This window comes from Strongylocentrotus purpuratus, unplaced genomic scaffold (assembly GCF_000002235.5).
Source record: "Strongylocentrotus purpuratus isolate Spur 01 unplaced genomic scaffold, Spur_5.0 spur5_scaffold_3, whole genome shotgun sequence".
In the NCBI taxonomy this organism is placed as follows: domain Eukaryota; kingdom Metazoa; phylum Echinodermata; class Echinoidea; order Camarodonta; family Strongylocentrotidae; genus Strongylocentrotus; species Strongylocentrotus purpuratus.
The window spans coordinates 16,702,411-16,846,589 of record NW_022145609.1 but is presented as its reverse complement, the minus strand read 5'-3'; the positions used below and the strand labels follow the sequence as shown (position 1 = coordinate 16,846,589).

At 37.1% G+C, this 144,179-nt stretch overlaps 3 protein-coding genes across 4 annotated transcripts; 2 read left to right on the top strand and 1 right to left on the bottom strand.

Moving 5' to 3' along the window:
- Positions 1 to 8,163: 8,163 nt before the first annotated feature.
- On the top strand, positions 8,164 to 14,638 carry LOC105438154. Its single transcript, XM_030996912.1, has 5 exons — positions 8,164 to 8,275; positions 8,695 to 8,961; positions 9,490 to 9,664; positions 10,575 to 10,699; positions 11,663 to 14,638. The coding sequence occupies exons 2-5, from the start codon at positions 8,754 to 8,756 to the stop codon at positions 11,962 to 11,964; spliced, it is 810 nt and encodes a 269-aa protein (XP_030852772.1). The 5' UTR covers positions 8,164 to 8,275; positions 8,695 to 8,753; the 3' UTR covers positions 11,965 to 14,638.
- Positions 14,639 to 19,241: 4,603 nt separating this feature from the next.
- LOC577438 (UDP-glucuronic acid/UDP-N-acetylgalactosamine transporter) lies at positions 19,242 to 38,933 on the top strand. Of its 2 annotated transcripts, none has more exons than XM_030996001.1 (11): positions 19,242 to 19,405; positions 25,486 to 25,519; positions 26,091 to 26,177; positions 26,686 to 26,753; positions 28,856 to 28,927; positions 29,676 to 29,744; positions 30,854 to 30,956; positions 33,040 to 33,200; positions 33,833 to 33,911; positions 35,712 to 35,794; positions 36,951 to 38,933. In XM_030996001.1, exons 1-11 carry the CDS (start codon positions 19,275 to 19,277, stop codon positions 37,063 to 37,065), a joined length of 1,002 nt encoding a protein of 333 aa, XP_030851861.1. In that variant the 5' UTR covers positions 19,242 to 19,274; the 3' UTR covers positions 37,066 to 38,933. The 2 variants fall into 2 exon arrangements, with proteins under 2 accessions (XP_030851861.1, XP_030851860.1); XM_030996000.1 differs by lacking the exon at positions 19,242 to 19,405 and adding an exon at positions 19,463 to 19,623.
- A 13,161-nt stretch (positions 38,934 to 52,094) lies between these two features.
- LOC763491 (protein O-linked-mannose beta-1,2-N-acetylglucosaminyltransferase 1) lies at positions 52,095 to 100,525 on the bottom strand. Its single transcript, XM_030995669.1, has 14 exons — positions 100,418 to 100,525; positions 77,186 to 77,337; positions 69,275 to 69,454; positions 67,004 to 67,130; positions 61,891 to 61,989; positions 61,123 to 61,250; positions 60,225 to 60,327; positions 58,880 to 59,049; positions 57,937 to 57,995; positions 56,789 to 56,990; positions 55,353 to 55,478; positions 54,469 to 54,720; positions 53,733 to 53,842; positions 52,095 to 52,317 (listed from the first exon to the last, which is right to left on the bottom strand). The coding sequence occupies exons 1-14, from the start codon at positions 100,509 to 100,511 to the stop codon at positions 52,251 to 52,253; spliced, it is 1,869 nt and encodes a 622-aa protein (XP_030851529.1). The 5' UTR covers positions 100,512 to 100,525; the 3' UTR covers positions 52,095 to 52,250.
- Between the last annotated feature and the right edge of the window lie 43,654 nt (positions 100,526 to 144,179).

Genomic DNA, 144,179 nt, shown 5'->3' with positions numbered 1-144,179 from the left:
AGTCAAAGCTGTCGACGTGCAAATCTAAAAGTCCCTAATGTCCTTTCATCTACCCCAATCTAACGCTTTTGGGGGGGGGGGCAATTTAATTAAAGGGACTTTGTAACATTGTTCAGATGAGAGAAAGTGGTGCTAAGGTAGTGACGTCAATGCTAGATCTACAATTAAAGATAATCTGAACATTTGAGTGAAAATGGACCATTATTAATGATAAAAATTGGGAAAAACTGATCTGATCGATTTCTTAATTCTCCCAACTATTCTATTTAAATGTTGGGAGATTGTAAATTGTCACAAAGCCATAAATTGGTTTTACATAATTACCATTCCAAACATTTAAGTGTTAACAGATTTTTAATAACCTGTTTTATGTCTTTTTTTCATGGAAAAACGGTTAGGAAAATTCAAAAATGGTTGGGAGAAATTACTGTTAATCACTGTTAGAGGGTGTTGCACAGTGACGTCTTCAAAGGCAACCATAGAAATCTTCGTGGTTTGAGAATTTGTTCAGGATTTGTTTGCATGTTAGAGGGTTAGGACAGTTAAGGAATATAATAAGTTACATTTTATACAAAAATTAAGCAATTTTTTTTATCAACCTTCAACAATGTTACCGAGTCACTTTAATATGACATATGGAACTCCTTTATAATATTTGTTCGAACATCTATATCAACGGATTTTCTATTCAAATCATTCCGATTGTACGTTACAAATACAACTTTGATTGAATCATCTGATGAATATGAAAGAGTAATTGTGTAATGTATTTATAAATGTTCAATAACTACCCTTAATTTGTAGCCACATTGAGACAACTTTAGATGTTACGTTAGATGTACTGAAGCAAAAAGTTACTATAATTTGATGCTAGAAATAAGGAAAAATAAAGTTGGTTTCCATTTTTGGCAAAAGATTTTAGGCCTACCAGAAAAATTTGTTTGGAAATATATATTTATTTCAAATTTAATAAGATAAGAGATAATAATGTCAACCAATATCATTTAAAATGAATTCATAGGATATTGCCCTCTAAAGATAATCTCTTGACATGACAAATCGTACAGTCTAACGAATTTGAAATCTGTCGTGAAAAAGAAACTATTGATCATTTTATATTTCGTAGCAAGAAGTTAAGAGTTATTGATGACGAAATAGATTCGTTTCATCCATGGGTAATTTAAAACGCATTTACCATCGTTATATTTAGTATGAATGTATGATTGAAAATTTTCTCAAAGGTAAAGACCAGTATTGGAAACGCCCCAATTTCAAAAAATGAAATAGAAGTTCTTATTACCAATCATGTGAAAGAGTATGTTTTGACTAATACATGATGATAATAATTTTGCCGGGAAACCGCCTACTAATTGATGTATTTGGTAAATTAGTTTATCTATTGGTGTGTGAGAGACAAACGCACGTGTGCGTAGTCCCTTATACATCTTTCTGTGTACAGTGCTTGTAACTTTACGAAGACTGGGCCAAATTTCTTATCATTTTGATGATTCCAGAACCGTGCAGTACACACCAATACTTATATGCTAGATGATCAACCTTTGCTGATCGATTCCACAACCTGTCTTTTACAATGCAATCGCATGACCATATCTGGTCTTTATCTTTAAGGGAAAATATAGATTTTTTAGTACAGGTCAGGTTTTTTAGTTCAGGTCAAATGGGAGGGGAGCTCGCAAGATACGTCACAGAATTGCTAATTTGTGATTGATTGCACTTTCCAAAATTCACAACGTTCTTATTTTTGATCAATTTAATTGTGCTCAAACTATCATTAACCTGTTTCTCTATTTTTTCTGCTTTTATTTAAACCAACTTGATATCAGGGTGGACTTGACCTTAATGGTCCAATTATATGGCCCTGGCCGTGACTCAATGAGAGAATACTTGTTATGTAAACTAAAATCGTGCTGATCATATAAATTGTGGTTACGAACAAATCTTACGTGGCTGAAATTTCATCCGGCTTAATACTACCATGACTACGTTCGAGCAAAGTGCTTTGCTTTATAATCACCTTCGACCGTTGACCAAGGTGACACTTTGTATTTTAATGGGGTCGGAAACCTTTGGTTTATTGTTAAAACTATATTTGCCTTAATTTGTACACCGATATGTCGATAAGGGATAACAAATTATTTATTTATTTATTCGTGACGGTTGCTTAAAAGTTGTGACTTTAATAGTTCCCTTCTCGATTGTAAAAAGCTGTATCAAATGGGTTATTTCACTTTACTCGCAATATCTAAATTGTCATTTGAATATATCCATTACCCCAGATGTAATGACAAAAATACAAATCGGCTATTTCCCTTCCTCTTGAATCAGCTACTTGCCATCAACCTCCGTTCCACGGATATCCATTCTCACGATTTTTAGATTTGCCTGCTCACATAAAACTCTGGATCCAACTCTCATAGCAAAGAAAAAGAATCACCCTCCTGCTTACCGCAGTGTGTTCGAGATTATTCAGCTCCGGAACTTTTCAAACATCTTATTCTGAGTGGACGATGAGGATTTAAGGTCGACGTAACACGTCTTCATTATCAGTATCATGTTTATCTCGGTAATGCACTTTTTTGTCTTCTTTCATTTTTTTTCTCTAGGAATGTTGTCGTTTATAAAAAAATAATTTTGTTGTATTTGCTTTCGGTCTTAAGGTTGCCACATCGGTATTAATGATGCGGCGATTACGTGCAATGCGTCCCCCTACGACATCTAAAAATGAAAATTCTATCGATGCTATGTCCATTGTCTAATGGTGGAATCACTAACGTTGTTGGAATGTTCAAATCAGAATATTTCTCATATTTGAACGAAATAACCCCCCCCCCCCCCAAGAATATTTCATAAGAGACAAATTGCAGGAAATCGTCCATTGCTCATTTTGTAGGCCCTGCAGTTAATACCACCGGCTATTTAAGACGTGTGGGTCGATTGGGTGCACATTTCTGGGGACCAATTATATTTCAATGACAATAAACGAAAGTCCCTCTCCATTTTCATCCCAAGATCCCTGTTTGTAAAAGATTTTCTCAACATTTTGGACTTCGTGACAACCTGAGGAGACCGAGGTGAAAACTTGAAATATCACATGCATAAGAAAGCAATGATTTAGAGGGTTTTGAAGTGAAGAATATAATAGAGATAAATATCTAACCTCCGCCGCCCCGCCGCCCCCCCCCCCCCTTCACCTATATACCAACTTTGCTATCTAAAGAAAAGAAAGAAAACAATTTGGGTTTCGACGATTTCAAATTTTCAAATCATTTGTTTGATTCTTTTAGCATCTGATCAGTCTGCTGATGGCCATGACACTGCTAGAAGATGGTGAGTATGATATTCTTTTTTAGAAAAGTGAGACTAAATATTTCCGTTTGTGACCTCGGGCTCTTTTTTGTGTGTTTTGTAACCCCGATACCTCAGTCACACAAACACCAAACCGTACACAACATGTAGGTTACCCCTAATGGCCCATACATACCATTCCAAACATTTAAGTGTTGGAAGATATTTAAAGTCTATTTTAAGCCTTATCTTCATGGAAAAACGGTTGGGATAATTCAAAAATTGGTTGGAAGAAGTTAATGTTAGAGGGGGTTACACATTGATGCCTTCAAAGAAAATCATAAAATATCTTTGTGGTTTGAGAATTTTGTTCAGCATGTTTGAGGGTTAGTACAGTAGAAGGAATATAATAAGTAACATTTCATACACAAATTACGCAGTTTTTTCATCAACCTTCAAAAATGTTACCGGTTCACTTTAACAATGGAAGTTGTAGATGATAAAGCTGATTGATATCGAAGTGCACTTTAATTGTAATCAGTCTTGGCGCTGTTACCATTGCATCATGGCACCTCATAGTATAGAATGGTCAAAATGGCGCACCTCGTAATTTTAATTAAATTTATCATCTAAGGCCTAACTTTCCTTCACGATTTTCCTATATGTTGTATTTTCTTTCCTACTCTCGATATCATTACCAAGATGCAAAGATAAGCATTCGTATCCTGAATTTCTACAAGTATCTTGTTTGTATTTGTTGATGTCATTCCCTATCACAAGCTTCGCTTTCATGCTTTTCACCTCCTTATATTTCTTGAAATATTCACTGTAACTGTATATTGTGAAGATGAGTGTCATTCCGATTCAATTAAATAATTGAGTTGAAACAGATCACAGAACACAATTATAAAGATCCCTCTTTGTTTCTAGGTATAAGTTGTGAAGTATTGAAGTGCCCTGAAGAATTGTGTCCCTCTTCATTGCTACCCGACGGTACGGTCATTAGAGGAACTGTCAAAGGTATGGTCTTCAACCAATCATCATCATCATTATTGACAACACCAGGTCATGAGATAATCATATGCGAGGCACCTGACTACGGTAAATATAATTTGTTAAGAACAATCACAAATGTAATTGTTTTAGCTAATCAATTTGGTTTCCTATTCGTTACTTTCGATTTTGTTATTGTAACAGTCACATTGTCACGTAACTCCCATCCATAAGCGCCACATAAGGCCATCATTTTGATACGGGGAGGGACGTGACTAATCCTTGAAATTTACGGCACGTACGTAGCTGTTACGAGGTGTTCGTGGTCGTAACTTGGCCGTTACGGTACCGTATCACAATGATGGCCTTATGTGGAGCTTATGGATGGGATTTACGTGACAATGTGTCTGGTACAATAACAAAATCGAAAGTAATGAATAGGAGACCAAATTGATTAACTAAAACAATTATATATCGTAAACGCAGTTGCATATACCAAGGTCCATATCTTTTCAACAAACTCCCTTTAAATATTCAATCAAGTAGTTCATTGCCTCTATTCAAAATATGTTACCGATCTTTATCCCACACTCTTTAGAAGTCCAAACATGTAAAATTTGATAAATTTGAGCTGCCTTATTGTTCTTGTTCATTGGGAGGGGGGGGGGGGGCTGGTTTAATCTCTCATAAGTCTTTTTTTCTCTCTCTTTCTTTTTTTTTCCTTAATATTTAGTTGTTGTTGTTTTTTCTTCCCAAATCTAGTATTCATTTGTTTTTGTGCTAGATTTTTTTATTTTAAAAATATTTTAAAAATGAATAAATGGGCTGTAGGCCCTGGTTATTGTTGTTGTTATCTAAAATAATTTTGTAATGTATTCGTTTAGAGTAGGCTATCCATTTTTTTTAATAGTTACACATGTATTATACTATTACGTAGTTCTGTGTTGAATTTGTGTTGTTTTGTATTAAATGTGATGTTATTTTATGTAAAACTTAATAAATAAAAAAAAATACTAGACCGTAGCGAAGTGTACGTGGCTCTTGACGGTCATTGGGTAACGAGCTACAACAGTCGCTGCAGGACGTGGCAAAATCCACATGCTGCTTAACAGGCTTTGGTGTGAGATACTTCGAACGGCACGGAGTTGCTGCACATAGGCTGTGGCATGATGTTTTCACATTGGTTGGCACTTGTGACTCCCTGGTTCAGGCGCGGATCCAGGATTTCTTAGGGGGGGGGGGCCCAAATTTGAAATTATGCGAGCCAAATATTGGTACGTAATAGTGACCAACAGTGACGTAATGCGGGGGGGGGGGTCGGTGCAGGGAGGGGCGATTCCCCCCCCCTCCCTCCTCCGCGAAACGCGGAAGCTTTGACGTTTTATTAAATTATTAGAGAAAGAAGACGATTCGTTGTACCATTCTCGAAAATAATTCTCGTCTGAATTTAATTTTTCCCCTCCCGCGCAGAGCGCGGAAAAAATTTACGATTTATTAAACTATTAGAGAAAGAAGGCGATTCGTTGTCGAGTTCTCGACTCTTAATCCTCGTCTGAATTCAGTTTTCCCCCTTCCTCGTGAAGCGTGGAAGCTTTTACGATTCATTAAATCATTAGAGAAAGAAGACGATTCGTTGTACCGTTCTCGACTCTTAATCCTTGTCTAAATTCATTCTCCCCCCTCCCCCTCTTGCGCGAAGCGTGGAAGCTTTGACGTTTCATTAAGCCATTAAAGATTCGTATTACCGTTCTCGCCTCTTAATCCTCGTCTAAATTTAGGTTCCCCCCCCCCCCTTCCCGCGCGAAGCGCGGAAGCTTTTAAATTTCCTTAAATCATTAGAGAAAGAAGACGATTCGTTGTACCGTTCTCGAAAATAATTCTCATCGGAATTTAGTTCCCCCTCCATCCCGCGCGAAGCGCGGAAGCTTTTACGTTTCATTAAGCCATTAAAGATTCGTATTACCGTTCTCGCCTCTTAATCCTCGTCTGAATTCAGGTTCCCCCCTCCCGCGCGAAGCGCGGAAGCTTTGGCGTTTCATAAGATTATGAGAGAAAGAAGATGATTCGTTGTACCGTTCTCGATTTTTAATCCTTGTCTGAATTCAGTCCCCCCCCCCCCTCCCCTCCTGCGCGACGCTGTGACGTTTCATTAAATTATTAGAGAAAGAAGCCGATGCGTTGTACCGTTCTCTATACTGTTAATCCTTGTCTGAATTTCAAAGATGTTCTTTGTCTGCTCCTTTTTCTTCCTACGTCCTCTTCCGATTTGGGGGGACCGCCCCCCCCTCCCCCCCCCCCCCCTGGCTACGCGTCTGCGGTCAGATAAACACATTTTAATACCTTGTCTAACCCCGCAAGCGGTCAGATAAGCATTCAGGGGCCCGTCTTAGGGCCCCTGGTGGGGTCGAGGCGGCGGAGCCGGCACTGGAAGCTCAGGGGTTTTAGGCGTTTAATTAAGGTCAGATGAGCATTTTTTTTGTATACCTTATTATTTTGTGACACTGGCAGGTCACTATTTGGCGTGGGGTCCAGGGGGCGGAGCCGCCAAAAATCAGGGGTTTGAGGCATTAAATTACCGTCAGATGATCATCTAAGGGCCCGCCGTAGGGCCCTAGGTGGAATCCAGGGGGCAGAGCCCCCGGAGGCTTAGGGGTTTTAGGCATTAATCACGGTCAGATGGGCATATTTTGATGCCTCATTATTTTTTAACACTGGCAGTTAACTATTCTTTCATTCTTGCTCTCATTCTATATTATTTCTCTTTAATATACTTTTTCAAAAAAGTGGGGGTGGGGGGGGGGGGAGCTCGGTGCTCCCGATCCCCGCCGTACCTCGGGCACTGACATGTAGGAATCTCAAGAATCATATTTCTTGCCTGGCTGTAAATTTAGGAATTTGTCATTTTCCAACAAACACATACAAACGTATAATTTACTAAAAAGTGAGGAAAAATATCGGAAATTATGTCATATCAGCATTATTTGTAATCCACCGTTTTGGAATTAGAAATAAACCACGTTTGAATTTGATTTCCCCAACCCCCCCCCCCCCCCCATCGGTACGCCAGTATCTCCTCTTTTCCTTTTTTCTTTCCCTTTCCTTCCTTCTCTCTTATTTTTTTGATTGGGGGGGGGGGGGGGGGGGGTCAACAGCCTGGGAGGCAAGGCCCTTTCGCCCCCCCCCCCGATCTCCTTTTCCCCCCTTTTCTTTTCTTCTTCCTCTTCTTTCTTTCCCTTTCTCTCCTCTTTCCCTTTCCCTTCTTTTCCTTTCTTCTCTCTTTTTTTTTTTTTTTTTTTTTTGCGGGGGGGGGGGGCCAAGGCCCGCTCGGCCCCCCCCCCCTGGATCCGCGCCTGCCCTGGTTATATGTTGGCGTCGAAGATAACTTCAGGATTCCGAACTTTCTTCACTGAAGTGGTCGACGATGTCCTAATATGAACGTGGGAAACTACGAACTTGTAAATGACACAATTTTATCACAACATCACAAACTTGATAATAAACTTGAAACCAAATTTGATCTAGAAAAACAACATATTAGTTTTTCACACTCATCCATATTTGGGAACGATTTTCACAGCCGTGATTGATGAAATGTATGAATGCGTGCGTGTACCTTACTTAGTTTCCAATAAATAATTGGTCTTCCGTTTGCCATATTAGAACAAAGAAAACACATCAAAAACAACAACAACAATAATAATAATAATAATATTAATAATAAACTGTAATTTAGTAGCGCGTATCGTTGATGCAGTCTCCATACGCTTTTACAAATGTATTTGTCACTCTTTCTCTCCCTCCCTTCTCATCTCTCTCTCTCTCTCTCTCTCTCCTTCTATCACTAATGTCTTACTCGTAGGCTACAATCCTTGCTCAGCTAGCCCTTGTCTCAATGGAGGAACCTGCACGCCCTCGCTTGGCCATACTCCAGCGTACAGGTGCCAATGTGATCTTTGGTTCGAAGGCACAGAATGCGGTAGGTATCCTAATGGGGTTGTTGTTATCAATGGTGAACTTATGGCTTTAAGTAGAGCTTGCAGTCATTATTTTAAAAAAATTGATCGCAATAAAATCATGACTTCTATATTGTGCTTATAATAACATAATGATAATGCTGTCCTTCCTGAGTATCCTGCGATTATTATTATCCCAGAAATTGTCGGGTAACCATTTACATTTTGGTGGAGAGAGGATTTATGTCTTGCTAAAGGAGGTTAGTGCCGGGCTGGGATTAGAACCCTTTACCCTTGGATGGAAAGTCAAGTGACTGAAACACTATACCACGACATGTTCGTCTTAAAACTAGTGAGTTTTTATATAGAGTAGCAATATTCATAGAATTTGAATGCTATTCTAGAAGATAATGCCGTTCTTCATTCCATGACATTCTCTCAGATGTTGCTTTGCAACTACTAATCATCAATCCGCAAAGGACTGGGATTTGGGTCGCTAATATGAGCGACTTTCTGTTCTCGAGTTTCGTAGACTTCGGCAACTCCGCCCAGATCGTAACTATGATCTTCGATGACACAACTGATACACTTTACTGGACGGATTTGGTTAAAGGAACCATGTCAAAGGCGTACGAACCTATGGAGTTGGACGTTAGGATGCATAAGATGGGATGGGCGAACTGGACGGTACTATCTGCTGATATTGTAGGTATGATACTCCAAATATGTTGTAATATGTACAAACATAATGACGGTAGGTAAATTAACATCTGTCACCAAATCAATATATTTCCTTCAGTATTGACATCATTTTGATATTATAACTCTTTATTAGGGGAACCAAACTGTAGGTTAGAGGAAAAACACGTCCCCTCTCTGTTAAATGTTGTCTATGACTGTATTTGTCTTTGTAGTGCAATAGGACGTGTGTAATATGCGTGTCGGAGGGGGGGGGGCAGATAGGAAAAGAGTCCCAAGCGGCACATGCAGGGGCACAAAAAAGGAAAACAAAAATGATTATCGTTTCCTGTCTAATAAATTCGGGGCAGATAATCTAAACAAGTCTTTTTTCAAACAAAATAGAATTCGGAATTAGAATTAAAAATCAAATTTTATGGAGAATGGTTGTTCAAAGTTTAAAAAATCCATCTGCTCATCCATGATTATCATGATTATTTGTTGTGATCTTGAGATTTTAATTCGTTATCCTTCGCCTTCTCTGTCTCGTTAATAACAGTGTCAGGACTGTACGAGTGTTTAACTTTGGACATCAAGAAACAGCAACTTCACTGGATGACATACCCAGATGGACATAGCCAACGAGCAGTACGACAAGAAGGAGCCGTTTCCAATCCTGTAGAATTATCGCGAGTCCCGATGAGCGAAAGCTATGTCATTGATCAGCGACGAAGGTGACCGATGAAATCGCCAACAATCTCACTTGCATTATTCTCTTCCCTCTTCTTATTTCTTTTGCGAAAGTTAATGTGGTTGGTTTAGCAAGTGGCGCTTGTAAAATGGCGACTGGCTGGAATGCTCCCCAGGGAGTCGAAAATGTGCAAACATTAAGCCTGAATCCGATGACCGCGGTAATAATCTGTTCCGCGCCTAGAAACAAAGTATTAGGCGCATTATAAAATGTGAGCTATTATTATTATTATTATTATTATTTTGATGTATCGTCTCTCTTCTTTAGTAGTATCTAGTATCGTTTCCAAATTGTTAATAATAACTGTAAGCCATTCTAACCTTTAACGTACAAACTTTAGATACGTAGCCGTTCTATGTCCTGCATGTAGCCCTCTTCATTTACACCCATCAGCCACATTTTAAGTAGTAGCTACACGTAATGATTATAATAACCGTTGCCATACTTTATGGTAACGGTAATATCGTTAAACATTGTTTAATCATGCTAATGGGATATTTGACAGGACCATCTTTCTTCATTTTTATCTTAATTAACATAGATGATTTCATTAATTCGTCGCTGTTTTCACGAAGTGACGGTAGTGAAAAAAAAATTGCATTCACTTTACGTTACGATTTTCCTCACTACCGTCACTTCGTGAAAACAAGGACGAATTGTCAGTGTTTGCACATTTTCAAGATCTATACCACCCTTCTTGGTGAATAGACACCCTGCTCTCCTTCTGTCAAATGCAGATGTAGAAGCCTTAAATTGCTTGTAGTACACAGACATCGCAAACACTTCATTATTGCAGGAGAAGATAGATTATCATAAAGAGAATAATTGCGACGCTGTTCACATCTCCCCCAAAGTGCTCTACATAATAGTTTTGAATGATTGACCCTCTGCAGATATCTCTACACTCTTCATCGAGCCTATGGGATTCATCGAATCAATCTTGATGACGGGCATACAACAAAGCTAACAGGCCCACTAGAAGGAAGACTGTTTAAGGGAATGACCATAGATGAAGAAGGTGGTTAATATTTCCGTTTCGGTTTAATAAAAATTTGGAGTGGACTATTAGGCTATTATTATTATTATTACATTGTTTATTGCGGTGCTTACATTGTGTTCGAGGTGGATAGGTTTGGAAGGGCTCTCTTCCAGAGCTTTTCCAACTCCCATAATTACTATATTAGGGTAATTAGATACTCAAAGTAATATCGTACACATCTTACGTGGAACTACAAAGTCTCCTCGTTTAGTTTAGTACAGCACTCGAAAGTTATCAATGAATCATGTATGCCCATATAAAAACAGGCCAAGACAAGTTGAACTGTAAGAATGATCAAAAATAATATGAGGGGCAGCAGACCCTCACCAAAGCCCAAGGGAAGTTTTAAAAAATCACCATCTGGCCCACCAAAGCCTTATTCTTGGGGATTACGTAAAGACTTTGAGAAAATCAACTCAAATGCAATATAATAATACCCAATTGTGATAACGAAATGCGGCATTGTAAAGGTCACTCAATGCCATGAGGCGCTGAATATGGATATTGAAATTGATTTGGGTGTAATTTTTGAAAATCTTTGCTAACGTGTTTCTAGTATATTTTGATGGGGTAATATCATTTTTACATAATCTCTTTATAGGCACTGGTTGATATTCGGACGGGTCGCATCAGTTTCATTTGCAGATGCCTGCATTATATACATGTCTGGACTTAAAAGTTAAACATGGCCATGGCATCATTAAAACGACCATTTTTTTTTTTAATTCGATGCAGAATCTGTTCCCAATGAAAAGACGTTTCACCCATCGCTTTTTTCACTAATAATATTAAGACAGATTGAAGGAATGTCTTTCCAAGGAAATTCTAGCTAGTAGTCGATCATTCCCCGAATCAGGGGGATTTTCGTTCAGGGCAAATGACATTATATCTTTTAAAGTATACTCATTTACTGTTATTTGGCTTAATTCTGTTTTCTTAAAGGAGAACGATTGTTTTGGACGCAAGCCTTTCTAACCCAAATTGCATGGTTTGATCTGAAGAAAATACAAGGCCCGTTCACGCTCATCAACTTCGAAAGCACGGATATGAGGCTGGGGCTGGGGAGTCTTCTCTTCGTGCCCTCTGGATGGCTAGTATGGCTAAACATGTCGGAAGATCAAGTCTGTATCGCACGGGCTGAAGTTGATTCCGAAACAAGGTTTTGTGTCTCTACCAGTGTCGATGGTTTACCCCGTCGCTTACGGGGGCACCAAAACAAAGCATTAGCTCTGCGACGGATATAAGATGGAGGTTTAGTTATCTCATATTTTAAACATTCGCAACTCCTTTATTATTGGCATGATTTATTTCAAACTTTCGCCATTTTTTTTGGTTATCTTTCTGCTTCTATACTAGTGATGTTATTACAAGGGTTGGATTGCCCTTTAAGAAATGTTTCACCCTATCAAAACTCCCAACTTCTGACTTGATAATATACTGGTCGTAATGTCTCGACTTTATGCACAGGGCCTTGTTTTTAATAAACAAAACAAAAGTGGTTCAAAAAGTTGATAAATTCAAATAACTTTTGAATGTTTTGTTTTTGTACAAACACACACATACCGTCCACGAAAATCGCGACACGACTGTCGATAGCCGACAGTCACTCTTTTCCCGATTGAAAATATTATCAGATTTTTGTAGTTTTTAGGGGGCGTCTGGCAACCCGCCCCGACATAAAGTTTTTATTTTCTTTTTCGGTGAGTGGGGTGAGAGTGTGTGTTCTGTAATATGAAGTCATACATGTTTGGATGGGGTCATTTGTTTTATGTTACAACTGATTTCATTACAATCTATGTAATGAAAATGTTTTGAATTCACATTCTTATAAGTTATGTCCAAATTCATTTGATAGTACATTGCCACTCGACGGTAAAAAATCATTTAGTATCTCCCATGTAAATGTATGTTCGTTCGATGTAATTGCATTTTCAGAAGTATGGAGAGTTTTAGAAAAATCAACCTTGGAAATGGAAGGTTATGTATTGGAGGTAAAGTGCCGGGATGGTAGAGAAAGAGGAGGAGGGTAGGAGCTTATATTCGTTCTAATTTGAAATACGTCGTGAAAGATTATACAGTGAAGCATACAGAATCAATCTGGTTTGAAATAAACAACGGAGAATTTCAGAAGGTGATGGTAGGTGTTTTATATAGGAAACCAAATACAGATGTTAAAGAGTTTCAAGAAAGTCTTCTCACGGTTTTAGAAGACATTAAAGTTGACGGACGCAATAGCATTATAATAGGAGATTTAAATATACATTCATTGAGAAGGGTTTTCAACTGCGATGAAATGCGTAGGAATGGAGCAGAAAATAGAATATCCAATACGAGTAACCAGTGAGTCTGTAACATTATTAGACCATATATACACTAACATGAACTAGTATGATAATCACTCGGGTGTTATAGGATGTGATAATTCTGATCACTACCCTGTGTTCATGATTTTAGCAAATCCTTGTAGTCTGAAGCAGCAGCATTATTCACAGACTGTAACTTACAGATGTTATAAAAACTATGATGTACAAAACTTTAAAGATGATCTTGCTGGGCAACACTGGCAGCACATCAATAACTGTAAAGATGTTAACATGGCATATTCCATTTTTCATAATATGTTTAATAATGTGTGTAATAAACATGCACCGATCAAAGAGAAAAGAAGCTGCAAAGGATGCGCTTAAAAAAAACCTTGGATAACCAAATCAATAATGAAGTCTGTTCGAAAAAAATACAAATTGTTTTTAAAAGTAAGGAAATCTAATTTTGATGTAAGTGATTTACAAAAATTTCGGAACTACAGAAATGTATTAACGACTGTTTTTCGCAATGCCAAGATAAATTATTACAGTGGTTTGCTAGCTGAGAACAGCAATAACACTAGTAAAACGTGGAACATCATAAATGAATTACTATCTGGGAGAAATAAAGGTAACAAAGGTACTAAGGTAGAAAAACTTATAAGGCGTATTAATGGAAATAATTTCTTTGTAAACATTGGTCCAAATCTAGCATCAGCAATACCAAAGGATACCCACATTTTTTGAAGATTATTTGAATAATATTGTAATAGCAATCCATTTTTTGGAAACCGGTCACAATGAAGGAAGTTCATGACCACATGTTGGCTCTAGACGAGAATAAAGCTTGTGGTTACGACAATATTCCAGTACGCCTGATTAAGGATGGTGCATTTTGGCTGAACCATCAACACATATCTTCAATCTTTCATTGGAAACAGAAAATTGCTAAAGTGAGTCCACTGTTTAAGAAAGGTAATAAACATGAAACAGGGAATTATAGACCCATTTCTGTCTTACCAATTTTGGGTAAAGTATTAGAAAAAATAGTTAATGCTCGATTGACCAGTTTTCTAGAAACGCATGACATTTTATATCACCATCAGTACGGATTTAGAAAAAAGTATAGTACTAAATTATCATTAATTAATCTTATGAATACGGTATTGAAAAGTATAGACGAAGGATGTGTTACGCTTGGTGTGTTTCTTGACTTTCAAAAGGCTTTTGACACAATAAACCATAACATATTATTTTAAAAGCTATCGCATTATGGCATCCGAGGACATGCACTGAAATGGCTCGAAAGCTATCTTAGTGACAAAATGCAGTTTGTGAAATACAAAGAGTCATCATCAGAAAGTAGATATATCAAATGCGGTGTACCACAAGGTTCTGTCTTAGGACCAACTCTGTTTTTAATCTATATAAATGACTTGCCAACTGTGACAAATTATTTCAATTTCAGACTATTTGCAGATGATTCTAATATTTTTCATACTTTTCCCAAAGGTGGAGATCAAATAGATGAGTGTGAAGTAAATGAAAATTTAAAATCAAAACAGAATTGGTGCACTGCAAATAAGCTTACTATCAATGCGTCAAAAACCATTTCATGTTCTTCAGTAGTCGGAGAGGCTGTGCTTAAGGGGAGATTAAAAATATCTGGGGCAGAATTAAGAGAAGTGGAGGAAGCGACATTTAGTTGGCATTACCATTGACAGACATTTAACATGAAATTCACATATATAATCTGTTAATGACTGTATACGGAGAAAAGTCGGTATCCTCTTTAAATTACGGCACTTTGTCCCTATTAAACATAATGATATTGATACTGTTGTATAAAGCTCTGATACAGCCACATATTACATATGGCATCGAGGTTTGGGGTAGTACTTATAAATCACACTTGAATTGTATATTTTATACTCAAAAGATGGCTGTACGTGCTATAACTTTCAAGCCATGTCGTTCTCATGCTAATGCACTGTTTCATGACATCAAATTGTTGAATGTTTTTAAATTGCATAAATTATCTATTTGTACTTTTGTGCTTGATTTTATAAATGAACGATTACCTCATTCCTTAAAACATTATTGCAGTATGATACAACATGAATATTCCACAAGACAAAAAACGGCTCGACAATTACGTCTTCCTTTATTCAAAACAGACCAAGGAAAGTTTTCTGTTTCGTTTGTTGGAAGTAATTTTTGGAATATGCTTCCTACTGATCAAAGGATTGAGAGATCAAGAACCTCTTTTCGTAAAAAACTTACAAAATTACTCTTAAGTGAAAACCACGAATCATAACCTCGTAACCACTGGCGTACCTATGGGGGGGGGCAGGGGGGGCAGAGTGCCCCCCCCCCCCTGACGGGCTCCAGGGGAAAAAAAGAAAAAGGGGAAAGAAAAGAAAAGAAAGGAAAGGAAAGAAGAAAAAAAAGGAAAAGGGAAGAAAAAAGGAAAGAAAGAGAAAAAAGGAAAAAAAGGAAAGAAAAAAGGAAGAAGAAGAGAAAAGGAAGAAAAAGGGAAAAGAAAAGGAAAGGAATAAAAATGGGGAAATTTATTTTTTTTTAAAAAGACCATGGCCGTACGCACCAAGGGGGGGGGGGCAGATATTTTGAAAACGTACAGTTTTTTTTCCTGAAAATGTAGTGTACGCCTTTAATTACCAATTCCTTCAATTCTACTTTTGAAAATGCAAAAGTACCCTCATGACCAGTTCGGTCGCTCGAACTCCCTTCACTCCTTTTGCTTTTGAGATTCTTCGAAAACTTTTAACGCATCTTTCCCCCTCCCCCACCAGAAAAATATTCCGCATACGGCCCTGAAAAATTAAAACAAATGAAAATAGGAAAATATAAGTGATATAACAAATTCGAAACTCTTCGCTGGCGCGAACTGCTTGCTAGCCTATTTTGTATTAAATGTTTTCACTTGCTCGTCCCCCTGAAAAAAGAAAAGGATTAGTATTGCCTAGAATAAAATTGTGCCTGCCCCGACGGGCCCCAACCTGCAACCATGGCAACAATAACACACAATATATGTACCAAATGTTACTAAAAGAGACTAATTCATTTTTCTCGCTCGCTACACTCGCTCGCGAATAAAATGAATAGACATTGCTTTGGAAACAATTGTGCCCACCCTTGACCTGCAACAATATCATTAAAAGTGGGAGAGTTTTTTCCCCCTCTCGCCAAAAAGGAATTGAATCGCGTTAAACGCGATTGCGTCCATCCTGACCTGCACCAATAAAAACAAGTTTATTTATTAATTTTTATTAAAAGAGAATTTATTTTTTTTGCTTGCTCGCTATGCTCGCTCGCCAAAATGGAATTGACACCGCTAACGTTCCCGCCCCAACCTGCAACAACCAGTTAATAATTATGTACCAAACGTTATTCAAAGAAGTTTTGGTGTGCTCGTGCTCGCCAAAACGGAATTAACATCACCTTAGACATGATTGTGTAAGCCCTGCCCTGCAACAAACAAATCTGAAATTTATGAACCAATTATCATTACAAAAATTTTGCTCGCTCGCTACGCTCGCTCGCCAAAATAGAAATAACACCGCTTTTAATAATCACGTCCCTGACATGGAACAATGAACCCAAGTTTATATATACCATATTTTCCCTATAAAAGAGAAGTGATTTTTTTTTGCTCGCTCGCTACGCTCGCTCGCCAAAATAGAAATAACACCACTTTTAATAATCACGTCCCTGACATGGAACAATGAACCCAAGTGTATATATACCATATTTTCCCTATAAAAGAGAAGTGATTTTTTTTGCTCGCTCGCTACGCTCGCTCGCCAAAATATAAATAACACCGCTTTTAATAATCACGTCCCTGACATGGAACAATGAACCCAAGTTTTATGTACCATATTTTCCCTATAAAAGAGAAGTGATTTTTTTTTTTCGCTCGCTACGCTCGCTAGCTCGTGGAATTATGTGCCCACCACTATCTGCTACAATATCATTAAAAAGAGAAATGTAGGGGGTTGCCTGCCCGCCAAAATGGGATTGACATTGCCTTAAACACGATTGTGCCCGCCCCCTACCTGCAACAATGAAACAAATTTTATATAGCAATTCATTGAGAGAAAGATGTATTTTCGCTCGCTAGCTAAAATGGGTATAAAATCACCCTAAACACAATATTGTTCCCGCGCCCTGCATGGGACAATTGAACCAAGTTTAAGTGGCAAATCTTAAAAAAGAAGTGATTTTTTTCTTGCTCGCTACACTCGTTTGCAAAAAAATTAAATTAACGTCGCTAACAAGTGAATGTTCCCACCCCAACTTGCAACAATACCAGTTTATATACCAAACGTTACTTAAAGATTTTGTTTTGCTCGCTCGCTCGCCAGAAGTGAAAATTAGCATCGCTTTTTTTGTTTGTTTCGGTCGCTTGCCCCCCCTGACGGAGTATCCCAGGTACGCCACTGCTCGTAACTATATAGTTGTATATAGTAACCAGTCTCATTTTAATATTATACACAAATCTTATTTATAAGTTTTGGAAACCCATCATGTATTTTTCAAATAACTTTATTTTAGGCTTTAGATAACGAGAGTCAGACTCGACTAGCACATGTGCTATTTTTTTACTCTATTTTACCATCGATCACAAACTCATTGTAAATAGTCATTTAATGTTTTACTCTTGAAGCAAAGTTTACTTTATATTTGTCATAATGTACATGTATATCACTGTACAACATGTATTTTTTATAATTCATGTCATGCATTTATGTTATATTGACATTGTCATTGTACATTTATCGTTTGTTTCAATGTTTTCAATGGTGGTGAATAAATAAATTCAATTCAATTCAATTCAATTCAATTCGTTAAATTTGCTCACTGAAGATGAAAGAAATGTTTTCCTTAGTTTTCCTTAATAATTTTAAATTCGCTATTAGTTGCTGAGCTTGTAAATCAAAACGCGGACTAACTGCGTTTAGGAAGAAAACTGCAAAAAAAAATCTACTGCTTTGCTGATTCTGCTTCCATGCTTCACATTGTTTATTCAACTTTGTTTACCAATCTCTGAACAGTATGCTTTGTTTACTACTGTACCAACGGAATATCGTGGAGACCGCTTCTCTACCGGATTCCTCTGACCATGGTTATGTGAATTTTCAGCATTAAAAAAAAAAATCACAACTCCATGCTCTAAATAAGAACAAGGGAAACGCTAGATCGGCGGTCTCGCCTGAATTACGCAATTCTATATAGGGTATGACGAAAAATTGAGGTTGGGACATTATTTATAGGCAGGGTGGCCCATTAGCAGGTCCCCCAAAATGAAATCCTCTGAATACAATCAGCATTTTGAAGTGAATATTGACTGTGAATCATCAGAAGAATTATTTACAATAATTTGTACCAAGATTGATAACTTTAATGGAATATGAATAATATATTTCTTAATTGTTAATTCTCATATTAAGTTGTGAAAACATAATCCCAAGTCAACTGACCTAAAGCGACCTTTGACCTTGACTTTGTAGCCTGGAATTTGTGTCATGTGATTTGTGATACTTGATAACCCTTGTGTGTACAAGTTTCATGAAATTTGAACAAAAACTTTTGAAATTATGCTAAAAATTAAAAATCTTGATGTTGATGCCACAAGAAAGTCTAAGTTTGCAGACCTGAAATTACATTTGACCTTGAATTTGTCACCTAAAAGACTAATCACGTGATTGATGTTACTTGATACCCCCTATGTTCGAGTTTCATGGAATAGGAATGTATACTTTCAAATAATAAAAAATCAAAATCTTAACCTTTGGTTAAGTTTAGATGTTGATCCCACAACATAGTCTAAGTTTGTTGACCTGAAATGACCCTTGAACTTGACTTTGTGACCTGAAATTCTACTTACATGATTGGGGATCCTTGATGACCCTTTAGTCCAAGTTTCATTGAATAAGATCATATACTTTCAAAATTATACTAAAAATTCAAAAACTGAACCTTAGGTTAAGTTTTTGATGTTGACGCCGCCACCGGAAAAGCGGCGCCTATGTCACGCTTATTGCTACGTAGGCGAAACAAAAATCTGAAAAGGAATTAAGAATGATTTTATTCGTTTCTTTTCTTGTTTAGTTTACGACTGAATGTGTTTTCCAAGAACATTTATAATTGCTGGTACTTCGGGGCCGGGGAATCTTGCAAATTAAATTGTCTCTTCAAAGCTACCATATATCATATTTTAAAACACAAGAATGGCTGGTGAAGGAGGCAACTCAATGGGGGACTCCCCCTCTCGTTCGAGCCGATTTCTGGCAGCTGTATTTTATGGAATATGTTCGATTATGATTGTGTTTATCAACAAGTCAGTCCTGACAACTTACAAGTGAGTAATTTACGTGAAATTCAAGTCCTAATGATGATGTTTTTGCGGTGGTGGGCTTGGCCGTGGCCGTGCATGGCTGGAGACCTATCGCCACGTAGCCGGTGGATGCGAGCAGTGCAGTTACGAACGTGCCGCTTCGCTCTGGCCCTGACTCTCGGCGATCCGCATGCCGCGCCTGGCCTGGGAGTCGTTGGGCTGAGAGCTAGGCGAACCCGAAGGTCATGAAGGTTGTATAGTTGTTGTTTGTTATTGTTGTTGGGTTTTAAGGCTTTCCAAACTGAAACCATGATTTCCGCCAGGCTATACTGTTCTTCAAGTTATTCATCAAAATATCTGTCACTTTTCTATTTCAACATTTGAAAACTGACACTCTAGTCTAGACTAGAGTCTAGACCTAGACTAGGTCTAGATGATCATCTAGACTATCTATTTGAAACCAATTCAATTTTTTTTTTTAAAGCATTGCAATCCATCCAAAATCAAGTAGACTAGACCTAATTGAATAAGAATAAATTATTTATTGTTTACGCACAATATGCAATTTATAAGGTGTATATAGACTACTTAATCATCTTAGAAGTAAATTCTTCAGTTATTCATTCAGTTTGGATGACTTTCAAAAGTGATTTTATGTTGTAGTGATTCAGCCTGAGCCATTACGGCTCTGGCGGCATATGCGCGTAAGTCCCGCATTAGGCGACACCCGCGGTAGTTTCCGCGGGCGTGCTTATCACTGGGAACGTTAGATTGAACCTGAGACTGCACGCGACAAACACTGTTGATTGCCCGTCTCTTCTGTCTCTTCGGTCTACTACTACTAGCGACGGTGGAGCTCCACTCAACGAGCAACACTTCAAGCGCTTCTTGAGACAGACTTCAAGCAGTATAGTATACAGCCTATGGTAGGATAAATCCTTATTATAGTCGTTTATGTAGTTATAGTTAAGATTTAGGCCCAGTAAGTTATATTCCGCTCCGTCACTACAATGGCGTAATCGGCAGGATTTTTTCGGACCTGTGTAAACTAAGTAAGATTTTGGAAAGAAACTAAGTAAGTTCTTACTTTTTAAGTAGGCAATAGGTCTTTCCTGTAAGAAACTAAGTAAGAAACTAAGTAAGTAAGCAAGTATTTTCCTTTAAGAAACTAAGTAGTCTAAGCAAGAAGTATTTTCCTTGAAGGAACTACGTACGTTAGTAAGTAAGCAAGAAGGAAGGATTGGGTAGGTACCTAAGTGGGATTTTTGACTGTCAGTCTTGTTTTGGATATCTGTGGATTTTGGGTTAAATCGTGGGTGGTATTTAATTTCATCTTCATTTCATCATTACTAATATTGTACGGCCATCTCGCCGAGCATTATACCGTGGAGATAGTTCCGCGGTGTTTTTCGGTGAGGTATATTGCCGGTTTAAGTGTAGTCCTTTAGTGTTACTTAGTAGGGTTTAGTTTTGGCCCGCTCGCTGAAGCTGTTCACCGTGGAGATAATTCCGCGGTGTTTTTCGGTGAGGTTTAGGGTTTCAGTATTTACCTGTCAGGCACTTAGTAAGCTATTAGGAAACTAAGTAGGGTATTAGTAAGTAAGCAAGGAGGAAAGATTGTATGTGTATTTAATTTTATCATTTGGTTATATAATCGTTGCTGATTTGAAGCCGGTTATGACCTCGGAGAGGGTTAAAGTGAATTATGGGACTGAGGAGGCTTTACTGGCCGTTGTGGATAGAACTAAGTCCCACAAGATTTTTAGTTGGAGGGAGCAATGTGGGAGTTTAACTGAGGAGTTATTTTTGCAGTGTCCCCGTCTCCATGAAGCCAAGGAGCTGGTACATTTATTTGATTTTGAGCCTTATCGGGTGGATCAGGCTGAGCAGGCACAGGGGGTGGGGGAGGGGACTGGGCAAACCTTGACTGCACAAACCCAGTCTGTCCAGAGTCCGGGTCCCGTTCCTTATGGGCATACAGTGTACCCCCCATTTTCGGGTGAAGGCCCAGCTGGGCCTATATCCGGGTCTGCGCCCTCCCCAGCTGGGCCCTCCGCCGACTATCGGCTTAGGGACGATAGCAGTGTACCCTCCAGGGAACCCCCACGTAGGGATTATCCCTCGTCTAGGGATTTCCCTCCTACTAATCATGGTCCATCTTCCAGGGAACCCCCACGTAGGGATTATTATTATCCCCCATCTAGAGAATCCCCTTCTAGTAATTGTGGTCCGCTTTCCAGGGAACCCCCACGTAGGGATTATGTTTATCCCCCTTCTGGGGAATCCCAACCTGACATTCAGTATCCTCCCAGGGAATCCTCACCAGGGGGTCAGGGAGAGTATCGGTCGCAGGGGCGCCGGGATTGGCCCCCCCGTCTGCCGAGGTCACTTAATTACGATGGGCGAACAAGTTGGCATTCCTTTCTCAGGAAGTTCACCAGTTATGCTGTATCGTGTCAGTGGAGCCCAAGCGAGTGTTTGGACGCACTGGGCTGGTGTTTGGAGGGGTCGGCCTCAGATTGTTTTTCGAACCTTAGGGATATGGGCACTAATTCTTATTACCATATGTTAACAGCGATGGGGCGTCGGTTTGGGGCTACCCGATTTCCGGAGGAGGCCATAGCCGAATTTCGAACGGCTCGCCAACTCCCGGAGGAGTCTCTTCTTGGGTGGTCCGATCGGCTCCAAGCTTTGTCCTTTGAAGCTTTTGGGTGGGACCAACGGGGTGACAGCACTCAAATGGTATTGCAGTTATGCCAGGGTTGTACGGATAAGGCGGCGGGTTTAACAGCTCTCAATACGCGCCCGAAGTCCGTCGAGGAGGCCCTGGAAGCCATCAGGTGGGCGCAACATACCCAACGTGTTGTTTATGGGGGCGAGGCTCGCCGTACGTATTCGGCTTCTCGGCAGCAGGTGCAGCAGACTTGCATGTACGATCAGGAGGTGGGCAGGTATGATACGGTAATTTATCATCATAGGCAACCCCATCCCCTAAATCGTTCCCCAACAGTTTCCGAAGGTCAAGATGTTCCCCGTCCGGCTCCTGTGGAGGACCGGGGGAAGGTCACAACGCCTTTTGAAGTTCAGGCCAGGAATGACATTGGCTATTTAAAAGAGGAAGTCGCCAGTCTTAAGACGCATGCGTACAATACCGATTGTATGCTAGAAGAAATACTGAAGACTGTTAAGTCTTTGGAGTTTTCTATGCTTTCCAATGCCCGCCCTCTATCTCCCGTGGCTACTGGTGTTCCGGAAAACCTGGAGGGGTCGGAGAGCGAGGCCGATCTCCGATCTGGAAATCGAGAGGCCTACAATCGGTAAATACTGGGGTAGTTAATGTAGTTAGTGACCCACCTGACTCTTCGGTCGGTCCCTTGGACAAGGTAGTTAATGTAGTTAGTGACCCACCTGACTCTTCGGTCGGTCCCTTGGACAAGGTAGTTAATGTTAGTGACCCGCCTGACTCTTCGGTCGGTCCCTTTGTCAAGGTAAATAATGTTAGTGACCCGCCTGACTCTTCGGTCGGTCCCTTTGTCCAGGTAGTTAATGTTATTGTCGGGGGGGAGGAGGTACATATGTACTATGGAACAGATTCCAGGGCAGCCTGTATCCAGAGAGTTTGTGTCGCTAGGACGGCCGTGGTGCCTCCTTCTAGTGGGAAGCGGGTAGGATGTAAGGTTGTTGGGAGTCCAGGGCTCCAGAGTGAGGACCTTTCCCTTTTCCAGCCCACCCAGAGGCTCCCATTTTGGATTCCTCGGATCGTGTTTGATCGGGGGAAATAACATGTTAAGTATATATATTATGGTTCATTATCAAAGCCATTCACAACGGCTCGTCCGCGAGGACATGGTGCCGGTTCCTGTTCCTGGGAAATAACATGTTTGTATTAAATATATATATTTTAGTTCACTTTTGTTTACACTGTTTAATTTCATTGTAAATCGTCCATTCTGAGTTCCTGAACTTTAAGTGTTGATGTTTTTAAACTGAATAGATAACAATTAAATAAAACTGAAAAGTTTCTGCTTCGGTTAGCGGAGTTATCTATGCTGAATTAGCTGCTCCGCTTTAAGAGCTGACTAGGAAGTATTCTTTCCACAGGGAGACAGAGCACTCAGGTGTGTTCGAGGCCTTAAAACGGCCGGCTTTTGATATCTCCCAAGTGACACTACGTGGTACTGGTTCCAATAATAAGTCAGAATATGATCATGTTTTGGGGGAGTAATTCCTCTGGAGTAATTCCTCTGGATCAACAAGAGCCTTTTGGATTTGCTTGATGGTGTTACGGGCCTGGGTGCCCTGAATGATATCAGGAACTTGCCGGCAGTGGCTATTGTGCCCCCGGGTGCCGAGTGGCCCAGAAAATGTAATTTTATTTTGTTGAAGTGTTTTCACCTTCTATATCATTTTCCATCTGATTTCAGTGATCTGCTTTTATCATTCTAATACTTCTTATATGCACCGTTTGGACTGCCTGTAGGGAGCCGTTTGGCTCTCATGTGGGATTGCCCAGTTTCTGGACATTGTACCATCCAAACTGCACTTGGGGAATGGGGAGCCAGTGGGCTCTTCCCCTTTTCTGCACACTTATTGCCATTCATCGTTTATGTTGATCACTCACACTTTCATGCTCGGTCACCTTGGGAATTGTAATGCCCCGGTTAATCCCTTATGCCTGTGCCAGGACGTTTTGCAATTTGTCATTATGTAATATGTATAACCGGCACGGTAAGGGTTAACTGGTATATTTCTGTTTCTTTATGCCTGTAATGCCCCGGTTAATCCCTTACGCCCGTGCCAGGACTGCTATTCTTTGTCATTTACACGTGACATCGGCACGGTAAGGGTTAACTGGTATATTTCTGTTTCTTTCTGTTCTTGATCCCTGGGACATTTCCGGGACTTGAATCCTATTTAGTACTTAAATATACCAAATTGTGGAATACAGTGCATTTTACATTTTACAGTGCATTTTACCTGTACTTTAAATAATATTTCCCGTACCAAAGTTTGGAATACAGTACGTTGTAAGGTATGATAAAGGCGCCCGCCCCCTGGAAAGACCAAGACTTCACTGGTGCTGGCAAGGAGGGTCCTTGACCCATCCACCAGCGGGAACGGCGTGACCCCGCACTGCGGTACGGGAGTAGTTTTAAGTTAGTTTTAGTTTAGTTTTAGTTAGAAGTAGGCTTCAAACTCATTAAGTGGGGAATAATGTAGTGATTCAGCCTGAGCCATTACGGCTCTGGCGGCATATGCGCGTAAGTCCCGCATTAGGCGACACCCGCGGTAGTTTCCGCGGGCGTGCTTATCACTGGGAACGTTAGATTGAACCTGAGACTGCACGCGACAAACACTGTTGATTGCCCGTCTCTTCTGTCTCTTCGGTCTACTACTACTAGCGACGGTGGAGCTCCACTCAACGAGCAACACTTCAAGCGCTTCTTGAGACAGACTTCAAGCAGTATAGTATACAGCCTATGGTAGGATAAATCCTTATTATAGTCGTTTATGTAGTTATAGTTAAGATTTAGGCCCAGTAAGTTATATTCCGCTCCGTCACTACAATGTTTTATGTCAATTGGCAATACAGAAACCAAGAACAATTAATAAGTAATATCAAGATGAATCTTTCTTAGTTGAACCTTTCACGCATTTATATTCATGCCTTGATCTTTCCCTTCCACTTTCCTTATGTTTCTCCTATTTTATTATATCAGTTTGTTGATTGTGAATATATATATTTATTGTAATTAAACTCTATATGCAATGTTGTTAAAATGATATAAAGTAATAAAGTGCCTCGTATGAGGAAAAGAGAAAAAAAATAAGAATAAATTGTAAATGAAAATAGAGTGAAATTTTCAAACAGATCAAAGAGTTTGATTGTGTTTGTACAATGGTAGCTCAATTTTCTGCGACTTGCTCAGTGATAATTGCTATGTGGTCACTACATTAATTAAGTTCCAAATTCGAACCTTAAATCTTTAACTCTAGCCATATTAATAAGTCTTTGATGAAATAAAGCCCAGAGCATGAAATCATACAGAACTGTATGAGAAATAATGAAATACTTATTACTTACTGTGTTGTTTTCATTACAGATTTCCTTCGTTCCAGATGGTTGGCTTGGGCCAGGTAAGCTACATGTAGTTCTACAGTAATTAGCTTTCCTTTCAAAGTGAAAAAAATCTATTAAGTGAAAAAATGATGCATCAAAGTTTGGATATATTTCCAAACTTTCGGGATCATTTGATTCCCCTATTTATTCACTATTGGGGTTAGAAGAACTAGGTCTACAAATACATAATATTAACAATCACAGAAAATTTCCAGCATATACAGTCAAACCTGCAACAGTGGTCACCTGTCTACAAAGACCACTTGTCTACAAAGGCCACTTTTTGTGTTTTCCCTCGGCGGTCGCTATAGACGGGTTTGACTGAAGTATATTATGTATATTGTAGCAAGTCAACATGACAAATTTGAATTTAGTACATGTACATAATTATGTATAAGAAGAAGTTCATTTTATGAATACAGCGAAAATCAGTATTTGCATTTATGTTTTATCTTTGGATATTTTAATATTTGTAGACACAAGGAAATTAGGGAAATCCTCTATGGTACAGATTTATAAAAAAAAGGACAAAATGTTTACATTTTAACATTTATAACTAGATGTATTTCTTTTCATTTACTCCAACAGATGCTGTCAACAATTGTCATACTATTCATAGGTAAAAGTTTGGGCATCATCAGCTATCCTGATTGGAACTGGCATATTCCAAAAAAGGTGAGAAAAATCTTAAATCGTAGAAAATCTAACTCATGAAAGTAGAATGAATACTGTGAAGAAGAAAAAAAATGCAGAGGAATCATCCAGTATATAGCTGTTGATGGCGTCACGACAAGTACTGCATTATAAAACACCTTGTCCAAGAGAACTAGACCAGACTCTGAAGTGCATTGTGACATTACCAATAGGAAAGTCTAAATTTCCTAAATGATGTTGATTGTCAAAAAAAAGTCTTGTTAAAGAAAACAAACATGAAAACAATCCTTTATTTAATTATTTCTTGTTATTTTCTGCTTCTGTCAAGGCTAACTGAACTCATATAATTCATATAAGATTCCTTCCCCATTCATTACAGTGCGTAAAAGACAGAGTAGTGATTGTAGTTTCAGGCAAGCATCTCGCAAGCTTTGTGGTTAGTGAAACCAACATTTTGTGATCTGGTTGAATATATTTGTATTTTGTAATTTGTAATAAATTATCAATGGATATTGATTGTTTATTTCAGATATTTCCGTTGCCTCTTATCTACATCTTGAATCTTGTGTTTGGATTAGGAAGCACACAACGTCTCAAGTGAGTACCGTTAAACACAGCATGTATCAGTCTAGATATAATTTTTCTACTCAATACATAATGCGTTTGTAATCCAAATCCTTTTTTGTTGTAATGGCTTTATTAACATTTGATATCATATATGAGAATAATTGATTGATTTTGTGAACCCCCCCCCCCCCCAAAAAAAAAAAAAAAAATAAAAAATTATAATAAAACCTTTAAAAAAATAGATGTTGTATTGCTCTTTTAATAAGTTTTTTTTTACCGTTTTTTTAGAAAAAAAATGTATGAAAACTGAGAAATATCCGCCCAAAGAGGGAGTAAAAAAAAGAAAAAGATTTCCGACCGGCCGACCCATGTTTTGGCACCTTAAGGGCAATACAACTTATTCTTTTTTAGGCCTAATAATAGTAGTAATAATATTGAACTAGCAGGACCCGTGGAAAATCCACGGGATTCTAGGGGGAGGGGAGGGGGGGGGGGGGGGGGGGGGGGGGGGGTAAATAGAAAGAGGCCTAGGTTTATGTGCTATCGAAAATAAAATTTGATTATATTTATATAGGGTCTAGACGATTTTTATAAAATATACGCTGTTTGACCATGAATGGCGCACAGTAATACCCGTTTTAATGCATTGATTTGATGAAGGAACTGTATCATAGTAAAAGTATTCTATCCAGCTAATCATATGTCTATGTTCTAAAAAGACCATCTGAATTTTCTTGTGAAAACTTTACTTTGAAAAATGATTATCGAAATTCAGCATACAACTATACATGGGCAGAATAATCACAATCTAAGCCCAGGTTTCATACCTCTATAGTCACGAAACTATATTGAAATAGGGGCAATAAGAGCAATTTCAAAGTGTTATCGAGTCTACTCTATAATAGCTCAGCTCAGCTCACACACAGTCACAGTTCCGACAGTGCTCGGCAGCAGTGGCGCACTGCACTGTCCGTGTGTGGACTCATGGCAGCTAGCTTGCAACTGGACTGTCAGTTACGATGAATTTCTTGTGAAAACTTTACTTTGAAGAATGATTTTCAAAATTCAGTAAACATGAACAGGATGATACCAAAGTAACCCTGCTTGCATACCTCTATTCACGTAAACTATATACAAATCACGGCAATCATCATAGAATCAGAGTCGAACCGACGGCCGACTGAGCTGTGAGTGTGACGGTCGGTGAGCGTAGAATCATCGCATACATTATACACGCAGCAGGTCCGCCTGGCCTACAAATCATATCATATAGAAAGACACATAACACGGGTAAAGCCCAACCCGTGAGAGCGTGCATTTCCTACATCCCATCACCCGGGTGAGTCATCTGTTAATATGTATTTCTTTTACATGCTACAAAGCATATCCTATAGCAAGAGGTCTAACTCGGGGTACGCCGCACCCATTACAATTAGATTTGCTACACCCGTTGCTGCGAGTGGATTCTCGTCTATTGTGTGTCTCTTCGTCTCTCTTTGATAATTAGACAGAGGGCGGGAGCACGCCTTGTCAACTCGCACTCGCGGGTTCGTTGCCTCTTTGCAATCCACGACGCCCGCTGTGCTCTCGGCCGCCCGTCCTCCCCGGGACCCCGAAACCGCGTTTAACGACATGGACGTCGATCGCGGGGTCGAGGTGGCATGCGGGTTACGGGAGACAGGTCTCGTGGAATTGTGCCGCCATCCCCGCGCCAGGGCAGAGGCGGTCGCGGTCGGGGAAAGACGTTTTTGAGGAACTGTTTTGGACCCCCCGCGGCGATTAGTGGTATTAGTATATAAGATAATAATGATAATAATGATAGATCAACAACAATACAATTTAAATGGGTCATGAGAAAAAGTGATACATTAACTATTAGGTTTTGTCCTAGACCTGTTTAATGTTTTTCCAAGTACTAGCCATGGTGGCCAATTTTTAAAAAATTAAAAAACAGTTGGTAATCTTTAAGTATAAATTGCCTCCCATAGCAAACTTATCCATTTTTTATATTTTGTGAAGTACAACTTATCATACTGTAACTTATGAGTCTAAATGTTATTTGCATGAACTGTAACATGATCCAGAGTTTGATTATTTTGAATGAACTCTATTTTTTCTTCTTCTTTTCACAGTCTTCCCATGTTTACAGTACTGAGGAGATTTTCCATCCTCTTCACCATGATTGCAGAATTCTTAATTTTAGGGTAAGTTGCCATCAACCTCCTTTAATTCCTACAGCGAAAAATTACCAGTATTCCTTTTAACCACGAACTGTTGAGTGTTTCATTACCAGCAATTAAGGCCTTAAAATTTAGCTTTATATATTGGGTTGATACTTGATGGAGTAATCCCTTTGGCAGCTCACTCACGAAGCTGTACTGGGATGGTAGGTGAGGCGAGTAACTACAAGGAGTGCCATGAAGTGCAGAAATAGTGTGTGGACAAAGCACTTGACAATTTACAGTAAAATATGCTGAGTCCAGTGCAAGTAAAAACCACGCCATTAAACTTGGACTTGAAATTTAAATGAAGGCATGAAAAAAGTTAGAAACTTGTTTGAGGTTATTGACTCATAAAGTTAATATCAATATTGGCAAATCACAGGTATTATCGATGTCTGATACATTAGTAGGAATCTCAATAGATACGTCATGCTGCTGCAATATCATTAGAACACTATTTGCCATTTTGGAAAAACAATGTTATTTTTTTTTTGTTCTTCTTTTCTTTCTTTTGATGCTTCGCCATATTTTCTAAAACTATTTTCTTAAATCATTTTCTTAAAATAAGAGTCCTACATGTACATGTGGTATACTGTATGTACATGTAATTTTAAAAAGATTTGTTAGTAATAAAAATGTCCATTGTGTTGACAATCCATTTATGTTATTACCTGGAATGAATTTTAATAGCCTGCTTCTTTCTTCCTATCCTTGCTGTCTTTAATCTCAGAGTAAGAGCTTCAACCAAGGTCCAGGTGGTCGTTATTTCTATGATTATTGGTGCTATCATTGCAGCAAGGTACGAAAATTTCTCTCTCTCTCTCTCTCTCTCTCTTTCCCTCTCCATTTTCTCTTTATTTTCTCTCTCTCCCTTTCTCTTTCTTTTTCTCTTTCTTTTTCTCTTTCTTTTTCTCTTTCTTTTTCTCTCTCTGTCTATCTATCTATCTATCTAACTATCTCCCTATCTCTATTTATCTATCTATCTATCATTTAAAGGAACCGTCAAGTTTTGTTACAGAGGGTGCTACACAACATTTTTTTTGTGGGATAATGAAGAACCGAGTTTCAAATTTGAAAGAATATACAATTTAAATGACAAAATGATCTTTGTTTGATCAAAATCGGTTCACAGACGGCTGAAATATCCATAAATATAACCATTTCTAATATTTGTGGTGCCCCACAAATATTCAGTAATTTGAACCAGCCATGGAAAAAAGAGATAGGGCCTTATACATTTTATTCCAGCCAATGCCAATATAGGCTTTTTGTAGGCTTTTTGTAGGCTTTTTGTGTTGGTTATAATATGCACAACCAGCCGGCCCTTGTATTGTTATTACTAATTAATTAATTTTTTAACGGTCACCATATTTTTTTTTAAAGTGGTGCTGAATTAGTATGATCATTTTCAATCTAAATTCACACATTTTGGGGTCTAAAATTACCTTCATAGCAATTTTAGGTTCTAAAAGTGCACTAGAAATGTCATAAATAAGAATAAGAGCGATAACCATGCACTTTGAAGACATTTGTGGTCTTAAACAAGAACTCAACTATCCCTTTAAAATGGAATCTTCTTGAGTCCCTATGTGCAATGGGTCACTCTTTTATGAAAGAAAAAACAAATTTTAAAGGATGCCGATGAATATTAAATTAAACATGGATGTTTGATTCTTGAATGTAAATTTAATTCCATAATATCCTAATTAGTAGAATATGGCAAACTGGGAATAGACATATTCAAGAGCATCTAATAGTTGAAACTCCATCCTAGATATCTTAATTATCAGAATTAAATTAAATCAAATTGATTAAATATCAAAATCATTTTAGCTCTTTACTTTATATTAATGAATATTTTTGATTTTCTGTTAATTCCTCTATCTGTCTCCTTTCTTTCCCTGTTAGCGATGACTTGGCCTTTGATGCATTAGGGTATTTCTTCATTCTAACCAACGATGTCTTCACAGCAGCGAACGGGGTGGTCATGAAGAAGAAACTCAATTCTAAGGTGAGGTATTGCTGAGTTTGTAAAATCATTGGGAAAAAAAGAAATATATAAGATTTATAGAATACAGTTGCCTTTGCTGAATATATCTTTTAAAGATTTTATTACATGGTTTTGGGCATTCATTTTTTATTTGAGGCAGAATCTGGTTTTGAAATTGTGGGGTGGTGTTTGCTCTGGTCAAGAATGAAGGAACCGTTTCCTGTGCATGGGTTATAGGTGTATTCACATTATGCACTGGTAGTTTGTTTGTTTTTCTGTTTCCTTACTAGATATTTTGTTGGTTTTATTTTTATGTTGAATAGGCTGTGGATTTGATTGTTTTTTATTTTGTTGTTGCCAGGACTGTGTTGCTTCAGCGTACGTTAGCCCCTTTGTATACCGTATCTGCTGCTCCTGCTTTGCCTTTTTGGCTTGTGCGCAGCCGCTGTAGGCTGCAGAGTGGTTTTCCCCGCAATTTACGCACTTTCGGTCTTCTTTTTTTTTTACACTCATCGAACGAGTGGTTTTCTCCACTTCGGACGCATCTTTTTTTGGAATTACATTGTGAAGCATTGTGTCTGAATCTTTGGCATTGATAACATCTAATTACAGGTGGGACATATTGTTTTACATGCTTGATTTCAGGGGGATGGTGACTTTACTGAAGGTTAAAATAACGCAGCGCATGGGAATTTGAGAGATATGGCGCTTTCCTTCTATTATTTCGTCTGTTCGGACTCTTTTCACCATCCTCTTCACCCCAATCACATTCCGAGTTTTAAATTCATTTAGAATTTCCTCTTCCTTCATTTCCAGTGGGATATCATAAAAGAATCCCTTTGCTCCGTTCACTCCTTCACTGACTTTTACATCAACACTTCCTATTTTGTTAATCTCTGAAATAGCCTTTACCTTCTTAGTGTTCTTACACTTGATTAAAAGTCCTGTATTCGTGGTTTTGATAAATTCTACAGGGTTCACGTAGACTTCCCGAATTGCCTTGGCTATTTGTATGGGATTGACATTGTTCAATGATTTTGTCTTATCTATTGGGGTTATGAAAATGTTTAAACCCTGTTGGTTGGAGTTTGGTGAAGTGATGTAGAAAGTGTTGTTCAAGGAGTATGATTCTAAGGCTTATGATTCTGGTTTTAAGTTCTCTATATTAGTAGAGCTTCTCCCACGTCTTCTTTTTGCAGGATTGTCTTCTCTTTTTCGGCTTTGCACAGTTTGAAATACCATTTCATCCTCGCTCATCATGGATCTTATCAGCTCGGAGGCAGGAGCCGCCATGATTGGCTTTGGAAAAAAAGGCGCGAAATTTGATTAGCGTATCGTGCAGCTTATTATAATGAAGTGCTGAAAAGTGTTTGAAAAGCCCACAGTGTGTGCTTACCTTACCTTAGTCTTCTTCTTCTGTTTTGGCTTATTGGCGATTAGTTAGTTGTGACTATTGTCGCCAAAATACTTTACGTCACATGATTATCTCTCATTTTGTTTAAATTAATTTTTTTATATTTCGTTTTATAGTTATCTGTCTTTTAAGATAATATTGAAGCAGTTTTGTGCAACTCACCAAATTGACCAAGCCCCCCCCCCCCCACTCAATTCCACATAGTGCTTACCCTGCCCTTGTCTATACGATGCCATCTAACCACTCAGCGTATTTAATACATTCACTGACTTTTCAGTGGGCATACATGTAGGTAACTTAGGAATAGGCTAGGGGGCATTTGTGTACCTAAGTTTTCCAAGGGGTTCTTATTCAATCTCAAAATTTGAAAATAAGACAAAATTTAAGCAAAAGATTTGTGGGCTTGGTAAGTGTAACCTTACAGTGCAGATTATTTGTTATATCTATATAGACATCAACACATACACATATACACATGCATATAAGTATATACATACATGTACATACCTACACACATGCATCTGCCTTTAAATTTAAAAATCTATACGTAGCCTATCATGCAGGCTTGTCCAAAAAAAAAGGATTTTTAGAGCATTTTGTTAAAATACGTAATTCTGTTAAGTACAGCCTCCGATGTATGGTATCCTTCAGTTCAAATTTTCTTTTCTCACACACAATTTCACTATTCAGGAGCTGGGGAAGTACGGTATCCTGTACTACAATGCCATCTTCATGTTCCTCCCTACCCTGGCCGTGTCCTACTTCACAGGCGATCTTGACAGGGCCATGGCGTTCCAGAGCTGGGGAGATACCACGTTCCAAGTTCTCTTCTTCCTCTCGTGTGTGATGGGGTAAGTATATTATACAGTTTCACATTGTTTTAGCGACCACCTGTATAGAAAGACCACCTGTCTGTATATAAAGGCCACATTTTTTGTTTCCCTTGAATTTGTGTTCTCATTGAAATCTGTAATAAAGGAACCTGTACATAAAGACCACCTACCTATAAAGACCACCTTTCATGTTTCCCTTGAGCGGTCTTTATATACAGGTTTCATTGTATCATAAAAAATAATAGATATGAATGAAATTATGTGTTTGCTGTTGTTGTAAAGATGCCATTGTTCATTACTTGCATATTGTTATAGACCAATTAATGGACAGAATATAATGATAATGTAATGATATTCTGTTCTGGTATAGTGCTCATGTCTGACAGACCTGACACTCCTGGCGCTCCATAATTATTACCCTGGCTTTAGCATGGCGGCCATTATGGCATTGGTTAAACTGGATTTCAATGTGTCATGACAATTACATACTTTTACCAAGCAAAGGTAGCACCGTATTCAGAATACTGCTCCATGATGTCATCACAAATCATTATGCATTTCATTGTTGTGACACATTCAGTATGTTTATATGAATACATTGGTACTAATTATTTCCCAATTGTCTCTTTTATTTTGTTCTCTTTCTCTAGGTTTGTGTTGATGTATTCAATAGTAATGTGCACCAGTCTCAACTCAGCATTAACGACAACCATTGTAGGCTGTCTAAAGGTAATAATTCAAATGACCACTCTTTTTATAAGTTCCATTTTACTTTTGAAGTCAGCCCTGGAACGTCCGTACAGCACCAACACTAGATACTCTAGGAAGTACTTTAAAAAAAAAAACTAGTTTTCCCCGTCTTTATACCATGTTAAAGTTGATACTCTAAAACAATCCCAAATACTGAGATAATTACATAAATAGAAAGCTTTTAACCCCCATAATAACACCAAATGGTGTCCACCCGACAAAACAAGTTTAGAATAATGAATTTATTCGAGTAAACTCTACCAAAATATCTAAGTCTGAAACCCGGAAGTGCACGTAGAGTTGGGCCTCTATCCGTGACGTCACAAACGGGACTCATGGGCTCAGTGAGAGTGAATAGCAGTGATATCCCTACGTAAATGCTATCCTGTCAGAGCTTAGATTTGTTGTTGTTAAGGAGTATATTTGATGGATTTTCTGTTTTCATTTGAATGAAGAATAACGAAGCAACATTTTCCAGTCGCTGATTTCTTTTTATATCCTCATATTCACCTATTTGGTAGAGATTTAAGATGAGTTTACTGCTTAGGAATTAAAGTTAAATCGTGCACGTATGAATAGGCGGATGCATTATATTGTCATCAGATAAGGTACAGGAGCAGTTTTGTAAAACGAATAGGTCTAGAACTATACTTATCATAGATGTGTGTGACTTCCTCAAAAAAGGATACAGTACCAGTTAAACATTTTATGTTGTAAAATATCAAACTTGAACGAGATCATGCAAGCGCGCTTCCTCTATAATATTTTGGCGAGTGATGCGGCTCTTGCATGAACGTTCGTGAAGCGAGCAGAATCGGGAGGTAAGACCAAGCCGCTGCGCTAGGCGCTGCTTGCTTGTGATGGAACGTATGTGCGCTAGTTATATGTTTATCGGCAATTGCAAGAGAATGAAAGCGACGTTGCCAGCTAAGAAAAACAACTAACAAAGACTTGGTAGATGAAGGATATTCAGGGCCATGGAAGGCGAAAGACATGGGAAAAAGGAAGAAGAAACCATCGGGAGTTCGCTGTAGTGTATGGTAATGAACTGTGCATGGGTAGACAGCTACTGTTCACTCCGTGCCTGGGCCAATTTCAACACCAAAACAAAAATTACATGGTGAAAATATCGACTAATACTGTAGCACATCGTTGGCATGTATATGTCATAATGTTTAAAAGGGGAATTGATATTAATACTATGAAGTACTAGGGGAAGGTAAAGAATTGTACATAGAATTATGATTTATTAGACTTTTCAGCCTTTGAAACAAAAATATGCAGAAAATCGTATCACTCTGCACATGTTTGCTATGGAACATCCGGGTACGTGAATATACTCTTTCCAGGACGTGAGGTCATAAATAGTAGACCAGCGCCGTGACTGATTTTCTATGCAAAGAGAGGCGGATATTTTCGACATTTCAATCAAGGATTTTGAGTAGACAGAATTTTTGTGTGATATACTAAGTAATTGAAAAACTTAAAAATAACATATACTTGCCGTAGGTAACAAATTAAGGGACATTTATTTGCTTAGAGTATCAACTTTAAGCACTGTGAAACCAATCGTATAAGAGCGCTATATACATGTAAATGATCATATTATCATTGTTATTATTATTATTTAATATGTGATTGGAGTCCAGAATTGTCTAATATGATTATTACCGTTGCAAAGTTTTGTAGTTCTGCCAGTAAAAACAACATGGCCCAGATGATTCTGAATAATGCTAATATTTTTTTGTTGTCTACCCCTCTCTCTCTCTCTCTTGACAGAATTTGTGTGTGACATATGCAGGGATGTTCATAGGAGGGGACTATATTTTCAGTTGGACAAACTTCATTGGGCTCAACATCAGGTAAGAATATAGTCGGACCAAGACGTGAAATTGAACTGCTCGAACTTCCATTTTCTACTCTTACAGCTAAAAGGCAAGGCGGTTCAGTGTCTCCTTTTAGTGACGTTTTATTTCCATCTTTTGGGAAGAGCAAAAATTGCTGGAAATTTTGAGTCCATTTCTGTTGCAGTACATAGTGCTGTTCATGGATAAGAACAATTTCAATGGCGAGTCATCATTGACGTCTCTAAATTGGTAACGCAGAATTAAATTTGTAATCAATATTTTTGTGTACATATTTATTAGCAATTTCTTGGTGTTGTTTTGTCCTTTTTATTCACACTATTTCATTTTCATTTTTTTTTTATAAACAAAAAAAAATTCACCAAAGTCATGGAAATTGATCATGTGTGGGCCCTCTGTGGCTATGGCATCCTCCCAGTTCAAAGATAAACTTGAGTTCTGGTAAAAAAAAAAAAATGAATTCTCACAGAATCTAACGAAACTTACACTGAATGTTCAAAATTACAAATAAATGTGCCATGTGCCAAACAATTTTGGAAGAAAATGTATACTGGCTGAGTAATGAGCATAGAAAGATAAGGAAATTAAGGTAGTACTAGCCCTGACACCATTTGTGTTGTCCCATATACTTCTTTCTGTGTACAGTGATTGTTACTTTACCAAGACTGGGCCAAAATTATGATGATTTTGATGACTCCAAAACCTTGCATTACACACCAATACTTACATGCTATATGATCAACTTTTCTGATCTATTCCACACGCTTTCTTTCACAATGCAATCGCATTACCAGAACTCACCTTTATCTTTAAACTGACAATGGGCATGGCATTCATTTGGCGCACCCATACCAATGGTGCTGTATCTCATCTTTTAAAAAAAGGCAAAAATGGGTTATGGAAAATTATGGAATTTGGTTCTTATATTTCTGTTGGAACCTTTATATATATATATATATATATATATATCAAAGGATAATATTGCAAAGCCATTATGTCGCACAAAGCAATCATTTCCCGAATTGATGTCTATTTTTGTGAAACGAGCGACCATCCAGAGAGGCAAAGAAAACAACTGAAGTGTTAAACATTTTTTTTTTTTTTTGGTGTTGCAATTTATCCAAATACATTTTTCTCTACCTCTATTTTGCAGTGTGTTTGGAAGCATAGTATATTCTTACTTCACGTTCATTGAGAAACAACCACCATCTAAACCAGAACAGACAGCTCAGAAAGGCAGTGTGGAGAATGGGACGATTAGAGTATGACCCATGCTGGACCACGCCACATCTAGACCTGGGGCCCGTTTCACAAAGCCTTTTTTCAATGACAAATGACAAAATCAGTGACAAATCTACTGATAACCAATCAGAAGCAAGGATTTCACTAGCCTATAACAAAAACTGTCATTTGTCACTGATGACAAGTTTTGTGAAATGCCCCCAGGTCTATAAGTGAATGCATGGACCTACAACGATAATTCAAAAGGTATGGTTCAGGCAGGACCAGCCATCCTGGACCTGGTTTATCAGATATAGAACTACCACTTAATAGATGTAGAAGGAGTCTAGTAAAGCATGAACCAGGCTGGACCATCCCCGGCTAGACCTGTTCTATCAGTGGTTTGTTGGACCTACAACATTCTTGACCCTGTCGGAGATGACGATCGGTTGTAGAACTTCCATTGCATGGACCTATACTCAATTGTAGATGTGGCCAGTAACATGGGACAAAATAGCTTGGACCAGCCCATTAATAAGGCTGGATATATATGTTGTGCGGGAAATGTGCACTCCTAAGGTGCATGTTGTTTTGTTAGCCGGTAGTGGCCATGGTATTATAGGTGATGAATTGCATTTTACAATCGTATTTTAGGTTTTTCCTGGCGATGCTTTATTGCTGCAATCTGAAGTTGAAACTCATGTTCAGTTTTGGTAAGTCCTCCAAAACTCCTCGTCAAATTTTATACTACCTTGTAAGTCCCGTCAGCTTTCCCTCCAAACTATGAGTAGTACATGTTTCTTCTGAATCTCTGTTATATGTATATGATTTTTTTAAATAATTTAGAAACCATCCTGGGATGAACAAATTCTAATGACAGTAACCTGCACTACTCACATGTAAACCTATGGCAACTGTGAGTATACGCTACAGTTGACACACACCTTGTCTCTTAGAGCGCTGAGATTAATCCATCAGGGTGGAAGGGTCCTAGCATAGGGGAGTGTATAGCCTTTATCTAGCATTCCCTGCAGATATTTACACTAGTCTACATGTACAATTCACCGGAAATCATGGATAGCATACTAAATGATTTCACACATGTATCTTTTGATTCAAGGATAACCCCATGAGACTATATATTTAACATTTTTCTTTCCAATTTTCTTTTGCTACCTTAATTGTACATGAGCTGTTAAATATAGACTGATTCTTTTTACTACAAAAGACATTTTACATTTTGAAATTCAACTTCAAAGAGGCTCAAGTTTGGTGATGGGAATACATAAAAGTTATGGGTGACAGTGAAGTTTGCAAATGTTTACTGGTATGTTACCTGAGAATCTTATCACAGTTGCAGGTTTCAGGCTTATGCCTTTTTGATGCGAGATCGTGTAGGGTAAATATTTAAGATAAGGCTGTAATCCCGTGTGACGTTTTAAATAATGATTGTCTTTAATATATTTATATGACAGAATATAAATACATGTACAGTTTATCATGTGTGTGCAAGTGTACATAAAATTTGTATATATATCATATGAATAATGAAAATGCATGAAATGACAATTGAGCCCTACCAACTCTATTTTAATGATTTCAAGATCAGATTTTGTATTTTTCTACATTGCCAAAGCTGATATGAAAAGACATGTATATGAGTCGAAAATTCTGAATATACTATGCTCTAATGAAGGATTTTTGTTTAATTTTAGGGGTGAATACAGTGTTTGTTTACAATAGATTCATAGACTGGTGGTATGCATGCATTATTTCTTTAGATATTCTGTATATGCAATGTAGGGTACATACAGGGTATATTTGCATTTTTTATATTTTTTAACCTTGCACCTTGAGTGATGTCTTTGGATAACATTCATGCTACCTTCCACAACCAATGTGCACAGTTTTACATGAACAGTAGATAATATTGTGCATGTTTGACTCAAAGGGCAACCTGAATGTGATGCAGGAGGATGCTACACTCTGTACAGCACAAAAAGCAAGCGTTAAGGTATAGTGATAACAATACTGTATTTTATGATGTAATAAAAGAAACTAGATCATTGAACATCGAGTGATCAGATTTATGCTGACCACACTATCCCATTTTTTATATCCAAGTTGCGGTAATAACAGGGTACATTTGATATGCATGTACTTTCATATTTCATTTATACAATTCAGGTTGTAGAATTAAAGGTAAAGACCAGTATTGGAAACGCCCCAATTTCAAAAAATGAAATGGAAGCTCTTATTACCAATCATGTGAAAGAATATGTTTTGAATATTACATGATGATAAAAATTTTGACGGGAAACCGCCTACTAATTGATATATTTGGTAAATTAGTGTATCTCTTGCCTGTTGAGAGATATGAAATGCACGTGTCGCGCACGTGTGTGTAGTCCCATATACATCTTTCTGTGTACAGTGCTTCTAACTTCATGAAGACTTGGCCAAATTTCTTATCATTTTGATGATTCCAGAACCTTGCAGTACATCTATGCTAGGTGATCAACCTTTTCTGATCGATTTCACAACGTTTCTTTCACAATGCAATCGCATGTCCATAACTGGTCTTTAGCTTTAAAGAAAGTGCAGTTGGTGGACATTGATATGCTATGGAAATCAGTTCCCAACTCATATTTAAAAGATGCATCATGGCTGATAGTGATGATGGTGATGGTAATGGTGATGGTGGTAGGGACAGACAACGATTGTGGTGATAATGATGTAGATAGTGGTGATAGTGAGGTTAGTAGTTGTAGGGCCTCATCTTTGAATGAGCACAAATTAAGCAAGTGTAGTCGGTGATAACATTCACTGTTTTCTTTGAAATCGTTTTATAGGCTGAAAGAGTTGTGCTAATAGTGGTGTACATTTTAAGTATTCATACCTTTCAAGTGTACTTGTTTTTTTACCTGTATGTATTATAATTTATGAGAATGATATATGTTATAAGAGTAATGGTTCATGCCTGTATGTAGAGGTACATTAATATATTCACTCAATTTTAAGTTATATATACTTTGGTATTAAGGACCAAAAAGCATTACTTTCATGAATATTAATTATTATTTGCGTTATTTTTTAAAGGTTGTAAGCGTACATGTATTGTATGTATTTCATTCAAATTATTGAAATGTGTGCTGAATCATAGTGAAACTGCCAACAACAACTGCTGTTTATTTATGTTTACTTGTACATGTACCGGTATTACCTTATGGCCCCCACTGTGATATTCAAATTTTGCAGAGTGTTAAAACTCTTGAAAACAGAAACCATATGTACATGTATTAACAAACACATGTATACAGATAATACTGTAGGCAATACAATTTTGAGGTTAAAACTACACATTTTAGTGCCAAATTTCTGATGGGCTAATATTTATTATAATCATCCTTTTTGATTATTCTTTTTTTTTTTCATTTCAAAGACTTTATTTTCTGCAATCAAACAAATCAGTTATACAACAAATATGGATAATTATATAAAACATAAGGTATACAAACAATATACAAAATATAGAAACAAATGTATAATACATGAGTAAGAGTAAACTTATACGTTGGGCCATTGCGTGTATAAAGAAAGCAGAAGGTCGCCGTTATAAGCAAAAGCTTGAGTAGACGGTCAACCGAGCTAAGATAAAAATGAGTTGTGAAATTTTGGCAAATTAACAAGAAGAGGGGGCCATGATACTCAAATGATATATATTACAATTAAATGTGAATATAAACAGTTGTATCCAATATAAATAATGATAGAATTAGCATATGAATCTCATATTAATATGGCTACTAATTATATGTTAATGACAGAGATAAGAGAGACACTAAACAAAAACAAGGGTGCGAGTGGTGCGTGTGTGTGCAAGTGCAAGTGTCCTCATGCGCCAAAATGTTGAATCATCAGTATTACTATGTAACGTCAATTACTATGAAACTTTTGTGATTTTATCCTTTTCATTGGGGATCATGTACACTCAATTTATTTTGTGAGAGAAAATGTGTGATTAAAAAAGCTGTACATTTTATGTTTCAACTCTTACATCTACGCTTTTTTTTTTTTTTTTACCTACACTGTACCATCTCTTTGCAAATATATTGGTTATTGAAAGACAGAATGTATGACTTGGTCGAAAGACAGGACCAAGTCATATGGATCCAGAAGATTCTCATCTGCAGCTTCGCATCTCTGGAACTCTCTCCCCACTACTTTCCAAACCATCACAGACTTAGCTTTCTTTCAATCTCAACTAAAAACCTACCTGTTTAAAAACGCTTTCTAATGTCATTTAAACTGTATTATTGTATTCATCAGAATTTAATTACATTACTGTACTCTTATATAATTTGCCTTCATTTCTGTGTTATGGATGTATATAATGTTTGATTATTATTAATTTTTTCCTTATTTTGATATATATCTTTAGTTCATGAATTAGTTGTTATGTGTAATTTTGTTGTATTAATATTGTTAAGCGCATTGCTATTTTCTTCGAAGATGAAATGCGCTATATAAGTCTAGGTTATTATTATTATTATTATTGTATTTATTTCTAGGATTTTTTCGATATTTATTTATTTTCTTCATTCTTTTTCTTCACATCACATTGTCTTTTTCTTTTCTTTTTTGAGCCTGAAGGGCATTTATTCTATGTAAAAGAAATGTAATTTTTACAGACAACTTTTATCAATCATCTGGCTAATATCAACCCTAGAATTAGTAAGAAAAAGCCCTTATGAGCCCTTGTCATTTTTATCCAAAAATTGTAGTTTACTAATTTTCATGAAATTTCAGCCAACATCTTTTTTCAATGAACTTGTGTCATATGCACCTTGATTTAATGAAAATTCACGTTGATAAGCCCGATTCGAAAATTTTGAAAATCGACTGAAAATTATGAAATACTATGAGCTAACCCCTTGCCATTTTTATCAAAAAATTGCATATTGCTAATTTTCATGAAATTTCAGCCGACATCTTTTTTCAATGAACTTGTGTCATATGCACCTTGATTTAATGAAAATTCACGTTGATAAGCCCGATTCGAAAATTTTGAAAATCGACTGAAAATTATGAAAAAACTATGAGCGTTAGCTCATAGTTTTTAATAATTATGAAAATTATGAAAATTATGAAATACTATGAGCTAACCCCTTGCCATTTTTATCAAAAAATTGCATATTGCTAATTTTCATGAAATTTCAGCCGACATCTTTTTTCAATGAACTTGTGTCATATGCACCTTGATTTAATGAAAATTCACGTTGATAAGCCTGATTCGAAAATTTTGAAAATCGACTGAAAATTATGAAATACTATGAGCTAACCCCTTGCCATTTTTATCAAAAAATTGCATATTGCTAATTTTCATGAAATTTCAGCCAACATCTTTTTTCAATGAACTTGTGTCATATGCACCTTGATTTAATGAAAATTCACGTTGATAAGCCCGATTCGAAAATTTTGAAAATCGACTGAAAATTATGAAAAAACTATGAGCCATTTTTATCAAAAAATTGCATATTGCTAATTTTCATGAAATTTCAGCCGACATCTTTTTTCAATGAACTTGTGTCATATGCACCTTGATTTAATGAAAATTCACGTTGATAAGCCCGATTCGAAAATTTTGAAAATCGACTGAAAATTATGAAATACTATGAGCTAACCCCTTGCCATTTTTATCCAAAAATTGCATATTGCTAATTTTCATGAAATTTCAGCCAACATCTAATTTCAATGAACTTGTGTCATATGCACCTTGATTTAATGAAAATTCACGTTGATAAGCCCGATTCGAAAATTTTGAAAATCGACTGAAAATTATGAAAAAACTATGAGCCATTTTTATCAAAAAATTGCATATTGCTAATTTTCATGAAATTTCAGCCGACATCTTTTTTCAATGAACTTGTGTCATATGCACCTTGATTTAATGAAAATTCACGTTGATAAGCCCGATTCGAAAATTTTGAAAATCGACTGAAAATTATGAAATACTATGAGCTAACCCCTTGCCATTTTTATCAAAAAATTGCATATTGCTAATTTTCATGAAATTTCAGCCAACATCTAATTTCAATGAACTTGTGTCATATGCACCTTGATTTAATAAAAATTCACGTTGATTAGCCCGATTCGAAAAATTTTGATAATCGACTGAAAATTATGAAAAAACTATGAGCTAACCCCTTGCCATTTTTATCAAAAAATTGCATATTGCTAATTTTCATGAAATTTCAGCCGACATCTTTTTTCAATGAACTTGTGTCATATGCACCTTGATTTAATGAAAATTCACGTTGATAAGCCCGATTCGAAAATTTTGAAAATCGACTGAAAATTATGAAATACTATGAGCTAACCCCTTGCCATTTTTATCAAAAAATTGCATATTGCTAATTTTCATGAAATTTCAGCCAACATCTAATTTCAATGAACTTGTGTCATATGCATCTTGATTTAATGAAAATTCACGTTGATAAGCCGGATTCGAAAATTTTGAAAATCGACTGAAAATTATGAAAAAACTATGAGCTAACCCCTTGCCATTTTTATCAAAAAATTGCATATTGCTAATTTTCATGAAATTTCAGCCGACATCTTTTTTCAATGAACTTGTGTCATATGCACCTTGATTTAATGAAAATTCACGTTGATAAGCCCGATTCGAAAATTTTGAAAATCGACTGAAAATTATGAAATACTATGAGCTAACCCCTTGCCATTTTTATCAAAAAATTGCATATTGCTAATTTTCATGAAATTTCAGCCAACATCTAATTTCAATGAACTTGTGTCATATGCATCTTGATTTAATGAAAATTCACGTTGATAAGCCCGATTCGAAAATTTTGAAAATCGACTGAAAATTATGAAAAAACTATGAGCTAACCCCTTGCCATTTTTATCAAAAAATTGCATATTGCTAATTTTCATGAAATTTCAGCCGACATCTTTTTTCAATGAACTTGTGTCATATGCACCTTGATTTAATGAAAATTCACGTTGATAAGCCCGATTCGAAAATTTTGAAAATCGACTGAAAATTATGAAATACTATGAGCTAACCCCTTGCCATTTTTATCAAAAAATTGCATATTGCTAATTTTCATGAAATTTCAGCCGACATCTTTTTTCAATGAACTTGTGTCATATGCACCTTGATTTAATGAAAATTCACGTTGATAAGCCAGATTCGAAAATTTTGAAAATCGACTGAAAATTATGAAATACTATGAGCTAACCCCTTGCCATTTTTATCAAAAAATTGCATATTGCTAATTTTCATGAAATTTCAGCCAACATCTAATTTCAATGAACTTGTGTCATATGCATCTTGATTTAATGAAAATTCACGTTGATAAGCCCGATTCGAAAATTTTGAAAATCGACTGAAAATTATGAAAAAACTATGAGCTAACCCCTTGCCATTTTTATCAAAAAATTGCATATTGCTAATTTTCATGAAATTTCAGCCGACATCTTTTTTCAATGAACTTGTGTCATATGCACCTTGATTTAATGAAAATTCACGTTGATAAGCCTGATTCGAAAATTTTGAAAATCGACTGAAAATTATGAAATACTATGAGCTAACCCCTTGCCATTTTTATCAAAAAATTGCATATTGCTAATTTTCATGAAATTTCAGCCGACATCTTTTTTCAATGAACTTGTGTCATATGCACCTTGATTTAATGAAAATTCACGTTGATAAGCCCGATTCGAAAATTTTGAAAATCGACTGAAAATTATGAAAAAACTATGAGCGTTAGCTCATAGTTTTTAATAATTATGAAAATTATGAAAATTATGAAATACTATGAGCTAACCCCTTGCCATTTTTATCAAAAAATTGCATATTGCTAATTTTCATGAAATTTCAGCCGACATCTTTTTTCAATGAACTTGTGTCATATGCACCTTGATTTAATGAAAATTCACGTTGATAAGCCTGATTCGAAAATTTTGAAAATCGACTGAAAATTATGAAATACTATGAGCTAACCCCTTGCCATTTTTATCAAAAAATTGCATATTGCTAATTTTCATGAAATTTCAGCCAACATCTTTTTTCAATGAACTTGTGTCATATGCACCTTGATTTAATGAAAATTCACGTTGATAAGCCCGATTCGAAAATTTTGAAAATCGACTGAAAATTATGAAAAAACTATGAGCCATTTTTATCAAAAAATTGCATATTGCTAATTTTCATGAAATTTCAGCCGACATCTTTTTTCAATGAACTTGTGTCATATGCACCTTGATTTAATGAAAATTCACGTTGATAAGCCCGATTCGAAAATTTTGAAAATCGACTGAAAATTATGAAATACTATGAGCTAACCCCTTGCCATTTTTATCAAAAAATTGCATATTGCTAATTTTCATGAAATTTCAGCCGACATCTTTTTTCAATGAACTTGTGTCATATGCACCTTGATTTAATGAAAATTCACGTTGATTAGCCCGATTCGAAAAATTTTGATAATCGACTGAAAATTATGAAAAAACTATGAGCTAACCCCTTGCCATTTTTATCAAAAAATTGCATATTGCTAATTTTCATGAAATTTCAGCCGACATCTGTTTTCAATGAACTTGTGTCATATGCACCTTGATTTAATGAAAATTCACGTTGATAAGCCTGATTCGAAAATTTTGAAAATCGACTGAAAATTATGAAATACTATGAGCTAACCCCTTGCCATTTTTATCAAAAAATTGCATATTGCAAATTTTCATGAAATTTCAGCCAACATCTTTTTTCAATGAACTTGTGTCATATGCACCTTGATTTAATGAAAATTCACGTTGATAAGCCCGATTCGAAAATTTTGAAAATCGACTGAAAATTATGAAAAAACTATGAGCTAACCCCTTGCCATTTTTATCCAAAAATTGCATATTGCTAATTTTCATGAAATTTCAGCCGACATCTTTTTTCAATGAACTTGTGTCATATGCACCTTGATTTAATGAAAATTCACGTTGATAAGCCCGATTCGAAAATTTTGAAAATCGACTGAAAATTATGAAAAAACTATGAGCTAACCCCTTGCCATTTTTATCAAAAAATTGCATATTGCTAATTTTCATGAAATTTCAGCCGACATCTTTTTTCAATGAACTTGTGTCATATGCACCTTGATTTAATGAAAATTCACGTTGATAAGCCTGATTCGAAAATTTTGAAAATCGACTGAAAATTATGAAATACTATGAGCTAACCCCTTGCCATTTTTATCAAAAAATTGCATATTGCTAATTTTCATGAAATTTCAGCCAACATCTTTTTTCAATGAACTTGTGTCATATGCACCTTGATTTAATGAAAATTCACGTTGATAAGCCAGATTCGAAAATTTTGAAAATCGACTGAAAATTATGAAATACTATGAGCTAACCCCTTGCCATTTTTATCAAAAAATTGCATATTGCTAATTTTCATGAAATTTCAGCCAACATCTAATTTCAATGAACTTGTGTCATATGCATCTTGATTTAATGAAAATTCACGTTGATAAGCCCGATTCGAAAATTTTGAAAATCGACTAAAAATTATGAAAAAACTATGAGCTAACCCCTTGCCATTTTTATCAAAAAATTGCATATTGCTAATTTTCATGAAATTTCAGCCGACATCTTTTTTCAATGAACTTGTGTCATATGCACCTTGATTTAATGAAAATTCACGTTGATAAGCCCGATTCGAAAATTTTGAAAATCGACTGAAAATTATGAAAAAACTATGAGCTAACCCCTTGCCATTTTTATCAAAAAATTGCATATTGCTAATTTTCATGAAATTTCAGCCGACATCTTTTTTCAATGAACTTGTGTCATATGCACCTTGATTTAATGAAAATTCACGTTGATAAGCCTGATTCGAAAATTTTGAAAATCGACTGAAAATTATGAAATACTATGAGCTAACCCCTTGCCATTTTTATCAAAAAATTGCATATTGCTAATTTTCATGAAATTTCAGCCAACATCTTTTTTCAATGAACTTGTGTCATATGCACCTTGATTTAATGAAAATTCACGTTGATAAGCCTGATTCGAAAATTTTGAAAATCGACTGAAAATTATGAAATACTATGAGCTAACCCCTTGCCATTTTTATCAAAAAATTGCATATTGCTAATTTGCATGAAATTTCAGCCAACATCTTTTTTCAATGAACTTGTGTCATATGCACCTTGATTTAATGAAAATTCACGTTGATAAGCCCGATTCGAAAATTTTGAAAATCGACTGAAAATTATGAAAAAACTATGAGCTAACCCCTTGCCATTTTTATCAAAAAATTGCATATTGCTAATTTTCATGAAATTTCAGCCGACATCTTTTTTCAATGAACTTGGATCATATGAACCCTGATTTAGTGAAAATTCATGTTGATCAGCCCGATTTAGTATTTTCAATTTTTAGCTGAAAATGATGAAAAATGGTGAACTATAACCCCTTGCCCTTAAATAGGGCCATTTTTCCAATTCACAGGAAATTTTCCCAGAGACCTATTGTTTCAAGGAAGTGATGTCATATCAACCCTGGAATGATAAAAATGTTATAACTAGGCGTGATTTTAAAATTTTCATTAGATAGGATCTATAATGCCCGTCTGGCAACGAAAGACGACATAAGTATACGTACCGGGTACTCAAATGCACAAAGAAAAAAAACTCAAACATCTTGTTTTAGTGGGATTTTTTTTCTTTCTTATTCTTCTCCAAGCATAATACAAAAATGAGCAAGAAAAATAATATATACATGTGAAATATGTTTATCTTTCATCATACACAAATTATACTACATCACTTTCTTACAAAGCATATAATATTTCCAAGAAAAGAAATCAACATCTAATATACAAACTCAGAACCTCAAAAAAGAAGCATACCTGTAAACCTTAAATCATTAGGAACTAACCATCGAGAACATAATCAAAAAATTTACATACCTACATGAACTATCATAAACATATTCCATGAACTTAATAACATAACTTGCGGTAGACATAAATAATATTAAAACATTAAAGAAGGCCCATAATCATGTTCTACATTATAAAGTCTCGTTATGAATTACTGCACATGAAAACTATACTCGAGCTGTATAATACCACGCTTGAAGGAAGTTGAGTATCAGTAAAAAGTCATAATTAATTTCTTTCTTCTTTTTTTTGAAGGGGGTACGGGGCTGCTTACAGTGTATCTCATTGGTTGGAGATCAAATCTGTTGGTCTTTTTTTTCCAACTAGGTTTGAGAGCTACATCTGTATACGATTATAATAAACGGCCAGACTTATCTAATCAGTTGGCCAAATTTGTTTTTACCTGTAAAAGCATGAATTCCACACATTGGAAATTAATGGTTGTGTTAAAAAGGAGCCACAATATATTTCCCAGTGACTTAGAAATCCTTAAAAATAAAAGTATGTATATAAAAAAAAGATTTAGACTTTTACCAACCCCATATGGCCTTCCATTCAAGCTTTGTGTTTGAATTTGAGTCAAAATAATTGTGACTGAGAGCAAATTACCTTGCTTAATTAAACTAAATATCTTGGGCAACAAAAATTTGATGTGAAAGGGCAGTAAACATTGATTGAAATAACAAAACAAAATGGAATTCTAACTTCTAAAAAAATGATAAAAAAGAAATACAAACTTCTCAGATAAAATGCACCATGTGTATGCCCTATAAACCTTTACGGTATCCCGCCACAACAAATATTTGAGTGGCAGGTTTGTGCATTGTGAATTAAATGGGTATGTGATATTTCACAAATGGCTACTAAGTACCAAAACGTTAAAGGTAAGTCCACTCTGCTATGAAACTGATTTAAGACAATAATTACACAAAAATGAGAAAAAGTAAAGTGAAAGAGCACATTTTTCTCATGATTTTTGTGCCACCTTTTGATGATCACTACACAAATAGGCAACTCGGACTCCTTTTCTACAGAGAAAAAGGTTTCCTTTTTTTCCCCTGTGATTTTTATAATTTGGCCGTGATTGATATAATTAAAATCATGTTCTTCTACTTCCCCTTTTAAAATAATAATAAGAAATATTAATTTCTACCCCTTCTACTCCCATCCAGAACAAAGGGAAAAGATGCTGACAAAAGGAAATCATAGAACTGACATGTTTTAGGGATCATCAAAAAATTCATAACAGCTATTTTCAATCAAGGTTGGACTCCCCTTTAAATAAGAAAGACAAGACTGACAAAAATGAAGTATACATAGTAGCATTATCCTAAAATATCCTGCGATACCTAACAAACAAATAAATATAAAGAAAATATTCCTAACATAAAAAGGGCACTTAAAATCGAAAGGATATGCCAAACAAAATTTACATTTATGTCTCTTATGACAGAGGTAGCAAGGTTTTTTTTCTGTTTTTTCTTCTTCAAAACTACAAGGTAAAACATAAATTCCACAAATTTTTACTTGAAATGAACATAAATAAAAGCAAAACTAACACATTATATGGGCAATATACACAACAGGGCGGTACATAAGTTATAAATCAATACAAATTACATGTTTCTCAAATGAATACATTACGCAAGAGAAGGAAAGGAAAAACAATTACAAACTTTTAAACATTTTAACAGATCTGCCTTTTAAACATAATTGTTCATGATTAAACAGGAGAGAACGTGAAGAAATGAATCACATGAACTGTGCATAGAAATTGCAATAGGATCTCTATTACAGCTACGTATATTAATTAGTACTGGTATTAATTTACTTTCCCATTTAATACTTATTATTTTTAATTTTTAATATTTAAATCCGTAACTAGAGTCCTCTATACCGAAGCAAAGCCTGCAAGCTAAGGTTTACTGGACACAAGATGGCGACATTTACTACGTTAGTTTCCGCGACACATTTGCATAGGGTTAGCACCTTGTGAGCACCGGGCTCTATAAAATATCCAAACAAATGCGATTCCACTCCTTCAAATTTGTCACGATAAGTGATCGTCATTCTGAAATCAGATTTATTCTCGCATTTTACCATCATATCACATCATTAAGTACGACAAAGCACATGTTGAAAGGGATAAACACTTGTACATATAGAACAACAGAAGCAAGAAACAGTTCTCTCGTCACTTCTTTCTCTCACACACACGAAATTTCAACTTAACGGTGAAGGTTATCTGTAAGACGAAAGCAAAGCCGACTAAAATTCAACAAATATTACCCTGGATGTTAAAAGCTACAAAGAAATAATATGTTACAATCAAGTTCAATGGAAAATCTCGAAATCAGCAGGTTTTTTTAGCAAAGGAGTTTAGAGAATTTAACTGGCACGAAAAGATGCATCCGCAACGATAAATGCATCATCGTTGCAAATCGCACCTTACCGTACCGCAGTTTTCCACTTCATATCTGAACAAAGCTCAACTCATAAAGATTATCATCCACTACATGATGGATAGTATTAAAAGTAAATTCTAGAAAAATTCTCTAAAATTACAATTTCTTCAAACCAGAACTCTAGATCACCCACAATTATCAAACATACACATATAAATAGGCTAGCTTTTAATAGTTTTAAAGGGTTTCCATCTTTGAAAACAGAAGATATTTGTACTGCCAAGGTTTTTGGTACTCTACAGTATATAAGATTGAAGTACTGGTCATTAGTCATAATTACAAATAATCACACAACAAATTCCATACCCATCACAATAATCTTCACACAGTACAAGTCTCAAATTTAAGTCGCAGGGTAGCATCACATGAAACCTAGAGAATACCTAGTTCATAAATTTTCATCATTTTTGGTCAAAATTGAAATTGGAATCGTTATGTTTTTTTGTTTTTATCAAGCCAGGATTAATGTGACCCCAGGATTGTCAATAAAAAGGTATCTCAGGAAATCTCATGAAAATTAGGTAAACAATCTTTTTGGAGAAAACTGAAAGGGGATACCGGTAATCATTTTTCATCATTTTTTACCAAAAATCTGAAATTTTCAATCGGGCCAATTTTTTTGGTTTCATCAATCAAAGGATAATAAAAGCTTAATTACCGGTATGCCATTTTTTTCTCAGAATTTTATTCGTTAAGTACATGTAATGTAGATTGGATTTAGATAAAGGTGAGCTTGAACAATTTGGTTTATCAAAGTGGTCGTAACATTAATCATCATTGTTACAACCATGAACCTACATAGCTAGCTTTTGAGGATTTGCACATTGGTAAAAATCATGTTGTGGTTGAACCCTAAATTACGCTTAAATTTCTTCCCATCTCATTAATACTTGCACGTTTTCGACACAAACGATGACATAATTTACAACGATAAAAAATGTTTGTGACATATATTTGTGTATCATACATCTGTGTATAATCCAAGGCAACTTGTGAACATTAAGCAGTATTCTTTTCAAATACAAATAGTGAAATATATGTACCATCATTCAAAAACATATTGTCTTTCTTTCTCTCTCTCTCTCTCTCTTTCTTTCATTCTATCTCTCAATCCAGGCCTTCTCTCTATCAATTTCGAATGTGTGTGCATGGCTCTCTTCCATGCTCGCTCTTTGCTTCTCTACAGCATGCGCTCATATTAATATATGAGAGAACACAGGTTGTTCTTTTAACTTTCCAATGTTATTTTATGACTTGTTTCTGTCTGAGCTTGCCACTAGTGAGGTTCACAATACACCTAACCATCTTACCCATATTTTTTCCTTTTCATCTTCCTCACAATCTCTTTCTCTCTCTCTCTCTCTATCATGCTACGATTTTAATTTCAAGTTATAAATATGGACCACATTCCCAATGTTGTCTGATGTACGTTGTCTATCTTTTGCCCCCTCCCCCTCCCTCTCTCTCTCTCTCCCTCTCTCTCTCTCTCTCTCTCTCAAAACCCTGTTATCTCTTTCTTCTCTATTAATTGTTGTCTCACTTGCTTTTTCTCTCATTTTCACATCTCTCGCTCCCTTTCCCTCTCCCCCTCTTTCTCTCCCCCCTTCTCTCTCTTTCTCTCTCTCTCTCTCTCTCTCCCCTTTCTCTCTCTCTCTCTCTCTCTCTCTCTCTCTTTCTCTCCCCCTCCCTCCCTCTTTCTCTGTTTTCACCTCTTCCCTTTTGTACATAGATGGTACTATCGCCTTGGCAGTGGATGGAATGACAGTAGAGTGGAGAATTAAAAGTTCTACGTTCTCTCCGTCAAAGGTCACCGTCCTTTTCCTTCCTTCTTTTGTTCAATAAAGATTGGTTCTACATCTGTTGGCTTGTATTTTCTACAGCAAGAGATATATATGGGAAAGGAAAAGAAAGATTCATTATGAGCTACATTACAGTCCAAAATTTGTATTTATTAAAAAATAAAAAAATAAACATAAAAAACACCAATAAAAGCATTCCGTATGTACAACAAGCTGAACTCATAAAGATTATAATTCACTACATGATGGATACTATAAAAAGTAACATTCTAGAAAAAATTACCTAAAAGTACGATTTCTTCAAACCAGAACTCTAGATCACCCACAATAATCAAACATACACGTATATAGGCTAGCTTAGTTTTAAAGGGTTTCCCTCTTTGAAAACAGAAGATTTTTGTACAGCCAAGTTTTTTTTGGTACTCTATATAAGATTGAAGTACTGGTCATTAGTCATAATACAAATAATCACACAACAAATTTCATACCCACAAATAAAAAAAAATTAAAAAACTAGATGGAATTTTGACTGCGCGCAGTCGAAAATGATGCCTCCGCCATAGAGCAATTTAAACAAGTTTGGAGTTTAAATCTCCAGTGGTTCTTGAGATATCATGATAACAATCTCAATGTATGGAATTTCATAAGTTGACCTCTGTGGCCCTTGACCTTTGACATACGTGCTCCAAAATCTAATCAGATCGTCTTCCTATGGTGATACATACTATCCTTAAGTTTGAAGTTTAAATCTCAAATGGTTCTTGAGATATCGCGCTAACAAACTCAATACAAGGAATTTCATAAGTTGACCTCTGTGACCTGTGACCTTTGACCTACGTACTCCAAAATCTAATCAGATCGTCTTCCTATGGTGATAAATACTATTCCTGAGTCTTAAGTTTAAATCTTAAATGGTTCTTGAGATATTGTGATAACGGTCAAACGGGACGGACGTACGGACGGACGTACGGTACGACGTACGGACGGACAACCCGAAAACATGATGCCTCCGGCACCACCTTCGGTGGCGGAGGCATAAAAACACCAATAAAAACTTTCCGTATGTACAACAAGTGTATATTAATTGTATCTACATGTAGCTATTTATTCTAAAAAAAATAATCAAGTTTACCATATTAGATGAGCTACATTACAGACACAAGATATGTATGAAAAAGGAGGGGGAAAAAAATCAAGGAAAAAAATACTGTATATACAAGTGTACATTAATTGTAACTAGCTATTCATTCCCAAAAGAATATTACATTCAACCTGATTAGACTAACATACATATCGCAAATACATTGTGGTATTTCTTTGTTAATAAAGATTGAAATGTTTAAATGATCAAATCTTGTTCCCCACCCTCTTCGACCCATGACCTTTAACTCTCTACAGCCCTGTAGCAATGGCTTTGCATAATGATTTTTGATTGAGATGGTAAAAAAAAGGCTGAAGTTACAAGGATAAGGTAGTAGAGCTTAACTTACGAATAAGGCGAGGCAGGCACTCCAACAATGAATATATGATTCTTCTTCATAAACAGTCTCCACAGAGCTTTGTGGAAACCACGGGCATCTAGGTCCCATATATGGAAGCACTGAAAAGATACAGCAATATTGATATGATATTCATATGACAATGACTTCAAGGTGCGTGATGAGAACAAAAAGGAGAGCTTAATTCTAATCACTTAATATCCTCTAAGTTATTGTATTTCTTCATATAAACACACCCCTAATAATAACTTTGTCTTCTATTGTACAGCAATGTGCCTGCTCAAATGAAAAATTACAATTGATTTCAAAGTTATTATTTGACCAAGTAAAATACAATGACATTCAAGTTGCCAAGAAGGGCACAGGAGCAAAGTATTACATCATACATGTACAATAGTAAAAGGCAAACATGTAAATACTTAAGTTCAATTAAAAAAAAAAAAAATGTTTTATACATATTGTTTTAAATGAAGAGCAGAAAAAGCTGTGTAATTCAGGCTTAAATTGTTACATTGGCATAACAAATACAGTCAAACCTGCTTTAACGACCACCTGTATAGAAAAACCTCAAAAACCACATTTGTTGTTTCCCTTGAAAACGGTTTCTCATTAAAACATGTACTAAAGGAACCTCTACATAAAAACCATCTGCCTTTAAAGACCACTTTTCTTGTATCCCTTGGTGGTCTTTATGGTCAGGTTTCACTGTACCATCTTAAAAACCCACCTTAGCTGTTGACAGCCACGTGTCAAAGTCTCTATCATTATACATGCGTATGTACATGACGTAGGTCTCCCCGCCATTGGGCGTCTCAGGGATGAAGGCCTCGTCGCACGGTGATAACCTATGATCCAGGACCTTAGCCTGGCTGATCTGACGATGCATCTCCTTCTCGTAGTTGTCCTGGGTCATCTTGCCGACGTCCTTCAGCTTGGCGTGAGGTAAAGCGTTGAAGGCCCTCTTCTTGAAATAAAGATCCTGGGGGAGAGAAGTTGTAATTATAATTATAACTTTGTTTACCCAGGGAGGCCTCATCAGCAACAGTACTGCTCTTTCTGAGGGCCCTGTAATTACTGCTGGGTACCTATTTACAGCTATGTAGAGAGTGGCAAATGCGGATTAATGACTTCAAGAAGTTAGTGCCGGGCTGACAATTGAACCCTCAACCCTTGGATTGAGAACCAAGTGAATGAACCACTATAAAACGACACCTCCTTGGAAGTTAGATAAATGTATTTCACACTGTCATTGCCAAAGATCTGATAAAGCTTATAAGTAACCTTTGGGACAATGAAAAGCTTATCTTTTGCATTGAAATTCAAAATGAGTTTGTGAAGTTTTTTTGGGCTCCCAACACTTAAAGCCCCACTGTTCTACTTGTGGCTACTTGCTCCCTCTATATAGAAAACTTCCCCAATTGGTGCCTGTTGGTCCCCCATGATCCTCTTTTTCTTATGTTAGTTGAGAGCCGAGTTAATGAGATAGCCACCTGTCAGTGACCTGGCTGGGTGGTCTAATCCCTTCTGGCCCAGTAGCATTGACGGTTTTTAAGAGAGGCTTTAACATTGGAACCTTTACTCGGTAATCAACATCTGAAATCTTCAACACACCTGGAAATAGCTGTTCATATTGACTCCCTTGGCACCAAAGTGATACGTCCTGGAAACGTCCGGTATGATGCACTCTCGTCCTTGCATGTTCTCCGGTAATCGCAACCACATATCCCAATCCCATAGCTGAAACGGAGAAGAAATGGAAAGAGAAAAAGGTGATAATCAGACTCGTGATGATCATACCTTGGACTGCATCTAAGTTGTGGCTACATGTGTGACCCAGGAGGCACAGACTAAGCAACAGTGATGCTTGGATCTGCAAAGTATGTTGAAAGCTTAGTCTGCAAGTCTTGTTTAGGCCTGTGCAGCCATTCCAAGATACATGATTGATACGTGTATGAAGACGTTATTCTCATTATCGAGGGACAGGGACCAGTGGCTGCATGAATAACCCTAATAACTGTTGCACTCAAGTACTATTTCCACCTTTGCTAATGTGCATTTATGATATTTTGTATTTATGTTGTATCTTTTTTTAAATCAATGTAGGTCCATTATCAGGACCATAATGTAAAACATCTTTTGCTGATCACGTTTTATATAACTCATGAGCCTGCGGAGGTGAACCGCCCAAACGCCAATAATTCAATGCAATGACTGAACAGATCATTTGCATTTTTCTGGTTATGGTTCAGTCTCATAGTCACTTGGCTCAACAATGACCACACAAGTCACTGATGCAGTCTTTCATCTGCAAAAGTAATGTCTTGTGAGCAGAATGGGCCTAAAGGAGGATGAATGGGATCCTTCTCATCTAAGAATCTTGTGACTTTTGCAAATGGCCCAGATTTGCAAATATCTCGCTCTACAAAATTAATGAATCCCAAAATTTAAATTCATCAAAATGGGAATATTTTGTACCTCAAAAACTGGAGCCATTATTAACAATATGTGAAAGTTTAGAGGACAAGTACAGAAGATGATGAGGTTGATGCTCCTATAATACTAAGGCATAAAATCCTATAAGCCTAGATAATCACAGTGTTGTTGACAAGATAATCTGGATACATATAATGCCTATAATCCTAATGGAACATGCAATCCTTTAATCCTATTGTAATAATGAGTACACTCCAAAGCATATAATCCTAACAACATAATACATTATATGTAATTCTAATGTAATCACCGGTATGGAAAGACGACCTCTTTACTGAAACCGTCTTTTTTCCATGAACAGCATTAGCTCATTAAAGTATATTACATAATTATAGAATGTAACCTTTTCAGGAGTAGGCCATCTTGGTTCCAGCTCATTTGTATAGAGACTTCTCCATAAGATCCAGCAGAGTCCAGGCATGGTTCTATCCTATAGAGCAGACGGAGTCACTTTTGGTGTGAGTACAGCCCCCCCCCCCCCCCTGCTTATAGAACCATTTTTCACATTTTTGGACAAAATATTCAAATACAATGTAGAACGTCAGACATCTTACCTTTTCTGGTGTCGGCCATTTTGCTTCCAGCTCATTTTTATAGAGACTTCTCCTCAGCATCCAGCCGAGCCCAGGCATGGTTTCTATCCTATACAGCAGGGAGGGGTCATTACTGGTGTGCTCGTACCCCTGGTCGTTCCAAGCAGACACGCATAGCACTGTGCTGTCCTCCTCGAGGATCGGAAGTGTTTGGCTGAAGTAACTGTGAAGGGGAAAAGAGAGGAAAAGGCAATTGAGCAATTTGATAAAGAATAGATACACGTAAGAACAAGAGTTATTGACTCAGGGGAGTGTTTCACAAAGACTAAGATCGACTTCAAGTTGGACTTAAATATGGCAGGACATTCATGCCAATGGTTGCTCCCACCATTGGTCTCTCAATTATGATCTTTAGATAATATTTTTTCCTTCAACAATGAACAATCAAAAAAGCTGAATCCTGTAGATGTGTGACCATGATTTGTACGTCCCTTGAGAGACTACTGCCAGGAAATGGTGAGAGCAAACAGTGGCATGAACGGCCATATTCAAGTCCAACTTAAAGTCGATCTTAGTCTTTGTGGAACACTCCCCTGATCTTGGATTGATCTTAAATAAAGAGGGAACATGTATATGATGAAGACATTATGAAATTCATCATGCATGAAGTTTCTTTCACTCACTTTTCCTTTTTTTTTTTTTCTTTGGTCCTGACAATCTACTGCTCTCTTTCTCAGGCTTTCTGTCTAGTGTCTCTGACTCTCATACTGCTCACATACTGGTTTCCTCCATCCTACTTTCTTTCTACCCCACCTTGTTCTTTCTCTATCTCTCTCTCTTTCTCTTACCCCGACCTAATCTCTCCCCAATCTCGTTCTTTGAATATATCTCTCTCTTTCTCTCTCTCTCACCCCAACTGAATCTCTCCCCATCTCCCCCACCTCGTTCTTTATCTCTCTGTCTCTCTCTCTGTATCTCTTTCTCTTACCCCCACTAAATCTCTCCCCATCTCATTCTTTATATATATATATTTTTTATATATATATATATATATATATATATATATATATATATCTGTCTCTCTCTCTGTATCTCTTTCTCTTACCCCAACTAAATCTCTCCCCCATCTCCCCTCCCTGATGATCCATCGCCACATGGAGTCAGCTTACCTAAAGAAATCTTCTGAGACATCTAAATCTTCTTCCAGCATTATGGCGTACTGCGCTCTCTGTAAAGACGACAAGAAAAACAAACGGATAAAAAATGCATGCATGTATCTTATTCTCTCCCCTAAATCTATCAGGGAATAAATTGTGTCTCCCGGATTTCCCCTCATTATTTTTTCAGACAATCACGATAAATGCTAGAGGGATTCAGTGGCAGAATTCTAGACTCTCATGAATTCATTAAAAACATTGTCATGTTTAATTCCGCTCTTCCTCCTATCTCTGATTTCATGGCTACTGCTGCCTCACTGAAATTTATTTCCAACATATCATGTACAGCTATTAAGTAAATTATTTAAACCCCTTTTAAATTTGATGTTATACGTGTTTTTTCGCAACTCAAGATTGAAAGGTGGAATAAATAAATCAGGGCCTTCGTTGAATACTATTAAATGTAAGCTTTAATAAGTAACATTATCAAGAAACATAAATCGGGACAAGTCATTTTTCATATACTTGAAAATGACAAAACAAGGGTATGAATAATCCATTTGTTAAAGATATAGACTGGTAGAATATCCATTCAATATCGTTTAAATATTGCCTTTAGAGGTTTAGATGGCAATACTTCAACCAAAATTTGCAAAAAAACAGAAATATATGCCCACATGTTCAATGTTGAAGTGCATTCGCGATATCTTTCCAGGCCGGATCGATATGATATGATATGATAATTTACCAAATATATAATTAGTAGGCGGTTTCCCCGGCAAAATTTGTATTCTCACGTATTAGTCAAAACATATTCTTTCACATGGTTGGTACTAAGAGCTTCCATTTCATTTTTTGAGAGGGGGGCGTTTCCAAAACTGGTCTTCACCTTTAACTGTATACCTCATTACTCTCCAGAGCAAAGAAATTAACCATTTTCACTACCGATACTTACAGGAAACATATTGAAGGTAGCGGTCAAGCTGGCCTTGTAGTGCTGAGATATCCTTGCATTCTTGACCCCTAAGGGGGTGTGCTGTATCCCCTTCAGACCAAAGAGCTTGACCACTTCCAGAGGTTCCTCAAAGTAGCCGTCGATAAACACCACGATCATCTCAGGATTGACTGAAGTAGGGAAAAATATTTGAATTGATTTGATTTGATTTGATTTGATTTATTGATTTTTATATCATATTTTATATATATTTTACGTATATTATATCATATTTTATCATATTTTACGTTTCAAAGTACAATACATGATACAAAATACATGGGAGATGTGAGTTTGTCTAGCGGACTTTTAACTTGGTCAGCTCAGACGACCCAGGTTTGAAACCGAGTCACGTCTTTCAGATGGTGACGTTAAACATCTTGAAGATTAAATGCACCATAGCTGAAGGATTAGCAATGGTGCACAAGGGATAACATAAAATTGATCCACTTAAAAGAAAGAAATTTAAAAAAGGTTTAAACTACCTGTACATGTTGTATCTCTTGTCAAAATCAGGCAAAAATAAATCATAATAAAAATGATTATTTCATATGTAAGACCCTGGAAAATAGGGCCCCCTCAAAATTTTGTATACTCATCGCATATTTTACACAACAGTATCTTAAAGGTAAAGACCAGTTATGGTCATGCGATTGCATTGTGAAAGAAACGTTGTGGAATCGATCAGAAAAGGTTGATCATCTAGCATCTAGCATCTGCAAGGTTCTGGAATCATCAAAATGATAAGAAATTTGGCCCATTCTTTGTAAAGTTACAAGCACTATACACAGAAAGATGTATATGGGACTACCCTATATCTCTCACAGACCATGAGAGAAACAAATTTACTAAATATATGAATTAGTAGGTGGTTTCCCGGCAAATTTTTTATCATCATGTATAAGTCAAAACATATTCTTTCACATGATTGGTAATGAGAGCTTCCATTTCATTTTTTGAAATTGGGGCGTTTCCAATACTGGTCTTTACCTTTAAAAAGTTTGTACACTCTACACGGCTTGCTGCAATGGTGCAATAACCCCAACTCCTGTTTCCAAGAAGAGGTGACCCGTATTGTGCCCTCTCCCAAAAATGAAACTAAAACAAAGGCGTTGGTCAGTGGTTCCTGCCTAATAATCGTATCAGTTCTATACATGATGCTTCACAGTGAACACATATCCTGACTAGCCTCTTCCATTTCATTTCAGAATTTAAACCATTTACCCCCGGACCGGGGTAACACATATATTACATTACATTACAAAGTTGAGGTATTGATAAACTAAATTTGAGCATTTCAACTCACCTCCCTGTGCCGATAGAAGAGTACTAAGCATACGATAGAGATAGTTGGGTCGATTACTGGCTACTACGATGACAGGCACATTGAAGACACGGTTATTGATGAGCTGTGAGGGGGTAAATCATCAGTGATAAAAAATCAAGCATAAAGAAGAAAAGAAAAACTTGTAAAAATGTATTATAATAATAACTATTAAGAGTGATACAAAATATGATTTCCTAGTATACATGTATGTACCATCTCAAAGATTTGGAATTTGTTAGTAAAAGAATAGATATTGTTTGCGGATTATAAGCTTTAAAGGGATCGTTTAACAATGTTAAATCTGAGATACACGGTCCTACATGTTACCAGTGTCTGTGATATGGTGTAATATTAAAGCCCTAAAAAAATCGCGCTTCAAAATGATCAAGAAGTGCCTCAAAAAAGTAAAAATCTTTGAGTGACCGGTTTTACCATACTTGTTTCCCCCAATAGACTGTAGTAAAATGTGCAATTCCAATCTTTAATATCTTGATAATCAGACAGGCGATCGGCTTGTAAAAGTCATGGAGTTCCTGACTGACCTAAAGGTTTATAATTATCATTGCAGCATGAGCTAAATCAAGGATTATTTCTAAAGGATCTAAGACAGAGTTACCGGATCCCTTCAAGACCTCACAATATCTGTTTTAGAGAGACTGAAAAATCTCAAGATTTGGGAATCCTTTGTTCTCAAAGTTCTTCAACATCCTCCTAATTCTACATGTATTTCCCATACCATACAAGGGAAAATGAAACTCTTGTTGAGATGTAATAGATTGAAGTAATCATACTTTTAAAAAAAGACAAGGTATCAAGGTATATACACTAGTTAATCATTATTCAGTAATTTATCATACATTAAAGTTAAGTCGTGTACCTGTTCGGGGTTCATCTCGATGGGGGCAGGGTCCTCACAGCTACACAGACTGCCATACCCCTCCACCCTAGCACAGAACTCTCTTCTCCTTATATTGGCCTCCGTCTCAGGCCACTGGCACTCGCTTTCTGCAAATGAAAACGAGAGAAAAAGAGGTCAAATATACATGTTTACAGCAAGAAGAACTAAATAATCCTGGCTTTTTTTAGGCTTGTCTCTGTTTGTTTGCATTTAAAGTGGTTTCTTTCAGTACTTCTTGAGCTTTTTTAAAATGACACTGGAACTAAAATGTTTCATGCATTAGAAATTCCTTGGAAGATAGTCTTTAAGCTTTAGATTTTTTTTTACTGACACATAAAATGGAATGAAAATCATAAATCTTGATTGGTTTTCAACATCAACTGTTGAAACATAAACTGTTTTTAATTGTTATTTTGCTGCTTATTATGGATACTTAAGTCCCCCCCCCCCCCCACCTCTCTCTCTCTCTCTCTCTCTCTCTCTCTCTCTCTCTCTTCAGTTTTCAATTTCCTCTCCTTCCAATTCTTCTCTTTACATTCTATTCTTTTTTCTCATCTCTGAAATCCAACTTTGTCATTTCAGTTTTGTTCCCAATGCCTGCCAACTTCTACATTTCTGTTGCTTGTTGTTGTTGTTGTTATCTTCCATCTTTTAGATTCTTCCCTTCTCCGTTCCATTCACTTTCTAAAGTCTCCATTCCCCTTTTCTCTTTTTCCCCCCTTAACTTCATTTTTTTTCTCAACTCACCTTCCTTTGATGAGAGAGGCACAGTAGCCTTCAGTAAGACTGGTGACCCCCAGCTAGAGAGGTCTGGAGCTTTATGAAGCTGCTCTGCAAATGCTTGACCTGTGGGAAACGAGAGGAAAATGGGATACCAGTCTTCAATGAAGATGCACAGTGGCAATACTAGGAGACATGTACATTTTATGTTTACTGCTCTTTAAAAAAGAGGGAGAAAGAAAAAGAGAGAGAGAGAGAGAGAGAGAGAGCGAAGAGAAAAGGGGGAGGGGGGGGGGGGGAGAGGGAAACACCAGAAATGTGAAGAAACCTGAAATGTGGTGACAGAGGATTAAAGAATCTGAGACCACCAAATGAGCTATAAACATTCATTACTTGAAACACATTTCATTTAAAAGGTCCATTCAACTAAAAACAGAATTGAATTAAAGATCAGTGGAGCCGAGAACCTAATTATCATACTAATCAAGGTTGCCCTAGAAATTTAGAATAGAGGCTAATAACCTATTACTATCAGACCCCTGAATTTGCAAGCCGGTGAGAAATGACTCAATGTACATCTAATGACCAGTGTGGACAGACTATGGTCAAATAAAGGTCATTTGTGCACAACTAGAAAAGCCCATCAAGAAGAATACCGGATAAAAAAAGTTATGTAATCATTATTGAATTCATTTATGCACCGGTGAGACATGTACATTCTATTATATACATAGGTGAAGTATTCCTTTTCAAGAGAGCAAACAACAGGTTTTCATGAAGCTCACTTTGGCAATGATTATTCTAAAATGCAAAGAGTGGGACTTCTCCATCTTTAAAAGATCTGTGAGTATATTTGTGGGTCATTTGCATATATGCCGTCTTGTAACTAGTCCATTTCTAGCAAAAACACTTTCTCCATCTACAAAAACCCCCAAAGAAACCTCTTATACTTAAACAAACAAATCATTATGAAAAATACTAATGGGATAAGGCAATAAAAGATAATGTGTGTGGAAGGAAATTAGCAGACATCATGCCGAGCCAAAGAGCAAACTGGTCACCAATGCAATTATAGCATTCATGACATGTGTCAATTTATATTGAAGAATCAATTAAGATTTGATTAGAAAGAGCAATTAGGGGTCTTACGAGGGGCGTAGATTTAATTGATCAACGACTAGAGGGGGTATGGCAAGTCGGTAGGCTTGTTTTGGAATTGAAATGATAAAACGAAAATACAATTATGAATTAGATGACTACACAAAATGTTATTCTGATTTTTTTTCTTCAATTTTAATTGATAAATATGAACTTTTAAACGTTAAAAATAGGATCTTTCAAAAGATGGATTAGATCATCTCTAAATATTAAATATAGCCTTACAAGTTGGAAAAGACTTCCATGTTTCCACTATTTGAAAATGTAAATTTTTCTACTAAACATATCAACAAATTTCTGAGACAGACAGACAGGCAGGCAAACAGAGACATATACAGAGACAAGTAGAGAGAAAGAAAGAGAGGGAGAGGGAGAGGGAGAGAGGGAGAGGGAGAGAGAGAGAGAGAGAGAGAGAGAGAGACAAAGACAGAGAGAGACAGAAAAAAAGAGACAGAGGGAAATAGGAGAGGGTGGGGGAGGCATACATACAGAGAACTAAAAAGGCAGAGAGATAAGGAGACAGATAGACTGAGACTGAGAGAAAAGAAAGAAAGACAGACAGTGAGAAAAAGAAGGAGGAAAACAAAATTAGATGGTGCTCACAGACAACTACAAAAGTAGAAAGAAACATGAACAAAATATCTGCGATTCATTCTGAATACAAACTAGTAACTTTCCAATCATAAACATTTCAGAAAAACAATTAGATGCCCAATGGCCTAATTGAGCAGCAAGTAAGACTCTGATTCTGCATCGAAATGCAAGCATTACGACAAAATTAATTGAAATGGCCTCAAACTCTGATATCAATTAATGACATTATTAAATACCAGGCAAAATGAAGTCCAAACGCTGACAATTTGAAATGTAAATATTTTGCAGGCTTGTGCTGGGGTAGGCAGTCAGGATGTCTGAGATAGCGTATCAGGAATTCTGTCGTTGTTTTTGGAGTGATTGATCAGAATGGAACCGAGTCATCAATTTAAAATGATAACGGCATCAATGTGAAGTTTACTTGGTGCTTGTTTTACAATGAAGTAGATAGAGACAGTTGAGGAGTTGGATGGAAGCCATGATTTAAAGATACTAAGTCCATTTTGCAGCCAACATCAAATTCTGTAGAACATTGCAGGAATTATGAATATGTAATGTATGTCCTATCTGCGAAAATTAAACTTTAGCAGTGTCCTAATATTCAAATTATGCAAGGAAACCCGTTTACTTGCTAGACTTCACTGTCAGACACTATTGAGTAACTGACTGGCCTTTTTCCTTCTTTGGGAACATACATAAAGTGAGCTGTAAATGGTACATGAGCATTTGTCTACATCATTAACCCACTTCTTGTAATGGCCCAAATAAACTGATTGGATCTTTGTGCAGCACTTAAGTCTATTTGAGAACTAATAGTGGTTCTAAATTAGTATTATCTTTCAAATGCCGTTGGAATTTTAACCTTTGCGTTTTGGGGGCCTGCAAATGGGACATAGTACCTTTAAGAAACAGACACAAGCTTTGTCGAGAAATTCATCTAAAGAATTCAACGGAGAACAATTGCCCTTAGGGTCACCAGGAGTCTAACCAACAATGCCATCACTCCATTTGATTTCATCATTCGTATGTTTAGTCTACATCATGAATTATAGCGAGACATTGAACTACGATACATGAGCTTGAATCAAAATTTGCAGACAAAGGATGATTCACAAATTCACCAAAGCTCCTCAAACAAGGATTGTATAAAATTCTAAAATATGAATTTCATGCAAGCACGTGATTCCTGGAACCTGAAGATCTCAGATGTTACAATAAAATGTCTCAACAAATTTGTTTTTCGTTTTTTTTCTCCACTTTGGATTAAAGCAACATTATAATATTATGCGTTGCCTTTAAGTTATTGACTGAGGAATGGCTTGAAAAATTATCTTCAAAATAATTGATAATCAATGAATCATAGACATTACCCTTTCCTATTTTTCTTGTTACCTAATTTTCTCATTTTACTACATCTAAATGAAAAATCCATATTTAATCTAAATGTATTTGGAACAACTGTTGATATATATTGTCTTACAAACTACATAATTCTTTCTTGTTTAAATCCATGTTTTAACCAGACATATTTCATTTAATGGGAACTCAACAAATGACTTAAATGTTACTAACGTCATTTCCAAAGATCAATATTGTAGTGTAATTAACAAAACGACAGCTGTTGCCGAGTTTTTGAGTGGTATTGGTCGGTTAGGAAAATTTGCTTTAATAAAATGAAATTTTGAGGAAGTCTAGAGAAAGATGAATCGTTTTGCAACCTATTTCTCTCGATTATTTAAATGTCTAGGCTCACAGTTGCCATTTAATAGGCTATCTGACTTTTTCCCCTGATATCTGACACTTTAACAACACCATTAAACTGTCTCAAACAGTCACTATGACACATAATTCACCATTCCCAGCCAACAGACTTACAGAAATTTGAGAATTATCTTTTAATATTTCGCTTGTGGGCATAAATCTCAAAATTCCTTGTTTTCTCCTTATATTCTGCTCAAAGATGATGCATAAAAAAAATATGTGAAATGTACTTCCCTGACAGAGCGTCGACCCTGCCCCACATTTGTATGAATTATCAATGGTCATAAATAATAAATTTGTCCAGAAAGAAAACTTTTGTATTAATCATTTTGGGATGAAAGGCATCTTTGAGTCAGAGATATTATTGTTTTCCTATTTTGTTCCTTCCTATTACATTAAAAAAAAAGCCATTTAGATACTTTTCTTTCTTTTGTTGTACTTTTGTCTTGGTTTTTGTCTACATTTCAATGATGTATCTTGTTATTATCCTACTACTTTTCACTTTTTCATAACTTTGTTTCTTTCTCTTCTTTCTTCAAATACATATTGCTTTTCAAAATGGTGTTAAAAGTAAAGACCAGTATTGGAAATGCCCCAATTTCAAAAATGAAATGGAAGCTCTCATTACCAATCATGTGAAAGAATATGTTTTGACTAATACATGATGATAAAAAATTTGCCGGGAAACCGCCTACTAATTCATATATTTGGTAAATTGTTTCTCTCATGGTCTGTGAGAGATATAGGGTAGTCCCATATACATCTTTCTGTGTATAGTGCTTGTAACTTTACAAAGAAAGGGCCAAATTTCTTATCATTTTGATGATTCCAGAACCTTGCAGATGCTAGATGCTAGATGATCAACCTTTTCTGATCGATTCCACAACGTTTCTTTCACAATGCAATCGCATGACCATAACTGGTCTTTACCTTTAATACAGTTTTTTTAAAACCAAACATACCTCGTAAAGTTTTACTGGGCTGACTTAAATGATAAATAAATAATAGATACAAATTGCAATCATGAAGCAGGTACAAATAGTACGATCGTCCACGTATGTTTGAATTGAATGTTATGAAGAGACTGTAAATATACACTCCTCAAGTAATAAACATATTTAGCCATTCATATCTTACTCTGTGTTTTCATTCCATGTGATAACCCATATATATCCCTACTAGGATGCTTTCATACTACACAGTTTGTTTCTGAACCATTCATATCTTACCATGTTTGTTTTTGTTTAGTGTAAATAAGGCCTGTGTATCTCTCCATCCTAAACTCAGAAGTATTCACATTACAACGGTTCTTCATTAACCGCTCGCTCTCTCTCTCTCTCTCACACAGCCTCTCTCTCTCTCTCTCTCTGTCTCTCTCTCATAGCCTCTCTCTGTGTTGTAACTTGGGTTCTTTTAGACCACCAATATTTTGTATTAACCATTCCTATCTTTAATATGTCTGTATTTTTGTTTGTGTTTTAATTTCATCCCTCCAATTAATTAAACAGTCACATCTTATCAAGTACGTCTTTCTTCTAATAGGCCCAATTATCCCTCAAACCTAACGCAAATATTGTTTCACACTTCAAAGATTAAAACAATTCTTTAATAACTAGCTATATCTTACCATGCCTATTTTTCTTCTGTGTGATAAAGGCCCATGTATCTCTCCATCCTAAATCAGAGGCTTTTACACTACCCAGATTCTTCAGCATCCGTTTGGCTTGCTCCTTCATCTGAAACGTGCCTTCATCCTGAAGATAACAACAAAGAAAAGAAAAATGAAATAAATAATTAGAATTTATGTATGACAAGATAAGTGAAATTGAATTGCTTTTGAAATATACCAGTTTCTTTCAAATGTTGCACAGAATACATGTAACCATGACTACCATGTCATACTTTTACTTTGGATGAAAGGTAAGTAAACAAATTTCACTATTTTTCACCACGTCAACAATTCATAGTGCTTACATTTTAGATTCCCACTGACAAAATAGTTTTTGAGCGATATTGGTCTATAATGAGATGAAAATTTTAGGAAAGCTGGAGCGAGATCAAGCTTTGGCAACCATTTCTCTCAATATAAATGTCTAGGCTTGCAGGTGCCATTAATAGGTTTTCTGGCAAAAATGTTTTTTGGTTTGTATATTAGATTAAAATGCATTTACAGAGGGGGAAACAAAAGTACATAAACAAATCTAGAAAATATCACTAATATCCACAAAAAGCATTGATTGAGGAAAAAGTGAAAGATGAAAAACATGTTGATCTTGGCACTCTATCCTGTAGAGCAGCTAATCCATTCAAACAATCTTTGTATAAGATTTTAATGCGTTTAAAGATGGGGGGGGGGGAAGGGTACATAAACAAATCTAGAAAACATCACTGATATCTCCCAAAAGCATGGATTAAGGAGAAAAAAATGAAAGATAAAAAAACGTGTCTGATCTTGGCACTCCACCTTGAAGAGCATCTAATCCATTCAAACACACCGTCTTTATAAGCCACTCTCTCCTCGGACAAATGTCACTTAATCTAATATCCACTCCATAGCACATGAACTGAAGACCTCTCATCTTGTGTTCAGACTTAGGCAAATTTATACAAACTTGTATAAAGAAACGTTGTGTATAGCGAACGGAGAGTAGAGCTAGAAAAAAAACACATCATATTTGAAAAAAATACAATTTTGAAGAGGACAATTGACATGATAGCTGGCCAATCAAGAGTGCATATAAATGGTAAACCCCACCCACTTGCACAGTTTTTGTATGATATGATGTTCGGACTAGAGCAGGACCCTGAATCTTTATTGAGCCTTTGTTCAAAATGATTTAAACATACGTTTCGTTATATGACGTTTTGCAATACCATTCGTTATACAATGTACCATGTTTCTTCATATAACATTTACACTAGAAGAATGTAATCAATTAATACAATCATCGTACTTGTAAGTAATTACTTTCATATAGTGTGAACTTTGTATGTAGAAACATAGTAACGAAAAGTATTGCAGAACGTCGTAATTCTCATAGCCTGAACGCAGGGTTACGTTCATACCCTTAATATGCATACTTGATTAGCTTTCACTACATGCAACCTTTTTACCCCCCAAAGAGACAAACATGATTTGGCCGAGCTCTTCATCTCTGAAAGGTCGACTGCACTTACAAGTCAAGAGTCGGACATGATTTTCACCTTCTCTGAAGGTCAATCAACCGAATTCCAGGTCTACGAGGAGAAGTCCGAGGACGTTAAATAAAGGTAATGATAGACTAATTCATAGGAACAGATGTTTTCAAAGAAGAGGGAGCTCTCTACTACATGTATGTGTGAAGGGAGCCACTTTAAAGATTTTAAAGGACTACAAGAATAATTTTGAGGATGTTAAATAAAGGTAATGATAGACTAATTTATAGGAAAAGATGTTTTCAAAGAAGAGGGAGCTCTCTTCTGTATGATAATGTGAAGAGGGCCACTTCAAAGATTTTAAAGTGTGGGTTAATGTTTATTGATTATTGGCCTTTATTCTGGCTCTTTTGGAATGTAGAAAAGACATATGTTAATTGTTGTAATTGCTACTATTGCAACATTTGAGCACTTGCCTAAATATACTAATCAGGTATATATCCTTGGAGCCTTGATGACATATGTACATGTATTACACGTAGTATACCCCCCCCCCCCCCCCCCCCATTTTCACCTGAAATATCTTTTATTTTTGCCCCTTCGTCCTCTTGGCCTATGCAGGTATCAAAGACCTGCGCCATGATGAATGTCTTACTAACTTATTTAACATAAAATATCACTTGAGCACCCTCTACCCTAATGTTTTACCCCTATCCTTCCTATAAAGTCTCCTGCCCTTAATCTGAACTTCAAGATTTCATACCTTAATTGCTAGGATGATGATACGTCCGTCAGAAACCATGTTGAGGAATAGGACCATGGCTTCGTCCTCGTGGCCTATGTACGTATCAAAGACCTTCCGTGCCATGATGCTTCCGGTGGCTTGGTTTAACACGATGCAGTGGATGCCTCTCCCTTTGTCCTTCTCATCGTCTTCTAAAATCTGCAAAAATCAATAAAAATAAAATTGATTAATTATTGTTCATTCATCAACTTTTTATCTAGAGTAGTAAATTTGATTTCAGGATCTTCTATATATTACGTAGCACATAATATTTAAGAATGAGAAATACATAGATCGAAGTTCCTTCTCATCGTTATTCATCATTAACAGAATCAATGTGTGGAAAAATGTTGATACAAACTTCTTGAGAACAAGTGTTACTTGTATACGTGTCACTTAAAACAGTGTTAATGACTCTGTGCTTTCCTCATATCATATGAAAAGTCTGTGGAAGACTACTGATAAATGTCCAGATTTTATAATACATGTCATATGACTACTGATTACAAATTGAATTAATCTACCGGTATAAACTATTAAATTCCCTTTTTAAAATATTTTTTATTGACATTGATGATAAACAATCTTAAAAATACACAAACAAAAGCCAATTGGTCATGCAACACTGGCCACAAAAATAAAATGATTGAATTATGAGCATTTTGATCATCACATATAATTCTCTGCACTCCCTTTAATAACATAAGGAACATCATTACTTTTGAGGCACATTTAAATCCAAAGCGGCTACAGAATATGTGCAACTGTTGCAACATGCACATTAAAAACCGAACAGTACACACAGACAAAGGAGATACTCCTAGCTCCGCCACGATTTGCTCAAGTTTCTGGCTTTCTCTCGATTTAATACCCATTGATCCGGCCGAGAGTCTTGAGTTTCGGGAACATCTGCGAGTTGGTGGTTAGCGTGGAGAGGCATGGGTATGGGTATCAATGGATTAGGGCTGTGGGACGGGCAGGCAGCATGTTCGTCATGAATATTAGAGGGCCATGTTCTTTATTTATTGATCAGGAGGAGAGAGGGCCTCTAATAGTTCCTTCCGTGTAGGCAGGAGGCTGCTAGCTGCCTACGGTTTATGTAGATGTAGATGGAGATGGAGATATTTGCAGGGTGTTGTATGGTCGTTTAGTCTCCAACCGATTTGTCTTAATACTCAGCTTTCTCTCGTGATCTCTCATCCCATTTCTATAAATCCATCTTCTGCTAGCCAATCATTTTGATATCATGATTTCACGATAATCAACCTACTTCTACATCTGATAGGCTTTTCATCCACGTGGTTGAATCCTCTGTTGGACTAATTACCATTTACCAAATATCATTTAAACTCCTTTATGTATACTTTATATCTCATGAGAAGGTGCTTTTTAATGAAATGTTATTTGTATATGACTTGTATTTCAGTAGAAACATATTCAATCTCTACCATTCACATCATATTTTTTACCAAACAAATCAATACATATCTTTCATAAATCCTTTACATACTCATAATCCTACTCCACAAGTATAGCAGAAGCTATAACTTTCCTACATCAACTCCTGCCCCAAACATCGTTCCTTACAGCATTTCGATCATGAAACTGGCAGAATGAGGCCTATGCACGGGGGTGTTACTACTACATTATAACTTCGCTTCCTAACCGTTCCGATCCCGACGCTGATACTTCAACTTAGCTACTTCAACTCCATCCCCAAACATCATTCCTTACTGCGTTTCGATCATGAAACTGGCAGAATGAGGCCTATGTACGGGGGGTGTTAATACCGCATTATAACTTCGCTTCCTAACCGTTCCGATGCCGACGGACGCTGATGACATTCCCAGATGAAGGATCCATCAGGGTCCGGGGCAAGTTAAAGCGATCAACGTTGGACGGCCGTCAGAACCGATGACACCGTTGCCAAAATTATACAACAAGATTAATCACGTCACAAGAAATCACTGCGGCTACAGCTCATTCAATGGCATCTACATACCGGTACTAGAAATAGGGCAGACAATTTCCCTGTGATGTTTTGGATGTCAGCACTGGGCAGACATAGTCTGTAGGCCTAGACTCTAATTGACACCTGAACACTATTCCATAAAGCCTTGCACTGAGCCTAACTCTGTCAGTCTCCAAGTGTGTCTGGAGCAGGTATAGTACAAAGCTCATGGGGTGCATAAGATGGTGCAGAGCATAGTCTAATAGTTCAGACACTCTGTTCTGCTTTACTGTTAACAAGGTTTTGTGCCTGCAAACTAGGGCAGACGAGTATTTGATTCTCGATGGAAGGGGTGGGGGGGGGGGGGATTGGATGAGAGCTATGTTTTGACGTTATCAATCCGAGGGCATGATTGGGGATCTTGAATAAGCACATGAGAACAGCTAGTATCATCGCCCCGTCCTCGCCACGCAACATTTCTCACACAATTTGTGCACATCCGGATCACAGGCAGGGATCAATTACATTGCTGTCAATCAATTGTAGAAGCCTTATAATATTCTTTTCTCTATGGATGCCATTTCCAGACAAAACAAAAACAAAATAAAGTCTGCAAGATGACAAATTTAGGGGCTCTTGGACCTGTGAGGCCTCTACTGTGGTTCTGGAAATCTAGGAAGGGGAGGGCGAGGGATGCCTGAGCCTCTTGTGTATTTTGAGCATTTCAATTATTCAATCAATAATTCAAACATCAGTCTCTTCTGTAATTGAATTTGATCATGAATCCTAAACAATATGTAAATTCAAAATGAACTGGAATCACAATAGATGTCAAATTGAAAATTAATCAATTGAAGAAATATGCTAAATAGTCTGCCATTCGATGTGAAATGAATGTCGTGTCCAGACTCCATATGGAACAATATTCCTTTTCAAACTTTGATATTTTGAACAAATTATTGATAATGCACCGATGTTTGCCAGAGGAAGAAAGCCAAAGGAGAAATACCAACAGCCTGTTGGGCTGGCATCCTTCCTGGTTTAGACTGAAGAATTGTAACCATGGAAACCGCATGAATTCATGTACAGGGGTTCTGAAGGTGAGCAGCATCATCGATCAGGTTTCTTTTGCATTTTGTTCACTACTCCATGTCTCTCTTGACGTTTGCTTTCCTCCGTCAATCTACAGCCTCTTTCACCATTTTCTCTTCATTTCCTGTTATTCATGTATGTCTTTGTTTAATTTCTTCATCTTCTTCGTTTTTTGGTCAGACGAATGTTTGAATGTGAGCTTTTTCTCTGCAAAATGATTTCCATCTGCTCCTAGATCTTTCAAAGTCCCTTCCGACCCCGAACCCCCCCCCCCCCACCCCCAACCTCTTTCTCTCTCTCTCTCTCCCAGTCTCCCTCCTCAGTCTGTCTCCCCTCTCCCTCTCTATCAGCGTGTCCACACACAAAACAATTTATCGCGAAACTCTATAACGATACGTCGTATAAAGAATCATCGTATAAATTCCAGGATGTCCACACACAAGAAACGTCGTCACTAAAGAATCATCGTATAAAATGCCCCCTGTCCACACACAACATTTTCCGTGATTCTTTATAGAGTTTCGCGATAGTGATAAGAGGTCTGGTCTCATTTCGCTCGAGGTCACGTTAAGCCCCGCCCAGTTAGTTACACTAGTTACACTCCCCCAGGGGGTCCCCCTGTCCACACACAACATTTCCGTGATTAGGCGTGATTCTTTATTGAGTTTCAGTTCGAAACGATGCCCAAACCTGCGTTTCGTTAGACTAGTTTCGTTATACGACGTATCGTTAGTGAGCGTCCACACCTACAATTTTGGTCGTAAAACTATCGCGAAACGGTATCACTATCGCGAAACGGTATAGCTAATCATGATTAGTCACGGAAAATGTTGTGTGTGGACAGGGGGTATGTCATCCGACTACCTCCCTTGCCTCGATCCCTACCCCTACCTCCTCCCTCACTCTTCCTTCCTTTCTCCCCTTCTCTCCTCTCCCCCTCCCTGCCCCTGACCCATCGTCATCATCATCCTCATCCTCAACCTCCTCCCTCCCTCTCGGTCCCTCTCCCTCTCGGTCCCTCCCCCTCTTTCCCTCTCTCCCCGTCTCTGTCCCTCCCTCTCTGTCCCTCCCTCTCTTTTTTCTTTTCCTCTCCGTCCCTCCCTCTCTTATTCTTTTCTTCCCCCCTCCCCCATTCTCTACACCCCCAGAAAAAAAGTCACTCTGATGAAGCCATCACATATTATCAGTCTGATCTGCTAAAGCCCAGACGGATAGTAACATACTTCCTCCCCTTCTCCTGCATGAACCATGCAGAGACATCCAGGGATAGAGATGAATGAAGCAGAGAGGTGTATACGACACATGGCACGCATCACTTAATGTTATAAATGGATGGGGTAAGAAGAAGGACTCCTGAAGATTATAGTAAAGAAGGATCATGTAGACAGAGCAGTGATTGTGAGGGATCATGTGCTGACTGCATTATGTTCACTCTTGGATTCTACATTGAAAAAAAATTTGCATTCAGAAGGAGAAAACAGTCTTGTGATTCCCAAGCCAGAGTTGCTTCAAATATAAAAGTATCACTGAACAGATTTCTGACTGCAATGCAATCTCATTCTGTACAAATTTTTCCTCAATCATTAAAAAAAACACTCCTAAAGTTGTAATCAGGATAACATATTCACAAGAAATCAAACTTCATACATGAAGATGGTTGAATTGTCAAATTAGGCCCATATTCTTTTCCCAACCCTTTTAGAAAGATGCCCTAATCCTCACATAAAATCTTGAAATTTCAATTTATCAAAGATTCATGTGAGCTTTTAAGAACTAATTTCCTCTTTGCTCTGATCATTGTAAGTGAAATAACTCAAATATTGATTGGACTGTAACTACGTGTATTGCAGCTTGGCATTTCTTCCTATTTCCTAAACAAAATTTAGAAAGAGTCTTCCAAAGCCTCAAGATCACAATATATGAAATCTGTGTATTTTGTTGGCATCACCTCATATATCTCCTCTATTTCATTATCTTCTCGAAACTTTTGGAAAAAACTTTAACCCCAAACCCAATCGTGGTATCCCTCTTGACGTCATCAAAGCTAGCCGAATACAAACACGCTCCCACCACCAACCCACGTGCCCCTCCAGCCTAGTTCTGTCGGTTTTCATTTAATGAGACCTCACGACACGCTATTGATTAAACACTTTGAATCAAAACAAAACAACAGTGTCTTCCCTCAACAAATATCAGTAAGGATCTAGGGGGTATATATACCTGCTACAATGTTTGTATTTAGTTTTATATATTTGTGTCGTGATACACTGTTGATTAAACACTTTGAATCGAAACAAAACAACAGTGTCATCCCTCAACGAATATTAGAAAGGATCTGGGGGTATATCCATTGCTGCAGTACAATGTTTGGATTTAGTTTGTAATCTTTGTGTCGCGATACGCTATTAATTAAACACCCTGCATCAAACGAAACAACTGTGTGTATCCTAATCAAAATATAAGATAAGATTTTGGCAATACCTTAGCACAGCATCCAGCCAAAGATTTTGTTTTTCTTCTCATAGAAATACTACCAGATATAAATTATTTAAACTGTCTTTCTATTTCACTCTGTCTTAATATTTACCAGATTTTTTATAAAAGTTCTCCAAAGACATCTTTTCAGAGCCAAATCACAGATAGATCAAATATACATTGATTTTTCACTAGATGGAAAGAAAATTCAAATCTTACTAGTCTGGGTGTATAAGAAAAAAATTTCAAGAAGGTATAGGTATGCAAACAATACATTCTGCAAAATTTGCCATTTAGAATTAGAAATAAAACAGCAAAACCTATGTCAAATATATGAGAAATTCACACACTTTGCTAAGAATAATGACAAACCAATAAATCTATACATGCAGACCAATGACAAATCAGTTCAGGCCTGCACATAGCCTGAGCCTGACACAGGGATCCACATCCCCATTCAATTTATGATATTCTAATAAGTAATATTCATTTTAAAACACAGCTGCCCTTTTGAGCAAGTGTGAAGCGAGCAATAATAAATACAATTCCCTTTCTTAAATCATCATCTTTCCGCTACCACCAAACCCTTCACCCTCTTGTAATGGCCTGAAGTGGAGAGAGCGGCAAGACTCAAAGGGAAGCGTGATATCGGAGGCAGCGTGCACGATGTTTACCTGCCTGCTCGGCGTGATTGGATTCTCATTTATGACGCGTGGTGGGGATGTATCCGGCTTTCCTCCTCAATCCCGTAAAAAAAAATATGATGTGCCGGGTTCAGATGAGATTTGAGGATTTGAAGCTGATATTGAGTTCCAGTTAAAGAGTAGCTTTTGAAAGAAAATTGGCTAGAAGTAATTCTGAATTGTTTTGCCTGCTTTAGAAGGGTTGTTCGGACCAGCGAATATAATAAGATGAATGAAAACCAGCTAGAATTGATGATTAATGAAATGAACAATTCCCATTTGTATGTTGCAGATCACATCTTAGGCATGCCATTGCGACTTTCCTTATCTTACTTCGCCCATTACATGGCATTTATACATTTTCTATCTTAATTGCTTGGCAGCTAACATCCATCTGTAGTTTTAGGTATCATTCAGTATAAATTCTGTTCTACTCTGTTAGAATTCATCTTTCGTCAATACCACATCTCACAATTTCCTATTTTCCTTTAAATCCTGTACGTACTAGTTTGGCCAGGGGGATTTGACCTCCCTGCAAGGTCGCTGACAGGTGGTTATCTCATCAAATCAGCTCTCAGTTAACATAAGAAAAAGGGGATCATGGGGGACCAACAGGCACCGATTAGGCACGGTTTGCTATATTGAGGGCGCAAGTAGCTATAAGTAGTGCAGTGGGGCTTTAACCCTTGATGCGTGCTTGCAACGAGATGGAAAGGGTTAACTGAAGTCCTGGCATGTCTCGGAGAATGTTCTCTAAAGCTCCTCGTGTTTCAAGTTATGGCTGGAGTGTTTGGGAAGGGATGATCTTCAGACTTCTGCAATGTTTGCAGTGCAGTGAAAACAATGCATTGTGAAAAGAAAAAGTGCAACTGAGGTGACGCCAAATATGTTACCACTCTGTATTTAGGTATTTTATTATCTTACTTTAGGAGAACATGTTATGCATTTGCGTCATAATTTCAAACTTTCATTTTAGAAATAGCTTAGTGATGTATATAACCTTATTTTGCTTTATTCTGGTAATTGAGAAGTTCATTTTTGTTCGTTTGCAGCCTCCAAGAGTCAATTGCAGCAGGGTATTTCAAGCAATTGTTTTTTATAAAGGCAACATTTCTGTATATCATTTGCAGGAGAGGGGGGAGGGGGAGGGGCAGGATTCTTGACTGGAATGGCAATCTTTTATCATTCAATAGAAAGATGATTTTAGCAGGGAAAAGAGAATGTTATTAAAATTGTTGCAACCGACTCTCAACATTAGCAAGGTTTCTTAGCAGAGCTGCCAAGACTACATGCCCCCAAATCAGTATTTTGTTTAGGAACTGCAAATTTCTCAAGTAGGAGTATAACAATACAGTTCCCTCTTTTCCTTAGAATCAATATTTGATCTAAAACCTTCAGTATTTTTCTAACATTTCAAAAATTCAGTAAGAAGTGCTGCATCAGTATGTAGTAAATCCCATGGCATGCAGCTTCGTGTTGGCATTTATGAAACATTTTCTGTAAGAGTATAAAGTAAATATATATTTTCATCAGTTGTAACTATAAGAAACAAAGATGAAATTGTAAGCTTGGCGCCATAATCAGAACCAGAAGTCATATACTTAATTAACACAGAAGTTATAAGATCCTTATGGCTCCAAACGGACAAATTTCTTCTAATTTAGGGGATTAAATGGCCGTTCCACTTACCGGAGTTCCTCCCACTGAGATGGCTACCTTGTTGCCACTGGATAGGACTTCAATCTCTAGTTCTTGAGGTATGGTGTCTAAGATATCTCTTCCTCCATCTTTGGTCTCCCGAGCATCACCCTTTTCAAGCGCCTCACCGTCTCCACCTGCAGCTAAAAGAGTAAAGGTCAAAGGTCATAGGTCAATTATTTATTTTCATAATTGATTTGACTGATAAGTTTGGTACTTCATGTCATAATTCTAGTAATTTATGCATATGAAAGGGAACTCAAAGCCTGCAAACAATGTGTGCAACAACTCCACCATACTGTCTGATTAATATCATGTATGGTTATTTGAATGGTTATTTGAGCAATGGCAAATTGAATTTTAACAGGTATGAACATTCTATCAGAAGGGGGGGGGGTATTATCTCTCTAGTGAGGTCATTACCTGGTCTCGCCAAAGAATGACACCTTTTTTTAACAGCTGATTTATAACAAAAAAAACATGTAGCATTCACAAAATAAATGAATTTCTGTCGGATGTAGAATTCTACTCATCTCTCCTCTTAATTTTAAGTATGTAGTGAATTTTAGCACACAAATGTAACATGATAGCCGCTGATCACCAACACTGCACGTATCATACCCACATGGTGATAATACATAAAACTTGCATGGCAGACAATTTAGCTCACAAAGGTTAAAAGAACGGCACACTCTGCCTCCCCTTTCCTCTGGAGAAAGAGAATTCTTTGAAAATTGAGCATATTGCTGTTAAATCAGGCACAGAATATGAGAAAAGAGATTCCCCAGTCATCCACGATGCTTTGAGGATGCTCCTGGGCAAAATCAGCATTCCAATCTCGCTATTTTGATGCTCTCTTTAATAAATTGCTCATATCTACCGTCTTTACGCCTCTGGGCCCGAGCGCGATATTGGCAACAAAGCAAGTCTTCTCATTTTGCCCTCAGTACAAAGGGACTAAATGAATGAAGAGATCGGGGGTAGGTGACTAAGATAGGGAGGTCATGTGACATATCATCCGCATGAGCACCTGAATGTGATGTTACCAAGCAATACAGTCAACTATGCATGTACATGTATGGCACAAGGAACACTTTCCTGTACTAAGATAAAGGAAGATGGAAGCTTGTATTTCCACCTTCATCTTCACTTCAACACTACAGCAAATTGACGCTATTAATGCTCTGCGAGTTGCCTTTGACAAGAACAATTTTTCATATTTTAAAGGTATAGACCACTTCTGGTCATGCAATTGCATTGTGAAAGAAATGTTGTGGAATCAATCAGAAAAGGTTGATCATCTACTTTGGTGTGTACTGCAAGGTTCTAGAATCATCAAAATGATAAGAAATTTGGCCCAGTCTTGGTAAAGTTACAAGCACTGTTCACAGAAAGATGTATATTATGGGACATCGCGATATCTATCCAGGCCATATATCGATATGATAATCTACCAAATATATCAATTACATGTAGTAGGCAGTTTCCCATCAAAATTTGTATCATCACGTATTAGTAAAAACATATTCTTTCACATGATTGGTAACAAGAGCTTCCGTTTCATTTTTTGAGAGGGGGGGGGCGTTTCCAAAACTGGTCTATACCTTTAACTGAAGTGGAATAGGGCTTGATTTGGTATGTTGTTGGTTGGAAGAAAGATATGTATGCTTGCAAGTATCAAGCAACCAGGGGCCTGACAGCTTTGACCCCTCTATGAGGGTATCAAAGGGCACAAAAGCGTATCCACATGATTTTGAACCGGGGACCTCCCAGTTACTAGACCACTGCTCTACCACTGATCCATGGCCCATTTTGACAGAGCCCATTTTGACAGAGCCCATCTCAAAACAATGATACACTGTTAGCACTGTCCTGTCTTTGGACCTTTGACAAAAATCCAAGATCAGAGGTGAAAAGAAAACGCACAAAGATCAGACAGGTAAAGCTTTGTGAAAGACAGTGAAAGATATGTCAGCCTTCAAGCAAGGCGAGCTTTACTGTCAGTTATCATAGAGACAGTGTATCAATGGCCCTAGGTCTTGGATAAATTTAGTACCATAGATAGTTTCCAGATGTAAAGATGACGGAGAAGTAGATGGATTACTCTGAGTTAGGGCGCTTACTTCTTCGTAACTCTTGCTCCAGACAATCATAGAGATCTTGTGTAGAGCCTCTGAAGTACCAGATCAAGAAGTTTCTTGACCAGATCTTGCGTAGTACAGGCCCACATAGGGGTGATTGTCATGGAGGATTATGGTCAAAGGGGCAAGTCTTAATCCCCTCCCCATCCACCACGATATAACAAAGCATCTCTTTGAAATTTCTTAACCTTTATCACTGTCACTGAAATTCAAAATGTGACAAGCTGTAAATTACACAATGCTAGATGTAGCTGTGAACAAAATATGAATTCATAGCTTATTCAAACTGTCAGCCCAAATGATATACCTGTAGGCTATAGTCTCTGAAATAGTTAATAAAAACTAAATAAAATTGAAAAGGAAGCACCAGATTCGTCAACTACATTTAAATATCTCTCCCAGTTATGATGATTTTGCTTAGTGGACTCTTCGCACAAAGTTGGAACAGAAAGTAAAACATATATATTCCTGCCAAAGCTACTTGTCCAACATCTCACTAGCTTCACAAAATAAATGTTGCTTCAGAACCGTCATAAAACACCCCAAGAAAGTAAATTGGCGCTAATCATCATGCACATGGTAAAGATCAGAGTCAAGATTCTGGGGGGGGGGGGGGCTACGCCACTTGGAAACGATGTACACACCACCTGGTATCACAAAAACATTTACCCATTGATCTTGAGAGGTTTCTAAAGTCCACTTGATCCATCACTACCATTTTTCTTGGTAATCTGTCCAAACACAGACTGCTCCCCGGAACTCTAGATTTACAACTGGAGATGAGTTAGGTCACTTCTGGGTCAGTTTTTAGATGATTTAGGTCACTTCTGGATCTTTTGGGGGCCAGTTTGTTTCCCTAGAGCTACGGAATTCACAAACACGCAGATTTCTGTATTCCGGACATGTAATAGGATAGACACTTGAAAGAGAAGCACACACTTCTTAGAAAAGCCCTCTTGATAATCTATGTTATTCACTGTATTCGAGTGTAATGTATCCCCATGCTGTTGACTTGCCATGACCCTGGAACTTACTTCAGGCTTGATATTTTAAAACTGCAAGTCATGAAGGTCTAATGTTTTCATCAGAGATGTACCCCTGTTTCAAAGGTGACTTGCTCATCACATGATGTTGAAAACATTATATATCTACCAGTTGCACAGGGGAGTTCCAGTCCCCCAATAGTTTTTCATGTACCGTACTACCAAAAAAGTAACAAATATTTTCTCTTGTAATAATTTCACACATGGACTGCACCTGCACTTTAACCAGCCTTACAAAAGCAAAAACAACCAACAGAGAAAATAATTATAAAACATAACAAAACCCAAGAACAACATCTCAAGAAAGAGTACCCATTTTGTGCATCCATGTCAGCACATTAAGGAAATCTCCATATATGTTCCACTAAGAAATAATCTCAAGATTATGAGAATATCAAACAAACACTATAACCCCCTCTCCAATAAATAAAGGGTCTGCACCGAAAACTACTGAAGTAAGACAAGGAGGTATATATTATTATTTTGGCTTCTCCTCAAAGTCCAAGTCTCTGGGATATCACCCTGACTGACCATATTTAGCCATGATTCATTCATCTCCGAGGGCAATTTCAAGTGCTTCGGCCGCCGAAGACGGGTAGTAATTCGGAGGTCATGTTGATATTGACCTCCACCATACCATCGTCTTGACGATGCCCATGCTGGGGGAATAACCCAGACAGACCAAGATGTCAACTGTCCTCTTGACAACTGTTGTTTTGGATGAATTTCCTTCTTCATTTTTTTTTAAAGGGAGGGTCGATATATAGGCCACATCAAATCAGAGCTGTATATGCCTATATATGATTTAGCCTCGTTCACAACGTCTGTTTGGAGCCAAAATGACGTTAACTCATATTAACACAGAGTTACTGCCCTTCTACTTGCTAGCTCTTAACTCTTTATGCGCCACTTAAAAAAAACCCCTGTGCCACATTCTTTTAGGGTCACACATTTCGAGGGAATCTTTATTGACTCTGCTGAATCAAGAGGCTATAACTCTTCACTGGATGATCATGATGAAAAATATTGTGCAGCAAAGTTGTAGACCGGAAAACGTGCTTTTCGATGAACCGTCATTTGTTATATTTTGAATTATCATTTTTATAATAATCATAATTATATAATGTTTAATTTTTCTTATTTACGGCAGTTTTTTATCCCTCTAGAATTTCTTATTTAACAATGATAAGACATCTTCAAATCGAATCTATTAGAAAGGTGGACTTCTTACCTTTCTTTACATACCTTGCTCAAGTATTCTAACAATTCAGAAGGTTAGTATTTAGGTTGTTGAAGAAAAGAAGTTCAATAGGGAGAGACTTGAAAGTACCCCGCTCAGCCACCCTTGACAATGGGCTAATCTGCCCATTGAAATCCCTATTACCCCAGGTTATTGTCAATGTCCGGTTTAGCGGGGCATGAAAAGGGACGTCGTGGGGATGTTTTTCTTTGTTGTGCCATGATAAGTCAATAAGAAATAAGAGAATGTTATTGATTTTGCCCACTGGTATGAGCATGTAAAAATGGTATAGGCATAATATATTATATGTGATATACATGACATAATCAGCATCTTATTGAAATGTCTCATTATGAATGTTCACCGCATCTGTTCTCTCACCTTCTTTACCCCTCAATAAAATTGATTTCAAGTACATTTATCACAGCCATAGATATACAAAGAAAGAATGAATCAATCTTAAAATATAAACTATATTGCATTGTTTTCCATTTACTTTATTGTGAGAGAGCTTATTATCAGAAATGATTGACGAGTGGAGTATGCAATGAATAAAATATGGAGAACGGACGTGAGAGACATTATGAGAGAGAAATAGTGATATGAAATGAAAGGACTTTACTGTGAATAAAGATTATAAGAGAAAGAGATAAAGATGACGGCAAGACAGGATACATATTGATACGAAAATAACAATAATAATGAGATAGAGATGACGGAAAGAAAGAGAGTAAACACTGATAGCATAAGAATGAATAAAGATAATAAGAGAAAGATATAGAGATGACGGCAAGACATAGGGTACATATAGATAGGAAAATGATAATAATAATAAGATAGAGATGACGGAAAGAAAGAGAGTAAACACTGATAGCATAAGAATGAATAAAGATAATAAGAGAAAGATATAGAGATGACGGCAAGACATAGGGTACATATAGATAGGAAAATGATAATAATAAAAAGATAGAGATGACGGAAAGAAAGAGAGTAAACACTGATAGCACAAGAATGAATAAAGATAATAAGAGAAATATATAGAGATGACGGCAAGACATAGGATACATATTGATAGGAAAATAATAATAATAATAAGATAGAGATGACGGCAAGAAAGAGAGTAAACACTGATAGCATAAGAATGAATAAAGATAATAAGAGAAAGATATACAGATGACGGCAAGACATAGGGTACATATAGATAGGAAAATGATAATAATAATAAGATAGAGATGACGGCAAGAAAGAGAGTAAACACTGATAGCATAAGAATGAATAAAGATAATAAGAGAAAGATATAGAGATGACGGCAAGACATAGGGTACATAATTATAGATAGGAAAATGATAATAATAATAAGATAGAGATGACGGAAAGAAAGAGAGTAAACACTGATAGCATAAGAATGAATAAAGATAATAAGAGAAAGATAAAGAGATGACGGCAAGACATAGGGTACATATAGATAGGAAAATGATAATAATAATGAGATAGAGATGACGGCAAGAAAGAGAGTATTACACTCATAGCATAATAATGAATAAAGATAATAAGAACTAGATGGAATTTTGACTGCGCGCAGTCGAAAATGATGCCTCCGCCATAGAGCAATTTAAACAAGTTTGGAGTTTAAATCTCCAGTGGTTCTTGAGATATGATAACAATCTCAATGTATGGAATTTCATAAGTTGACCTCTGTGACCCTTGACCTTTGACCTGTGTGCTCCAAAATCTAATCAGATTGTCTTCCTATGGTGATACACACTATCATTAAGTTTGAAGTTTAAATCTCCAGTGGTTCTTGAGATATTATGATATGGTGATACATACTATCATTAAGTTTGAAGTGAAAATTCTCCAGTGGTTCTTGAGATATCGCGATAACGATCTCAATGTATGGAATTTCATAAGTTGACCTCTGTGACCCTTGACCTTTGACCTACATGCTCCAAAATCTAATCAGATTGTCTTCCTATGGTGATACACACTATCATTAAGTTTGAAGTTTAAATCTCCAGTGGTTCTTGAGATATTATGATAACAATCTCAATGTATGGAATTTCATAAGTTGACCTCTGTGACCCTTGACCTTTGACCTACGTGCTCCAAAATCTAATCAGATCGTCTTCCTATGGTGATACATACTATCATTAAGTTTGAAGTTTTTACATCTCCAGTGGTTCTTGAGATATCATGATAACAATGTCAATGTATGGAATTTCATAAGTTGACCTCTATGACCCTTGACCTTTGACCTACATGCTCCAAAATGTAATCAGATTGTTTTCCTATAGTGATACACACTATCACTAAGTTTGAAGTTTAAATCTCCAGTGGTTCTTGAGATATCATGATAACAATCTCAATGTATGGAATTTCATAAGTTGACCTCTGTGACCCTTGACCTTTGACATACGTGCTCCAAAATCTAATCAGATCGTCTTCCTATGGTGATACATACTATCCTTAAGTTTGAAGTTTAAATCTCAAATGGTTCTTGAGATATCGCGCTAACAAACTCAATACAAGGAATTTCATAAGTTGACCTCTGTGACCTGTGACCTTTGACCTACGTACTCCAAAATCTAATCAGATCGTCTTCCTATGGTGATAAATACTATTCCCGAGTCTTAAGTTTAAATCTTAAATGGTTCTTGAGATATTGTGATAACGGTCAAACGGGACGGACGTACGGACGGACGGACGTACGGACGGACGTACGGACGGACAACCCGAAAACATGATGCCTCCGGCACCACCTTCGGTGGCGGAGGCATAAAAAGATATACAGATGACGGCAAGACATAGGGTACATATAGATAGGAAAATGATAATAATAATAAGATAGAGATGACGGAAAGAAAGAGAGTAAACACTGATAGCATAAGAATGAATAAAGATAATAAAAGAAAGATATAAAGATGACGGCAAGACAGGATACATCTTTCTTTCATTAGTTTTATTCATTCTTATTCTATCACTGTCTACTCTCTTTCTTGCTGTCATCTCTAGCTCTTTCATTAATTTTTATTCATTCTTATTCTATCAGTCTACTCTCTTTCTTGCTGTCATCTCTATCTCTTTCTTTCATTATTTTTATTCATTCTTATTCTATCACTGTCTACTCTCTTTCTTGCTGTCATCTCTATCTCCTTCTTTCATTTTTTTTATTCATTCTTATTCTATCAGTCTACTCTCTTTCTTGCTGTCATCTCTAGCTCTTTCATTAATTTTTATTCATTCTTATTCTATCAGTCTACTCTCAGGGAACACTTTTATCACTAGAGTCTTCGTCACTGCTCGATTCGTCGGAATCAGAGTCCATGCTCCATGCTTCCATAGTAACAAGATCTCGAGCCTCCTCTACACTAAACACACGTTGACGTTTTCCAGCAGGTGCCATCGTAACATCAGTAAAAAAAATCCAAAGAAAACCGCTAAATACACGGTAATTTCGAATGTAACACTATGAAGAAAAACAGTTTACCGGAAAGTGTGCGATGTATACAATGTAAACAATAGTAAACGCAACGCGTGGCTACACACTGCGAGCGGTATTATGAATGTCTAATTGACTCGTATACATCTGTGCAAAAATGCGAAGTTGGCACGCCTACGTCCGTGCAAATCGGCGAACAAAGCAAACAAAGAGTTAACAAACAATATATGCCCTTGTATTAAAACCCTTGACTATTGGCAAAGTAAAAATGACACAACCATAAATGCACTTCACATTTCTGTATTTGTATACTACATGAATAGATATATATACACAAGTACCAGTTCTCAATTTTCACCCACACTTTCCATCCATTAACATGGGGAAAAAATAACAGTCATTTGTGAAAAGGACTGTAAATCACAATAAAGTGTCCCAAATTCAGCTTCTTATTAAGAAAATAACTGCACCTTTAATTATAAAGACATTTTCTCAAGAGAGCTACCAGCATTCAATCCTAACTTGCATGCATGTTTTCCCTTATTGGCCGTTTTTAGAGCAAGAACATAGAAGGACATTCACTAAAAGCACTTTACACAGAGTTAATGCACTTCTAGCTCTCATGTTATTTAAAAAAATGATAAATCATAAAGGATAAAGTTTTCCATTAGCATCGGCAAATATGGATATTCCCTACAGGAGAAATTATTCATTCTCTTTGCATCTTTACTCTGCAGAACTGCCAAAGAACCCTTTTATAAATGAGTAAGATTTCTTTTGATTGATGACAAAGTAATATACGTTTTGAAGTGTGAACTGAAGAAAAAGTCTAACGTCTCAGAAGAAGAGAAAAATATTTGAAGTTATGTGCACATTCAAGATATTGGCTGTTCTGTGTTTGGATGCCTCTTAGAATTATTCATGATCAATACATTCCTTATATTCTCAGGAATGCAAGCATGTTTGCCCTCATTGAGACATTACACAATCTGCAAGTCATTTCAAAGTTTGATGAATTATATATTCAATCAAATAAATATAATCCTGAGCGAATTAATAATATCAAGCAGTTTGTACAGTAATACAATACAGCAGAAGGCTACACTCTAAGAAAAAAGGGTGCAAAAAAGGGTGCAAAATAAGAGTTTGCACCCTTTACATAAAAATGAACCCTATTGAAGGAAAAGGGGTTCAAAAAAGGGTGCAATATAAGATTTTGCACCCTTCCCACAAAAATGAACCCTAACAACCCAAAAAGGTGCAAACTAAAAGTTTGCATATTGCATGCATATTCATGATTACTTTCCACGTGTTCACATAAAAATACATTTATCATATGATTTGTTAAGCAAATTATGACAATGCACATCAATTTTGTGATTTGTATTTTCCTTCGGCAATCATTAACCAATAGATTATTTTGTCTGATCATGTTAAAATTACATTCACGTTTTAGCAATATATATATTGATTATATGATTACTAACCAAGAAACATCATGCATGTTTAATATGTATATGTGTACGAGCAAATGTCACGAGTATTCCTCGATGATGGGTGCAGGATTGCACCTTTGAAAGGGTGCAGGATTGAACCCCTTTAATAAGGTGCTGCTATTGCATCGGTTTGCACCCCTAAAGGAGCAGGATTGAACCATTAAGGGTACTAACATGTCTCCTAAAAGGTGCATTCTAGCACCCTCCTAAAGGGTGCAGGATTTAACCCCTAAAGGTGCTGCTATTGTTGCATCGGTTTGTACCCCTAAAGGTGCAGGATTGAACCATAAAGGGTACTAACATTTCCCCCAAAAGGTTCAATCTGGCACCCTTTTGAAGGGTGCAGGATTGCACCTTTAAAAAGGGTGCAGGATTTAACCCCTAAAGGTGCTGCTATTGTTGCATCGGTTTGAACCCCTAAAGGTGCATAGTTGCACCATTTTTTCTTAGTGTGTAGGAGCATAGCAAATGAAAAGTAAAAAAACAGAAAGGCAATATTTTTCACACAACTGCATTGATTGAGTACTGTTTGTGAAGCATTTCATTTTTTTAATGAGAACTCATGACTTTGAACTTCATGTAAAAAAAATACATTTCATAAAGCAATTGCTAGATGAAAAGATCCTCCCACCATTACTTCCATCTCTCACTCTCTCTCAAACACGATCGCAACTATTTTCATTGATTTCCAGGTTGATTTTTCTAAAGTAGTTGCAAACATATTTTAAAAATTTTCCTTTAGTTTCTCTCTACCTTCCTCCCAATACATATATCTCTTTAATCTTTCCTAAGAAGGCCTGTCTTCACTATCTCGAGATTGCGAAATATCCAGCTATTTGAACTATCCTGATCGCAAACTATCCAGCTAATTTTCGTCTTCATCAGACCGAAGTAGTAATGAGCGGGATATTTGGTCGGGATTGTCATCCCAAGATATATTGGGATAGTTTGCAAAATATCCCACTATTTGGCAAAATATCCAGCTATTTGTCCAGTGCGTCTTCACCAGAACGAAGATTCGCAATACGCGCTAACGCTGAGCAAAATATCTCGAGTTAATTTCTCAAGGTCGAATCTCGAGCTGATGAAGATGTGATATGTTACTTCGGGATTATTTCCCAAATCAGAAATAGCGGACTATTTGGCAATCTCGAGATGATGAAGACGTGCCTTATGCCTCTGTTTGTTAAAACTGCCTCGAACTATAATATTTCCCAAAATAGAAACATTCTATTACCAGCAACACTATCAACCACATCTGTAATTGTAGGGCATCTTCTGTCACCAAAACAAGGTTGTTTTGTCTTGAGTTTCATTGGAAACAGATACAATTTTGAAAAAGTGGAACCCTCTCAAATACGATCAAATAACAATGTTGTTTGATCAAAATCTGGGTTATATTGTCATGACAGATATCATGCAGTTCCAATTTCAAAAGAAAGACCAGAAAAGAGGTTCCAAAAACATGGGTTGTTATTGTCGTACCTAATTGGGGGTCTGCAAGTTGATGTATCGAGCGAGAATTGGGCAACAGTGACAGAAACGGTCTGGACCGAAATAGATTTCCTTGACACACATTGCACCAATGCTCACCAGTTGAATTTAAGCAAAAGCTGTAGTACTATAGTGTCTTGTATTTGACAGTTAGTAAATGATGGATGAGTGAAACTTTCTTTCCTTTTCAGCCTTTAAGATTTTTAACAGAGAGAAAGTGACAAAATTTGATGCATGAGTCCACTTAAGAATAGCCAAATGGCGGCATGTAGGATGGGGCAATTTTTTTTCTTTTCACTTGAAGGAACATTTTCATTTAAATGTTGTCGAGGAAGGAAAAGTTCACATGAATAGATCACCTGGTAATATCATGACAGGCTGCAGAGTGCAGTGTAGTCCCACATTTACAAGACCATGTACATTTTCTTGGTCTCTTTTCTCAGACTCTACTAAAACTTTCAATCGTATGTATCTCCAATTAAGTTATTTACTGTATTTGTATTTATTCATTTTTTTAATCAGGGAAGCTCTTTCAGTGTTTAATCTGTTTTCCTGAGAGGCCCTGTACAAATTATAGTAAAAATACAGAGGAAATTTAACAAAGTTTGAATACATACATACCCTATCAAGGGTTTCTTCTTATTTTTTTTTATCAGGAACCAATATGAGCAAAACAAAAACAAAAACAACAAAAGGAAATAACGCGACTGCCTGGCTGCATCGAAGCAACAACAACATAACAAGCAATAGAAATATAATATTTCATGCACATATACATACACACGTATTTCTCAAGTAAACGTTTAACCTGTCAAAGTTCAGCACATGCTGGGAGTCCCTGCGAGATGTGTCAAGTACCGAGAGGGAAACCCGACCCTCCCATGGTCAACCAAGGCTGAGAAAACGCTCTCGAAAAGAGGCCCAACCTAACACAACAGTCGATCTCAACACAATCTTAAACTTTCTTCTAATTGGACCCACTGGATATGACTGTGAGGAACTGTGAGCCTGATTAAATACAAGCAGTTGTTGGTACCCTCGAGCGAAAAGTTGAGTTTCATAAAATAATTGCCCATGCACGACCTTCGAGAAATTAATTGTACAGTAGCTGTCTGGACCAACATGGATATTTGCACCTTCCCAAGTTGAAGGTGAAGTAAGTGTGAGACATTTCTGCTAAAGTTTGAACATATTGTAGAACGATAGCAATTTTAATAGTTCCCATGTTTCACTTTGCTGCTAATACGTTACAATTCTTATAGTTAATGAATCCTTAATGCAAAATGTAGAAGTGGGTGTGGTGGTGGTAGTAGAAGTAGTAAGAGTAGAAGAAAGAAGAGGAAGTAGGAGAAGGAGAAGGAGAAGGAGAAGGAGAAGGAGAAGGAGGAGGAGAAGGAGAAGGAGGAGGAGAAGGAGAAGGAGAAGGAGGAGGAGAAGAAGAAGGAGAAGGAGAAGGAGGAGAAGGAGGAGAAGGAGAAGGAGAAGTAGAAGAAGAAGAAGAAGAAGAAGAAGAAGAAGGAGAAAAATGAGAGGAGAAGAAGGAGAGAAGAAGTAGAAGGAGTGAAGAAGAAGAAAAAAAAGAAGGATGAGGGGGAGGAGGAGGAAAGGAGTACAAGAAGATGAAGAAGAAAAAGAAGAAGATAAAGGAAACAAAGAAGAAGAAGAAGAAGAAGCAGGAGGAGGATGAGGAGGGAAGTAGGAGGAGGAGGAGGAGGTGGAGGAGGAGGAGGAGGAGGAGGAGGAGGAGGAGGAGGAGGAGGAGGAGGAGGAGGAGGAGGAGAAGAAGAAGAAGAAGGATGAGGAGGGAAGGAGAAGAAGAAGAAGGAGAAGAAGAAGAAGAAGAAGAAGAAGAAGAAGAAGATGATGAACAAGAAGGTTATGAAGGAGGAGAAGGAGGAGGAGAAGAATGTATGCCTTGTTGTTTAAATACATCTACAATTAATTTTCACTCACCTTTTAGGACGATATCATTCCTGTTGCCAGGGCAACAACTACATCATCCTCATTACTGAATTACAATTGCCACTGAACACCCTGAACCTACGTGAATCGATGCTCTGATCTGCCAAGTGCATCGCATTTAAAGATCCTATCGCTCCCTCAAAAGATATCTCATTTATATTGAACATTAAAGTTGGCATTTCAGACAGAGATAGGAAAGCTTTGAAAAGATTATTCTATTTGCAAGATTGAGAAAAGTACTCTAGAGAATACACTATGAATATTCATATCTGCATCTTTTTGAAATCCTTAAAGTATCAGTGCAAGCATATAACAACCCATAAATGTGAAATGCACATTTGTCTATTTTCTTACAAAACAAACTATAGCCACAGAAAAAAATGTAACAGATGAAACTTGCCACATCTCTGAGAAGCTGAGAAATGGCATGTGAGTGATAGGATATTTCTGTGAATTATGTAACAATAAATACCTAACAGAGATCCAAAGCCCCCCTTTCTTTTCTTGTTATGTTAAGAAGGTATTTTAAAATATATTCGGGGTAAAAAGGACAGCCCATATTGTAAGGAAGAAATCTTATAGAGCATTCAGTATCGATCATTTCAATTTGAAAATACTGGAAACTCAAAAGTTGAAAACAATTAATGGTCAATCTTTTAAAGTGCGGGTTAAGCGTGGATAGGCTTGAAAAGCCGAGGTACTGGTATACATTTCTAGAAGAGATCTCCGATCAGCCTCCCAGCGGGGGAGGGAAGAGAGAGATAGCGAATGCTTCTGCTAGGAATCTGACTGAGCGACTGACGACACTGTCAAATGATTCTTCCCACGTTCAGAGTTATCTTAATTAAGTAAGGCAATACCATCGCAATGCAGGCAGCTGCGCTGGAGATTCTCTCATCTATCTCTCTCATTCAAGCACGTTTGTGCCCTCCCCCAAATGAGCTGTTGATTTGTGCACTACAGCAGTTGGTCTACTTGTGACAGGTATCGGCATTTGGTATTTAACAGATGATGCAAAACAAATACTGCAAAATAAAGTGTGATTGTTTTTCAAGCAGTGAAGAGTGAATTCTTTTTGTCTTTTTGTTTTTGTTGCATCTCTACTCACTATGAACATGACTGACAAAGAAAGCGGACAAAATATACAGTTCCTCAAGTAGACAAAGGAACATCCCTTCACTGCTATTATGTAAAAAGGTGAATATGCATGTGACACCTGTTCTACACATTTTTACATAATAGCAGTGAAGGGATGTTCCTTTGTCTACCTGAGGAACTGTATATTTTGTCCGCTTTCTTTGTCAGTAATGTTCATAGTGACTAGAATTTGAAAGAATACTGATGAAGAGTGGAATCTATTCAGTGTTTGAATAGAATTGTTATTCACAATTTAGTCATGCTAAAACGGGTATTCAAACAGAAATTTCGTAAAACCGCAGTAATCTTGAATTATTCCTCAAAATTCTGGAATGAAATGAAGATAAATATTTCATTCAAGCCTGGGAAAGACAAACTTCAAAACTTGAAAGAAATACCCTAAAATATCAGATACCGGTACTACATTTATATTCCAAATTCACATTATGGAAAAATATTGTGAATGTATTATATACTTCTTATGAAAATATCTAAAAATGGACAGGATTCAAAGAAACAGGCCCTAATTTATGATTCTTTTTTAAATAAATAATGATCTTATTAACAAAACAACAGATGATTAAACCATCAAAATGAGAGGGAAAAAAAGAAGAAAATCATTCAAGTCTTAATAAACTCATCCCTTTTAACAAACCCTACAAGCTCTTTTAGATCTAAAATCAAAGCAGAAGAAGAGCACTTTAGAATGTCGATGGATCACCTTTCCCATCCCATCTGACAATTGTAGAGCTGTGGGTGGAATATTTTCTGGTGGGTTAAGGGTTAATCATTCCATACCAACCCCCTTTTTTTGGAGTAAGCGATCCATGTCATGAGCAATCACGGCCCTAACCTCGGACTGGACACATTAGTAACCGAACGTTTGTCAGCGGCGCGGACAGAGGCGAACTTGGCCGAAATTCCAATCATTCTACCAATGGCTATTTATACATTTTTTGCATGCATGCTTGCAGGCGGGAGCTAGCAGCAAGCTATAATGACCCTGATGAGTTTTGATAGCTTCCTTAAGCCCAAATCTATCAGCTATGATTTCTATCTACCTTGGGTGAAAGCAAACCATTAGTAAGTTTGTTTTGTTTATTTAATCAACTTGGTTGAAAGATTTAAGTAAATCAGGAATAAAATAATAACCTATTGCCATAATCATGATTCATACACATCACTCTGTGTTGTTCATTCATTCTATGGTTTCATTCTCTTAATCATGTTCTCCCTTCATCCTTTCTTCATTCCCTCCCTCTCTCTTCCCTTCCTTGTCTCCCATCTCCTAATTCCCCTTTTTTCAATGGTACCCTTAATTCTATGTATATTTCAAGTTTTCAGATTGTAAAGGAATCGTATGTCTATATGCTTCTAATTGAAATGAATTATTAAACTTAAACTTGACTTTTTTGTGACAAGCTTTAATTTTCCTTTTTCTCTCAATTCATTCTTTGTAAAGTAACTCTTCTTCCAACTATCTTGTTTTACAAGGCAAAATATGATTCAGCTTCAAAGTAGAAATATACCATTCTTGTCCCCTCATGACCCATGTTTTCAAAATCAATAATCAACTCCTATTAAAGCATTTCAGCACAATAATACACCGGCCTATACTTAGCAATGCATCCCTATACCTCATCTTGTTCAAGAAATGACCTTCCAATAATCCCATTTACTCCTACAACTCAACAATTTCCCCCAAATCTTATGTCAGCAAGCTTAAGGAAAAAAAATGCCCTAGAATTAAAATCGATCCGCCCAACACCAAGCCAAGGCCAGTTACCACAAATACTGGTTAATCATTTCACAAAATCAAGGGCACACCGGCCTCAAAATGAGATATTCCATCACCCAGCCTAATTTCATCAGTCTGCGCCAGAAGGGAGTTAACTCAAATCGTTTATCTAAGGGCTAATGCCCTTCTGGCGCTCCATCAGCAGACGATTTTCCTACCGATACTTTCTGGAAGACCACTGCTACTTGAGTAACCCCTGGTTCTTCAGCTTAATATCATTGCCATTGATTCGGAGCCATTCATCCAGCACAGCCGACTGACGCTCATCGATTACAATTTTCCCTTTGCTCTTTTTTTTCTTTCTGTCTCCGGACTCGCTCGTTTTCTTTTCATTTCTAATCTCTACATGAAAGGACTGGGTGATTTACTTTGTTTAGAATCCAAACATTCTTCATTTTTCTTCTCATTATGTATGAAATGATTTTCAGCTCAAACCGGTTTACATACAATGAACTTGTTTGTACAGTTAGATTAACCTTCATGTGCATATTAAGAATACCGGAATTTACCAACAAGATGAATACTACGACTAGTAATAGTTCACATCTAAATCTACATGTACTACTGCTGATAAACTACGATCAGTTAGATTTACCTTCATGTACATATATTATCAAAGTCAAAATGTACTAATAAGATGAATACTACCGCTAGTGATGTTTCTCACCTACATCTACTACTGCTGATAAACAACAATAACAATCTACATGGCCACATTTCACAAAAGTTGTCATCAGTGACAAATGGCAGTTTTTGTTATAAGCTAGTGAAATCCTTGCTTCTGATTGGTTATCAGCAGATTTGTCACTGATTTTTGTCATTTGTCATTGAAAAAAAGGTTTGTTAAACAGGCCCCAGATGTACACAGCACAGTGCAAATCAGGGTAAGATATGAAACAAGTCACATATCAATATTAAATCAGAGGGTGTGGTCAAACATGCCCCTCCCCCTTTATGAAATACCCAAGAACTAGTCTCTCCAAACAGTCTCAGAATTATATTCATCTCATTGCCAATAACATTGCGCTGCCATTAATGATGATATTGTTAATATTGATTGGGCAAGTACATTGAATATGGTAACACATTTCCACTTTATGTATGTTTTCTAGTCATCAAAACAATAATCGAATGCTGGGAGCTTAGAGTGTAAACTCATAACGTTTGCTTTTCTTGGAATTAATATATTTACTTGTCTCCCCTCTCCCTCCCCAACCCCCCCCCCCCCCCCACCTCTCCCCCTCACCCCCTTGCCCCACTAGGGCAAGTGTTTATGTATGATCGTGCATGGAACAGAGCAGCACATTACAGAAATCATGTGCAGTCTGAGCTGCAAGACTAACCAGGATGGCAATGGACTCTGCATTTGTTTGTGTACAAACAGCCATGCTTATTTGACAAGGGCTCTATAGCTTGGGATATGAAAATAAATGTCCCTCGAAACACAGACAGCTTATCTTCGTAGAACAAGTCAGGCTTTCTCTTATTAGGAAAGAATGACCTTAAAACGTAACCCAGACAGATACCATGTATATCCCCATGTGTGTGTGTTTCAATCTCCTGGCTTGTTTACTTTGTATATAAACATGTTAGCCATACAGATACTGAAGGCAAAGTGATAGTGTTTCATACAGGACTGTTGTTGTTGTCAAATCTACACTGTTTTTAATTACTCCCAGATTCCCTAAACGTGCATGTGTATGAATTCTTTCTTAGAATAATCTACTGTATCAAAAAATGAAGTTATAAAGCACAGAGTAATCTTTATAGGCTCTTGTTGATAAAAGACTGATTATGATTACCAATATAACTTGTGTAATAAATCTTGTCATACCGGTAGGCATTTATCAGCATATAGGATTGTATACATATTGCTTTAAAACAAGTAATAATAATTCTTTTAGTGTTACTAGTTCTACAATAAAATTTGCTAGCTCTGGAATATTTTTCATTGTTTCATTTAACTTACAGGAAACTAATCAAGAACCTTGGGTTTGGAAGCAAAATTTAATCCTCATTTCTATTCACTACTTACATGAGCCAACACAATTGTAAATGAATGGGACAATGTGTGAATAAGTGTCAAACTTCACACAATCTGACGTTCATAACAAGCTTTTCACTGCTAATTCCTCGTGATTCAACGCTCTGATTACCGACATGAAAACACAAATACAATTCCAATTTGTACCCATCCATCACTCCTAATACGATTAAACATGATTAAAAAAATTGTGTCAAATTTTTCACTATTCTAATTCATATTCTGTGGTTTTACATCTGTGCCAATTCGATGTCCTTGATTACAACTACCCAAAACAATTAATTAAAATGCTGCATTTTGAATCAATTTGACAGTAAGCTCGTAACAATCAATCACAAGGATTAGGCTGCTTCTCAAAACTAGACTAGAGTAATTACAATATTTAACACATACGTATTACATATACATATTCAAAGTAATATTCTGAACTCTTTCATCTGTGCCAATCCGCTGTCCTCATTCCCAAATATCTAAACCTTTAATAATTAAAATGCTTTATTTTGAATAAATTTGACGGTATAATCAATCACAAGGATTAGGCTGGCTTCTCAAAACTGGACTAGAGTAATTACAATATTTCACACATACATGTTACACATACATATTCTGAACTCTTTCATCTGTGCCAATTTGCTGTCCTCATTCCCAAATATCCAAACCTTTAATAATTAAAATGAAATATTTTGAATAAATTTGACAGTAAGTTTGTAGCAAGCAATCAATAACATGGATCAGGAAAAGGCTTCTCAAAACTCGACCAGAATAATTACAATATTTCACATAAACATCAGAAATTCCATTTTGTATCCCGAAAAAGGGACCTGCATGTGGCGCAGTTAGATGGTAATTGATAATGCCTGTATAAGAAACCTCCTATGTGGGCCAATATTCAATTTACATGTAAATCCTAAACCCAAGCCAAGGATGAGAGACTAACATCAGGGCTTCTCAACGTTAATTATTGATGGCTGTAAATTGAAAAGAAATAAGCGTATGCACTGTGCAATGCATCATGAAAAAAGGGGGAAAGAGAGTAGGGTCTACCGAAGAACAAATCTAGAAATATCTTGAAGAGAACTAGATGTATACAGAGCGAAAAGCATCATGAAAACTGAAAGGATGGGAAAAGGTGTACTAGAGACTGATGGCCTGTTCAGACTCAAAATTTAAACCAAACATAGAAACGTTGTATAAAGAATCGTCATATAGTGAAAGGGATGTACAAACAGGAGAACAATTTTGTATTAAAAGGTGTATGGGAGACTGATGGCCTGTTTAGACTAAAGAAATTTATACCAAACGTATATAAAGAAACATTGTATAAAGAATTGTCATATAGTGAAGGAGATGTACAGATTGGGTATAGACCTTGCATAAAGAAACGTCATATAAAGAAATTATTTTTAAAGAGGTCATTTGACAGCTATTCATCGGACTGCAATGAGACCCTGGTTCTTTTTCCACTTTTAGTTTTATGATGTTAATTCTAGAACAAGATTAATTTCTTATTGTACAGCTATATGATTTTTGTACAGGCATACAATTAATTGTTGCTTAGGCTGAACCAAACAGGGACTGATTGAAGAATTCTGAAGATAATGCATAATATTAGTAAGGTCACAGAGGCAAAAAGGGGAGCTTTTCTGATATCTTCTTTTATGCAATATCATAAAAGAAACAACTGTAAACTCTACTGAGAGGTCGCTCAAAAAGGTCTGCATATTTTGAGTGGTATCACTGATGTCTGCTTGGATAGGAAATGCCCCACCACCAAAAACTAAACACTAAAATAAAAAACAAAGTTGAACAAATCAAGAAATAAATAAAAACTTCAGATAAAATTAACCCATGAGTTTGTAAGTATACATGGCTCATTTACCTTATAAATATGTTACACCTCATGGCTCATTAACTTTCTATATTTTTGGTACAACTCCTCACTCCAGAGCATAGGGTCAAATCAATCAAAAAGATACTAAAAGCCAGTTTCTTTAGAACTAACCGCACCTGAAATTCCAATCATTCTTTCAAATACTAGCCTGCGTATAACTTTAAAAAAAGAATGAAACTGTCAACTTTATACATAATGATGAATGACCCATAAGCACAACCAAATGTTAAGGTAAACCTATACTATCGAACAACCACATGAAAATGGTTCAGTTTAATCCTAAGAATCAGTGAAAACGAGGTAAGAAATTTAATACTTTTATGAAGGCATTGGGCCTATTTTTCTAATTATTTTGGTTATAATATCATCAATACCAGCATCCCACCACATAACAACAACAAACAAACAAGCACCCGTTCTGCCCAATCTTTTCAAATGAAACACATTGTATTTTAGCATTACAGTGGAGCAGTGATTTCAATAAAAACAGAACTCTTTGATAGCATCCCATTATGGCACGACCCTTAAGGAAACCGGCGCTAGATTGAAGGTGTTGTAAATGTAAATGTCTCCGGCTTGGAAAGAGATTGAAAGAGACTTGCGATCCCACCACTAAAAGGTTGCCTTCACCAGTGGCAATACAGTCTATCCATCACCTAAGAACCCGTTCAGACTTAAGGACATTCACATGAAACACGTTTATAAAAACGTTGTATGGAGAATCATTGTGTAGCAAAAGGGTGTACAAAGTGGATACAACATCATATACAGAAACTAGTTTAAAAGAGGGCAATTGATATGACAGCTAGGCAGATATGTTGAGAGCTTGAGATAAGCCCCTCCCAGTTAATTAATACAACGTTTTTATAATACAACACCCAGACAAGAACAGCACTCTGACACTTGATTGAATTTTCATTCAAAACAATGCCCGAACATGTGTTTTGTTATACCTTTTCTTATATGTTTTGATGATCAGACTAGCACAAATTCATACTTTTCTACATCTTTTAGCTACTGGTATATGATTTTCGTAAAACTACACAATGAATTTCGGTAGTCCGAATGGGGAGTTGGTCAACACATCACAATGAGAAAACAGAGCTCCTTCGCGGAAACGTAGTATCAGATGTTCATTATTTTGCTTTGCCTCGAGTGGAAAATTATCAGGCCTTTTAAGAAATATTTCGATAATTTTCAAGAAGTATGATTGATGGACGTATATATGTGGTTTTATTCATGCAATATGTTAATTTTAGTATTTGTCTTACTATTTTTAGGATGTTTCATATTGTTTTTGCCTTTGCACATCTGTGTAAAAATACACCAGATGATTGATGCAATGGCTGATTGAATGATTTGTTTTAGTTTTATCTAGGATTATTAATAATGTATGCTGTTATCGCAAGATATCAAATGTATTTATGAGTTTACCTGTGTTCTCTTCCTTTGAATAAGTAATTCTACAAAACCATCAGATTCTCATTTTTGTCTCATTGACAAACAACTCCTTGCTTCTTGAATTTTTTCTCCTTATTTTAATATCATTTAACATGTCTTTATTATAATTGATTGCCTATCACTCTTTCATACTCACTGTTTCACTATCTATCCGTCTGTATGTTCCATTGCCCCCCTCATCCTCCCCTCTCTCCCTCCCTCCCTCCCCCTCTCTCTCTCTCTCTCTCTCTCTCTCTCTCTCTTTGTCTCTTTCTCTCTCTCTCTCTCAGTCTCTCTCTCTCTAATCTCCCTACCTATCTTTATCTATCTTTATCTCTATCTATCTTTAACTCTCTAACTATCTATCTATCTATCTATCTATCTATCTATATATCTATCTATCCATCTATCTATCTACCTACCTTCCTACCTACCTATCTATCTATCTTTCTATCTGTAAATCCTCTTTCTCTAACAATCCCTTCCAACTAGATCTATACCTATACCATTCTCTCTAGAGCAACAGTCTGTATAAAACTCATATCAGTGTACATATTGGAATCTAGGCAAATGGACAAATACTGTGTGTAGGATTACCCCACATAGCACAGACAATATCCAATGATTAATCATTACTGTCCCTCCGGTCCTCAGTATACCACTAATCATATCTAAATTAAATTCAGAGTTGTCCTTCCAACTCAGGAAAAACACACAATTCAATGTACGAGGGATGTAAGATGGAATAATATGAATGACTTATGGCAGGAGATAAATGCGTACCTGGTAATCAAGAATGAGCTAGTATAAGGTCAAGTCCAAAGCATTTTGTCCCATACAATACCAACATCATGTTAAATATAAAAAATATTGAATAGTTCTATAAATGTGATAATAGTAATAATAAGAGAAAGAAGAAGAAGAAGAAAAGAAAATGAGGAGGAGAAGTATAAAGAACGAAGAAGAGAAGAATGAAGAAGAATCTAAAGAAGAATAGGAAGAAGTAGAAAAAAAACTAAGAAGAATATAAAGAGGAATGCAGAAGAAAAAGAAGAAGAAGAAGAAGAAACAACAACAACAAAAAGAAGAAGAAGAAGAAATTTGATACAGTGATGTATCCACTCGACCATGTCACCCATAATACAGTGTAGTACTAGAGTTTGGATCAGACCAAAAACATGAAAAATCACCCTTTGAACGTTGATTTTTTTTTAAATAAATGGTTTGCTGTATTCTTAGTAACCAGGGATGCCCGTTGCAATCGATGAAAGGGCCTAATAATCACCCAGAATGAGCAATTTTGTACACAAATTCTTTTGCCTGAAAACTGGCATCCCTGAGTAATGAATGGGTCAGCAATGTCCAAATCCCCTGGCTTTCTCATGGACTATAGCAACATTTTATGAAACTCATTTTAATATACAGAACTTGACTTCCAACAAAACCATTCACCAATTCCTGTATCAGCTTAATTATGCTACTTCCTATTCGACAATCCAGCATCGAGGACAAACTATGTAAAACCTTGCGGCAATTTGTACAGCAAAGCAGTCTACATTAACACAAATCAAAGGATAATGGAAGGATTATTATTTCAATTACTGACCTTGTCTTATATGAATTCACATATTTCTACAGCTAATTGTAAAGATATTTTTGGTACCAAATAGTTGCTCTTTTTTAATCGTGGGAAAAGGAAAACTTGATGATAGGAGGAGGCCAATATGTTCATGTAGATTCATATTTATAATACAATAAAATCTGCCAATGACAAAAAACTTTATTTCAAGGATAAAGCTGTGCCCCAAAAAACAAGACCTAAACATCAAACTATTTCAGGAAAAAATAGTACCCATCAAGAGAAAGTTCTTCTGAATCTAATATCAAGAGATTGACACCAATATGATTTCCATATGCAGGAATCCCTAAATTTTCCCTCCTGGACCCTGCAATTTCACATTCATGAACAGGGGCCAAGGCCAAATACACATGGACCAGAACTTAAATTGGAATCCCTAAACAGGTTAATGTTTATGACATCTGAAAGGTACATTGAAGATATGTTTTCAAGATGTTTGACAAATTGAATGTTACTTACCTTCCATTTGAGCTTCTCTTAGTTTTCTGCCGGTATCTGCGATGAATAATATGTTGATTAGTACTGTGACCAGTAGTACAGCTAGAAGAACCATCTATAAAAGGAAGAAAATAAAAAAATTAGCATATGATTAAGATTGTGCCACTTTTCAGGAATCTGCATAAAATATAGAAATAACACAGAGCGAGTTTATAACATAAATTGAATGCCAGACTTATTTAAACAGAAAAATCATAATTCTTTTCAATCTGCAGATCACTTGTTGATACATACATTTTGTAAATCACCTGCTGTCATATTCTCTATCTGTCTTTCTCCATCTCTCTCTCTCTCTCTATTCCCTCTCCCATACCCACCCCTCCCTTCATCTTTCCTCCCTCCACCCTCCCCATCTGAGGTCCCCCTTCCCTCTCTTAAACCTTACTTCTTTCTCTCTCTCTCTCTCTCATACATCTTGTTACTTTTTATCTCTGACATGCACCCCTTTTTACTGATTCATCAATCAGAATATTCTTGATACAGCACAAAAAATCAGAAATGACTGTAGAACAAAAACTATGCATTTCACTTCATTGAGAACAGAAGAAGCAATTAACTTCCAGTCTAAAAGTACAGCATATATATAATTTCTCCATGCCCCATTGTAGGTCATCATTACATCTCTCTTCACTATCTCATCCCTTTCGCTCTGTTCTACATGCCTGGCTCACTCACTGACGAGACCTCCTTCTTACCTCACTTGGTTTCAACAGAAAACAGGGATTAATGAACACAAGCTAACCAAGCTACTGTAAATGTCATTCAAGGCATTGAATGACATGCTGGCTGAGAGTGTGGGGATGATGGGGTGGGGATGGGGGGGGGGGGGGGGTTAGTTAAGATGATGGTTAGTTCCTGATATTGACAGAGGATGAGGGAGAAAGAGATAAAAAGCTACAGAAGGAGAGAGATGGGGAGAGAGAGTGAGGGGGTAGAGGTGAGGGTGAGACAGGAGGGATTGAGAGGAGAGGAGAAGAGAGGGGGAGAAAGGAGAGAGGGAGATAGGAGAGGGGGAGAGATAGAGGAAGAGAGAGACGGAGAAAGAGAAAGAAAAATACAGACAGACTGTGACCATGGAGAGACAGGATAACATAATCAGAAAAGCTAGGCACAGAAGAAAACCGTCAGACAAAACAGAAGGACAAATCCCATACAAACATGAAAGGTAAATGGCAACAACAGAAAATAGAGAGTGGATAGAAGGAGTTAAAAGATAAAGAGAGACACAGACAAAGAGAGAAATAGAAAACTGCAACAACAAAGAAGAACAAACAAAAAAGGACATTTCAGAGACCAAACTTCGAGGAATTCACTGTTCCAAAATAAACATCTTGCTTGAAATCATCACAATTCATATCCAACTTTGAACGAAAGGGAACAAAAACATAAAAACGGATCCACGCATTCCCTGGAGCTTATTTTAAACCTGAGAGAAGTTCAGAGCAAACAGAACCCTTCATATTGCATCAATAACCAGAGCAATATTGCCAAGTCTTGCATTTCATATATCGTAAATCCACGCCGCAGCGTATTATTTGCCCCTGCATATCCAAACCTTGAATAATTCGCACTCCAAGAAAAACATCTCGAGGCAGCGACACCGAACTTGCCGAGAAATTGAAATCTCGGGCTGCGATAAACCCATATTCATCTAGATTTCTAATAAATGTCATCTTATATCATGATTTATACATGCTTCCAGGCAAAGATTTGCGGTGGATCATCTTAGTGTAACATATTCATGAAATAATAAGCCCATCTTACGATCTGAAAACTATGATAATGCTTGTGGCTTTTAGAACATTTCAAGAATAAGATATACAGGAAAGAAATGGAGATGGAAGAGGGTTGGAAATCAGATAGACAGAGTCAAGGAAGAGAAGAAGAGGGGAGGAGAATATGGCAGAAGTTAGGAAGCAACAACAGGACAGACAGCAAAGTAAGTCACAGCAAAAGAGAGAGATGGAAAACGAATAAGAGAAATAATGAGAGAGACATGTTTACATGAAAGGAGACAGGAACTTTTAAATAACCTTTTATTTAATATTTTTTGTTTTTCTCAAAGTATAATAGATAACTCTACTAGTGGATAATATGCTTTGAACTGTATTAAATCAGAAGATTGAAAATCATTAACAAATGTATTTTCACCTGATTTTTCCATTGTGGGTTAAAGGAGAATGACAAGTTCAACTTTTTTTTTATTTTTTTTTAAAAATATTTTTTCCCCTTCCACAGGGTTCTTTATTTTCAAAACAAATTTCATCATATACAGAACATCCATATATCATATACAAATAATTAAATAAATAATTTCCATACATAATGGCTTGACATAGATAATAATCATCACATAATCATAATAATAATCATAATAAAAGTTCAACTTTTATTACACACACATTCCTTATATCATCTTTCAACACCTAAAATTACTAGTATGGATTGAGAAATAAATATCCACACAAAACATAAATTACACCCTTGTGGATCTATTCCAGTCAACTCCACGTTTCCCGAAACCATCCGAAATGATTCAATTCCCATCTTCTCGTCAAATGCATACCGTTGTGTAATTGACGCGAGTATGGTGTTACAAAATGGGGCATTTTGGTGACAATTTATCACTCGCTACCTTGCAGCTCGGTTTTCAATTTCACACAAGGCTGCTGATGATGGGGGCTCTATGGTAAATAATGGATATGGATTCAGGGCAGGAAGGTGACCTGTTCAGGGTAAACTTGGGACTGCAATGATGGAGGTATACGGTGGACTCCAGATTATCCTGTTCACCTGTACTACAGAACAAACAAATTGAATCCTCGCTTATTTAATTCATCCTAGCCGTATTGGAAGAGGGTTATACTGGTATAGAAAAACATGAATATTCTAAAAACCACTTGAGGATATAAATTGATACTGGAAACGATCCAAGCCCAGAACGGAAATAAATCAAATATGCATTTGGACTCGTATCTTAAGAATAACCACTTTCCTTTTAAAATGTACATATAACCTGCTGGTAGTCACAAAGGCCTTTGCTCATATCATAAGAGCTAACAACTTTCTGGCTCTCAAGCGACAATATAGCTTAACCAATAATCACAATAGATTAAAATATTCTACTTTTCTTTTTATGAAGCACATATCACATTATGTTCAAATCTGTAGGGCCCTTTCAATTTCATTTGACTTCATTTTTTGTGAAATCATAATTGATAGAAATATTCTATTTTTGTTTATTTGATATCTTAATTGATAGAAATAGTCTTATTTTTATTTATATGATACCATAGTTGATATAAATAGTCTATTTTTGTTTTTATGTAGCACATATATCACATCTGAAGGGCCCATTCAATGACATTCAACTTCATTTTGTGTCATATTACATTTAAATTGAATAAGTATACACAATTCACCTTTGAATATACAATGTACAGTCTACAGTCTACTCCATCAATTGTGCCTCATACTTTTTTTTTTACCCCCAAAATATGCCAGGCACGTGCAGTTTCCCATATGAAATCTTAATAGGAAAAACGGCTGTGCTGATTGAACTTGAGCATTTATGAATGGGGGTCTGGTTTGTCTATTACGTGCCTATTAGTCATCTATTGTTAACGAACGAGGCGTTTAATGATGAAACAGTGTGCGATAGGAAGAACAGAATCGCTGTTTTCCTCATCATTTTCCTGACTTCGGAATGCCTTCACATGCACTGATGGCTCGGTAAGTAGGAAAACAGGCATTGGGAAAGGATATCAATTTATAATGGGTAGAGAAATAATCAAGTAATTGCATAAACATAATTGCGTTATTTATACATATGCCAATAATATTACAAATGAATGTTGTGACAGGTATATGAATATATGGTTTTGAGTATTCTATTGGTACCTTGCACATATTAAGTTATCTTACTCTTAAAGACCGTCAATACTACTGGGCCAGAAGGAATTAGACCACACAGCAAGGTCATTTACAGGTGGCTATCTCATTAAACTCAGCTCTCAACTAACATAAGAAAAAGAGGATCATGGGGGACCAACAGGCACCGATTGGGGAAGTTTTCTATATAGAGGGAGCAAGTAGCTACAAGTAGGACAGTGGGGCTTTAAATGGCAAAGGGCTAAATTACTTTTAAAAAAGAGTGGTTAATTTTTTAAAGTATGTTATAATTTATTGTTTTGGTTTAATTATATTTAGCACACCTTAACACCTGTCCAGAGCCAGAAAGGCATTAATTATGTGTTAAAAAATAACGCCCTTCTGGCTTCAAACAGACGATACATTACAATCTTCCAAAATTGTGGTAGTCAATGAAATTACTATACTTCTCACTATCTATAGTATATTTGAAATACATGAATAGAATTTTCACTGGCTAGATTCTATTACTATCAAAAGACCTTGCCTTAAGAGTCTTACAAATCACTTCAACCCTCTCCAAGAGAGGAAACAGAAAAGATGAGTCCTATTTAAACAAACTGTCACGATTCATCCCTGCCCCCTCGCATCCACTGGAAGCACTCCTTGCTATTATTCTAATTGCTGGAGGCTCCGGCAGAGCGCCAAATATCATATCTCTGCCCGTCATCAGAGAAGGGTTTTGTATCAAGGGGGATGTCTCCTGGATTTAGACATTTAAGCGAGGGGACTGATCAAAGCCGATTGCGACAAAACAGATCCAGCGAGGCGTGTCAGCCTGCAGATTGCTCCTACACGCCAGGGGAAAGATTGGAGTGTATTCCACTAATACTGATTACAGTTGCACCCCTATCCCCCTCCCCCATCGTTTCTATCCCCTCCCCTCCGACCCTCCTTTAAATACACACAGTGAAGCTGCAGAATGTTATTCCATTAACATTAGTCGTGGGTGACAAAATTTCAATCTGTTGCTCCCAATCTGATGAGAGACTTAAGTTTTGATTAGCAATGGCTTGGTTTGTTTGACTTCCCTCTTCATTTCCAAAGGTGAAGTATACTTGAGGTAAAGCTTAAATAAGAAATAAAAGAATCATGCAATGTTCTATGAGTATATGCATGGAAAGCTGGAGAAATTCAGAAAAATCTACATGATTCCAGCCCCCCCCCCCCTTGATTTTATTTTTGTACAATGTTCTAAATTTTAGATTGTTAAGATTTCATGGAAGTAACTGTCTATCAAAAGGAAATTCAAATCATGAAAAAAATGTAAAACTTAATTTGTTCATTTTCGATAGGTATGACAGTATACCAAATCCTCTGTGAGGATTTCTTTACCACTCTCTCACCCCCTCCCTTCCTCTCTCCCTTCCTCCATCCATCTCTCCCTCTCCTCACTCACTTTTACATGTGCATTGCACTTGTGAAACAGTGCCACAAAGTCTGGTCAACACTGAAATGGTTTCCTAAGGTTTCATTTGAGCCCTCTATGGGGTAACAATGTCTTTATTCCCTGTAACAGTAACTGTCTAAAATACGTGACATTGGACATCAATCCAATAACAAAAAATAGAGACATATCAAACTACCCAAAGGATTTAGATTTTAGAACCCTTGTACAAACTAGGGCTTCAAGCCCACAATCCAAATTACGGATAATCTTCAATTTCTCACATTTTTAATCCTAAAAGAGATGTGTTACTTTTAACTCCAACATGTACTTGTACTTAAAATATTTCTCTAAAATCTAATGCGATTACCTTCAAATGATTCTTTTCAAACCCTATTCTCTATCTCTTTTCAATATTTTAGAGGACAAAACACTTATTATCATCTTCTACACCGTAGGTCATATTCTGCTCACCTAAATGGGCTAGGTAAAGGACCATGCAAGGTTGTGAAGCTATATAAAAACATGTGAAACAGATTAGATCAGGCACCTAGATAAACCTTTATCTTAATTGATTGGGCAATTATCGGCCTAGTAAGGATTTACTTCAATCACTTAGGATTGGCAAAGCCACTCAAGTAGAATGAGGTCTATTAATAGCCTTCAATGTTTTGAGGTACATGTATAGCTCAACATTCTTTTCTTATGATACCAGTGGGAGGGAGGAAGAAGGTGAGACCAATTAAGCTTGGGTGAGCTCAAAAGTTAAAGAGAGCACTGCAAAAGATGTAGAAATATGGAAGTTACTCCTTAAACATTTCACTGTTTTATTAGTACTGCAAGTTATAATATTCATGTGAATGCATTGTGAGGGGGGGGGGGAGAGAGAACTTCATTGGTATATTCATGTATCATCAGAAGGGCTAGTCTTGAGCTCCGGTATATTTACCAGAACTCAGAAATCTGTAACCTTGTGCAAATGATAAAAGTAATGCCCCTCTAAGGCTCTAGCTCTCAAGTGACAATAGTTATCTAATCTTGTGGAATCACAAGTGAGTTCCAAGAATCGGATCAAATGCATTGATTCATCACTGTATCTTGCCCAACACTATCCTGACTTTGAGGATAGTATCCTCGAAGTGAGAGGTTTAAAGCATGGTTCCATATACGCCTAATTCGCGGTTCAAATCATTCAAAATACATGCAAATCATTTTAATTTTTAATTTTGATACAAATTTGCAAAGTCACTGATTTTGATTCATTATCTAAATCAAAGTGTAATCAGAGATTTGTAATTCAATGAGTTCATATCCACTGCTGATGAAAAATCACAAATTTAGGTGTTTTTTCAATACCATATACGCTCTCTCAATAACTCATATTTCCTTTTTCCATTTGTAATTGTCTCCCAGACACTTTAAAACAAATTGGATTTCATTGGCATAGAAAAGGCTGGCGACACCCTGCTTGTATGATATTAGGCGAACAGAAGAACATTTAGATTGAGCATATCCAGGCAAGCCATGGGCAAGCCAGGGGTAGGTAGAACTGACGCCGAACGTTCCCTAATACCTCACATGCCTGACCTTTCAAATATCTCACCTCAATTTTGGAACATATTGGCATGACAAACTATATTTATCAATTTCTCCTCTCTCTGTCAACTCTTTCTCTGCTTCTCCCATATCACATCTATCTTGCATTATCTCTCCCTCTTTTTCCTTATGCATCTACTTGGTACAAGGTCACTATCTCTTTTTCTCTCTCTCACACTCTCTCTCTTTCTCTCTCTCTCTCTCACTCTCCCACCCCTCCCTCGCTCTCTCTCTCTTTCTATTCTATCATTGTATTTTTCTCAAATAGTTCTTTTAACCCCAATCTCATCTCTTTCAGTTTGATTGGAAAACATACTTTCTATCCAATACTTTTCCCCTTTATCAAATCAATTTAGAATATATTGATCAATAAACAGTGGTCAATATATAATTGATAACATGTTCCATCTCTGAGAGTTTTTTCCCTTCAATAAAACATTGCACTTTTGTTTTCTCCTAGGTCAACAAACCTCTGATTTTATGCAATTTTTTTAAATACATTTTTTATACAACTAGACACACTTTTCCCCATACCAAGGAATTATTGGGCATGCCAAAACTATAGGTACCCTAATTGTGAAGTGAAAGTAGTACTTTTATCCCTCATAAATCATGGAAAGACAAAAAGATTAGCCAACATGCTGACGGTACAACCGACTGTTATTTACTTCTTGGAGCCACAAGGATGTTAACTCTGTGTGTGAAGGTATATGAGTTAACACTTTGCGACTGCAAACAGACTGTATGTCTGTAAATGGTAACAAGGGCATTATGTCTGCATAAATTAAAACAGAGAAATGCCCCTCTGTCTCTGAAGAGAGTAGAGACAGTATGTAAATTGTATAAAGCACATAGAGAAATATATATGGGATTTACCTTCTGTTTAGAGCCAGAAGGGCATTAAATTATATACTAGTTTGCATAGAGTTAACGTCCTTCTGATGGTGAGTAGAGTGTGCCACATACATAAAGAAAGGGACAACTTGAGAAGTAGAATTTCATTTGACTTTGCATAATGTAGTTAACACCCTTCTGGCTTTCAACATACTAAAATATAATGTCACCCTTAAATAGAGACACCACAGACAATCAACGGTGCATACCACGACTTACGCACCTCCCAACATAATTTGACCTTTTAGGCGCGTATCTCCCGCTAATTTGTCATTTCCGAGCCTCCCACCCGCCGAAAGGTGAAAACGGCAGGTGCATGATACCATTCAATTAATTGTTGTGTAATTGGGATTCCATTACACTAGCAAAGCAGTTGATATACTTTCATTCTGCTCTACCCCTTAGGCACAGCCCTTCCTCAACCCCCCCCCCATTCAGACTACCTAAATTGTTATTGTTGTATAGCTATACGAAAAGTAATAAATTTCTTTCTAGTCCGAATGTTGTGTAAAAGATTATCATATATCGAAACGCAAGTTGGAACATCATTTTAAAAAGTTTATATTTGAGTTGTAGTGGACGATATGATGTTTTTTGTCATTTCACATTCCTGTACATGATTGTAATCAGCCAGTTGGCTTATATGTTATTTTTGAGTACCCAATAAAAAAATAAAAAATTTTAAAAAAAATAATAAAAATAAAAGTTGGAACATCATTTTGAAAGAAAACTTGATAAAAATCAGGGTGCTGTTCTCATCTGAACGTCTTATCAACTCTGTTCCGAGCCACAAGGTCCTTGACTCATACACTTTTACTCAGACTTAACAACGTTCTGACTTTCTACAAAAGATGTGCAAACTGTATTTCTGGGCGGGGCTTATCTGACCTCTTCAAAACTAGTTTCTTTTTTACAATATTTCTTTATACAATGTTATTGCTCAGTGTGCAAGTCCCTTCCACTATATGATGATTGAAATGGTTCTTAACTACGTTTTCTATGCAAGTCTGAATAGAACATTAGGTGGATGGATGGAAAGAGAGAGAGATGGATGGAGGAGGTCTGGCTGGCTAGGGCTGTCAAGTTGATCTTTACACATTTCAAGGTGATCCCAACCAGTTAGCCAACAGAAGAGAGATATCCAGGGGAGAAGAAAGTCATTCAAGTCCTTCTTGAAAGGTACGGTACATGCAGTATGGCTTTTGCAGAGTTCATGTTCAGTTCATATTAGGCCAAGACTGTGCATTTTCCTATTTTTGCTTTGGTATTAAAATAACCTATGATTTATAAATATAATGAAGTATGAATTTATTTATTAGTATAGAATATTGAATATTTTTCATGAAATATACAGGTCTCAATATTGTGGAAGCTTCAGAATCAAGATCATTCGGTTACACACGTGAAATGTTGGACAACTAATGAGCCAAAAGAGAAGATTCAGTCATTTGACTCAGTATTGTACCTCCCAAAATGGTTTTTATTTGAATTGTTAGTTTGGAGCAATCAAAATATTTCAGTTTGCATTGGGCCCTAAAAAACAAAAGTTATTCCATAATATCCTGTATCACACAGCAACAAGAGCATAGTTGATAAAGTAATTGTTTAGAAACTTCTTTCCCTCATCCTTTACAGACTACCGGTACCTCCTAATAAAGTATAAAAAACATTATTAATGATATCATGATTTCTAAGTCCTATGGAACCTCTATCGAGCTCACTGACCATCTTATGATGTTGCCAATTGTGTGATTCTTTCCAATGTTTACAGACCACTATGTGAGTTCTGGACTCCGTCACATGAGTCATGTCCAATGAGATAAATGAATGGACTATCCAGACGAGAAGAATTGTCAGGAGAGACGGCAACCAGGTTCAAGATACTCTGCGCCTCTCTTAAGCTCGATCCCAGCTCAAATTGATCCAATTCAATAACCTGACACTTCGGATTTGCTTTGTAAATGTCGGGCTTCCCAAGAGGGGTTGAAGGACAGAGGAAGAGAAGGAGAGCAAGAGAGAGAGAGAGAGGGGAGTGGTAGAGAGAAAGACAGAGGGATGAAACTAGGGAGAAAGAGATATAGTTTGCCAGGATTATGCAATATTAGAGAGGCAGAGAGAGTGAGACTGAGAAAGTTAGACAAAATACAGAGAAACGGGGGAAGAAGAAGAGAAAGAAACCAACTAAGAAGCAGAGAGGCGAGAGAAATGAAGAATGAGAAAGGAAAAACACATAAGAAGGAAGGATAATAGAGAGAGTGAGGGACCAAATGTGACATATTAGGATAAGGAAAATAGAGAGTGATAGAGAAAGTGGAAAGGGTGTTTGACTTCTAGCCGAATTAGAGAGACTAATTAGAAGAGCCGCAAACCCTCCAGTCACGAGCGAAATTCCGAAACAGAGCCGAAGTCGTTGATGAGAAAAACAGCCAAAGCATGACAAAAGGAAGATGTCAGAAATACCTGCCGATACTAAGTTAATAACGTTTGCCCCGCCCTCCTTCTTAGTGGAGACAAATAGATGGTGAAAGAAACCTGACTCAATGAATTTTATAAGCAAAGAGAGTATGAGAGACCTCAACATGAAAAATCACTGAATCACCAGTTTAAAGTGGTAGAAATAGGTCAATGATCACAATTTGATGAAGAATAGATCTACAAGTACATGTAGAAGCAAAAAATTTAGTTGAATTAATGGATAGGAATCACAGAAGAAGAAAAAAGAGTCATGTACAGCATGAAACAGAGAGGTTGAGTCAGAACGGGAAAGCAAGGCAGAGCATTAGAAACAATATTGCAAAGGAAACGTCCACGACCCCCCCCGAAAAAATAAAGTTAATACATTCCATGACAAATGAAATGTGGATGCACAAACCAGGGTAGGATTCAGAACTTCTCCTGCTGCAATTAAGGCAATAACTTTGTCAATAAGCTTGTCTCGCCTTCGATTTATTGGCCTGACAAACTTGGCGGCAGATGTTTACTTCCCTGTTGAAGATCACCTCAGCCAGCTAGCCTGCTGTTTAGTGCCCTTTTAGTCGGCTCTCTGTACCAATCAGTTCCTAAATTTTCCTAAATCTCTAATGCTCTAGAATCTATCTGAGGTGAAGTGAGTATTGACAAAGAAGTCATACTGCGCCTGGTGTAACACTCCAAATTTTGACACAGAATCTATTCCAAAATGACAAAAATTAATATGAAAGCTAGAATTCCAGAATTTTTTCCTTCTTCTCGGTAGCTCTCTAATTTAAGGACTTAAAACTAAATTATGACCATCTCTACTCCATCCTGATTTGTTGTATAATTTCAAATACCTTTATTCATTTTCAGATGAAAAAGTTAATATTTGCTCACATGTTGTATACAGGTTTCAATTTAAATTCAAATTCAAACGACAGGAAAGTAATAAAAATGCTCCCAAATATTATCTTCAAAAATACAATTCTGTTTTGTGAGACAACCTGTTTGTCCCTCACTATTCTATTATCTTTTTTAGAAAAATAACCTAACATCTGCACTTCCAACATAATCATCCCCACAGTTTTAATCCTTACCCTCCACGTTGGAATTATTGCATTGTATTTAGGGTTTCACTGTATTAAAACAAGTCATATTTCTATCTTTAAATGTATACAGCGTGATGTACCTGTACTTTCTAGCACACATTAATGCAAAGGAAATCCTTGCACTCAATGGGAATATGTCAGACACGATGACGATTGGATCTCTCGAATCTCCCAGCACGTATACCGGCTTAGTTTGACATCATTCATACATCCTCAGTGAGCCATGCTGGCCGAGCAGCCCCCACCATCCCGCGGGGGAGCCAAACACAATCTTGCGTGACATTTACAGCGAGAGATCCACCAGAAAAAACAACACCTCGGGACGAACAGGGCCACTGCCTTCTAGACAGAGAAACAAAAAAGTGTCAACGCACCCTCGCTGTTGTTCGTTGAATCCCGAACTTTAATTAAATGTTACTTTTATTAAAGGTATCGTTTAAACAACACCTCCAGACGAACAGGGCCACTGCCTTCCAGTCAGAGAAACAAAAAAGTGTCAACGCACCCTCCCCCTTACGTTTTCCATTTAATCCCTTACTTTAATTAATCGTTACTTTTATCAAAGGTACCATTCAAACGACACCCCAAGAGGAACAGGGCAACTGCCTTCTACCATAGTCAGAGAAACAAACAAGTGTCAACGCACCCTTCCCCTCTTTTGTTTTATCCCTAACTTTAATTAAACGTTACTTTTATCAAAGGTACTGTTTAAACAACACTTCTGGACGACCGGGCCACTGCCTTTTAGTCAGAGAAACAAAAAAGTGTCAACGCACCCTCCCCTGTACGTTTTTCATTTAATCCCCTACTTTAATTACAGGCTACAGTACTTTTTATTAAAGGTACCTATTAAACTTTTTTTCTTTGTTTTGCTTTGAAGCAGTAAGATAACCCGGAAGATCAAAACAATGTATTGAATAATTCTATCAAACCACTTAAATTTGGATTTTTTACCACCAAAATGCTTCTGATAGGAGCACTTACAAAGCTAAAGCTAAAGACAATTGTCATATAACATACTTGGCAATTCTCATACACGTGGTTCGAAAATTTCAATTCTAAAAGCAATTTACCAAATACCACAGAGCTATTTCGTAACTCCTTGCTGTAACATCTTCATCAGCTTTGAGTAGGGAATTGCTGCCTCTTAACTTCCAATTGCTTCAATACCTTAGTGGCACGATTTCTGATTCTATCCTCTGGATAAATCACGAAGAAATGCAATAGAGTTCAAAAGTTTCATTTCATCCCGACAAACGCAAAAGTTAATCCATCACAAGTTCGATCTTTACTTCTTTCACAGTTCTTTTGAGGACAAAGCAAAATCTTACTGTCCGCTAAGAGCCAGAATGGTCATAGCTCTTTGTAAATTGATGAGTTAATGCCCTTCCCGCTCTGCAAAAATGAAGAAAGAAAGCTAAAATACCCTCTGTGGGAATCTAATCCACCATTCAGGACTTTCCAAGTACAGCGAGGGACCTGCATCGACTAATTTCATTATCAAGACGCACAGTTTCAATATCTCCCACTCACCGAAGCTCTGATTCCCAGCTATATGAAATAATTCCAGTCACTCTTGGCCGTTGACATTTCAGATCAGATCATCTTTCTTTTCCGATCCAATATTCTTCTTCAAGAAGTCAAGATTTCTTGATATTAGCTAACTTATCTCCAGGGATATCTATATCAACTTAGACAGAGGTGAAGAAAAACATCTTGTTTTCCTCTCTCTGACGTCTTACTGATTGAGAAATATCATACTTTCTCTGATTCACAAACCAATACTACATACATTTTACCTAACATTTGTAAAGCAGGACTTCACTACTTGTAGCTACTTGCGCCCTCTATATAGCCACCAATGCCTAAGCAGTACCAGTTGGTCCCCCATGATGCCCTTTGTCTTATGTTAAGTGAGAGCTGATTTGATGAGATAACCACCTGTCAGTGACCATGCAGGGAGGTCTAATCCCTCATGGCCAAACTAGTGCAGACAGGCATTAATATTAGTAAATGAAACAACTGTCTAACTTCTGACTCAGAAATAAATTTGTCATATACAATTAATAAAGTTCATTTTCTTAAACATGTTCTTTGAAGTCACAAACTGCAATAATGATGAATCAAATGATGGCAAAATCTGCATGAGGGCAACTCAATATAAAAACAAGGTTGAAACATTCAAGGATGGCCCAACATTAAAATTGAAAAGGAAAGTCAGAACTGCAATATGAGGCAAGCCCTGTCTGTAAAGCAATCCATATGAACTTCTCAAATAGTGCAACATAGGATATCTACCCTTCCCTCACAATAACCAAGCTCGGAAATAGCCCGTCACCTGGCTTTCACGCAAATACTGGAAAACATATTAGAAAATAGGTACAATTTGTCGCATCATTTGTAGCATTGTCTACTATAGGAGAGAAGGGTGCTAACTGAAAGCATTTCAATTAGAGTCAATGTCCTCCAAGTTCTCATCATCTGTCTAAACTACCTTACTTAATTGACTTTCTTCTGTGATAAGACATTATTTTAAATGATTAAATGGGTGTCTCCTGATTTCATTTCATTTATCGTCCATTGAGATCTAGAAAGATGTAAACATTATGTAAAGTTGAGTTCTGTAATGCGATTGCATTGTGAAAGAAACGGTTTGGAATCGATCAGAAAAAGTTGATCATGTAGCATATAAGTACTGGTGTGAACTGCAAGGTTCTGGAATCATCAAAATGATAAGAGATTTGGCCCAGTCTTCGTAAAAGTAACAAGCACTGTACACAGAAAGATGTATATGGGACTACACAAACATGTGGTGTAAAAATGTGGTTCTCATTTTCAAGCTGTTACATGTTGTATTTAGTATATGAAGACATTTGAAGAGCCATGCAGAGCTCTGCATGCTTTTCAGGGAACAATTTTGCTCTGATGTTCTTCCACACTAGCATAATATTAATGAAAACGCTCACAAATAATTTTTCACCTCTCCCCAGGATTCAACCTTCTCTTTAAGTAAACAAGTTAACTCCCTTCCCGACTCTCTACAGACGATATGAACTTCTTAAAACAATCAATCAACATCATACTCCTTTTATCGTTACATTTGTAAAAGTTAATGAACTCTCTGTGGAAAACAATATAACCGAAAGTTTTAACTTGGTCATTTTAGAAACCCTTTCAATCTTCCCATCCTGCCGGGATGTGATAAATATTCTCACCCCCTGGGAGGCAGGATATGTACGTTCCTATCTAAATGATGATTCTTTTGACTCCTACGCACTTTTGTTACGTACTCAATAAATATACCGGGCCGCAGGCAGCTAAACGAGACAAATATACAATCACCAAAATTGCTTGCCAGCTCTCCGCGTTCAGTTACTCACTCACTCTCTCCCTTTCTTTACTTCTTCTTCTCCTCTCTCGCGCTCTCTCTCTCTCTCTCTCTCTCTTCTTCTTTTTCAAATTTTGTTTTAAGTTTGTTATTCAAATACATGTTCAACATCATCTCTGTCCCTCTCTCTCTCTCTCTCTTTCATATTTTCATCTCTTTCTCTTTTTCTCTGCTAATCGCTCTCTTTCTCGTTCGCTCTCTTTCTCGATCTCTCTTCTCTATTACATGTACCTCATTTAAATCTTATCTGTCTGAGCTTTCTCTTTCTTTCATACCCTTGTTCAATGTCTAAATATCATTTCAATTTAGAGTCCACTCAATATGCTGTCTCCTCATAATAATATTTTCTTATCTAAAATGACACTTTATACTCATTTCTCAAGAAACTAAAATATCAAATGAGACAAGTATGCCTTTCCTCTCAGCTGAGCGTCGTTCAAAAAATATTCTATCCATTAGGCTTCCCCTTAAATCCTAAATCATTGACCTTCTAATTCTAGGCTACAGTAACAATATATGGTGGCATGGAACAACACAGCAGCAAATGCTTATGATTTTATCAAATGTATGTACACCGTACATGTTACAGAGCTGTCAGATTCTATATATATTCCCATATCTGCTGTAAGTGTATAACAAAACACATTCCTAACATGCAGAATCTATATGGTCAGGGACACAAGCTCCAGCAGAATTGGCCACAGGGAAAGTTTTCCTACATGCCCAGAGCATTTGTCACTACAGAAAATGTTGGTTCACCATAATTCAGAAATGATATGTCATTCCCTGTCATTTAGCACAGCATTACTGAAATAAAAACACTCACGAATATCACGATTTAAATCAACGTTTCCAGCTTTTGTGATGGCATCACTCAAGTTTACACCAATCAAAGTACCGGTACCCATTTTTCAAAAATTGAATGATCTAAAGCTGGTTAGAACCCTTTCTCAAATCAGTTACATTTTCCCCTCGGCCCTTATCCACTCAAGTTTTCCTAGATCAGTCTTATCTACCATAGCTGTACGTCAACTAGGGAGATGGCTGTACTTCAACATTTCAAAAATTCCAAGAACAGAGCGAGATAGGAGTAATCTCAACTCTCTATCCATGCAACCATCACAGGCGCATGTAGGGCACTCTACTGAGGTTTTAAGTTGATTGCAATCCTACTCCCCAGATATTGCTAGCTTTTAAGCCAAATTGACATCCTTTTCTTCATATCTAGTATTTCCCTGGAAAAAGAAATCAAGCGATTGATTGATTGGCCGTACTCCATGTCCTGGTAAATTGAAGCAGGCCGCTGTGATTAATCGCAGAAAGATAACAAATGCATAGATGTAACCAACCCTCTTTTTAAAGCTTGTTTTTCAGTTACTTCCTAGAATAATGCCACCTGTTTTGATAATACACTTGTCCCAGATTGGATACTTTTAGGGGTAATACTGGTTGCTAACCTTCAAGCAAAGTCGAGTGCATCATCAAGTGTAAGGGCTTGAATACTTAGCTCAGTCTTAATTGTACAGGTAGTCGGCTAATGCGGATTAGTTTGGGCCTTGTCATTGATATGCCACTCAGGGAGAACAAATAAAACACAAGACTCAAAAGGAATGGTATTCGAAGTGTTTTTTGTTCAGATAATATTTTTTATCTAATATAGATGTGAAGAGAGCAAGTGGAACAATATGTGGAGGAGACTTTAAAAGTTTAGCAAAATAATAGCATTCTCTTTTCTCTATTTTTCCCTCTCTCTCTCTCTCTCTCTCTCATTTTTCTTCTTCCCTATGTCTCCACCTCTCTCTCTCTCTCTCTCTCTCTTTCAGTCTAGTTGTCTATTAAGCTTGCTTATCTCTGTTGGTGCCTACTCTCTATTTCTCTGCCTGACTGCATGTATTCTGTCAATTATTTTTCTCTCCTTCTTGCTCTTCCTTATTCGTGTCTCTCTCACTCTCTTCCTCCATATCTCCCACTCCACTCTCTCTTTCAATCTACCCGGTAGTTGTCTATTAAACTTGCTTGCTTTCTTTGTTGTCTACCCTCTGTTTCTCTGCGTGTCTGCATGTATTCTGTCCCATTATCTTTCTCTCCTTCTTTCTCTTTCTTACCCTTTCTTTCTTTCTTTCTTACCCTCTCTCTCTCTCTCTCTCTCTCTCTCTTTTACCTTCTCTCTTTCTCACTTACCTTTTCTCTCTCTCTCTCTCTCTCACTCACTCTCTCTCTCTCTCTTTCTCTCTTAATTCCCCATTCTATGTACCTCTCCACTCAATACCAATTCCAGCAAAGCAATTTGCTAGAATAACAACTACTTGAGTGACATTGATTTTCAGGTTTTATTACGCTCCACAGCGTCTCCTATCACCTACGCTTGGTAACTGTGGTCCAGGGAACAGAATGGCCACACTGAAATCAATCCTTTTTCATCATGCCTTGACTTGGAACAGTAAATATCATCTGCTGCAAAGCCATAAAGGTATACACTCGTATGGATTTAGGAGTTAATGTCCTACTGGCGCACAGCAGACAATAATACTTGTTCAAGGTCTCAATTTCGTACAGGTAGAGGAGATATAGTTGAGTATTAAAAAAAAAAATCAATATTCATCATTCATTTACTTTAAACAGTACATATTGTCAGCTGGAAGCAAGAAAGACAATCCACATGGTGGTGGTGGTGGTTGGTTATTTTACCTGACTGCTAAGAAAGCATAAATCGTCCCTATTTTTACGAAGTGACGGTAGTGAGGAAAATCGTCACGCAAAGTAAATGCAATTTTTTTTCACTACCGTCACTTTGTGAAAACAGCGACGAAATGTTTGTTAGTGTTTTGTATTGATTTAATGCCCTTCTAGCTCCTGATAAACATTTGTTCAAGGTGTAAATCTTGGGCATGTATGTGATATACAGTTTGTGTAAAACCCTTTGATTTTAATCATGACTTGAACAGTAAATTCCATCGGTGGGAAGACAGAAAGGTGTTCTCAAACATTGTTTTACAAACAGTTACAACCTAGCATCTGCACTTCCGAACAGGATTATCCTCTCAACAGACAATTCCCTTATTCAAGGTCTCAGCCTTGAACATACGATATACGGTTTCAGTAAACCCTGGATATATATTTTTTATTGATTTAATCCTTATTTAATAGTTCAGAACTTGTCAAATATGACAGTCCTTCAACCTCAATTATCTGTCTGTTCAAATGACACAATTAAAAGCCCTTCACTGAAATTCAACAAAGGGGGAATTTTTGTCAGAAAACTACAGGAGGGTACTTTTGGGGTGTTAATATATTTTATGAAATAACAATTGAGCTTCTGTTTGATTTCAAACTTATTTACTCGCTAGCTTCCATAAGCGTGAATAGTATTAAAATCAGTGACATTTTGGCCCGAATTCACAAAGCAAAGTTTGAGCTCAGACCGAGGTTTGTCGTCAAACCTCCTTTTGTTTCGCCAAACCTCCTTTTGTTCTTTACAAACCAGGTTTGTAAAAGACGCATCATATGATGTACGAAAACCAAGGTTTGTCGACAAACCTCCTTTGTGAATTTGGGCCTTTATGTATGAAATATTAAAGGGCTTAATACCATTGTAAAATGGTACTTTAAATGTAGTACATTTGTAGTACCTTTAAGGCACTACTCATCAATTGGCAATGTAAGGCTATTGTCTAAGAGCTAACTAACCTATAAATATTCCATTTCACACCTGATCAAAAATCACTTCATACCTCAAAGCAACAAGAAGTGCCTCAGTGCTAATCTAATTCACAACCGGTCCCAGAATTCAGATCAAATCTCTTCATAATCAAAATTAACGGGCCCCCTTCATCAATTGCCTGTCAGCAGTAACAAGATTAACCAAACGCAGGACTTTCTTTCGGAGTGATAATATGATAAAGGTCAGTTTCAGTTCCACTGGTTGAGTTGTACAAAAATATTAAACTCTATAACAGACTACAAGTACACAGAGAAGTGTTATCCATAGAAGAATGGTATTTCTATATGCTCCTATACTCTCATCTGCAGATCAATATTGTCAATTGTCTATTTTCCATATAATGACACAGCACAATAAGTCATTAGCAAATCCTCACTTTTTATCTGCCTCTCTAAGTTTTCTCTCAGCCCCACTCCTCTTGCTCTCCTTCTTCTATCTCTTTTCTGTCTTCCCTCTCTCTTTCCCTATCTCTCTCTCTCTCTCTCTCTCTCTCTCTCTACCTCCCTCCCTCTCTCTTTCTCTTCTTTGTCTTTATTCTGTGTTTTCATCATTTTTTTCATCTGTCTCTGATTCTTTCTCTCGCTATATCCAGGTGTATTTCAAAGGTCAGTGCAAGCATGCCTCTATTTCTGTTTTTGTCACTCCCATCTCTGTCTCTTCTCTACAGGTCGGTCTCTCTCTCTCTCTCTCTCTCTGCCATTTTCTCTCTCGTTGTCTATGTCTCTGTCTCTCTTTCCATCTCTCTCTCTCTCTCTTTCTCTCTCTCTCTCTCTTTCTCTCTTCTACCATTCCCTACATGCATAAGGCCATCATCATTCCACTTTCCTATCTCTTCATTCACTGTCTGTATCATCATCTTCAAAGCTTCTTGGCTAAGAGGTAGGATGAATAGAAGACACATTCTCTGATCTTATCCTCCTTCCCTCCCTCTCCCTTTCCATCTATCCATCCCTTTCTCTCCTACAATCCCCTGCATGCATAAGTCCATTCCTTTCCTTCCTATCTCTCTATTCACTATCGACTGTCTGCATCATCGTTATTATCAAGGCTTCTGGGTCGAGTGCAAGATGAATAGAAGACCATTCTCCCATCTTATCCTCCCTCCCTCTCTCTCTCTCTCTCTCCTACCATCCATCCATCCATCCATTCCTCTCTCCTACCACTCCCTGCATGCATAAGTCCATTGCTTTCCTTCCTATCTCTCTATTCACTATCGACTGTCTGCATCATCGTCATCATCAAGGCTTCTTGGCAAAGAGTAGGATGAATAGAAGAGACCCATTCTCCCATCTTATCGATGCAAAGAAGCTCACGTTACGACTCAAGAGCAACCTTTCAGCCAGACTTCAATAGAGTACTGCACAACACAGAGAACGCCACAACATGTAGTACTCTCGGCATACAGACTAAAAGTGCTCAGACGTATAGCGTAGAGAACTGTAAGTAATACTGTGTTACTGCGTTTCAAAACAGGTTTCATTCTCAAAACAAACAAAAAAGGCTACTTTTTTTCAAAATGTTTCAAAAATAATAACTCCATTAATTTTTCAAAACACTATATCTACATTAGAAAAACAATTGGGGAGAAAAACTGACCGCTGTAAGAAAAAATAATTCAGGAAATTAGCACTGCATAATTACGGAGAGACTAAAATGAAGGGGAGCCACGCTAACTTGTATTTGTAGGAGGTCTAGGGTTCCCACGTGAGTCCATAGTCAAAATTTAAAGTCTGGGGGTCCAGAGGGCTCCAGAATTGGGTTTGGGGCAATAGTGTGTCCCTGCTAGTGTATATTCCATGACTACGGTCACATCGTAAACACATTATATATCTAAATATTTGTTCTTGAAGTACTACGTTCAAGAAAACAGTTAGAAATGAATGAAGTTTTGCTTCTTTTTTCCAATGTAACATGATATGTTTACTCTACTACATATGTACATAGAAAATAGTCATTGATGATATGCAGACAAATACATTCATGCACTGTTTCTTCCTTACTACACTTGAAGGTATCAACTTTCAAGCAAAGCTCATCTTTCTTCCGAGGCAAACAGGGTGTTTTTGTCCATCAGTATCGGATGTGACTTTATTCCAGTGTAAATACAGCTTGAGTTCCTGAAAGAAGAGACTCGATACTGCCCAGAGCAGTGTATATTCCAGACAAATTTGTCTCAGTAAAGAAAAAAATGATATATGTGATCGTGTAAAGGTATCCATCACTTTAATCAAATTCAACATAACAACATTAAACACTGTAAGGATAACCTCAGGTCACAAACTGAAAGTGATAATTTTCTATTTTAAATCATTTTATTGTTTTTAATAACTGCACAGTGGAATAAATGTAGAGTTTAAAATTATCTTTCTTCATAAATTTATACTTGTCTGATTTCTTGTAATTTATTTAGTTGTTATTATGATAGCCAAGTCCATATAAATGTAGAATTTTAAATAACCAATCTTGTTTAGATTTTTCAAAAGAAAAAAAAAAAAGAATTGCAGACAAACACAAATATTCAATATACGACTACATGTACCAGAATGAAATGCATTCAAAATAATCCCCCATCACCCACATATAATTAAGATACAAGATGACCAATTCTCTTGCATTTATGACATGCCACTCATTGTTAATACACTTTGCCAGCCTGCCTTATTAATAGGTGAAACTGTTACAAAAAAAATCATGCAAAATTCATAAATATTGACTGTTTCTGGAAGCATCAATAGGCACACAAAGCACGATTCTAAACCTATCAAATTGGCAACTATCTGACGGAACCGGCCCCGCAAATTGCGTCCTTGACGATCACTTTAGCATCTAATTGCTCATCTGATTCAATTTTGAGCAATTTTTACATTATTAATATCACTGCAAGGCTTCCAATATAGAATAATTACAGGGGTTTCGCTTGCTAAACTGTAGTGACAATGACTAGCATGTATGCGGCTACTAAAGAATTAACAAGAATTCTATATTCGTTCTACGGGATAAAGGTTATTTTCAGAACTGGAGGTTTCATAAAAAATATTAACAATTCAACTGGTATCAATTTATCTACTATATTTCTTAATAACATCAAGAAAATTGAAAAAAAAATATATATTGGAGGGGGGGGGGGGTTGTAAATCGTTTCTGATTTCCATTTAATTGTAAACATGTTGCACACATGTATCTGAATTAGCATATTATAAAGCAATTTCTAAATGCAACATTTTTTTGAATAATTTTCTGTTCATCTTGTATTTTTGGCATAGTACATCCAGTATTTCCATACACTCTATATTTTGAAAGCCATCCAATAGGCTCTATCATATTGAATACTGTCTCCTCAATGTCATAAACTTAAAGCAAAATATCTTTTTCAACTCAAGCATAGTTTTGTTTAAATCTTTCATCTGCCTTATTCAGTCTTGCTTCTTCTTTCTCTAAGACTCTATACCTTCTTTCCTCATGAGTAATATTATAATCTAAGAGGCTGTTCACACCGGCAGAGATAGCGCGCGCTAGACCGCGCTATCTCTGCGGTGTGGAAGGTACAACGTTGTTTTGGTCCGCCCAACAGCGAGCCACGGCGAGTCAAAACGGCGTGCCACTGGAGCACCTCTTGGGGGTGGTCCACGAGAGATAGCGCGGTCTAGCGCGCGCTAGAAAAAAGGGGGTGCTACGATAGACCGCGCGGTGTGAACAGCCTCTTAGTTTGATGGCATCAAAAGCAGGAGAGTGAACCTGTGTACTAACTGTGAAACTGTGTTAATAGCATCTGGCTAATTATTAATTCATTGATTCCGTGTAATTGTTTGCGGTCATGCTTCGTGGTGCAATAAAACAAGTACACTACACTAAGCTGTCCTCTCTCCCAAAATGAAATCCCCTCTGATATAAAAATTCATTTAATAGGGAAATTAAAACCTTGATTCAGAGTATATGTCACTGATGATGTAAATATAGACACATGATTTCATATGAAATCTGAAAATAAAGGATATAAATACATTGGTCGGATTAAATATCAATGTTCCATCTCCATAGTTTCCTGTCCATAAGCACTTTATATATGAGCACATATAACTACATTACACAGCATTCAGCAGGAAATGTGAATTCAGAGTACAAGTACATATGTTCTTTTTTATAATTGAAAACTATGATTACTTCACTGAGATTTTAATTAATTTTAGTTGTTTGATGCCATACCATCCCCCCCCCCCTTCCCAGCCAAGAGCCTTTGCTCAGAGAAGGATTCCCAATTCTTGAAGGGGAGGGGGGGGGGCACACAAGCCTGAAAATCTTCTGATACGGGAAAGAAGGGAAAAGGGTCATCAGATCAGGCACCATCTTGGGTGGGGTCTGAATTTACCACAGAAATGAAAGGGAAGGGAGGGCTTATATGGGGGGGGGGGGGCATATTTTCTGTTTAGACTCAATGTGTGCATAATTAAGAATTGCCAGATTAGGTTCATGCATTATATGCCAGTCACTATTGCTTTTCACTGAATTTACAAGCATGCTATATAAACTAGTAGGATATTAATGGAATTCACCCCCACAAACTGGGCTAAATGGGGCTAATGTTTGCTTTTGTGCCATAATTCGCTGCATGCATGCAGGACACAGAAAGATTCTTAATTGAAACCATCCCACATAAATTGACCTACAGGACTCAATTACTGCATGGGTGTGGACATGAATAAAGAAGGATACCCTTTGAATAATATTTAATGTAGAATATATTCAAGCAATGTCTCTTTAAAATTAACTTTCATGTTGCAGTTAATTGTAAGAACTTTTATAATTTGGTTTATCAAAGGCACATCGTTTCTTCTTGTTTTAATCATCTTGAAGTGAACAGGACATTTGAACGAATTGTTATAGATTTCAATGAATCCACCTACAATTTAGCAATTTTTAGATGGAAAAGCATTTTAAGCATCCCACTCCCTGAAAGATGTTTTTTTTTTTTTTTTTTAAAGAGGGGGGGGGGGGGGGGGGGTAATCTAGCATTTCACAACAATGGAATCAATATTTTTGATGTGACTACAAAAGGCATTTATGAATATTTTTGTTTATTTTTGAAGAAAAAAATGCCATCTTTAAGTGAAAAGTAAAACAGCAACGGTGACCTTTAAAAGCAAAGTATTTGGCAAATGTCCAGTAATGAGTTCAGATATAAATATAAATCGGTCTCTCGGCTCCCATCTTTCAACCTGACATTACCCTTCAGGGATGGGTCACTTTATACCTCAATCTGCCGAAATAAACGGGTCAAAGAAAGGAATCTTGATCATATCGTCTTGAAATTTAAACTCAAACGAGGCAGAAACGTTAGCCTCCAAGTCTTCTAATGTTTGGAAACACAGGACAAGCGCGTTCAATGTTGCCTTAGGCTCATCACATGCTCGGGCACTATTACAGACCCGCCCCCTTACATTGCAACCGATACAGCGGCTGATGTCGTCTTCATGCAGATCCCTTCAATTATTTTTTTTTTGGTGTAAATATCTATCAAGATAAAAATCTTGTCATCATGTACGCTACATCCACACAGGTACCATTACAGTTTTAAACTTTAATTTTGAATAAAACAAAGTTATAGACACAAGCCACTAAACACGATGAGAATTCAAACAGGACTAAAACAATAAGTATTCATAGTTTAAAAACACAAGCCGGGAAAGCATGAAAGCATTCATTTTTATTGATAGCTGGCATAACCTCAAATTCAATTGTGTCTGCAGTCTGCACAGCACGTAGCTTTGAGTAAGGACTGCCTCTCCTCCCCCTTCATATTGTTTAGTGAGGACCACCCCCCCCCCCTCAATGCTGGTAGTTATGACACTAATTTAAGATCTTTCATGGTTTTTTAAAGGTAAAGACCAGTTATGGTCATGCGATTGCATTGTGAAAGAAACGTTGTGGAATCGATCAGAAAAGGTTGATCATCTAGCCTCTAGCATCTGCAAGGTTCTGGAATCATCAAAATGATAAGAAATTCGGCCCTTTCTTTGTAAAGTTACAAGCACTATACACAGAAAGATGTAAATGGGACTACCCTATATCTCTCACAGACCATGAGAGAAACAAATTTACCAAATATATGAATTTGTAGGCGGTTTCCCGGCAAATTTTTTATCATCATGTATTAGTCAAAACATATTCTTTCACATGATTGGTAATGAGAGCTTCCATTTCATTTTTTTGAAATTGGGGCGTTTCCAATACTGGTCTTTACCTTTAAGCTTTGTAACTATGAGTGCCTCCACTCCATCCCTAACTACAAGACAACTTTGAAGTACCGGTATAAACCATGACCTAAACTAACCTGCTGTCGTATGAACCCAACATTAGAGCAATCCAAGGATGTTGCTTCAATATTTCTGAAATCATACTGATTTACAATTCCATCACATCCACACTTGTACCACATTGTACGTAATGACATGACATTTGATGATCTAGGGCAATGTAATCTTGCAAGCGTCCTCGGAGACAATGCTCTATTTTGCAGTTCTTCATGGGATAATAGGACACCGTCTTTAGCAAAGAGTACCTGCACTAGATTGAAAATGGTGTAAAACAATCAACCTATTTGCCCTCTTTATCAATTCAAGAGACATTCAACATTATTTCTCAAGAAGAGCATGTTCAGGTGTTAAAAAGGTTAAACATGACGTAGGTTACTTAGGGCTCCACATTTTCCCCTTTTGGGGGAGAGGGAGGGGGATAGGGAATGAAGTATTAGGGTTTGGTGTGCCTCAGGTTTAGGTTGACACTTTGAACTGTTTGGCGGTGGGGGCTCGTAGTATACAAGTTATCAAAAAAGAGTCTTCAACATCATCACCACCACCACCTACTCCTATTCTCACTCCCACTCACACTCCTACTCCTACTCCAACCACTACCACTACCACTACCACTACCACTACCACTACCACTACCACTACCACTACCACTACCACTACCACTACCACTACCACTACCACTACTCCTCTTCCTCTACTACTACTGAGGGGTCAGAATAAAATTTGGTGGGACCCTGCCAATGTGAACCAGGCCCACTTTAGGTGTCTAGCCCTGCGTATGTTGTGATTTCCGACTGGGACTCTTCCAACTTGGCTAGATCCGACCATCAATGGAACTCGTCAGAAGGTACACCTTGTCATCACCTTCTAATTGATTGATCCTAGCCTATCAAAGCTTGACCCTAGCACACATTCCCTGTTTGATTGGGTAGAGGTGTGAAATATATATCAAACATGATCGCTGACATTAATATGTTGCGGAATATCCTTTTTCTGAAGATAAGGTTATTGACTTGAACCTTCCGACGTCAACTTGCCTAAAGGTGATGGCAATATTTTTTCATTGTGTCTTGAGCTCAATGGTTTGAAATCATACATTCATAATAACAAAATTACAAAATCATAAATATTAAAATGCTACATCAAACCCTGGGGCTTGATTGCATGAATTTAGCATGGATGCATACAAAATTGAGGACTGCAGGTTCTAATCAATTCATCTGTTGATAGGCAGTACGGCATTCACACCTACAGTGTATAGTATTAATGAACATACAGAGGACCGCAAATGCCCCACTGGTTTGTTACAGATAATATATATGTTGACAAATGTCTATAACCCTACAGTCTTTGGCATATATATAACAACACATACAGTCAGTTACATTATACCCTGTGGCAACATGTGTGTTTCAATGCCAACCCTGACATGCCACGCATCACTGACGGTCACATCACATCAAGTATGTATTTGTACATCTAATGCTAAAGCCGACATGGCACGCAGCCGGGAGGAGGACGCAAATATTAATTAAGACAGCACAAGAAGTATTCCATGACTGACGGATGTGTATGGAGTAGACGAGGCTGGACGACATTGGAGTTTGGACGTACGGAGAGATACAGGCTTCAAGAATCAAGTCCCGCCTTGCCTAATGATGCATCGCCATGGAGCTAATGACTCGTTGGAAACCCTCCAGGGAGCACTTCAAGATCGTCGCTGAGGAGGAAAAATGAGGGTCAGCCTTAATGAGCCCTTGATGACATTGAGATGTGTGGCAAAAGCCAAACTTGAAGATGGGATTGGGATTAGGGAGGAAGTCGGAGAGAAAACTGGGTGAGAGGCAGAGAGGGGGAAGTAAGAGGCAGAGAGTGGAAAAGCAAGTGTAACAGGTAGAGAGAGAGAGAGAGAGAGAGAGAGAGAGAAGAGAGAGAGAGAGAGAAAAGAGAGAGAGAGAGAAAAGAGAGAGAGAGAGAAAAGAGAGAGAAAAAGAGAGAGAGAGAGAGAAAGAGAGAGAGAGAGAGAGAGAGAGAGAGAAAGAGAGAGAGAGAGAAAGAGAGAGAGAGAGAAGGAGAGAGGGAGCTAGGGGGATAGAGGGGGAGAAATATGACGAAACTGGAGAAAGAGAAAGAGGGGAATAGATCGATAGGGAGAAGAAGAGATGGCGAGAGAGAGGGGAGATGGGAAGATGGAAAAGGGGTACAGAGAAAGGAAAGAGAGGGAGAGTAAGAATTAAGTGGGGGAATAGTAGGGAAAAGACCAAAAGAGAGTGGGGAGAGTCACAGAAATGGACAGGGATTTTATTTTTGTTTAAACACCTTGCATCCTCTCTCTTTCTCTTTTCCTCTCTCTACTTTCTCTCTCTCTCTCTCTCTCTCTCTCTCTCCTCTTCCACTCTCATTTTCTTATTGCACGTCATACAGGCCTATACATTTCATTTTATAAGCTTCAGACAAATCTAAAATAAAGACATCACTCACAGATCCATGGATTGACTATGATACCACAATTTTCCAATATCTCGGCACATTTCCCTTTCCTATCTATTACAAGAAAAGAGAATAAAATGTGGTATCGTCTCGGTAACCCGAGCGATCGGATCACTCACGAGGATCTTCCAACATCTTGCCGTGACGCGAGAAAAATGGAATGATGGATAAGAAACAGCGTCGATCGATCGTGTTTATCGAGGACAGGGAAAAGAAAAAGACATCAATATCAGGAGTCTGACATATCGCTCTAAATCATACAGCACTTCAACCTATGCCCCCATAATCCATGTCTCGCAGGGAACATATCATTCTTAGCAAGAATAAAATATATCAATCAGTCGCATTTGAAAACATTCCTCCTTCCCTCCCCAATTATCTCCTAAGCATTTGGTATTCTTCATCTGAGTCGGAATACTTGAATTTGATCGTTGACATCTAACTACAAAATATATGCTATTGCTTCAATCATATTTGCAGTAAAAAAAAAAAATCAAGCTGATATTATATTTGTTCATGTTGTTTGCCACATACATGTATGGACCTATAATCTATACACCAAATATTTATTTACATTTTACAACAAATAAAGTAACATAATATGGAAATTAGTTGTTCAACGCTTTTTCCTTTTCTTCATCTAAATATATCTTGTGTCAACCATTTGGTACAAGGAGAACTGTGAACATCCCTCACCATCCCCCTTTGAATGAAAAACGATAAGTACGTACAAAATGAAAGAGAATGATAGGAGGAGAAGGAAAGGGTTGAGAGATGGTGTGAGAGAGATGGAGAAAGGGGATAAAGCAGAAGAGAAAGTGAGGGCTTGAGAGGGAGAGAGATAGAGAGGGAAAAGGAGAAAGAGAGAGAAAGAGAGAGAGAGAGAGAGAGAGAGAGAGAGAGAGACGGACAGAGAGACAGAGAGAGAGAGAGAGACAGAGAGAGAGAGAGATAGGGAGAGAGATAGAGAGAGAGAAAGATAGATAGATAGAGAGAGAGAGAGAGAGATGAAGGGAGGAGGGGGGAAATAGAGCAAATAAGATACAGAAACACGTTGATCGCCTGTTGCCGGTCCCTGCCCAAACAGTGTCTCTGCATTATATATGCATGCTACTCCTTTTGCCGCCACCCATGAATATTCTTCTCACGTAATCCCTCTCCTCCTGGGAGAAGTGCCATCTTTCCTCCTTCGAAGATGATTATTTCAGCCGATAGATGCCTCCTTTTTCGGTTTCAATATTTGTGAGTTATTAAGCCGAGATTGGGGCACTCATTTGCATTTTAATTTGTGGGTGATGCAGGTTTGAATTATCATCCTGCGCATATGATGGATCAGGTGAGATAGTTTTCTTGCTACTGGTTCGAATCCGAGGGTAACCAAGCTTTCATTCTTCCTCTCTTTGCCATTCATGTTTTTTAAATCCATTCCTCATACTTCAATCGTGCACTGACAGAAGTTTCAATCATTTTCCCCTTTCTGGTTTGTTCTTCCTTTTCAATTCTTTCTTATCTTCTTCAAAACTATATTACCATTCACTTCTCGTAATTTTTTCCCACAATTGTCTAAACCACTTCTCTTGCTTGAGTTTGAAAACAAAGTCAGTGTTGCATCAAGTTTCTTCTAAGAAATACAAACAGTGAATCTGAAAATGCATCACCTAATTACAATTTACAGAATGAATCACAATCACAATCCTGCCATTTTTTGGTATTATATTTCAATATGCAAATTGTTTTTGTGCCAAGGATTCAACATTTTTCAAAGACAGTTACAATTTCATCTCATTTATGAACGTTCATCGAAAAAACCAAGAAAGAAATGCACCTCAAGAAGAAAACATTGGACACACCCAAATATCCCTAAAATGACAAAAATCACACTAATTGGGATTTATATTCATACTTTTTTCAATGAAGCTCCAAAATTGATGATTCTTGATAGATCAACTTTATCCAAACAGAAGCAGGTCATGTAATTAAGCGACCTGTCTCATCTCACACGTTCTTGTAATAAAACATCTAAGACGATCCATCTTCTTCATCTTTTTAACACTGCTCCCTTGAGAGTGCAGTCATCATTCTAATCATCACACGATGAAATCTGAGAGGTGTGTTTGTCTGAACGGCACAACCCCGGCGCTGAATGAAGCTATGGACGCATCCCAAAATTACTTGCCCCATTCAGATATAGAACGGTATAGCTCTACGATAATTAATTAACTTCTTTATAGTCTGAACACCAAATAACGAAATGTCATACATGTATATCAAAATGCATGTTGGAGCATCTTTCAAACATAAAATTGATTAGGAATCAGCTAGGGTCAGGATCTCATCTGAACTGCACAACCCTGGTGCCGAATGAAGCTATGGACGCATCCTGAAATAACTTGCCCCCCTTTCAGACTGCTCAAATTCATCGCATGGCTGTACAAACGGTATAGCTCTACGATAATCAATTAACTTCTTTTTAGTCTGAACACCAAATAACCAAATGTCATATAGGAAAAATGCATTTTAAATACATCATCATTTCAGACGAAAACTCGATTAGGAATCAGGGTCAGGATCTCGGCTAAAAATCTTATAGGTGGGTGGGGCTTATATTGTGAGTTCGCACTGATGATTGGTCAGCTGTCACATCAGCAGACCTCTTCAGAACTAAAATTCCCTACTTTACCCTGTATCACGTTTCTTTAATATCCAGCAAGTACACCCCTTTTGCTATACAACAATGCTTCATACAACGTTTCTTTATAAGAGTTAAGTATAAAGTTCCTTTCGTCTGAACTGGCTATTGGTAGCAGGGTCCTAATGAAGTCCTGATGAAGGTTTATACGACCACGGTCAGCGGTCAGCTTGAAAGGTACCATATAAAGTTACAACTAATCAATCAGGGAAGATATAAAACAGTTCTTTTTCATTTGCCTTTGCTAATTGATGGGAATAATTACTGGGGTATCGTTGTTGCATCATCGAAATAGATGCTCCGAGAGATGGCTTTGGTCAGCATCATTATTAAAAACAAAGCTGCGGGGATAATCCAGGCTTATGAGGAGATGAAGTTGAAAAATAAAGTTGCACTGCTCACATTTGTTCATTTTCCATTTCATCCCCAAGTTCTCATTTTCTTCAAAATTATCATTCTGCAAGCGTGGGGGAGGGGGGGGGGGGAGGGGGGGGTTCAGAGTGAAATGGTTCTGTGTGTAGCATCATAGCATGCTCCCGTTTCCACTTCAAAATTGAGAGTCTGTCTGCTCGAGACCTGATAAGAAAGCTCCAAATGATTTTTTTTGTGAAGTTAAGTTAATGTTGCACACTGACAATGTTTTGTTCATCAATAACCCCTTTGTCTATCAGATACATGTATCTACTTTTTAAAACCATATACTGGTACCCATTTTGACACAGGATTAACTTAGAAATAAATCAATGAGAATATATAAACCCACCAAAACTATGTATCTTCATATATGCCTTCACCATCTATTATGCACAAAAGTATATATATATTTCAAGGGCATTTGGAGGCCTATATTGGGCTAATTAATTCCCCAATTCCATGGTCAAATTCACCCTCAACCCTCATGTAATTAGACCATGGCTTTGATACCAAGTAGCTGTGATTTAATTGTCTTTTTCTACATCAAACAAACAGCTCCAATCCTGTAGCAGCCAGGCCGCTTATTAAACACATGGACAGCATAACTCATTATCTTTTAATTACCCCCGATTACCTACTCAAATGGCACTTTAATCAAGACATCGATCCACCCTCATCCCTCTATCCTATACATGTATGTCAAATTAATAGAACAGGCTTGATCGGAAAGCTTCCATGGAGGCTCGATTTAACCTTTATCAAACCCACCAACAAATTACGCTGGTAATTAATATTCATGGCCATGCCATTCCGCGTTTTGTTCTGCCGTTTGATCAAAGACCTGCCTGATTCAATGAATTGGCATGAGACATGAGCGGATTTGCGGTTTACAACCAAAATGTACAAGTGTATTGTCTAATTAAACAAAATAATTAATTGAAATCAATTGAACGATGTTATGTCTTTATATTACCAATACTTCTTTTGGTAGCACCCATATTCCAATTTGTATTGTAATTAAATTATGGATTTCGCTATTAACATAGTAACTGTGACGTAATTTGACTTTAAATAATTACCCCCTTCTATCTCTCTTTCATTTATTCTACTCTCTCTCTCTCTCTCTCTCTCTTTCTCTCTTGCACATACACACACACACACACACACACACACACACACACTCTCTCTCTCTCTCCCTCTCCCTCTCCCTCTCAGTCTCTCAGTCTCTCTCTCTCTCTCTCTCTCTCTTCTCTCTCTTCTCCTTTAGTCACCCAGTGACATCTTTTTTTTCTCTCTCCCTCTCACTCTAGTATACCTGAACTTAACATTCTGATATGAAGCACTTCAAGTTCATCTTATATTACATGCTTAAGTTTAATTCAATGTCTTTTCACAGACCAATCTCTAATGTAACTAAAGTTTAATGGCATCATCCTATATCATATCATAACTTATTACATACTTCCTTTATACTTAATGTCCCATATCCTGAAGTCTTATATTTCAAACATATACATATAAATGACATTAGCTATCCCCATCATATTAATATCTCTGCCTCTGCCAGAAGTCTTTCACATACTGATAATTTGATAAGAAACATTTTCAGAGAAATAAATCATCTTCCATCAGTCCAGCACATTAAGCATGCCTCTGTCCACCCCACTAAATCAGTCTTGACTTTTCTCATTCCATGGCCAAAGACAAGGCACAAAATGTCAGCTCCCCCCTTCCACCTTATCAGAAATAATTTCTCAGCTATCCCGTTGCAAATTATGCCAGGCATCTCTGCCGAGTGCCGGCAATTATCTGCCGTATTACCTGCTGATGATCGCAGCAAATGCATCAAGGTGCGTGGGACTGCGTTCCAATTTTTCAGTGAACGCCAGGTATGATTACTGACAAAGTATGACGAGAATCTGTCATTAAAATTACGCGGTTATCAACCCCCTCATCCAGTTTCAATTTTCTTTGGGATTAATACCCAAATTAACTTTTTGATAGAGATAAGGAGAATTGCCAGTGGAAAGTATAAAAATTATGCGTTTATCAACCCCCATCATCCAGCTTCAATTTTCTTTGGGATTAATACCCAAATTAACTTTTTGATAGACATAAGGAGAATTGCCAGTGGAAAGTTTCAAAATCTAATGCATTACACAATTTCTGTCATGTTTATTAGTTAATAGTTGTCTCCACGCAAAATGAAAAGTTATTACATTTTTCCATTACAGGTAATCTATTGATAGTTAAGCAAGTACAATATCAGAAAATGCCTTGATATCAAAACTCCTCCAGCATTTCCTGAGATGAGCCTAAACTTTTCTATTTCTTTCTCATAAAAGCAGTGAACTTAAACTTTTTACATTTTTACAGGGCATGTCTTAGACTTGATTTATTCAGAACGTATCAGAGCTTGACAGATACGATTTGATTTTCTATAAGACGACCTCTTTCCATACATTTGAGTACGATTTACCTCAAGCTTACTACATTCAACATCATGTTAATCTAGATGCTCACATGTAGTCACATCACACCCACAGCGATATACAATGCAAACCAGAACACCATCACTTCCAAAACGATGTGGTACGAGCATGAAACGCCAAAGCCACCAAATATGAGAACATGGCCATCATCTCAATACTTTCAATAGAGAAATTACATGCTCCTTTCTTGCAGAAAATGGTCCCTTTCACACATGACTACCTTCAGGGATTACTGTACTTGCTATACCCGTTTAAATCACAAAATAAAACAAAGTGAGGGCAACCCCACCGCAAAGATCAATTGCAATCGGCTATAACACTTCCAATCATCCAATGAATAACAGATTTCTTTTTAAAACAGCTACTGTTCACCTTGTGGCAAATGCAGGGATAGGAAATTATTCAGATCTAAACCACAATCACCAATCTCGTACCTGCACTGAAATGGCTTTATGACCTGGTACATGTAAACCATTACATAAGGCGCATTTATACTGTCAAATACCTCATTTTGAAAAGTCGCGATGTTTCGTGCACCCGGTTACACTTGTGCTGAAACATCACCGACGGAGCTGTTCAGCGATGTTTTGGCGTGTTTCGGTTGGTAATGCGCATGTGCAGTCTTCCCGACCTTTGACCCCGGCCTGCTATAAGATTTTTAGCGCGCGCAATTTCCAGCTAGCGCTATAGCTAGCTAAATAGCGATACATCCCATGCGCATGCATGCGATATGTTTTGTTTATCTCGCGTGTAGTATTTGAGGCAAGAGTGGATAAGTTACGAAGTACGGACTGCGGCTGCTGATTCAGTTTTCCCAAATTCAATCGAAATCTAGTAGTAAAAACGATATGGGAAGGTTAAGAAAATCATCGTTGTTAATTGGAATTATGAGAATTCGCCGACGTCGTAGGGAAAGTGATCGTCGTGCTCATTTTTTTAGGTACTTTATGAGGCGACAGCAAGAGCTCACCAACCTCATTTTGACCCTCGTTCTTCTGTACCCACTCATTTCTCTGAAGCCCTTTTCCCCACGTTTGCAGGGACGCTTGGAAGTCTGGTGGAGGAGCTCTCCCTGCCTCCACATCGAAATCAAGAACTTCATCTCATCATTAGTCCAATGGGAATTGTTCACTTCCATATTAATTAATCTAACAAAACACTCAAATACTACTACTAGACAGATATGGCCAGACGGGAATAACGAAGATTGAATAAAGGATGAGTTAACGGAATTGGAACAAACGGAGCTGAATGAACGGATAACACGCGCGACGATGGAAATGCTATAAATATCACACGGGAAGAACGTGGTTTAAAAGAGCGCGGGTAACAATCCGGAAGTGCCGGAAGTCACGTGCCTAACATCGCGATGTTACAACTGCGAGCGGTTATACTTGCCAAACACGCCAAAACACGCCAAAACACGCCAAAAGATCACACTTCGTTTTGGAATGTTTGGGGCTTGGCATGTCTGCCGGTAAAGCGTAGTTGCCCTTGGTAACATCGCGGCCAGGCTCCGGTTTGGCATTTTTTGGCGTGTTTGGATGACAGTGTAACTGCCCCTATAGGCAGATTTGCTGCACCCTGATAAATAAAAAGAGTAATCATGAAAATGAAACACTATTGTGCTTGCAAATTCATTTTTTCAAAATTCTTCTGCAAATAATGCATAATTTCCCCATTAAAATGGTAACAAGCTCAAACCCTGGAATTTGTTTCTCTACTAACGAGGTGAATGCAAACTTTAAAAAAGAGAAGGTTGATTTCTGGGAAGAGGTGAAAGTATTGTGAGCGTTATCATTGTATTATTATGCAAGTGTGGAAGAACATCAGATAACAAATATTCCATGAAAAGCATGGCTCTTCAAATGCCTTAATATTCTGAACATGGCATGTAACAGCATAAAAATTGGGACAGATATTTATGCCACATGTTCGTGTAGTCTTATATACATATTTCTGTGTACAGTGCTTGTAACTTCACGAAGACTGGGCCAAATTTCTTATCATTTTGATGATTCCAGAACCTAATATCCTAGATGATCAACTTTTTCTGATCGATTCCACACCGTTTCCTTTACAATGCAATCGCATGACCAGAACTCAACATTATCTTTAAAAGTTTGTCTGAAAATCTGCAGTTTGACCACAGTCACCACACCTAAAAAAAAATTCCTGATTGATTATTTTCTTACCTGGAAGATCTTGGAGAGGAGGCGTCTGGTCGGGGTGCGATGGTAAGAGAAGGTACCCCTCACGTTCCCCGGCGAGAAATGACGCTTGGGGATGAATGGCTGGGCCCGTGGGTTGGGCCGCCAGGTGTCCATGGTGCCAGACCGGTGCCTGTCAAACTCTCAGGGCGTGGTCGTGGGCGTGTTTGATGGGAATCGAGGTGTGGCAATGGGAGAGATGCTTGGAGGTTGGTACCTCCACGATGGGTGATCACTAGTGGAATCCTAGCATTTCTGTAGAGAGGAAACAAAGAGAAATGAAAGAGATTAAGATAATGTACAGTTGAAAAGTACAAGATATTTCATAAAATATATGTGAGGGCACAGAGATATAGAAGTTTTGAAAAAAAACTTGAAAAGTGACCCCCAAAATGAATAAAAACTCACTTCATGGAAATGCGAGTTTTACACACATACAAAAATATAGAGCAGAATAGATTAGAGCACCTCTACTTGAAAACTTTTAAAACTTTGTTCAGGTGGGAAAAAAAACAAGAACTGAAATGATTACTTTTTGCTTGTTAATCATCTGTAACTAAATGTCATTATACCTTGTGACGATGTTATTCAAATGAATTCAAACATGTACATGTAATGGCTAGGCATTTGATGAGACGAGAAGAAGAGAGGCTACATGTCAAAACCACTTTAGAAATAAATAAACAGGATATAAGTGTGTACCAACAAAAACCTCTTTTTAGGAAGGTATAAAAGCCTGTTTGAGACTGGATCAACTTTTAGTATTATTTCAATGCTCTGAAGTATTAGCTATCATGCTTAATACTTTTCAACATCAATGTGTACTGATTTACAAACAAACGTAATCAAAAAATGCAATTGAATTAATTTAGGCAAGATAAACAGAAGATACAACAAAATACCTCCAACATCAATGTGCACTGATTTACGAACAAACGTAATAAAATAATGCAATTGAATTAATTTAGGCTTAATAAACGGACGATACAACAAAATACCTTCAGCGTTTCCCTCTGGAAGAAAAACATCTTAAAACCATCCACTCATTAGCTTAAAAAGTTTTCATGAAAAAGTTTTTAGAGACGGCACAGATATTAAGATGCCAACGCAGAGTTACGAGGGGCCTATTTGGGCCGGTTCAACGATATTTTACTGCCCCGGTGTTTACGGAACTCCGTAAAAAATCTCCCCTTCTTTTCTTCATCTCACCCGAGTCAGAATCAATAGCGTATCTGATATATTCTACTTAGCTTTATGACATAAACAAGGTGCATTACACAAATTGGATAAGGCCCTCGCAAGTTTCGTGGGCAAATTATTTACGCTGACAAGCGTGGCGTGCCTTCTGTGGATTATGGCAGAGGCGTACGATCGGTAACGTTGAGTTGCTTTTAAATGCCTGCCAGTATTACAGTCTAATTCTGTGCCTCAATCATTTTTGCAGTTTTCGTGCTTCTTGTTCACTTTGAAGAAAATAGTGCAATCCTTCTTTTTCTTCCAAAATATTGAAGTACTTTCTCCTAGTATTTGCTTGCGTTAAATGAGCAGTATATCACTGTAAACAGCAATGCAATTCCAGGGGAAAATTTCCTCTTCTCTCTCTCTCTCTCTCTCTCTCTCTCCCTCCCTCTCTGTCTTTCTCTCCCTCTCACTCTCCCTCTCTATTCTATTTTTCTGTCTCCTTCTCTCTTTCTATGCTTTCTTCATATTTCACAATCAACTTTTCGCAATATATCAGACTAGTATTCATATTCTTTCGTTTCCATCCATTTGCAACCTGTACAAGCATTGTCTATTGTAAAATGCCCAGTTTGTTAACGGTAGCATGCAGGCTTCTTCTTTTTAATTACAGAAAAAGAACAGAGAGAACATAGAACAAAGGCTCTCGCTAGCCACTTCTACAATGCTCTCTACACTTCAGCATTGTAATTATAGCGTACATACATAAATGTACCATACACTAGCAGAATACAATAGCACATCAATAATTACATGGAGGATTGGAGTATGATTGACACACACTACGAGCACAAAGAGAAATTGTCTATTCAGAGCCAGAAGGTCGCTAAATCTTTGTTAAAGTATATGAGGTAACACCTTTCTGGCTCTCTACACATGAGGAATATATTCCTCTTAGTTAATAATGGATGAATGTAAATGACATCTGTCATACAACCTGTGGTCAGAATTTAATATTCTCAAAACAGAATTTTTTAGAATGCATTCATCTCCAAAATTGTTCAATACTAGTATAAGAGGTTTTGTTGTTACAGAGGGTAGGTCCTGTTGTTTTGCAAAAGGTGAACTGATATTTTGACAATGATGGACAGTTGCACTGTCTTTACGGCACTACTTAACTCTTGAAAATACTTGAGAGATCAGTCTGCAAGGTAGGTTATGAGGTACTCTTAGTACACTTAATGTAGATCAACATTTACTCTGTTTCATAAAACTTCAATATAACAATTTGGTAAAAAAAAAAAAAATACTTTAGACCTTGATTTTTTTTAAATTCAAACTTTAAATGCAAAATTTAGTTTTCGTAATTTGCGAAGTTTACAGTGAATACAGTGTGACTAGATACCACACAGAAATCCTATACTAAACCAAGACTCCCAAAATAATTCATTTACATCCCTCTGTGCTTTTTCAAATATTCAGACACATTACGAATGCTATAGATTTCATCCTTGAACTCCATACCCAAAAAGGGTACATAGGAGAGTTCTGAGTTTGTTCATTTGGGTAGTCCATTACAGATCAAACACAGTTTACTTTCTAAAAAATCATATCTATATTAGCAGTCTCGAGGGTGAGAGAGCTCTTACGTGTCAGAAAAACCAACACTCGAGTCACGACGATGGTGACTCTCAAGTGAAGTGTACACTGTACACCGATATCATGATCATATTGAAACGCTGCATGACACACTGGAATAATATTGGCGTTATTGATGAATGATTTGATACGCTCTTCATTCGCGGGAAAACCCATCCTGGTGTTTTATTGACATTTACTTGGCTACCGCTAAAACACAATGTTCGCAGTTTGCTTTTAAATATTGATATGGAAGGTGAAATGTCCACACTTGTGCCCCCGACGGCGGTAATAGGCCTCTCCCGACATTGCCCACGTTGCGCGCCTCCCAGGGCGCAATCAATTCAGCGATATCTTCGATCGGTTGCACGATGGCGTGATGATATAGACACCTCACGGGCACACTCTGATGCTAAATGCATCAAACAGCGGTGAGTTGTATAGCCAGGAATTTGAAGATAGTCATGCGCCGTTATCGTCGGCAAGGTTACCCACCTGACCTAGCGGCAGAGCTCCGCTGCTCTGAGAAAATGATCTCTATTTTAAAGACATACATCAATAAGTAAATAATGTGGCATCACAGACACTTAATGAGTTATTTTTCTTGAAATAATGTTACCCTTTGATATACAGTGGAGGAAAACTTGCCATACAGTTTAAATGAAAAACTTTTTAAAGAAGTCAATCCACTGACAAAATTGCCACTTTGAGATTCGCATAGATGCAGTGATCTCATATATGATACATTCATAAATTACTTATTGTTGGTCCAATTTGTTCCACACTTCCGTCATTCTTTTTTCCTGGTTTTTCTGCCTACATTCAAATGAACTTATTACCCTTCAGAAGATATTAAAAGGGTATGAAAGTCTGATCGATGTGTTGTTATATGGCCACCATCTTGCTCACAAATCTTATTTTTGGAAAGCTCAATTTGATATTAATATCTACATGTAATCATTTTTCATTTTTACTGAACACAAACAAAAATTGATTTTTTTTTTTTTTTTTTTTTTTCTTTTTTTTCTTCTTTCTTTTACTGAATATAATCCAGAGACTACCACAGACTCTATAAAAGAACATCATATTACTAAGAATGTGTCTCAAAGTTTAGGAGGGTAAATTGTTTTGGAATCACAACTCAACTCTGCATCAGTTTCATCAGAAATAGAACAAACCAGTAATACTTTGCTCTCTTGTTAAAAGTAACACGTATGCCCATTGTCTAATAGTAATATAGAATTTTTGCTAACAAACCTCACAGTTACAGAACATTGGCTGCCTAGATACTTGACATTCACAGAGAAGAGAGAGAAAACTTAACTATGGGGTTACACAGCCAAAACAATTTTGAAAAACCATTGTGTTTTTTTGTTAAACTTCCATTTACACTATTGAAAAAACTTTTAAATAAATGACAACTGGTATTTGCTCATTCTGTTTTGGGGGTAAGTAGTGCACCTGTGCAGGCATTAACACTGCAAATATATGTGAAATTTCTACCGGCATTTACAAAAAACACACTCCAGAGGTGGGTTTTTTGTATTTTTACTTTTTTGTTGTCTTTGCTAGTATTTGCTTTAATAGCAACTTCGGACGAAACACCAGAATGTGAGAAAATGTGACAATTTATGCAGCTAAAGAACACTTTATAGTTCACAACATTTACTCCTTGCTAACTCTCCAAAGCATCTAATGGAAGAGCAAGAGCATCAGCTGTGCAATAACAATACAAGCTTGATCAACTTACTTCAAAAACCCAGCAAAGCAGAATCACTTGCACTGACAGCTCCTCCTCTGTATTAATAATCCAAATCTAGGGTAAAATCCATGGAAACTCAGCAAGAGAGACAAAAACACTCCAGTTTGTGATAACAGACCAAGTACACAACCAAGATGAGAATTTAACCTCTCTCTGCCCTCAAACCACTAAATTGTCCAGCGGGTGAAATAATCCAATCCCAGTGATAATAATTCCATCAGATGCGGAACAAGGCGCTACCTACTCCCGTTTGGAAAGGGGGTATCTGATAAAAGCATCTGGGAGGAGGATGTTACGGATTCCCCCGTCCGTCGGCCAGCTTGGTAGCTCTGGGTTTTAATAAGACGTCTATGAGATAGCGAGTGAGAGTGCGAGAGCTCTGTTTTATTCAACGGTTATTGACTGGGCGCTGTGATATAGCTATAGCGGTATCCCAGCGTATGTCAGTCTTCTGGCTTGGTGCTATGCTTCCCGCACATGTACCGTGTCTCTCCAGCTCTCTCTCCTCTCATGAATGACTAACTCGGCGGCCAGGGCCGTGGGGTTTATAGCATAGCAAATAGAGTAATACCAATGAAATTGTTACCAGCCTGCTAGTCTAATTTGCAGACCCTTGATGGATACAGACTACAGAGAGTGTCAGTGTCACCCCTCAGTTCTGCATCACAAAGCCGATCTGGAATGTCACTGGAATACTGTCTAGCCCGTTAATTTTTTGTTTTTTGCTTCAGTGATAAATAAAATATATAGCCTTCCAATTTCCAAGATATTCAACAATGTTTTTATGGAATAAACCTTGATGTGATGGCAAAATACAAAGCACTAACTAGTAAGGTTATACCAGATTAACAGTAGAGTAGGGAATAAACACAGAACTGGACCATTCAAAAGTAGGTAATAATCTGTTTATCATTGTACAGTATTTAATTTGTTATAGGACTTCCGTGATAAGCGCTTTATAAGCACAGTTTTTATTATTATCATCATTATTAATTCAATATTGCACCCATTATATAGGTCACATGACCAAGCAAAGAGAATTCATTAGGCCACCATGGTTGGTAAGATGGTCTATATAGGCCTTTGATGTTAGCTTTCACATTAATCATTAAATTACAAAATTCCAATAACTCCTTTTAGCAGGCTAATGCCTCAATAATGATGTCATCCTCTCTCTCATGTTTACAGTGCTTTCTTTGTGGTTTGTTTGTCATCAAAACATTAGGAAGGTCACCGATGGGTCACTAAAATAGGTAGCTCGGGCTCCTGAGGAAGAATGGGCTCTTTCACACTAGGAAAAACATTACGATATTTGGATGGGGCAGGGAACTCTAATCCAATTCATATCAATCCAACCTAGGGAGAATAAAGGAGCGAATGATCTAGTTGCAAGTACAACGACAAGGCTGAAAATAAAAATGAAAACAATTTTTGATATACTACAAAAAGAACACCACGTTCCCACTCAGTAAATATACTTTTTAATGGACAATCTAAACACAGATGTGTATAGTAGATTGAACACCATAATTTTCAACATTTCTCAATGACATTGAAGTGTGTTTTCTATTTTACATGTACTTCTGATATAGTGCTATGAAATCTAAATTGCATGGTTCATATTATGCCAATAAAATCGCTGATAGTCGTGCAATCAATAGCAACGTTGCCTTACACTGTAAGTATCACAAAACTCACATAATTTATTTAATCATCATTCATGTCTTACACTTCAAAATTACCAAATAATGTGAACCATGACAAACAACCTCATTCTGGATGACCAATCACAACCTCCCTCCCTCCCACAACTAACTGTCCAGCCTGAAGGGCACATTCATTCATTCCTAACATGAAAACACACATCAAGGCTACCATACTCCATTCAGGCAAAGAAGATGTAAGGCTGTAGCAAAATAACTCCTTGATTTGCCTAAAATCCAACATAATACCTCACATTCCCTGGGTAAATGTGACCATAAAAGCAGTCCATTGTTGTCTGTTCTCGAGCTGGGTAATGCTCCAGAATCAAAATAGTTGGCCAACTGTCCACATTTTTTTTGGATCAGACCCATTTCACATTCAAAAGTAAGATGTTACAGGGGGTAGTTGATCCTACCATTGCCCTTTACACTTGGACAAAAATACCTGAGATATGAAATTGTCGGTTATAGTCAACTAAAATGGTAAATACGTTTGAATTGTTTTTTAATATCATTTAAATAATGTCAAGTCAATTCAATTCGATTAATTTCTACTCAATTTAATACTCTGGAAACATCCGACTTGGCCTTTATATCATCCTAAATTGAATGTTCTATTTCTTCTGGTAATCTTCAAAGGAGTTGTCCCTGAAGTTCTCTAGATTGTCTGCGTGCACCACATTTGCTGGTAGGAATTAAATAAAAATTGTGGTTTTAGGTAAGGTTTAAGGCTAGGGTTAGGGTTAAGTAGGTAGATCTTCAGTTTGGCCCTTGGGTTCACGAGTCAAAGTGATAAAATTTGAAAGTGGAGCAATTGTAGCACAAAGAAAGAACAACATCACACATCAAACCTTTAAAGGTAAAGACCAGTACTGGTCATGCGATTGCATTGTGAACGAAACGTTGTGGAATCGATCAGAAAAGGTTGATCATCTAGCATCTAGCATCTGCAAGGTTCTGGAATCATCAAAATGATAAGAAATTTGGCCCATTCTTTGTAAAGTTACAAGCACTATACACAGAAAGATGTATATGGGACTACCCTATATCTCTCACAGACCATGAGAGAAACAAATTTACAAATATATGAATTAGTAGGCGGTTTCCCGGCAAATTTTTTATCATCATGTATTAGTCAAAACATATTCTTTCACATGAGTGGTAATGAGAGCTTCCATTTCATTTTTTGAAATTGGGGCGTTTCCAATACTGGTCTTTACCTTTAATAGCGCCTACAATAGGGGACCCACTTGTACTACTTGAACTAATTCTTTGAATGTGAAAGGGGTCTGAGAGCCAAAGAAGCAATTTAAGTTGTCCCTCGATTTTAGACACGAATGTGTCGAATTACAGGAGGAATTGGATGGGTCTTTTATCAGCTAGATACAAAGACTTGATTCAAACCAAGGTCTGGGGTAGATGTGTTTTGGAGAATCAGTAACTCTAGGGGCATTTACACTGTCTTCCAAACACGCCAAAAAATGCCAAACCGGAGCCTGGCCGCGATGTTACCAAGGGCAACTACGCTTTACCGGCAGAAACGCCAAGCCCCAAACATTCCAAAACGAAGTGTGATCTTTTGGCGTGTTTTGGCGTGTTTTGGCGTGTTTGGCAAGTATAAACGCTCGCAGTTGTAACATCGCGATGTTAGGTAAAGTGACTTGAGGAGCGGGGCTAGATGTCGTCCTTTTGAAGACAATGATAGAACGATTAATACAAAGAATAACATAAGAGAAGGTGACAGAAGGAAGAAACTAAGAATAACAAAAGGATAGACAGAAAGAGAAAGTGATAGAAGGAAGAAACAACAAATAACATAAGGAAAGACAGAAAGAGAAAGTGATAGAAGGAAGAAATAAAGAATAACATAAGGAAAGACAGAAAGAGAAAGTGATAGAAGGACGAAATAAAGAATAACATAAAGAAAGACAGAAAGAGAAAGTGATAGAAGGAAGAAATAAAGAATAACATAAGGAAAGACAGAAAGAGAAAGTGATATAAGGAAGAAACAAAGAATAACATAAGACAAGGTGATAGAAGGAAGAAACGAAGAATAACATAAGGAAGGACAGAAAGCGAAGGTGATAGAAGGAAGAAACAAAGAATAACATAAGGAAAGACAGAAAGAGAAGGTGATAGAAGGAAGAAACAAAGAATAACATAAGGAAACATAGAAAGAGGGAGTGATAGAATGATAAAAAACAAAGAATAACATAAGAGAAGGTGATAGAAGGAAGAAACAAAGAATAACATAAGGAAACACAGAAAGAGGGAGTGATAGAATGATAAAAAAACAAAGAATAACATAAGAGAAGGTGAAAGAAGGAAGAAACAAAGAATAACATAAGGAAAGACAGAA

Coding starts and splice junctions, on each gene's coding strand:
- LOC105438154 (XM_030996912.1), top strand. CDS start 8,754: ATGAGCGACTTTCTGTTCTCGAGTTTCGTAGACTTCGGCAACTCCGCC. Junction 8,962..9,489: donor ACTATCTGCTGATATTGTAG/GTATGATACTCC, acceptor CGTTAATAACAG/TGTCAGGACTGTACGAGTGT. Junction 10,700..11,662: donor AATGACCATAGATGAAGAAG/GTGGTTAATATT, acceptor GTTTTCTTAAAG/GAGAACGATTGTTTTGGACG.
- LOC577438 (XM_030996000.1), top strand. CDS start 19,478: ATGGCTGGAGACCTATCGCCACGTAGCCGGTGGATGCGAGCAGTGCAG. Junction 28,928..29,675: donor GCAGAATTCTTAATTTTAGG/GTAAGTTGCCAT, acceptor CTTTAATCTCAG/AGTAAGAGCTTCAACCAAGG. Junction 29,745..30,853: donor GGTGCTATCATTGCAGCAAG/GTACGAAAATTT, acceptor TTTCCCTGTTAG/CGATGACTTGGCCTTTGATG.
- LOC763491 (XM_030995669.1), bottom strand. CDS start 100,511: ATGGTTCTTCTAGCTGTACTACTGGTCACAGTACTAATCAACATATTA. Junction 56,991..57,936: donor GTCTCAGAAGATTTCTTTAG/GTAAGCTGACTC, acceptor TCCCCTTCACAG/TTACTTCAGCCAAACACTTC. Junction 53,843..54,468: donor CGTGGCTGTCAACAGCTAAG/GTGGGTTTTTAA, acceptor GTATCTTTTCAG/TGCTTCCATATATGGGACCT.